This window comes from Panthera onca, chromosome B4 (genome assembly GCF_046562875.1).
Source record: "Panthera onca isolate mPanOnc1 chromosome B4, mPanOnc1 haplotype 2, whole genome shotgun sequence".
Classification (NCBI taxonomy): Eukaryota; Metazoa; Chordata; class Mammalia; order Carnivora; family Felidae; genus Panthera; species Panthera onca.
Genome location: NC_138345.1, coordinates 2,811,624 through 2,952,397, shown reverse-complemented (window position 1 = coordinate 2,952,397; position 140,774 = coordinate 2,811,624). Strand labels below are relative to the sequence as shown.

The following is a 140,774-nucleotide window of genomic DNA, read 5'->3' as shown; positions in this document are numbered from 1 at the left end:
TAGAGTGGAAGAGAGCCAAAGCATAAGAGACTCTTAAAAACTGAGAACTAACTGAGGGTTGATGGGGGGGTGGGAGGGAGGGGAGGGTGGGTGATGGGTATTGAGGAGGGCACCTTTTGGGATGAGCCCTGGGTGTTGTATGGAAACCAATTTGACAATAAATTTCATATATTGAAAAAAAAAAAAAGAAACAGGTGCATAGGGGAAACCTGGAGGTAAAAACACCCAACACTGGCAGGGGAGGAGAAAGCGCTGAAGGCTTAGGGGGTTGGTCAGGGATGCTGCCACAGGCGAGGAACGTCCTGCAGGAAGGGGGCAGGGAGCACAGTGGTCTGGAACAAGCCCACCCTGGGTGAGGGGAACAGCCAGCATAAAGCCCTGAGTGTCGGCTGCTCTTGGCACAGGACGTTGACCTGCCCGTGGAGTTCCTTTGGAGACCCCGGCTGTTCCCAAGAAGTCACAACGCCGATGGTGGCTTTCGGGCGGTCAGCCAGCCAGCAAAACTCAAGAGTCCGTTCCGTAAAGAGATGGGGCCCCAGAAAACCAGGTCCCCACACAGAAAGGACACACCTGAAGTCTCTCCTCCCGTCCCCCTGATCTCCCTCCACCTCCTATGTGATGTTAGGTGCTTAGGCCGGCATGCAGGATCAGTGCACAGATAAACCTGAGTCAAACCTCCCCCCCCTGGGTTGGAAAGATGGACACGTTTCCGTGAGGGTGATGGAGCCCCGTCCGTGAAGTCTGCTACGAAATTCCCAAGCCAACTAGCGGGTGTCTCGTGCTCTGACCCACGCCACACCAGGGACCTCAACAATGCAAAATGGGTGAAGGCAGCCGTGGGGAGGGCGGGCATCTGCAGGAACAAGGCACCTGCCCAAGATTACAGTGAGAAGGCAGCCGGGTCAGGACGGTGGCAGATGAATTCTGACTCTGTATCTCCAGAGGCTGGGGTGTCAGCAAGAGACCCTCACTGGCTTAAAACGATAAAGGTGTCAAAACCCCGGAGTAGAGAGAGCCTCGGGCAGCACAAGGGCAGGGGGAAGTGGGGGGCCCGCTCTGCTCTCTGCCGGCTTCATGTGGGGAGCCAGAGCGAAGAAGGCAGCATCTTCACTCTGAGTCCCAATCTGAGATGGCTGTACGTTTGAGTCACTGTCATGAAAGCAACTTCTGTCAAAATAAATAAACCGCACCAAGGATGCATTTGCTCACAAGCAGGAAGAAGTTCAAGGGAAAGGCACCCTCTGGTGGCCGCACTGCCCACACACAGGTTCTCCGACACCTGACCCGAGGGTTTGGGAGCCGCTCTGTGGGGGGAAAATTACCTTATTGGCGAGAGGAAGTAAGGTGTCTGAAGCGTGGACACTATTCTGCGCTTGTATTATTTTTTATTTTTTTTAATGTTTATTTACAGTTTCATGGCATTTCCTTGCGTCTGTGATCACTTAAACCCTGCTCCTGGTTTACTCCCGGAAGCTCAAGTCTGCAGCACACGACTGGTGCCGTCCACGCGTCCACGACCACCGTATTTCAGTGATACAAGCAGGTGCGGCTTCCTTTACTGTCCTAAGACCCAATACCACCACCACGGGCTTGACTTGCACAGCCACTGAGGTACGTCCTGGTAACATCACAGTAAGTAGAGAGGACAAGCCCCCAAATTATCATTTTATGCTATCATATCATCTCATATGAAAGAAAGAGGGACTCTTAAAAACTGAGAATAAACTGAGGGTTGATGGGGGGGTGGGAGGGAGGGGAGGGTGGGTGATGATCATCGAGGAGGGCACCTGTAGGGATGAGCACTGGGTGTTGTATGGAAACAAATTTGACAATAAATTTCCTATAAAAAAGAAAGAAGAAAGAAAGAAAGAAAGAAAGAAAGAAAGAAAGAAAGAAAGAAAGAAGAAAGAAACAAAGATGGAAGAAAGAAACAAAGAAAGAAAGAAAGAAGAAAGAAAGAAAGACGGAAGAAAGAAACAAAGAAAGAAAGAAAGAAAGAAAGAAAGAAAGAAGGAAGGAAGAAAGAAAGAAAGAACAGTTTACAATGGCATACAGGTGTAATACAAATGGATAAAAAGTAAAGCAAGGATAACATTTTCTTGGGTTGCCTGGGAGGGGATGCTCTCTGGGAACAAAATTGTTCTTGTCACATTTTAAAACATTGCAAACACACAAATGTACGTTGTGACGGGTATTTGTACGATCGAGTCTATCCATCTAGTCTATTTCTCAGCAGAATTTTTGTCGTGTCTGATGTGAAACCAGGCGTGAGCTTCTTCAGGAGGGATGGAAGGGACACGGGGGACCGAGATCTGTTTTCTGCTGATGTTTGCAGGTTTCCAAGAAGAGAGGGGGGTCCTTGTGTGTAAGCTGGAGTTCTTCCCAGCATGATCGTTGCTGTCCAACAAATTCCTCGAATAACAGAATGTTAGAGCAGAAAGAGACCTTGGAGGTCTGCTGGAACCTCTTTATTTTGTAGACAATGCAACTGAAGCCCAGAGAAGTTATGTGCTTTTCCCAAAGCCACACAGCTAAGCGGAAACCAGGCCTCAACAACCAGCCCAGAGCTTGTGAAGCACACTTCTCTGCTGCCTCCCAAACACTATTCAAGACCGGAATTATGTCCCGGCCCTTGTTCTGTGCGGCCTTGTTGACATTCAGTTGAAACTTGCAAAGTGCCTGCCAAAAGCCTGGGAAAGAACAGTTTATCTGTGAAATCAGAAACAGGACAGACGCTATTTATGGAACAGCTTTATTTTGTCCGGGAACTGAACAGAATTGATGGCACACAGAAAAGACTTATTTTCCTTATGAAATGTTTCGTTAAATTATTTCCACCCTACGGATCCATTGGCATTAGATTGCTTATATTAGAGTTTGATATAAACTTTTTTATTAGCAGTCACAAGACAGGGGCTCCTGGGTGGCTCAGTCGGTTAAGTGACCGACTTTGGCTCAGGTTATGATCTCACGGTCCATGGGTTCGAGCCCCGCTTCGTGCTCTGTGCTGACAGCTCGGAGCCTGGAGTCTGCTTCGGATTCTGTGTCTCCCTCTCTCTCTGCCCTTTCCCCATTCACACTCTGTCTCTCTCTCCTTCAAAAATAAATAAACATTAAAAAAAAATTTTTAAAAACAATCACAAGATATGTTTAAATATTCCTTATTGAACTGTGACAAAAATATCACTTTGGAAAAGAGAAAAAACGGCCTATGATATTCAATATTCATGGAAAATAAAACAAAATGATACCAAACGTGAAGAACCAGGTAATATGTGGTCAATCTCGACCCGCCATTTACATTTTAAAACACGTTTTTAAATGCTCACCATTTTGCTTTTAAAGGTGCACTAAGGTTTCATCAAGGAGAAAGCGTTAAGGATTTGCATTGCCTAGATTTTGAAAAACTTGCAACTTTCGTTCAGAGTGAAGAGGACGTATGCTCTTGTGCCCTTGACTGACTCAGCCCTGACCTTTGATAATTGGTTCAGCTTGCCTATGTCGATCACAGGGGATAGACGCACTCAGGCTTGATTATGTAAGGATGCGTCGGCTTGAGTGCCTGTGAGAGGCAATGAGGAGATTGAACCTCAGAGAAACTTTTAAAAAATCATAAGAGTCCCGGCTTGTATGGAGGTAACTGCATTATCACCCAAGGCCACGCCAAGATCCCACAAGGAGGGACCCTGGGACCCCACTCCTCATTAACATAAATTCAACTACTCGGTATTCTACACCTCCCTTCCCTTCCTACTGGCTTGGCCTTTCTTTGGTTTCCAATATAATCATTAGGAGAAGGCTTCAGTAGACTCAGGTAATAACATTGATTCATCACATCTGAGTGGAGCCTTGGGCACTGAGTCGTATCACAGACCCGCAGGCAGCCTGTGAACAGGCCGTCACTGGCTGAGGGGCCCAGCCTGGGCTGAAGGATCTGGTGGTGGGACTCATTGTAGCTGACAAACACGGGCCGCCCCAGAAATGGTGGCTGTTTTCTTGAGGGGCTGTGGATACACCAGGCCCTGTGACTGAGTTGTCTCACATGTGTGTTAATTTAAGGAAGTGCATTGCGCATTCCCTGTGGAAATGCGAGAATAAGCCTTGGGGAGCAACGTTTCGTAAGGGGCATCGCTCATCTGGCCTCTTGGAGAGCATTGGTCTGGTACCTGTGTGGTTCAACTAGTATCTCTTAAGTTCAAAAGTACTTTTGTAGCAATACGTTGAAGTATATACAGTAAAGAACTAGCCATACCCAGAGAGGGCTGGCCTTTGTCCTGGGCTCCTGGAAGATCGCTTCTAAGCCCCTGGAATGTTCTTCCTGATAGGACTATCTCTGTTTACCTGAGGCCTCGGGCCACACTGATAGTCTAAGCCTGATTTAAGGTGGTGGCTGTGGGCCATGTGGTATCAGTCAAGTTCAAAAGGGTCTGGAGACTAAACGTCAGACAGGCGGACAGTCAATTATGATGGAATCCTCATAAAAATTTCCAAATACAAAGGCTCCAGAAGACTCCCTGTTTGGCAAAACTCCATGGGTATTGTCACTTGTCCTTGCCAGGAGAAGGCAGCCCCGGCCACAGTTCCAGGGGACAGAACACTGCCCCAGGGCCCCTCTTCCCTTGGCTGACTTTGATCTCTATTCCTCTGTCGTAATAAAACACAACTATGAGCAAAACAGCTTTCTGCGATTCTGTGAGTCCTTCCAGGGCATGGTCAAGTCTGAGAGTGTCTCGGGAACTCCCAAACTCCGCGAAGCCTTGTTGTCTTTTATTGAACTTCTATCATTTCAACGACTAAGTCAAATGTGTGTGCAATTTAGCCGAATGACAAACATACACGCAAGCAGGATAAGCCGAGCATCACATCTCTGGCATCATCATCCAAACTTGCTGGGGAAGCGCCTTCATCCGAGGCGGCCAGGGGCTAAGAGAAACATCCCTGGCCCTGCCGACTTTTCTCCGTGCTCTTGTTCTGGCTCATTGGAAGTCCTTTTCTGAGATCCAAGCCGTTCTGTGTGGACATTGTTACTTTCTTGTATTCATCCCTCTGCAGTTGCCGGGATATTTAGTGTGGCTCAGGGGTGCACTGGAGCTGGCTCGGGCAGGGTCCTGTGGAGTCACCCATGATGAGTGTATTTACACCCAGGGGGGTCTCCAGAAGCTGCAGATAGGGCTTTCCCTCCCTTACCCCCAAGGCAGTTGTCCAACATTGACCTGCAAATCACAGTCTCCAACAACTCATTTCCACCTCCTTTTGTGGCCTTAACCACTGACTATAAACCAGCAGCTATGCTTCCCTTCTAGACTAGAATCCCACCTCTGCCCAGCACACCCCGACCTGGGTGCTTGTATGTCTCTGTTCCAAGCTGCCTCTCTTATGTCACACTGTAGGGAAGGAGGTATGTAGACCGTGTCTTTTTCAGGAGATAAGTCACCTGCAGGTGGCTGGGAGACCCGTGAATGAGTGTTTCCCATTGTGCTCACATGTCAGTATTTCCCAAACTACCCTCGACATGGGACCGGTTCTGTGTTTCTTTGATTTCCAGTTCTGGTGGATTGAATTTTTTCTAAAATTAAAAAAAAAAAAATCTTAGATAAAAAATAGGAACCCTACATTTTCATCTTATGTATTATTTATTTATTTACTTATTTATTTATGTATTAATTTATTGAGAGAGAGAAAACATCAGAAGGGAAGGGGCAGAGAGAGGGAGCGAAAATCCCAAGCAGGCTTCACGCTCAGCGCAGAGCCCGACGCGGGGCTCGATCTCATGACCGTGAGATCACGAGCTGAGCTGAAATCAAGAGTCGGATGCTTAACCAGCTGAGCCACACAAGCATCCCAGGAACCCTACATTTTTAATATACGATTCAAAGAAATAACATTTCTGTTAGAATGTCATAAAAGTTTCTAAACTTCCTAACCCAATTTGTACACTCAACTTTTGGAAACGTTTTCGTTTCCAAACTCTTGATTTCAATGGTTGACCCTCTGCACGCTCTGGTTTTGGACTGAACTTGCTATAGGCCAGAAACAGACTGTTGGTGGACCACACTGAGCAGCCCAGAACACACTTCTTCATGATGATGTACGAACGCGGCCAGCACAGGGGACCGCTCAGCCGTTACCACTGCTGTGCTCCCATTCAGGAAGGCTCCACGTTCATATCTCCCGTCATCAGAGACCAGGCCTACTGAATGAAAGTAAATCACAATTTGAAATTTGGTTTCACTTCACATAATACCTGATCGCGGACAAGCGATTGAATCCCAACCAGGTTTTCCAATTAAGTACATCTGTCTGTACACCCACCGCATCCTGACCTGGAGGCTGGCTGTACAAGGCAATGTACGAACGAGCTCTATTGGAATTCACAGAGATAATTACAAGGCAATTGATCAGATCGCCAATTAGTTGGCCCAAATCACTTAAAATGACAACCAAGACAGCTCAACGGGTCCCCTGGTTACATCTACACTGTCTCTGAAGTTTAGCTTGATGTTCCTCTTATAATATTCTAAGCATATGAATATTCAAAAGGTCTCCTAAAAGCCAGAATCTGTGTTGAAAAGGTTTATCCATAACTTATGTTGCAAAAAGAAAGCCCCAGGTGGGATATATTCATTCGGTGGTTAGATGATCTAACACAAACGAATGCATCCATGTACAACAGTGAGCACAAGACGGCATTTAATGGAAATTAGTGGAGACCGTTACAATGGGCTGCACCTTTATTCCTAGAGGGAAAAATTTCGTTAAATCGGGTAATTTCTAACTACACCCTTCTGTGGTCCCATACAGTTCGTGTTAACATCATAACCAAAGTGTCAGAAAATCCTTTGGAAGCCTTGCTAAATGCACTTCCTGAGTGGACACCCTCTGGCGTGGCTGAACCCCTGGAAGAAGGGTGCGAACAAGGACTCCCAACGGCGTTCTCATTAGGGGACAAATACAGTACAACTACAGGAGCGATTTGTGGGACAATTTGATTAGCACTTCAGATACATTATCTCCTTAAATTTCCGCAAAATTGCATGGCGTGAGTTCTAGTGCGATTAGACCCATTTTATTTTTCAAAGGAGGGTCGTTTTATGGAATGTAGTTTCAAGGGCTACTCACATGTCTGGAAAAGTCTATTGTAATCTGTTCCTTTGGGTTAACGACAACTATCTCTAGAATATCGAGTTCAATGTAAGTATTTCCAAGAGAAGGAAGATCTTCAGCATTTGTCAAAATTGTGAAGGAACAAAGAATCGCAAGCAGTTGTGCTCTGTTTATGTGGATTTTAAAGAGGCATTTCTTAACTAAGGAGTAGACCCTGTAAGAAATCTGTTTGGGATAATTTAGATTATGGGGAGGCCAATTATCATTATAGCAGTATCAATGGGTGAGCAGCTCTAAAGCTGTTGAAGTACCATTTAGCCTTCCCGGTAAGAGAAATAGGCTGAATATTTTATATTTTCTGTGAGATAGGTAACAGGAAACCAAAATGTTACGAATTCAGGTGATGAGAAACAAAGGAATTTAGGTGATGTGCTGAAGGTCAAATCGTTCCTAAGTGGTGGAACTTTTCTGACTATGAAACTGTATTCAATAATCCTAAGAAATTGGTGGGAATCATATTTTATGCATTCTGCTCAAAAGCAGTAGAGTCCGATGAAGAAATGTTACATGAATAGAGGCAATGAAGCAACGTGGGCACAGAGGCACGGGGCATCCAATAGCGTCTTCCCGGTCTCAACGGAAACAAGACAGGATGGGGAGGACGGGGAGGACGAGGAAGAGAAAGAAAAGAGAGAGAAGGAGAAGGAAAGAGAGAGAGAAGGAGAGATGAGAGAGAGAGACAGAGAGACGGAGAGAAGTGACGCAAAGGGCATAGAGTTGGGGAATCGCTCTAGGCTTCCCTCGGTGTTTTCAGGGATTAGCAAAACCCCCAACGACAAAAACACCAAGCCCTCTGTACATGCTAGAAACGGCCCTGGGAACGGATGACACGAATACAAATTAGACCCAGTCCCTGCCTTCAAGGAGACCCAGACAAGTGGAGGAATACAGTTCTTTCCCAGGAAAATTAACACAGAAAAGCAAAAGGTGTGTGCGGCATACTTTAAAGTCACACGAGAAAGGAGCTGCATGAAAGCCGGAGGCTTTTCTGTTTCATGGTTCCCATGAATCTGTTGGGGAGCGTGTCTATAGAAATAGTACGCACTTACTTGATGTAACTATTATAGTATATACACATGGAAAAAAGTTTTAGAAACGTGTAAAGTGAAAGATAAATCTTCTCTATCCCTCACATTCTTTCTACCCCTACAGATAACCATTCTTTTCTAAAAAAAAATTTGTTTTAATGTTTATTTATTTTTTACAGAGAGAGAGAGAGAGAGAGAGAGACAGAGCATGAGCAGGGGAGGGGCAGAGAGAGGGAGACACAGAATCTGAAGCAGGCTCCAGGCTCCGCGCTGTCAGCACAGAACCCGACTCGGGGCTCGAACTCACAGACTGTGAAGTCATGACCTGAGCTGAAGTCAGATGCTTAACCCACTGAGCCACCCAGGCGCCCCTCCCATTTTTATTTTAATTTTTGTTTCTTTAGTCATATCTTTGAGGGTCTTTCATTTTTTTATTGGTCACTTGTAATTCTATTTTTGAAATAACTCTGCCAGTTTTTTTTTATTGTTTGCAGTTTTCTTAGAGATTTGTAGAATTTATTTGTGTACTAAGAACTTCTCTGCCATGTGATTTGCAATTACTTTTTTTTGGTTTGTTGGTTTTTTTTTTTTTTATTTTGTAATGATACTTTTGTTGTACACATATTTTAAATTGTATGTTGACAAATGGACCAGTTTTTTTTTTTTTTCTTCCGGGATCCTGGATCTTTATATCATACTTATACACAATTCCTAAATTGCGTTTTAAAGTTACCCATCTTTCTTTTATGTTTTTATGAGCTCATTTTATACTAAACTCATTGACCTATCTGGAATCTCTTTAGCTGTAAAAGATGGGTTGATTTGAACTGACTTATTGCAACATCATTTCTTAAATAATCTTGACTGACTTGTATGATTTAAAAACTTTTTTTTAGGGGCGCCTGGGTGGCGCAGTCGGTTAAGCGTCCGACTTCAGCCAGGCCACGATCTCGCGGTCTGTGAGTTCGAGCCCCGCGTCAGGCTCTGGGCTGATGGCTCGGAGCCTGGAGCCTGTTTCCGATTCTGTGTCTCCCTCTCTCTCTGACCCTCCCCCGTTCATGCTCTGTCTCTCTCTGTCCCAAAAATAAAATAAAAAACGTTGAAAAAAAAAATTTAAAAACTTTTTTTAATGTTTATTTATTTATTTATAGAGAGAGACACAGCACGAGGGGGGGAGGGGCAGAGAGAGAGAGGGAGAGAGAGAGAGAGAGACAGAATCCGAAGCAGGCTCCAGGCTCTGAGCTGTCAGCACAGAGCTCGACACAGGGCTGGAGCCCATGGACCTTGAGATCATGACCTGAGCCGAAGTTGGACGGTTAACCAACCAGCTGAGCCACCCAGGCGCCCCATTACTTGTGTGATTTAAAATGCTTCCTTGGGGTGCCTGGGTGGCTCAGTCGGTTGAGCGTCTGACTTCAGCTCAGTTCATGATCTCACAGTTCGTGGGTTTGAGCCCAGCGTCGGGTTCTGTGCTGACAGCTCGGAGCCTGGAGCCTGCTTCTGCTTCTGTGTGTCCCGCTCTCTCTGCCCCTAACCCACTCACATTCTGTCTCTGTCTCTCTCAAAAATAAATAAACATTAAAAAAAAATTTTTTTAAACGCTTCCTTTATCATAGATGAAAGCTCCATAGGTTCTGTTGTCTTTTTCCGGGCAACTATCTGGGGTCCCTGAGATCAATCTGTCTGTTCCCTCTTAAGCAGTAGCCACCTGTGCTGGGTTTCTGGGGCCACCAGAACAAGGGGCTCAGACAGCAGACTTTATTGTCTCCCCGTCCTGGAGGCTGGGAGTCTGAGATCCAGGCGTGGGCAGGGCTGGTTTCTCCTGGGGACTCTCTCCTGGGCGTGTAGACGCCATCCCCTTCCCGTGTCCTGAGGTGCTCTTTCGTCTGTGGGAGTCTGTGTCCCAATCTCCTCCTCTTAAAAAGGCACCAGTCAGATTGGATTAGAGTCCACCCCAGTGACCTCATTTCACCTCAGTCACCTCCACGGAAACCCCATCTCCAAATATAGTCACATTCCGAAGTCCTGGGGGTCCTGGGGGTCCTGGGGGTCCAGCATACGAGGGTGGCTGGCAGCTCGTAACACCATCTTATAACCAGAGACAAAAGATAGTCCCAGTGGAAAGATAAAATCAGTAAGAACATAAACGCCCATCTGTGTGAACCATGACGACCCAGCTTGCCCGCCGTCTGCCATCAGAGCTTTGCCAACGACCACAAATGTATAGCCCAACCTTTGATTTCTCTAGACATATATCAGACAGCAACACAAAGTCAGTAAGGGGTCTGTGAGTCCGAGGGTCCAGCACACCGGACATCTGCCTCCAGCTCGTCTGAAAGGCCGAACGTCTGTAGCCATGCCCCCTGCAAGCTGGGGCTGGGGCATGATGGAAGAGGAGACTGAGTACTCACTTGTGATGTGCAGAAGTCCCCCAGGGGCCCACGCCTGGTTTCTGGCTTGTTTCTCTCATCCAGTTCCTGATTCTTAGTTCTCTCCCCGCTGGCATTTGGACTTAATATTTGAGTTGCGACCTTCCCACCTTTGTGTTTTCAAACTCAGGCCCCCTAAAGACGCGTTCGTTAGAAATGGGGTCATCCTGCAAGGCCAGATCCTACCCGTCGTGATCCACCTCTGGCACAAATGTATTTGGCTCTTGACCCAAAAGATCTTCACGGGTTCCCCAAGAAGGGTATGTCGGCAAGGAAATGACCCCCTCGTTGTCAATATTATCAATAAAGGAGTGATTAATTACAATGATGGGGAGGTTGAGAGACGTGTTGAAATGAATCTACTTTAACGATAATCTGTTTTCGGAGTTAAAAAAAGAACCACTTCAGAACACCTTTTCCCCCATGAGCTTTATGTTGTATAAATATGCTCTTGCCTCTGGCTTGTTTCCACTAAAAAGACATTTCGCTAATGAATATTTATTCCACTGCCACGGATAATAATGCACAAAAATGCTAAATAAATGCTGTCGTGGGCATTCTTTCCCCTCCCCCCTCCTCTGATATGTGCCTATTTGTTCTTTCTCTAACTGACAGGTATTTGTCTCAAAGCTCCAAAAAGTGATGTCTAGAAATTCAATTACAATATTCATTTCCTTCTATTTCTGGCATGTCAAAACTCTCCCTTCAAACAAATAAGCTAGACTATTGTAGAATGTTCTGCTGAAAAGACCAACAATTTGCAACAAAACTTGAGACTTGTGCTGTGAAATCATGATTCTGACCAGTAAGTGAAACTCAAGAAAGAGGTCAGGGGAAAAGCCCTGGGGGGGAGGGGGGGAAGCCCTGGGGGGTACTGAATGGGTAGCCATCGACGTCCTCTCTTTAGGATACAAACCTGACAATTATATTCTAATACAACAACAACAGATTAGCAAGATACTAATCTTAATGATAGAACATAAACATCAGTATTGTAAAGATTCTTCTAGTATTTCTAGTATTTAGTCAATACATCAATTTATTTTAACCTTGTGGGAGGCAACGTAATGGTCTCCAGGTGTGTCCACATCCTAATCCCGGGAATCTGTCAACACCAGGATCCATGGCCAAGAGGATTTAAGGTATCGGATGGAATTAAGGTTGCCAATCAGATGATCTGAAAATAAAGAGACTACCTTGGATTATCTGGATGGGCCCATCAGTAATCACAAGGGACCTTAAATAGGGAAGCAGAAGGCAGAAGCATCAAATACAGAGAAATGGCATTGGGAGAAAGACCGGACCAGCCATTGCTGGCGTAGAAGATGGAGGAAAGGGCCACGGGCCAAGGAATGTGGGTGGCCTCTCCAAACTGGAAAAGGCAAGGAAACATTCTCCCCGGAGCCTCCAGAGGAAGTGCCCCTTTGGGCTTCTTGATTTTAGCCCCACGAGACTGGTGCCATTTCTGGCCTCCAGAACTGGAAGAGAATTAACTCGCGTTGTTTTAAGCCAGAAAACGTGTGGTCATTTGTTACAGCATCTGTAGGAAATAAAGATGAACACGTTACACTGTGATTAACTCACCCTTTGGGGAAAGTCCAATGTGTCCCCTTCTCGAGGAGGGCTTCTCTGAGCCATCATTTGCTGATAGAATCTTCACCTTGGCCGTCCCAGAGGCCACTGCACCGGATGACACAGTAATTTTCCATTTATTTTTCTGTAACCTGTGCTAGACCAAGGGTTCCGTAAAAGTGGGGACTGTCTTTAATCTCTGCTTGAAGAGCTAGTTTCTAAACCTTTATCCAAAATTTAGCAGCAGCTAAGTAAGTAGCCTGTCCTAGGAGGTCAATAAATATCCAACCAAAGTGATGATGGACCCATTGCACTCCTACCTGGAAACCAGTTACAAACATAAAGTGTTAAACGTTTTATGAAATGACTTGTCATATGAAAGCTGTAACCCATGACCACAGAGCAGATGAAAGGTCAAACACAGAGCCTGGACCTGAATAGTTCTGTGTTGTAACCACCTGACAGCTGTGGGTTAGTAACACCAGGGACGAAGTCATTCACCTGGAAACAGTAGCATTTGAGTTGCAGTTAAAACATCAGAAATATACAAAGTGATTAGAATGTGAAAAACGGCCAGCCTTGGAAAAGAAACATTTGCAGGAAATAATCGTGGCTTTGGAACTTCCCAGGGTTTCACTTGCCCTCTTCGTTTTATCGTTTCTACCTGGTGAAATCCTTCCATACTTACCACCTCTTTTCCTTTTCAGTAGTTTCTTCCTGCCCACCGCTCAACAGAGGTCATTCGGTCTCAGTGTGAATTTAGGGGAATGAGCATTTGCACTTCAAGCATCTTGCCCGATTTGGAACTTGAGTCTGTCTCCTACTAAAGTGTTTCTGGCACCGGTAAATTACATGCTAAGGACGAGATGGGGTGTGGGTATCTTTTCTGCCTGGGTTCCACCTCTAAGACCTTGGGGGGTCCAGTCTAATGACTCATTCTGTAGTCATTTTATTTATTTATTTATTTATTTATTTATTTATTTATTTATACATTTTTTTTCTTTATTGAGAGACAGAGACAGGGCATGAGCAGGGGAGGGGCAGAGAGAGAGGGCATCACAGATTCCGAAGCAGGCTCCAGGCTCCAAGGTGTCAGCACAGAGCCCCACACGGGGCTCAAACTCCCAAACTGTGACATGATGACCTCAGTGGAAGTCGGAGGCTTCACCCACTGAGCCCCCCAGGCGCCCTACAGTCATTTTCATCTTGAGGATTTCTTTATTACAGGAAGCAGAAACAAAACTCAAATCGTGTGTATTAAAAGCATAGGTGAGAAAAGTAAAACTTCAAAGCCCTTTGAAAAGACACAGTATCACTATTGCCTTGGGGTAGGTACAGAGTGACTTTAACCAGAAGTTCGGTTTTTCTCAGATAAACTACAAGACTTATTGAATCTGTTCTCCACTGACCTACTTCTAGGTGTCTATTCCCGGCTTTCGTTATAGTCCTTTAGCCTCCCTGCCCTTCTCTGTGCTAATATTAACACACTGTCTTATTTGCTACAGCTTTTTATAGACTTAGTAAGTCTAAAAGTCCTTGCTGGTAAGATTTGTCTCAATAGCTGCTAAAATAATTTCCCCACATTGTCCCTCTTCAAAATTGCTATGCAGGGTGCCTGGGTGGCTCAGTGGGTTGAGCGCTTGACTTCAGCACAGGTCACGAGCTCATGGTTCATGGGTTTGAGCCCATTTTCTCTCTGAAAATAAATAAACACTAAAAAAAGAATTTTAATTGCTTTTCCTGTTCTTGAATCTTTTCTCCTTCATCTGTATTTTAGGATCATTTTGTGCTCCTGATCTGTTGGGATTTTTATTGGAATTGCATTGCATTTTTTTTTTTTTTTTGCAAAGAAATGTATCTTTATCATACTGTGTTTCCTGTCTATGAACATAGACTGTCTTGCCATTTATTAATTCTTCATAAATTTCTTTTATTAAAGTGTTATGTTAAGCATAATCAAATCATTACTAAAATCTCCTTTTGACTTGTTCCCCTCAAATGGGAGTATATTTTTCTCACTCAGTGAGAGCTTCACCCCCATCTAGCTTTTTTTTTCTTACTAATTTGTGGTATATATGTGAAAAGTAACGTATATCACTGTTTTTAGTATCTGTGCAGTATTTAATTATATGGATGTGTTATATTTTATTTAAGAAAACTTTTCTTGGTAGACTTTTTTCAATATTTGCTAAAGTTAAAAATGCTGCAGAGAACATCTTTACTTATACATCGTGCTCTTGTGAGGATACAGCTGTAGGATAATTTCATTAAGTGAAATTTCTGCTGAAAGAGTACACTCGCTTAAAATGTGTATAAATAGCGCCAAAGTGCTTTCCGAAAGGTAAATATATATATAGAGAGTACCACATAGTACCCAGAGCATAAAGTACCAGATCTTGGGGCACCTGGGTGGCTCAGTTGGTTGGGCGTCCAACTTCAGCTCCGGTCATGATCTCGCGGTTTGTGAGTTCGAGACCCGCATCGGGCTCTGTGCTGACAGCTCGGAACCTGGAGCCTGCTTCGGATTCTATCTCCCTCTCTCTCTGCCCCTCCCCTGTTCACAGACTGTCTCTCTCTGTCTCTCAATAATAAATAAATGTTTAAAAATTTTTAAATAAACTAAATAAATAAATTAAAAAGTACCAGATCCCCAGAACTTCACAAGCCTCCCTTAGGTTTTATCAACTTGTTTTACCTGATAGATAAAATAATATCCCGTTTTATGTCAATGTACCTTTTCTTTAATTATGATCAATCCTGGACTTTTTTCACATCTATATAGATAAATGTGTAAAATCTCTAAAAATTATTAAGATTCTTAAAGGCACTAGCCAAGGGGCGCCTGGGTGGCTCAGTCGGTTAAGCGTCCGACTTCAGCTCAGGTCATGATCTCACGGTCTGTGAGTTTGAGCCCCGAGTCGGGCTCTGTGCTGACGGCTCAGAGCCTGGAGCCTGCTTCAGATTCTGTGTCTCCCTCTCTCTCTGCCCCTCCCCTGCTCATGCTCTGTCTCTCTCTGTCTCAAAAGTAAAAATAAAAACATTTAAAAAGAATGCTGTATAAAGGCCCTAGCCAAGAGGAAATCTCAACAACATCTGAGGTTTTCTGAGACAATGGTTCAAAACACCTGAAATCAAACTCCATTCAAGGGGACAGCTTATCTCCCTCAAAGGTGGATATCGGACAGCAACCCTAGGAGCAGAAATGAAACTAAAATCTGCCAAATTCATCTGAATTTCTTCCTTCGCTTCGTTTTAAACACGCAGAAAAAAATGAAGCTGAAGGCTGGAGTCCATGCCGTACCGACGTCACAACAACCTAAAGTAACAAAACCTTGGAAACGTAGGGTTGAGAGGAAACGAGCAGAAAATCGCCGCCCGGTTGTGCAAGTTCAGCAGGAAGATGAAAAAGGCTTTATTCAAAGTCACTGTGGCAAAGCTCGGGCTGGCAGATAGATGACACTCAATAACAACCTGCTGAATGGCACAAATGAGTCCTGGCACAGAGGGCTCGCTGGTTTTTGGACAGGGTTTGTCGCCTTACTCCGTGCTGTTAGCATTGTTTGCTGACATTGTATACATTTCTATAATTTTAAAGTTGGAGGCGCTGAGCTGATCTCTTATCTCGCATTTCCAAAACCTGCCACTCGTGGTTTATGACAGACTCAGCAACAAAGGATTTCCGAAAAGCATGCCTTCTGTCGAGGACGTGCCATCCTGGAAGACAACATATGCAGCCAAAGTACTTTGTGTCCTTCTTCGGGGGGGTGAAGGAACCTTGACTTCTCTGTCTTAGCTTGCTGGGGCTGACATCCCGAGGTCCCGTAAACTGGATGGCCTAGAACAGCAGAAATGTCTTGTCTCATAGCTCTGGAGGCCAGAAGTCTGAGGTCGAGGTGTCGGCAGATAGGCTTGTGCTGAGGCCGTGTCCGGGAATCAGTTCTCTCCTGGCTTCTGGGGCGCCCAGCCATCGTTGGTGCTCTTTGGCTTGTAGAAGTATGACCTTGATCTTTGCCGTCCCCTCCATGTGACCTCCTCCTGTGTGTCAGGGTCTCCAGGTTTCCCCTTTTTATAAGGACACTGGTCACATTGGATCAGGGCCCTACCTAACAACTTCATTCTAATTTGATTACCTCTGCAAAGACCCTCTTTTCTTTCTTGTTTTAATCTTTTTTATGTTTATTTATTTTTGAGAGACAGAGAGAGAGAGAGCATGAGCAGGGGAGGGGCAGAGAGAGAGGGAGACACAGAATCCGAAGCAGGCTCCAGGCTCCCAGCTGTCAGCATAGAGCCCGACAGCGGGCTCGAACCCACGGACAGCGAGATCATGACCTGAGCCGAAGTGGGACGCTCAGCTGACTGAGCCCCCCAGGCGCCCCAAGACCCTATTTTCAAACGAGGTCACAACATCTTTCTGGGGAGATACAGTCCAATCTGTCACACTCAAACATTCCCTTGATTGCCTTTCTGCATCCCAGACACCACCTATTCTGATCATTGCTCCTCTGATTAAAACAGTGAATTTCATTGGGGCTTTGAAGGTGGTTTCGAAACATAGGATATTGCATAAACAATTATTTATTTTTAATTTCTACATTGTAGTGATTTTGAACATATACGGAGATTACATGTGACTTAAAATTATATCGGGCACTGTTCAAAATAATTATCTACAAATTCTTAGTGTGTGTGTGGGTTGTATCCTGTGGGAATATACCAGTAAGTGACAATTACTGGATGGATGTGGCATATCCATTCTTCAGAGAGACCAAAATACTGTAACTTCCCAGTGCTCATTTTCCTAAACACTCACAGAGGGGCTAATAACACCCCACCGCCCCCGCAGGGTCACAGAGGTGCCATGGTGGCCCAGTAACCTTTATCACCCAGCTTCTCCATGCAGTAAAGGGACATGCACAGAGTTGCTTCCAACCATCACCTGTTTGCTCTGGTTCAGCTGGTTTCTCCTCTGGTTAAAGAGGTACTGGGTTACTTGCAGAATCCACAGCACCGTGAAGAGCTTTGGGGAGACTTTTGGTGGATTTTCAATGCAATGTTACCCTCCCCATCATTGCCAGAGCATTTATATATTCAAACAGATGGCACCTGTCTACTTAGGAGTCTTTCTTCAGAGCCCAGAAGCAGGGTCAGGGAGATTTGAGTCCATTTGCACGGGGTCAGGGGAAGGAATGAGGGAGGAAAAGAACAGAGAAGACCAGGGCCCTGTCAATCGATGCAGAAAAAGCATCTGACAAAATCCAGCATCCTTTCTTAATAAAAACCCTCAAGAAAGTCGGGATAGAAGGAACATACTTAAACATCATCAAAGCCATTTATGAAAAGCCCACAGCTAATATCATTCTCAATGGAGAAAAATTGAGAGCTTTCCCCTGAGATCAGGAACACAACAGGGATGTCCACTCTCACCACTGTCATTTAACATACTGTTGGAAGTGCTAGCATCAGTAATCAGACAACAAAAGGAAATCAAAGGCATCAAAATTGGCAAAGATGAAGTCAAGCTTTCATTTTTTGCAGATGACATGATATTATACATGGAAAATCCGAGAGACTCCACCAAAAGTCTGCTAGAACTGATACATGAATTCAGCAAAGTCGCAGGATACAAAATCAATGTACAGAAATCAGTTGCATTCTCATACACTAATAATCAAGCAACAGAAAGACAAATAAAGAAACTGGGGGCGCCTGGGTGGCGCAGTCGGTTAAGAGTCCGACTTCAGCCAGGTCACGATCTCGCGGTCCGTGAGTTCGAGCCCCGCGTCAGGCTCTGGGCTGATGGCTCGGAGCCTGGAGCCTGTTTCCGATTCTGTGTCTCCCTCTCTCTCTGCCCCTCCCCCATTCATGCTCTGTCTCTCTCTGTCCCAAAAATAAATAAAAAACATTGAAAAAAAAAAAAAAAAAAAAAAAGAAACTGATCCCATTCACAATTGCACCAAGAAGCATAAAATACCTAGGAATAAACCTAACCAAAGATGTAAAAGATCTGTATGCTGAAAACTATAGAAAGCTTATGAAGGAAATTGAAGAAGATATAATGAAACGGAAAAACATTTCGTGCTCATGGATTGGAAGAATAAATATTGTTAAAATGTCAGTACTACTCAAAGCTATCTACACATTCAATGCAATCCCAATCAAAATTGCACCAGCATTCTTCTCAAAGGTAGAACAAGCAATCCTAAAGTTTGTATGGAACCACAAAAGACCCTGAATAGCCAAAGTAATATTGAAGAAAAAGTCCAAGGCAGGAGGCATCACAATCCCAGACTTTAGCTTCTACTACAAAGCTGTCATCATTAAGACAACACGGTTTTGGCACAAAAACAGACAGACCAATGGGATAGAGATTCCAGAATTGGAGCCACAAATGTATGGCCAACTAATCTTTGACAAAGCAGGAAAGACTATCCGATGGAAAAAAGACAGTCTCTTTAACAAATGGTGCTGGGAGAACTGGACGGCAACATGCAGAAGAATGAAACTAAACCACTTTCTTACACCGTTCACAAAGATAAACTCAAAATGGATGAAGGAGCTGAATGTGAAACATGAAACCATCAAAATCCTAGAGGAGAAAGCAGGAAAAAAAAAAACTTCTCTGACCTCAGCCGCAGCAATTTCTTACTTGACATGTCTCCAAAGGCAAGGGAATTAAAAGCAAAAATGTACAATTGGGACCTCATCAAGATAAAAAGCTTCTGCACAGCAAAGGAAGCAATCAACAAAACTAAAAGGCAACTGATGGAATGGGAAAAGATATTTGCAAATGACATATCGGACAAAGGGCTAGTATCCAAAGTCTGTACAGAACTCACCAAACTCCACACCCGAGAAACAAATAATCCAGTGAAGAAATGGGCAGAAGAACAAATAGACACTTTTCCAAAGACGACATCCAAATGGCCAACAGATACATGAAAAGATGCTCAACGTCGCTCCTCATCAGGGAAATACAAACCAAAACCACACTCAGATATCACCTCACGCCAGTCAGAGTGGCTAAAATGAACAAATCAGGAGACTATAGATGCTGGCGAGGATGTGGAGAAACAGGAACCCTCTTGCACTGTTGGTGGGAATGCAAACTGGTGCAGCTGCTCTGGAAAACAGTGTGCAGGTTCCTCAAAAAATTAAAAATAGATCTCCCCTATGACCCAGCAATAGCACTGCTAGGAATTTACCCAAGGGATACAGGAGTGCTGATGCACAGGGCCACTTGTACCCCAATGTTTATAGCAGCACTTTCAACAACAGCCAAATTATGGAAAGAGCCGAAATGTCCATTAACTGACGAATGGATAAAGATGTGGTTTACATATACAATGGAATACTACTTGGCAATGAGAAACAATGAAATCCTGCCATTTGTAGCAATGTGGATGAACTGGAGGGCGTTATGCTAAGCGAAATCAGTGAGGCAGAGAAAGACAGATACCATATGTTTTCACTCATATGTGGATCCTGAGAAACTTAACAGAAGACCAGGGGGGAGGGGAAGGGGGGGAAGTTACAGAGAGGGAGGAAGGCAAACCATAAGAGACTCTTGAATACTGAGAACAAACAGGGTGGATAGGGGGTGGGGGGGGGTGGGTGATGGGCATGGAGGAGGACACCTGTGGGGATGAGCATTGGGTGTTGTATGGAAACCAATCAGACAATAAATTTCATATTAACAACAACAACAAAAACCCAAGAAGACCAGGGCCCTGAGGATCTACGGAAGGAGGCAGGGCCTCTCCCCACCCCTGCAGGGCCCAGATGGGGTTCATCCCAAAGGCCTTCCACCCCCACAGCCACAGTGCGCAGATCCGCATGATCTGCACTCCTGTTCCAGAAGGGCCCGTGGGTACTTTGGACCCTTAGAAGTGTAGAGTCTTGGGGCGTCTGGGTGGCTCAGTCAGGTGAGGGTCAGACTCTTGATTCCAGCTCAGGTCGTGATCCCACCAGAGTTGTGGGATCGAGTCCCGTGTGAGGCTCTGCGCTGACAGCATGGAGCCTGCTGGGGATTTTCTCTGTCTCCCTCTCCCCCGCTTGCTCTATCTCTTTCTAAAATAATTTAAAAAAAATAAAATAAATAAGTGCGGAGTCCTCCCGGACACGAAATGCAGGTAGGGAAAGCGGTGAGTCTAAGCACCCTTGCAGGCGCTTTGTTGGGGGGGGGGGGGGGGGGGGACGGTGGTCCTGGGGTTCCCTGGGGACATCCTGTACCAGACCAGTCTTGAGGACGATGATGTCATGGTACCCCGGCCCTGGAAATCTTCTTGCGCAGGCCTCGGGCCCTTTCCACAAAGCCAGGTAGCAAGGGTTAAGGCGCCTGGAGGCCCTACTCTCACTTAACTGCTCCAGTTAGACCTGTGAGCGCCCACAGCGCAGGCGCACAACCTTCTCCAGGAGACGACGCCCACACGGAGGCGTGAGGAACCGGCCTCTCACCCGGCCAGCGTGAGCCCGCCCCTCCCCTGCAAGGCCCGCCCCTCGACTTTGCAGTGTACGCCCGCCCCTCCTGGCCCAGCCCCAGCCCCAGCCCCAGCCCCTCCCGTGCAAGGCCCGCCCCTCAACAGTACAGTCCCCTCCCCTTCGTAGCGCAGTCCCCTCCTGTTCCACGCAGTCTCCGCCCCTCGACACCATTGTCCCCGCTCGTCCCCCTCAAGCCCCGCCCCTCCCCGGCATAGTCCCCTCCTCTCCCGGCCCAGCCCCCGCCCCCCCCCGGAACGGTTCCCCGCTCCTCCCGGCCCAGCCCCCGCCCCTCCCCGGCACAGTCCCCGCCCCCTACCCTGCACGCTCCTCCTCAAGTCCCGGACTCCGCGCCCAGCGGCCGCCCTCCCTCCCGCGGGACTCCACCCCTCTCCCGCCCAGGACTCCTCACGCGGGCCCCGCCCCCGCCGCGCTCCGACGCTCCGACGCCCGCGACGTTCCGCCCCCTACCGCCTTGGCCCACTCCGTGCCCACCGCCCTCGAGTCCCGCCCCGCCGCATCAGGAGCCCGCCCCTTTCCTCGGCAGCCTATTGGAGAGAACGTCGCCGTGCCCGTTGACCAATGGCAGTCGCGGCGGGTGCGTCTCGCCCCCGCGCCCTGCGTCGGGATAAATCAAGCTGCGTCCGGCCCCGTGTGCTAGTCACAAGCCATGTGGCGCGGCGGCGTGCGGACGCGCAGCTTGCTGGAGCGGCTGAGGGGCGGGTGAGAGCAGGCGGGTGGGAGAGAGGGAGGAAGGGGCGGTCCCGACAGCGGGGAGACTCCGGGAGGCTCTGTGGTGTCGTCCGGACCCTGAAGGGCCTCACCACCGCTCCCTGCTCTGGGAGCCCGGGCCCCGACCGAGACCCTTCCCCTTGGGGAGCCTTGACCCCAGGGCCTATCGTCAGGGAGCCCGACCCGAAACCCTTCGTCCGGGAAGCCCGGACCCGGAGACCCTTCACCTGGGGAGCCCGGAGCCCGACCCTGAGGCCCATCGCCCGGGGAGCCGGGAGCCCGGGAGGCCTTTCTCCCGGGGAACCCGGAGACCGACCCTGAGACCCCACTCTCGGGGAGCCCGGACCCGGAGACCTTTCTCCCGGGGAACCCGGAGACCGACCCTGAGACCCCACTCTCGGGGAGCCCGGACCCGGAGACCTTTCTCCCGGGGAGCCCGGAGCCCTACTCTGAGGCCCATAGCCCCGGGATCCCGAAGCCCGACCCAGGAGTCTTGCAGAGCCTGGATGAGGGACGGCACAGGCATCCTCCCATCGCTTCTCCCTAGCAAAGGAAAGAGGTTCCTGTCCAGTTGCCAGGGTTGGGACCTGCAGCCTGAAGTCTGGGCAAAGCGGGTCCTGGCCCAAGGAGGCCTTACCCCTGGGACCTTGGGCGATCCCAGAGTGGGTGGCCCTGTGTGCGGTTGTCGGGGCTTTTGAAGTGAAAATGGGCATTGATGTGGATTTTAATAGGCGTGATTAAAGTAATTGGAGGCTTGCGGTTCTCATTAACCTGGCTGCCCCCATGTCACCAGTTCTTGTGGGCAGGGAGTCCTCGAGACACCTGAGGCTTCCACACGGAGTTCTTATTTAAGCTGCGGTGTTCTTTTTTTTTTTTTCTTTTTAATTTTTTTTAACGTTTATTTGCTATTGAGAGACACAGTGTGAGCAGGGGAGGGTCAGAGAGAGAGGGAGACACGGAATCCGAAGCAGGCTCCAGGCTCCGAGCTGTCAGCACAGAGCCCGACGCGGGGCTCGAACTCACGAACCCGTGAGACCATGACCTGAGCCGAAGTCAGATGCTTAATTAACCGCTTGAGTCACCCAGGTGCCCCTGAGCTGCGGTGTTCTTAATACAGCTGTAGCTTCCAGAAATGGACTCGGTTCATGGAGAAAAGATCCACTCCAACCTTGAGTGATGGTGGTGCGCCAGGAGGGTGTAGATGAGATCCCTGCTGATTCGCAGAACCCTGTGTGAAGGGTGGTGCGGTTTAGAAGCATGGGGGTGTCCTGGTGCCTCGTGTGAGTATGGCGGCAGGGGCCTCACATGAGTCGCCGGTGACCAGAGAGTACCGAGGTGCTGGGCTGCTTCTGCGTGCCCGGCGCCAGCATTTGCTCTTTGTGGCTGTGCTCTTGATGGTAAAGAACACCTGCAAATCCTCTTCTGTGATCGTGGAATTGGCTGAGTCAGGAAGGTGACGGCTCATCTTGGTGGTGTTGCCTGATGGCGACCGACTCAGCGTTGTTGTTGTTGTTTTCCTTTTCTGCGCATATCTCAAAGGAAATAACTTGTGTCAGACAATGCTAACGTAGAAAACTCTATAAAGCAAGCATACGGTGCGGTCGTGTCACCGTTACCCAGATCGCCTCCAAACGACTGACTCTCCCGCCCTCTTAGGTGCGATTGCTCTCTGGTCTGTTCCTGCTCCTCTTGATACGTCTACGTGTGTATGTGCATATACAAAATTAAGTTCCAGTCACACAGTAGCTACATGGCAGCCGCTGTTTTGTTTCACCCCCACCCCCTCCCCTCTGGCCACCATCAGTTCTTGGTTTTTTTTTTTTTTCCAAGTGCGTTATTTTGAAAGATTATTTATTTATTTTGAGACAGCAGGGGAGGGGCGGGGAGAGGGAGAGGGAGAGTCCCGAGCAGGCTGTGCGCAGTCAGCGAAGAGCCCGACCATCCCACCAACGTGAGACCATGACCTGAGCGCACATCAAGTCACATGCTCAACCGACGGAACCACCCAGGCGCCCCAGTGATTCTCACTTAAATGATGCCAAATGTTATTCCAGGATTGTTACCATTTGCACACCTAATTGCAGTGTAGGAGCTCCCCGTGAAGCGAGCCTTCTTGCTTTTTACCAGTTCAGTAGATGTGTAATAGGAGTTTGAGGCCACATCGTGTACCTACATGGGAAATGTCGTGTCATGTGAGAATGGTTTTTGGTGCAGGTGAGGGAAATTGGTATCGTAATCATGTTACAGTTACTTACGAGTGTTGACGTATAAAAGGCTTGCAACATGCATTTATTAGCTTGATATAGTGAAGCTTCAGCTGAGTTGAGACAAAGGTCTTCAAACTGAAACAACTTTACTAAAAACTGCAGAAGTGCGTTTTCTGAGATGTTTGGAAAATGTAAGGCTTACTTTTTCTTTGAAATGTCTTTGTCCGTACAAATGCCCTCATGATGTTGCAGAATTACGTTAGCCACACAGCGTCCTGCAGAAGCGTCTAACCTCGATTGCTTTCCTTCCACGGGGCAGTGCCAGCCTGGGAGCCCGGAGGAGGAGGGGCACCGCAGCCTGTGAGCGCGCCTTGCAGCACGAGGTGGGGGAGCGGATCCACGGCTTCACCGTCAGCCAGGTGCGCGGGCCCGCCTTGCTGCGCCACCCACACACCCTTGAAGTCTCTGTCCCAGGCCCTGGCTCGCCCGAATCACAGTGGGCTCGACCAAGTGGAGTTTGCCAGCGAAGGGATTTCCCGATGCTTCGATAAGTGCAGTTCCCCGGCCCTTCCCTGATCCCAACCCCTCCAACCCAATGCCTCTTTAGGTTTTAGAAAGTGAGTCCAGCCCATTGATGTTTCTGCACCCAGACACCTGACTGTTCTCTGCGCTGAGTGAAGACGGCTCACATCTGTCCCACGTGTACGTGGGGCTGCGTGTTCCTAGCACGAGTTTGTTCCGCACTTACGCAAAAACTTTGGTTTCGAGCCATTGGGGTTTCAGAATTATAGAAGATGGATTGTGGTCCTGCATTTATTTAATTTTGTGTTCACATTCGTTTTTTTTTTTTCTTTTACACAGTGATCGAAAACTATGTATTTCACATCATTGACTGGCCGTCGGCCTCATGCTGTGGGTAGCACTTAGCGCAGGGAAGGGCGGGCAGCTCGCAGCCCAGGGGGACACAGGTGCAGCTGTGATACAAGGAGAACTGGCTGGGCATCCTGGTGGGAGTGCGGGAGCAAAAGGATGGGGGGCGGGAGGGGGCAGGTTCCGGGAGAAGGGAGCGGTGTGTAAGGACAGCTGCCTCCCCGTAGGCTGGACACGCAGGGACAGCAGTTCCCCGCAGGGCTCGGGAACGGGCAGTGGTGCAGCTTGGGTGAGGGGCTCCTGACGCGGGCGAGGGAGGGCCTTCGTGCGGTCCAAGTAGTTACTGTTCCTGAGGACCTCATTCAGAGTTCTTTCCTCTATTTTTCAAGTTTTATAGAGATTTATGATAAAATATGATCCTTGTTTGAGAAGCAGTCACCATGAAAGCTGTTAGGGGGCAGACAGTTCACATAGTGACTGATTGTAAACACATTGATCATCTCTTACAAAGTAAGATATAAATAATTTAATGGTTGTAAGCTCAGCAGGTAGTACAGGCCTCTTTAAGCAACGTCATTTGCGTGGGCGGTCCCCAGAACACACTCAGGACACCCGGGTTCTAATCTCTGTCCTGCTGGCAGCTTGCTGTAAGCACAGACAGCCCCTGGAAAGTGGGGGTGATAAACAGTGTGGTTGTCATAGTGATGCTCTATTGTGATTGGGGGGGAGGAGCCCCCGGCACGGTGGGGACGATACAGCCGTTTCTGAAGTGCCTTTGTGCAGGCTTTCGTAGATAGGAGACTACCATCTTGGGGGTGAGGTTGCGTTTGTGTTTTTTCCCTTAAAATTTTTTAATGTTTTATTTATTTGAGAGAGAGAGAGAGAGAGACAGTGTGAGCGGGGGAGGGGTAGAGAGAGAGGGAGACAGAATCCGAAGCAGGCTCTGAGCTGTCGGCACACAGCCCCGACGCGGGGCTCGAACTCATGGACCGCAAGATCATGACTTGAGCCGAAGTCAAAGTTGGATGCTTAACTGACTGAGACACCCAGGAGCTCCAAAATACGCGCAAGTTTAAAAAGGAAGAGCCTGTTTTTAGCCTGTCAGGGGAGGAGGCAGGCATGGTCTGGTCTTCTAGAACTGCAGATGCTTGGAGGGAAAATTATCTAGAAGTGTTTTACGTAAGAACTTATTCTTTTGTTATTATTAAAAAAATGGTTATCCATTTTGAGAGAGAGAGAGAGAGAGAGAGAGAGAGAGAATCCCAAGGAGGCTCCATGCTGTCATTGCAGAGCCTGACATGGGGCTTCATCTCGTGAACCTGTGAGATCATGACCTGAGCCAAGATCAAGAGTCAGTTGCTTAACCAACTGAGCCACCCACCCGGGTGTCCCAGGATGCGTTTGTTTTTATCGGAGGTGATTTGGACCCTCCTGGACCCTCCCGCTAGGAGCAGGTAACTGGTCCTTAGAACTCTGTGAACCAGACACAGCAAAGTTCTGTCCCAGGCCAAGGGCGCTCCAGCACTGAGCTCCCAGCAGGGCCATTGTGCGCTTTCCCGAGCTGGTGTGTGTAAAAGGAAGCCACACAGTGGGCATTGCCAGTGGGAGTAGGACTCCTCCAGGGCGGCCTGGTGTGATGGATGGAGTTGGACTACCGCTCTATGGCCACAGCGCTGTGCCTCAATGTTTTCGTCTGTAGATGGGGCTGAAGATCCCTCTCTCACAGGATGACCCGTAAACTCTTGGGAAAATGTCTCTCAAACAGTAAGCGTTCAGAAAGAAGAGATGCATAGGATTGTCAGCCCTTGGCTTGTTCATAAGGTTTAGGGTCTGAACGAGGTGGTTTCTGATGTGCCCCCAGCCCCACCGTGCCAGCCTCCTGGTGCTGCCTGATTAAAGGCAGTCAGGCCAGGCCCCGCAGCGCAGTGAACGTCACTGCCCTGAGCGCTTTTCCATCTGAGTCTAGCTGTTTGCGTATTTATTCATTCAGGTAACGGACATCCCTGAACTGTCCCTGACCGCGGTGAAGCTTAGCCATGACAGCACAGGAGCCAAATACTTGCACTTGGCCCGGGAAGACACAAACAACTTGTTCAGGTGTGTGGTGCATCTTGGGAGCACGTTCTCGAGCGTCTCCACCGAGAACGTCTGCCCTCCGTTACGTGGTTAAAGGTCCCGGTTCACGAATGTTTTAGTTTTGTTGGCTGCATCCTGAAAACATGGGGAGAAGGTGAGTGGATTTGTGTCTAGAGCCACAGCTCGTGCAAGTTTGCAGCCTGAATTAGCGATTTCGTACGCTGTGGTCGAGACTGTTTTCGCGAAGGGTTACGATGTTACGGTGACCAGATCTGGTGGCCGCGGGTGTCCCAGGCTTGGAAAGTGTGCCGTGCCACCCGCCTGACCTTGCCGCCTGCCGTCTGGTCTTTGCCGCAGCGTGCAGTTCCGCACCACCCCCCTGGACAGCACCGGCGTCCCGCACGTCCTGGAGCACACGGTCCTGTGCGGCTCTCAGAAGTACCCGTGCAGAGACCCCTTCTTCAAGATGCTGAATAGGTCCCTGTCCACTTTCATGAACGCCTTCACAGGTCAGCTGGCGTCTGGGACCGGGGCCGCGCTGGGCCTGGCTGCCGCACCCACCGGGATCCTCGCTGGCGAGAGGGGAGCCGGCAGCTGTGGACCGGCACGGATTTGCCATTCCCTAGCCTGCTGGAAGTTTAGTCTTCCAGGAAAGCCGCATGGGGGTCGGTTTATACAAACTGGAGTCTTCGGGGAGGGGCAGCTGAGAGGTTTCTGGGAAGTTTGCTACAAAATTTGACATCTGTAGCGTCACATTAATGCCCTGGTGGCGGGGCTTGGAAACAGGGCAGCCAATAGACTGATGGTGTGCAGGGAAGTGCGCTGAGGGCTGCGGCGAACGCGCATGGCATCAGCTCTCTGTGGATGAGGTCGTCTTTCTAGGCGCGTGAGGTGTGGCCTCTGCGCCCTGGGCAGTGAGGGGTCCCTGTTGGCGGGGGGCGGGGTGGGGGTGGGGGGGGGAGGCTGCAAGTGGCCAATGCTCCGGGCATCTGGCGAGTTTTAAAATCTTTTCATTTGTACCCAGCTAGCGATTATACTCTGTACCCGTTCTCCACACAAAATCCCAAGGACTTCCAGAATCTCCTGTCTGTGTACTTGGATGCAACCTTTTTTCCCTGCTTGCGGGAACTAGATTTCTGGTGAGTGAGGACAGATGGATTTGGACTTCAGTGTTAAGAGTCCCTGTCACTGTGTAATCATTGATTGTTATTTAGGCAGGAAGGATGGCGACTGGAACATGAGAATCCGAGGGACCCCCAGACACCCCTGACCTTCAAAGGAGTCGTCTTTAATGAGATGAAGGGAGCATTTGTGAGTTTTTTCCTTTTGTAAAATTGTGTAGAAATGATATTTCCGTCTAAAATATCGGAACATAAAAGGGTCTGGGGGAGAGTCGACGTTCTCTCATGTCATTTAATGTGCTTACGGCGCGGGCCCTGTTGAACTAGCCAGGGGACTGTGCAGTGAGCACCGCCCATAAGACGAGATGGCCAAGCTCCCGATTTTCTAGGACCCGGTGTTCCAGACCAGCAGCTCCCCCACTGCGGTCTCGGGCCCTGGCATCTGGTCTGCGGGAGTCTGGGAGATAAAAGTGCGCGCGGCAGTGCTAGGACATGGCCATTTTTGCTCGTTCTTGCCCAAGTGCAGTTCCCGAGCCTGTGTTACGTGTTGTGTGATAGCATTTATCGGATCTGGAAGCAGATAGGAAAATCCAGCAGTCTCCTGTTAAGCCAGACATTAAGAAGATTTATTTGCAGAATGTGCAGAAACAGTGCTATTCTTCTCAGTGATATTTCTGTTTTGTTAAAAAATGTTTGCTAACGTGTAGTGATGGGTTAAGATCATGAGTGAACAGGTAACTTTTTTAAGAGGTCTCAGCTTTAATTTGTAACAGAAAGACTATGTGTACACACACTCCTGTGTAATCAGGAAACCCACCTCATGGAAAGCTCTTTGGGGGCCTCCCTGAGTTTTAGGATATGAGGCTCTGGAGACCAGGTGGCGTGAGAGCCTCTCTCCGGGCCCCGTCCTCACAGCCTTCCAGCACTTTGGAGTTCTGCCCTGACGCGGGCTGCTTTCCTGCCCCGTGCTGCTTCCTTAGCCATTAATACTTGGTTCGGGCCCCGTGCCTTCCAGCACCTTCTGGAAATTCAAGTTAGAGTGACAGCCTTTGCTCCGGAAGCCCATGGACCACCCCCCTGCAGCTCGCGGCAGGGACTCTTGAGCACTGTTGTGCACACCGCTGCCCGGGGCTCCGCTGTGCACTTGCTGTGGGCCATGCACACTGCATAGTGAGTTTTCTTTTCTGAGACACGTCATCCCTGGGTCCTGTGCAGAAACCCTGGGTGGACTTTGCTAGACAGTGTCTGCACCCACGGCCTTGTTTCCGTCGTCACAGTTTGGATCACAAGGTGTTACAGGTGTATCGCCCAGAGGGTTAGTAATTTGCTATGTTGTAATGTAACAGTGTGCGTTATTTCACACTTCTGTGTATAATTTTTTTCATTTGAAGACAGATAACGAGAGGATATTCTCGCAGCACCTTCAGAACCGACTCCTGCCTGACCACACGTACTCGGTCATCTCCGGGGGCCATCCGTTGTGCATCCCAGACCTCACGTGGGAGCAGCTTAAACAGTTCCACGCCACCCATTATCACCCTAGTAATGCTAGGTAATGTTTCAGTTTTAAAGCTGAGTTAATGGTGGGTTGATTCCGAGTTGTTTGCATACAGTAAATGACACGGCTTCTCTCACGTGTGGCCAAGAACTGTTTGCTCAAGAACTCTGTAAGGTTAGATGATTCTCAATGGATTGCCCCTCTCGCGTACGTGGACGCTCATTCTGAAAGTCTGTGGCGAGAACTTTTTATTGTTATCTTTTTTTAAAGTTTTGTGTTTTTTTAATTTTTGGGAAAGAGAGCGTGAAAGCAGGGGAGGGGCAGAGAGAGAGGGAGACTCCCAAGCAGGCTCCGTGCTGTCAGTGCAGACCCCGACGCGGGGCTCAGTCCCACCAACCGTGAGATCATGGCCTGAGCTGAAATCAGACGCTTTAACCGACTGAGCCACCCAGGGGTCCTGGTGGTTTACTTTTAATAGTGAAGTTTGTGTCCCTGGAGCACAAGGATGTGCCCTGCTGAAGTACCGAATCCACATTAGCTGATGCTTGCCTGAAAGCACCGAGTACTTCCTTCCGGATTTTCAGGTGGTCGCCAGAATGGTCGTCCGGCCCAGACGAGGCCCGTGTATTTTGTACAGCTGGTTTTCTCCGTGTAGACACATCTGGCGGGTTGGTGTTGTGGGATCCTGTGAATATTCTGTTCCTTGTCTGTGTGTTTATTTACTTATGGACTGACCCATGTTTATTGCCTGGAGCACTTCCTTTCGTAGAGTTGGCAAAGTTTTCCGAAGAACTCTCTAATTTCTTTTACGTTTAGCAGCTGGACCTCGTGAGGAGGCACTTCCCTCCTCAGTAGGGGCCACCGGGTCACCCTGAAGTACAGTCTGAGGGCAAGGGCGGGTGCCTGCTGCTTCCTCAGCTGTTCTAGGGGGAGATGGTGACGTAGCTCCTCCAGGGATGACGGAAGACGCTTTGTTTTTATAAATGTTGGCCTGTTTTGTTGTAATACCACGATGACCTCATAGAAATATTTTTGTATATGTGTATAGTTGAGATTATATAATCAAATGAGATCTGTTGTCTTTTTTTTTTCCCCTTTTGCTCAAATTGTTTCAACTGTGGCCCGAGGAAAGTCATTTAATTGTCTTCTCTTTCTTACGGCTTCTTTGGTCTTCAGTACTAGCTTCTGTCCCCCTGCCCTGATCCAGGCGCATCCTGCTCCAGATCTGTGGTCAGTTCTTCGTGTAAGGAGCCCTGTGGCTGCATGGAGGCAGCCATGGTCTTTAGGGCCCGGGGTCTCCATGGACGCCAAGGATGCTGCTGCTTACTGGTTGTCACTCTGGAAACCACGAGTGGAGAGTTCCAAAGGATCTTTCAGATATTAGTTCTCAAAATCTGATTTATTCATCTCATTGGGATATAGCTGACAGATGGCATTGCATTAGGTTTAGGTGTGCAGCAAGGTGGTTTGGGTCACGCGGGTCACACGCAGTCCACTGTGGTGACCTATGCTCACCATGCTGTCCTTTATATCCCGGGGACTCACTCGCCTTACAACTGCAACTTTGGACCCCTTTGACCCGTTTCGCCCACCCCCTCCTTCTGGCAGCCACCACTCTGATTTCCGTATCCGTGAATCTTCGCTCGGAGAACAATGTACTAAAAAAAAAACAAAAAAAAAACCAGATCAACTCTGTCTTTGTGCCCTTTGCCCCCTGGATGAATGTGCTGTCTTAAAAACATGTAATCTGGAATTTGTAGGCTTGGTCTAAACTTTGTGAACTTCTTCAGTTGTCAGCGTGACGGAGGACTGCATTCCTGTAGCTAAGGCCGTGAAACGTTTCAGCGTGCAACTTACTTCGTTGTTGGAACACCTTTATATAGTATGTTTAAAATAAACTTTTGGCAGGTTTTCATTTAACTACATCTTTCTGCATAATTTATGTTGTGTTTGAGCCATCTATTTTATAACAAGATCAAAAGCCTGTATTTGGTCTTTGTAGTTATAAAGTAAGTGAAAAAAATGTGTTTTTATACAGACTTCATCTCAGTAGGGGACACATTCGTCATTAGCCGCTCTCGGTGCATAACTTCCATTTTTACATTTCACTTTAGTTCTACTCTGGTCAGCGTCTCGTTGTAGGAGTTTCAGGCAGTTCCACACATCAGTCGGTGCCCATCGGGGCTCCTGTCGCCCCTTTCACGCCCAGCCACCTCCCCTCTGGCTACCGTCTGTTCCTTTTCTGCCGTTAAGACTTGTTCTGGTTTGGGGGTGCCTGGGGGGCTCAGTCAGTTAAGTGCCGGACTCTTGATTTTGGCTCAGGTCGTGATCTTGTGGTTTGTGCATTCGAGCCCCACGTTGGGCTCTTTGCTGACTGTGTGAGGTCTGTTTGGGATTCTCTCTCTTTCTCTCTGCCCCTTCCCTGCTCACATGCAAGCGAGCTCACCCTTTCCCTCTCCCTCTCTCAAAAGAAACTTAAAACTAAAAAAAATTAAATAAAGACCGTTGTTTTGGTTTGTCTCCTTTTTTTTTTTCCCCCTTTGTTCATTTGTTTTCTTTCTTAAGTTCTACAAATGAATGAAGTCACATGGTGTTTGTCTTTCTCTGACTGGAGTATTTTCCTTCGCATTATTTTCTCTAGCTCCATCCGTGTCGTTGCAAATGGCGAAATGTCATTCTTTCTTATCGTTCCATTCTGTGTATATGTGTGTATTAATATGCACACTGCGTTTTCCTTATCCATCTGTCGGTGGACACTTTGGGACTTCCATAAATAATTATGCTGCAATAAACACAGGGCTACCTACCTATATCCCTTTGAATCTGTTTTTGTATCTTGGAGGAAATAATAGTGTGATTACTGGATAATATATGGGGTTCTTTTGTGGTTCAATACAAATTTTAGGATTATTGTAGTTCTCTGAAAAATATTGGTGTTTTGATAGGGATTGCATTAAATCTGTAATGGCTTTGAGTGGTGTGGACATCTTAACAGTGTTCTTCCAATCCCTGAGCATGGGCTGTCTTTCCATTTGTTTGTGTCGTCTTCAATTTGTTTCATCAGTTTTTTGTTTTGTTTTGTTTTGTTTTTTTTTTAATTTTTTTAATGTTTATTTATTTTTGACAGAGAGAGAGAGACAGGGCATGAGTGGCGGAGGGGCAGAGAGAGAGGAAGACACAGAATCCGAAACAGGCTGTCAGCTCAGAGCCCGATGCGGGGCTCGGACTCACAGACTGCAAGATCATGACCTGAGCCGAAGTCGGATGCTCAACCCACTGAGCCACCCAGGCGCCCCTCGTCAGTTTTGTATATTGTCTTTGGAGTACATATCTTCCACTCCTTGGTTAAGTTTTTTCCTAGGTATTTTATTATTTTTGGTGCAATTGTAAATGGGATTTTCTTACACAAAATTTCTTTTTCTGCTATTTCGTTATTAGCGTGTAGAAACGCAACAGACTTCTGTATGTTGATGTTGTGTCCTGTAATTTTGCTGAATTCACGTATCAGTTCTCGCAGGTTTTGGTGGGGTCTTTAGGGTCTTGTATTGCATAATGCGTCATCTGCAAACACTGAAAGTTTTGGTTCTTCCTTCGCAGTCTGGACGCCTTTTATCCCTTTTGCTTGTCTGAGTGCTGTGGCTTGGACTTCCAGTGCCGTGTTGAATAAATGTGTGGTGACCAGGGTGGACATTCTCATCCTGACTTTGGGGAAAAAGCTCATTCAGTATGACGTTAGCTGGTGGTTTTTCATACATGGCCTCTGTTATGTTGAGGGGTTTCCCTGAAACCTGTTCTGTCGAGGGTTTTTATCATTAATGGATGTTGTTCTTTGTCGGATGATCTTATGGTTTTTAATCTTTTTTTTTTTTTTTAAGTTTATTTTGAAAGTGAGAGAGAGTGAGCACATGCGTGAGTGGGGGAGGGGCTGAGAGGGAGAATCCCAAGCAGGCTCCACGCTGGCAGCGTGGAGCCTGCCGCGGGGCTTGACCTCATGAACCATGAGATCACGACCTGAGCTGAAACCGAGAGTCAGACGTTTAACTGAGCCACCCAGGTGCCCCTTTTATCGTTTCTCTTACTGATGTGTGATGTAGCACAGTGATTGATTTGTGAATCTTGAACCATCTTTGCATCCTGAGAATAAATCCCACTTGATCACGGGGAAGAATTTTTTAAATACATTGTTAGATTTGGATTGCTAATACTTTGTTAAGCATTTTTGTGTCTGTGTACATCAGAGATAATGGCTGTAGTTCTCTTTTTTTGTGTGTGATATTTTTTTCTGGTTTTGGTATTGGGTAATGCTGGCCTCATAGAATGAATTTGGAAGTTTTCCTTCATCTATTTTTGGGAAAAGTTTGAGAAGAATATTTATTAACCCTGCTTTAAACGTTTGGTAGAATTCGCTTATGATGCCATCTGGTCTCAGACTTTTGTTTATAGGGGGTTTTCAGTTACTGACTCAGTTTCTTTCCTGGTTATTGGTGTGTTCAAATTTTCTGTTCTGTTTTTGGTAGTTTATATGTTTCCAGGAATTTATCCATTTTTTCTAGGTTGTCCAATTTGTTGGCATATAGTTTTTCATAATGTTCTCTTATAATCCTTTGAATTTCTGTGGTGCTGGTTGTTACTTCTGTCTCGTTTCTGATTTTGTTTGAGTCCTCCCTTTTTTGATGAGTCCATCTAAAGGTTTATCAGTTTTGTTGATCTTTTGAAAGAACCAGCCCTTGGTTCCATTGATGTATTCTATTTTTTTAGTTTTGTGTATCATTTATTTCTGCTCTAATCTATTATTTCCTTTAATCTGCTGGTTTGGCGTTTTCTTTGTTATTTTTCTAGCTCCTTCAGGTGTAAGGTTAGGTTGTCTGTTTGAGGTTTTTCTTGCTTCTTGAGGTAGGCCTGTATTGCTATAGACTTCCCTCTTAGAACTGCTTTTGGTTTATAGCAACCAAAGGATTGGACCATTGTGTTTTCATTTTCATTTGTTTCCATGTCTTTTTTGATATCCTCTTTGATTTCTTGGTTGACTCATTCATTTTTTAGTAGCACATTATTTAGCATCCATATATTTGTGCTCTTTCTGGTTTTTTTCTTGTGATTGATTTCTAGTTTCATAGTGTTATGGTCAGAAAAGATGTATGGTATGACTTCAGTCTTTTTGAGTTTGTTGAGACTTGTTTTGTGCCATAATATGTGATCTATTCTGGAGAATATTCCATGTGCACTTGAAAATAATGTGTATCCTGCTGTTTTAGGATGGAATGTTCTGAATATATGTTATATCCATCTGGTCCAGCATAACGTCCAAAACCACAGTTTCTTTTTGATTTTCTGTTTAGATGATTTGTCCATTGATGTAAGTGGGGTGTTAAAGTTCCCTACTATTACTGTGTTACTATCGATTACTTCCATTATGTTTCTTATTAGCTGCTTTATGTATTGGGTGCTTCTGTGTTGAGTGCATTAATATTATAGTTGTTATATCTTCTTTAAAAAAAATTTTTTTTAACATTTATTTTAGAAAGACTGCAAGTGGGGGAGGGACACAGAGAGAGGGAGACACAGAATTGGAAGCAGGCTTTAGGCTCTGAGCTATCAGCACAGAGCCCGATGTGGGGCTCGAACCCATGAACCGTAAGTTCATGATCTGAACCAAAGTCAGACACTTAACTGACTGAGCCACCCAGGTGCCCCTATAATTGTTCTGACTTCTTGTTGGGTTGTTCCCTTTATGATTATATAGTGCCCTTCTTTGTTTCTTGTTACAGACTTTGTTTTCAAGTTTATTTCATCCAATGTAAGTATTGCTACCATGGCTTTCTTTTCACTTCCATTTGTATGATAGATGTTTCTCCTTCCCCTCACTTTCAGTCTGCAGGTGTCCTTAAGTCTGAAATGAGTCTCATGTAGGCAGCATATAGATGGTTTTTGGTTTTTTATGCATTCCATCACCCTGTATCTTTCAATTGGAGTATTTGGTTATGTATATTCAATTATTGATAGGTATGTACTTACTGCCAGTTTGTTACTTGTTTTATGATTATTTTTCTAGTTCTTCTCTCACTCTAAGTTGGTTTTCTTTAGTGATGTACTTGGATTCTTTTTTGTTTTTTCTTTTCACATCTGTTACTGGATTTTGATAAACAGTTACCATTAGGTTTGTATATGTCCTCTTTAGCACATAGCAGTCTATATTAAGTTGATGGTTGCTTAAGTTTAAACCCATTTTTTATCCCTCCCCCATATTTTGGATATATCGTGTCATATGTTACATCCTTTTATGTTGTGAGTCCCTTGACTGATTTTTACAGATATACTTGTTTTTACTGCTGTTGTGTTTCTTAATTTTCCTACTGTCATTAATGGTCTTTCCTTTCCACTCAGAGTCCCCTTTAACATCTTGTAGGGTTAGTTTAGTAGTCATGAACTTCTTTAATTTTTGTTTATCTGAGAAACTCTTTATCTCTCATTCTGTTATGATGATAGCCTTTCTGGACAGATTGTCATTGGCTGCAGATTTTTTCCTTTCAGCACTGTTGAATACATCATGAACCTCCCTTCAGGCCTGCAAAGTTTCTGCTGAAAAATCCACTAATGGCCTAACGGGGTTTCCTTTGTATGTAACTTTATTTCATGACTTTTAAAATTTCCTCTTTATCACTTTTTTTTTTCTATTTTAATTACTAGGTGTCCTGGTGTGGACCTCCTTGGGTTGATTATGTTCGGGGCTCTCTGGGCCTCCTTGATCTGGATTTCTTCCCCCAGATTAAGGAAGTTTTCAGCTGTTATTTCTTCAGATAACCTTTATGCCCCCTTTTCTCTCTTCTTCCTCTGGAATCCCTAAAATGCAGATGTTAACTACAGTTGATGATGTCACTGAGTTCCCTAAGTCTGTTGTCGTTTACAGAATTCTTTTCTCTCACCCGCTCAGATTGATTGATGACTTTCCATTGCTCTGTCCTCCAGGTTGCTGATTCCTTCTTCTGCTTCCTCCAGTCTGCTATTTCTTCCACCTAGAATATTTCAGTTTCACCTGTTGTGCTCTTCATCTCTGATTGGTCCTTTCTGATCTGTGCTGGGGCCTCACTGAGGTCTTCCTCTCCTTTCTCAAGTCCAGGGAGTGTCTTTATGACCATTACCTTCAATTCTCTAGCAGTCACGTTGCTTTTCTCCATTTTGCTTAGGTTTCTTGCTGTCATTTTGTCTCATTCTTTCAGTTGGGACACATTCCTGTGTGTCCTCATTGTCTCGCTCTCAGTATCCGTTCTGTGTGAAAGTCCCCCGCTCTTGAAAGTAGTGGGCAGGTGCACACTTTTAACAAGGCGACACTGGTCCTCTGCCAGAGGGGATGTGCTGCCGTGCGGGAGACCGGGGTCAGTTGGGGAGATCTGCAAAGTGCGCGTGTGCGGGGCATGCAGTCTTACCAAGGTGTGTGTCCTCCGCTGGAGGTGATCGGCTGCTGTGGCTGCCACCCCTGTAAAGCATGCATTTAGGAGACATGGTGTTGGGAAGGTGTGCCCTGGGCTCCTGTGGGAGGGGATCCCCAGCACTGGGGCTGAGGTGGGCGGGGGGGATCGGGGGGCACAGTGTAAGCAGGTCTTTGCTCCTGGGGGAGTCTCCCGTCATCTCTGTCCCTCGGAACACGCTCTGACACCCTCCTGCATGCCCCTCTGTTTTTCAAGCTGCTGCTTCTTTGCATTATCTCCACTGGCTGTTTGTTATGCCCTCTCTTCAAGGGTAGGGACTCCGCTTCCTATCACCTCCAGGTTCTCCCAGAAAGAGCCTGCCAATTTTTAAAGTTCCAGGTTTAGGTCTCGCTAGTTGTAAGAACTCGTGAGATCCGGCCCCTCTCACTTTCAAAGCCAAATATTACGGGGATTCATCTTTCCATGTGCTCTCCCCGGAGTGACAGTCTGTTTCTGTCCCCTCTCCCCGCCCATGGGCCCTTCCTCCAGCAGACGGTCTGCTGGTCCATTTAGCTCCCACAGCGACTCTGCCCCTCCTTCCCTCTTCAGTGTGTACTCTTCTCTGTGTTTAGTTGTGGCGTTTGTTCTGGCAGTGTGCGTGTGGTTTCCTGGGTTATTTACCTAGATGGGACTGGATCTGGTTGTGTCTGTGGGATGAGGTGAGCTGAGGGTTTTCCTACTCTGTGTACCTTCCATTTTATACGGAAAGACATCTGTGTAGATTCCCAATCGTGTAAACTGAGCTAGATTGATATATTCTCTCAACATTTCAGGTTCTTCACTTATGGCAATTTCCCGTTAGAACAGCATCTGAGACAAATTCACGAAGAAGCACTGAGTAAATTTGAGAAAATTAAGCCAAATACTGCAGTGCCCACTCAGAAGCCTTGGGATAAGCCAGTAAGTGCCCCATCCAGAGAATAGACACTCAGTACATTGAAATGGAGAACCAAACTGCATACTAATCACAGGATTTTCAAATGTTGAGGGCTCTGCCTTGAACGTAAGAGCTTCTTGAGCCTAAGGAACAGTTATGTGTCTGAAAAGAAAGTTAATTTAGTGAAAAGCATCTCCTGGGCCACGTTATACACACACAGGGAACTTACTAGATTAAACCTAGTCTTTCCTACTCTGTCCCTACTTAAAGCATCGTGTCGCTTTACAGAGGGAGTTCCAGATAACATGTGGCCCAGACGCACTGGCTGCAGATTCCTCTAAACAGACAACCGTCGGGGTCGGCTTCCTCTTACCAGAGTAAGTGTCCGCTGTGAACTGGGGAAAGTGCAGGTTAGCAGCTTTGGAGGTGAGTTCTCCAAGTGTAAATGGGTCGGTGGTTGGGATTTCCAAGTCCAGCAGCCGGTGGATGTCAGGGAGGGCTTTAGCAGCATCTGGGATGGTTTGGGGAAATCACTTTCACTAGCTATCCAGAAAAATGTAACTTCTCTTCTCGCTGCATTGTAAAGCTTATTTCTGTGGAGAAAGGTGGCTCGGACAGCGGTTAACATTTGTGGGGTGGGATCCCCGGTGCCATTGAGCGGGAGAGGAGCACAGCGAACGCTGGCTTGACAAAAACGTACGACACACACAATTCTGTAGTTGTGGAGACGTGGACACGTGGGGCACGCGGGCAGGAAGGGGTCCTCCGCCGTGCCGCTCCTGTCGAGGTGTAGACAGTGCAGTTGTAATTGGGATGATACAGGTCGGAGTGCTTGGCGCACTGCAGTATGATAGCATTCGATACGCGGCTAAATCAGCTTCATGTTTTGGGACCCCAAAATAATGCGGTTTACTAGAACTTTGCAAACCAAAAAATAATTATTCTCTCTTATCCATGTAAGTTAAAAATAGAGGTTAAAATGTAAGAATTCGTATTAGGTCAGCTTTGGAAATGAAAGTCGATTTATCGGTGATTTTAATGATTTTGAAAACATTAATGAGGGCCAGCGGTTTCCCTTTTTCTCCCCTGCCCTTTGCATTAAGCATCACTGATACGTTTGAAGCCTTCACGTTAAACCTTCTGTCGTCACTCTTGATCAGTGGACCTAACTCCCCCTTCTACAAAGCATTAATTGAATCTGGGCTTGGCACAGACTTCTCTCCTGATGTCGGGTAAGTTTCACGATCGGGTCAGTAGTCGCAGTCGGGGCCAGTTTTGACATTTGACGGTGTCTGGACACGTTTTTGGTCGACACGACTAGGGAGGGGTGTCGGCACCTGGTGGGTGGGGTTAAGGATGTAGGATGCCTGACACCTCACAGTCACGGGACGGTTCCGCTCCCGCCCCAAGCACAGAACTGTGCCTTAGATTGTGGGTCCAGTACAGATAATTCCGTCTCCTGGAGGGGACGTTTGGAAAAAGAGAAAAGAAAGATCGCTTGTTCAAGATCTCAGGATGGCATACTGCTGCCCGTTTGAAAAGCCAGGTTGTTGAATACTCTTTCAAATCTTAAAATTTTGTAAAAGCGCAGCAGTCCTGTTTTTAGATTTAATTTTGCCATAACTCTATAAAGTTCAGATTGTATTGGTTTTTAGAAATGTTAAGTGGACACGCATGTGACAGCAAGCACGTGTGTGTGCGGACCAACTGTCCGAGAGCACCGCCGTCACTGGCTTTTTCTTGGAGGACGCGGGAGCCTCGAGCATCCGTGGCTGTGCGGTCGAGAGCGCGTGATCTTCCAGCGAGCACACTGCGCGCGGAAGGTGTCCGCGGTCTGCCGCGCGGTCTGCGGCACGGTCTGCCTTTGTGTCGTAGGTACAACGGCTCCACGAGGGAGGCCTACTTCAGCGTGGGCCTGCAGGGGGTCGCCGAGCAGGACGTCCAGGCCGTCCGGGACATCATCGATGGGACCATCGAGGAAGTACTCCAGTGCGTGTGGCTGCCGGCCGCCGCCGGGCCGACCTTCTCCATCCCTCATGCTTTCCACGCGGGACCCCCCCCTCCCCACCCCAGCTGCGTTGTCGGGCTTTTTTCCTCCTAAAACGCGTATTCGTCCACTTATGGTTGTTTAGTGCCTCATTGCAAATCATCCTCTCCGTTCTCTGTTTTTTAGGAAAGGATTTGAAGATGATCAAATAGAGGCTCTTCTACATAAAATCGAAATACAAATGAAGCATCAGTCTGTCAGCTTTGGACTCACCCTGACGTCTGTGTGTAATTTCTCATCTGCCTCCTTCCTCTCGTGGTCTGTTTGTGGGTTTTGTTCCGCTTTAACTTTCATGACCAATGGGTATTTGATGGCTGAGGATACAGATATTCACAGTGCCTCTCATCTGAACCTTGAAAGCTGTGCCATTTTGGATCGGATGTGTTTACTTTTAACTTACTTTTATGATATGCGGTGTCTTTTTACCAGTGTAATTGGCTTTTTGATATCTTATGTTTTAAGGCAAGATAAGTTGACACAGAATACTTACGGATAGAGGTTTATAACTGTTGATTGTTGGTAATTATGTTTCTAAAAATTATTTCAAGACCCGTTCTTTATTAAGAAAAAACGGATCTGAAATTTTCCTGACCAAGGAATGACTTAATCTTTGCGTTGGACTGTCATCTGTGGTATTTTTAGACACAGAAACTGGTGTTTTAGCAAAATGTCCCGTTTGCTGTTGACTGAGCAAGCGCAGAGCTCACGGAGTGAGGCGCGCTGTGGCTTTGAAATTCTCGGTTGCAGTACATTGCTCCCTGCTGGAACCACGACGGGGACCCGGTGGAGCTCCTGAAGCTGGGAAGTCAGGTGGCTCGATTCAGGCAGTGCCTCCGGGAGAATCCAGGGTTCTTGCAAGAAAAAGTAAAACAGTATTTTAAGGTAAGAAACTTGGAGGATTTACGTGAATGGGGACAGCCTTTCTTAATTATTAATTAATGCTCATAATAACTTAAAAAACGTAGTTTTCCGGATCCTGATGCAAGTTGGCTTTTTACGTGAATACCTGAGTGTGTTTTTTACAGAGGAATACACGTGTGCGTGTGTACTAATTAACAAAACATCTGCGGGCATTTTTTTCTGTTTTGTTGAAAGAAAGATTAGACCATCCACCGCAGTTTTTTGGAAAGTTTTGATAAGAATTAGTGTTCCCTTGTCATTCAGAGTTTGGTGGAGTTCACCGCGAAGAAATACTGTACTGGGATTTTCTTCATTGGGAGTCTTTTGGTTTTTATTTTATTATTTTTCAATTTTTTTTGGTAAACGACTGACCGTGTCCTCAGTAGTTACTGATTTTCTCAGATTTTTCTGTTGCCTCACACTTCGGTCTGGGGGGGTGTGGCTTTAGGAATTCGTCCATTTCTTCTAGGTTGTCCAGTTTGGCATGTGATTGTCCGGTGTTCCCTGGCATTCTTATTCCCTGATCTTTCTGATTCTGGTACTGTTGGTGCTAAGGCACCCCCTCCATCTCTGCATTTCCTTGAGCCTCCCTTTTTTCTTGTCCGTCTAAAGGTCCGTCACGTCCAGCAGTCTGTGTGAAGAAGTCTTAGCCGTGATCTAATTTTTATCGTTTCCTTTATCCTGCTAGCTTTGTTTTGGGTGGATCCCACTTTTCTGTTTTCTGAATGTGTAGTGATAGGTTACCCATTGGGCTTTGTGGCCTTTCTTTGTTTTCAATGTACGCGTTTACTGTGTACACATCACTCTTAACGCGATTTGTGGGAGCCTGTAGTTTTCAGTATGTTCTGCCTGTAGGCTCCCCTGTCTCAGGGTATTTTTTCTTTAACTTATTGGTTGTTTAAGAATGTGTTGTGTAACTCCCTGTATTTGTTGATTTTCCAGTTTTCCTTCTATAAGCAATACCTTAGAGATACCGTGTGTATGGTTCCAGATCACGGCTGTAAAGTGAATATTGAAATAAAGCGAGTCAGGTGAACTTCTTGGTTTCCCAGTGCATGTAACAGTTATGTTTACTCTACACTGAAGTCTATTAAGTGTGCAGAAGCATTATGTCTAAAAAAACAGCGTACATGTCTTAGTTAAAAACACTTCATTGCTAAAAAATGCCAACCACCTGAGCTTTCAGGGAGTCCTAATCTTTGCTGGTGGAGGGTCCTGTCTCCATGGTGATGGCTGCTGACGGATCAGGGTGGCGGTTGCCGAAGGTTGGGATGGCCGTGGCAATTTCTGAAATAAGATAGCTGATGAAGTTTGCCACAGCGACTGACCCTTCCTTTCACGAATGATTTCTCTGTAGCAGGTGATGCTGTTTGATAGCATATGACCCACAGTAGAACTTTCAAAATTGAAGTCAATGCCCTCAAACCTGCTGCTGCTTTACAACTGAGTTTGTGTCATATCCTGAATCCTCTTGTCATTTCAACAATCTTCACAGCATCTCAGCAGGAATAGATTCCATCTCAGGAACCCATGGGAAGCAGCAACTCCTCATCCGTTCAAGTTTTATCCTGAGATTGCAGCCATTCAGTCCCATCTCAAGGCCCCACTTCTGATTCTGGTCCTCTCGCTGTTTCCACCTCATCTGCAGTGACTCCCTCCACTGAGGTCGTGAGCCCCTCACAGTCATCCACGAGGGCTGGAACCAGCTTCTCCCAACTCCTGTTATCCTGTGAATGTCGATATTTTGACTCCTTCCCACGAATCATGAGTGTTCTTAATAGCATCTGGAATGGAGAATCCTTTCCAGAAGGTTTTCAATTTACTTCGCCCAGATCCATCAGAGGAATGGCAGTGATAGCCTCATGGAATGTATTTCTTAAATAATAAGACTTGACAGTTGAAATGACTCCTTGAGCCATGGGCTACAACATGGGTGTTGTGTTAACAGGCATGAGAACAATAATAATGCCGTTATCCATTTCCATCGGAGCTCTTGGGTGACCAGTGCATTGTCAATGAGCAGTCATATTTTGAGAGGAGTCGTCTTGAGCAGTGGGGCTCAGCAGTGGGCTTAAAATATTCAGGAAACTACGGGGCACCTGGGTGGCTCAGTCAGTTGAGCGACTGACTCTTGGTTTTAGCTCAGGTCATGATCTTGAAGTTGATGAGTTTGAGCCTCACGTCGGGCTCTGTGCTAACAGTGCGGAGCCTGCTTGGGATTCTCTCTCTCTTTCTCTCTATGCCCCTCCTCTGCTTGTGCTCTCTCTTCATTTCTGTCTCTCTCAAAATAAATAAAAAAATGTTCAGTAAGCCATGTTGTAAACAGAAGTGCTGTCATCCAGGGTCTGTTGTTTCGTTTCCAGAGCACAGGCAGAACGGATTTAGCATAGTTCTGAAGGGTGCTGGGCGTTTTGGAATGGTCAATGGGCATTGGCTTCAACCCAAAGTCACCAGCTGCATTAGCCCCTGGCAAAAGTCACCCTGTCCTTCAAAGCTTTAAAACCAGGCGTTGACTCCTGTCTAGCTATGGTAAGTCCTAGGTGGTGTCTTCTTCCCTCCATGGCCATTTCGTCTACATTGATCATCTTTCATTTAGTGTAGCCAACGTTAATAACTTCCTGGTTAATACCTAATATTTATCTGGGTAACTCGCTCCTTCCCCTTGCGCTGCCGTGTTTGGAGACGACTTTTCAAAGCTCTGCCTGCTTCAAGCTCCTGCAGCTTCCCCTCGCCCGTCAGCATTCCTAGAATTGAAGAGAGGTTGGGCCTTGCCCTGGGTGAGACTACGGCTTAAGGGAATGTTAGGACTGGTTTGATCTTCCATCCAGACCCCTCAAACTTGTCTCTATATCAGTAGTAAGGTGATTTCATTTCTTACTTGTGTGTTCCCTGGACCAGCACTTTTCATCTCCTTCGAGAACTTGTCCTTTGCATTCACAGCGTGGCCAACCGGTGCAAGGGCTGGGCTTGGCTTCTCCCAGCTCTCAACATACCTTCCTCAGTAAGTTAATCATTTCTAGCTTTATTTTATTTTGAGAGAGAGAGAAAAAAAAGAGAACGAACGCACAAGCAGGGGAGGGCAGAGAAGGCGAGAATCCCAAGCAGAGTCTGCACTGTCAGAGGCCGTGTAGGGCTCCATCTCGTGGACTGAAATCATGACCCGAGCAGAAATCAAGAGTCAGACGCTCAACCAACCAAGCCACCCAGGCACCCCTAATTGTTTTGAGCTTCTTTGTGAGAGATGTGTGACTTTTCACTTGAAGACTCAGAGGCCGTTGTAGGGTTAATGTTTGGCCTAATTTCAATACTGGTGTGTGTTGGGATAGAGAGGCCCGAGGAGAGGGAGAGAGACCAGGGAATGGCGGGTAGAGCAGTCAGAACACACACCTTCATCGATTAAGTTCACCGTCTTGTGTGGGTGTGTTCACGTCTCCCCAAAACGTTACAGTAGTAGCCTCAGCGATCACCGATCACAGATGAGCATAATAAATACAAGGAAACCGTCTCAAACATGGCGAGAATTACCACGATGTGGCTCAGAGACAGGAAGCGAGCAGATGCGGCTCAGCGCAGCGCGGAGACCTTCAGTTTGTGCGAAAAATGCAGTATTTGCAAAGCTCGTTAAAACGGAGCACAAGAAAATACGCCTGTGTAGAATACAAAACAGTACCCCAACTCTGTGAACATTCTGGTTATTTTTATGCAGGTTCTTTTCTTTTCCCCGTAAGTGCAGCTACCGTCTGTCACCTGCAGTGCAGTCACAGTATTGACTGTTCCCCATGCTGTTCCTTCCATGCTCGTGACTTGTTCATTGCATAACCGGAAGCCTTGACCTCCCACTCGTCGTCACCCGTTTTGTTCATCCTCACCCCTCCCCCCTCACGGCAAGCATCAGTTCTCTGTATTTATGGCTGCGTTTCTGCTTTTTTTTTTTCTTTTTTTAATGTTTATTTACTTATTTGGAGAGAGAAAGAGCCCATGCGAGCAGTGGAGGGGCCGGGGGGTGGACGGGGAGAGAATCCCAAAGAGGCTCCGGCAGAGCCGATCCTGACACGGGGCTGGACCTCATGAACCATGAGATCATGACCTGAGCCGAAATCAAGAGTCGGGCACTCAACCACCTGAGCCACCAAGGCACCCCTGTTTCCGCTTATTTCTATCTTTAGTTTTTTAGGGAACCTCCATACTGCCTTCCGCAGTGGCCACCCCAGTTTACGTTCCCCCCAAAAGCGCGCAAAGGCTCATTTTTCTCCACATGCTCGCCAACACCTGTTATTTCTTTCTTTTGAGTCCGGCTATTCTGACAGGGGTGAGGTGGTACCTCGTTATGGTTTTGATTTGCACTTCCCTGGTGGTGAGTGATGATGTTGAGCATTCATTGTGTCTTTGGAGAAGTGTCTCTCACTTATTTTTATGCCAGTACCGTAATGTTGCAATTGCGCCTGCTTTTGTAATATGACTTGAAGTCTGCAATGGCGATGCCTGCAGTTTCCTTTTTCAAGGTTCCTTTGACTAGTCAAGGTCTTTTGTGGTTCTATACACGGTTTAGTATTGTTTGTTCCAGTTCTCTGAAAAATGCTGTCGGCATTTGAACAGGGATTGTATTCAATCTGGAGATAGTTTGGGGCGGTATAGACATTTTAACACTATTTGTTTTTCCAACCCATGAGCATGGAATGTCTTTCTGTTTCTTTGCATCGCCTTGAATTTTTTTTTATCCGTATTTATAGTTTTCCAAGTGTGGGTTTTTCAACTCTTCAGGTAAGTTTTGTCTTGGATATTTTACTGTTTTTTGTGCAGTTGTAAATGGAATAGTTTTCTTAATTTCAGTTTCTGTTGCTTTATTATTAGTATATAGGAATGCAGTAGATTTCTGTATGCTGATTTTGTGTCCTGTGGCTTTGGTGAATTCATGTATCAGTTCTGGTTTTTTGGTGGAGTCTTTAGGGTTCGCTGTATGGTCACATGTCCTCCATAAATAGTTTACTTCTCCCTTACCAATTTGGATGTCTTTTATTTCTTTTTGTCGTCTGATTGCTGTTAAGGCCAGGCCTTACAGTACTGTGTTGAATAAAGTGGTGAGAGTGTACATCTCTGTCTTCCTTCTGACCTTAAGGGAAAAGCTCTGAATTTTTCACCATTGACTATGATACTACCTGTGGGTTTCTCATATAAGGCCTTTATTATGTTAGGTATGTTCCCTCTCAACCTGCTTTGCCGAGGGTTTTATCATGAATGTGTGTTGTGCTTTGTCGAATGCTTTTTCTGCATCTGTTGAAATGGCCACATGTTTTATCCTTTCTCTTGCTGATGTGATGCATCACACTGATTACTTGCAAATATTGAGCCACCCTTGCTTCCCGGAATATATCCCACTTGACTGTGGTGCATGATTTTTTGTTGTTAACTTGCTGAGACTTGTGATCTAATATGTGATTCTGGAGAATGCTCAATGTGCGCTTGGAAATAATGTGTATTCTGCTGTTTTAGGATGGAATGTTCTGGATAATATCTGTTAAATCCTTCTGGCCCAGTGTGTCATTTCAAAGCCACTTTTGCTTGTTGATTTTCTCTTTTGATGATCTGTTCATCCATTGTTATTGTATGATTGTCGAGTAGATCCTTTATATTTGCTATTAACTATTTTATGTATTTGGGTGCTACCATGTCGGGTGCATAAATATTGACAATTTTGACATCTTCTTGTTAGATTGTCCCCTTTAATATCATATGGTGCCCTTCTTTCTCTCTTGTTAGAGTCCACTCTAAAATCTGTTTTATCCGATGTAAGGATTGCTGCCCCAGCTTCCTTTCACCATCTGTTTGCACGACAGGTGTTTCTCCATTCCTCTTGCTTTCAGTCTGCAGGTGTCTTTCTGTCTGAAATGAGTCTCTTGCAGGCAGTATGTCGATGGGTCTTATTTTTTTTTTTTTTTTACTCATTCTGTCACCCTGTTTCTTTTGATCGGAGTGTTTAGTCCGTTCACATTCAGAGTAATTATGGGGACACCTGGGTGGTTCAGTCCGTTAAGTGTCCAATTCTTGAGTTCAGCTCATGTCCATGATCTCGTAGTCGTGAGATCGAGCTCTGCATCGGGCAAGCCTGTTTGAGATCTTTCTCTCTTTCTCTCTGCTCGTTCTATACGTGCGCACACATACACACATTCTCAAAAAAAAAAGAAAATCAAAGTAATTATTGATAGGTGATGTGGGAAACAGAGGCAAATGAAAAATGAAATGTCCTTACTGCCTACAGTCCATTGACCATCTTCGACACAGGCAGAGTGACCTCCCTCTGCTGCCTCGACAGTGACACTTTGCTAAAGGGCAAAAGGCAATCTAAGCTTAACATTATCCTGACCTCCAGGATCCTGTAAGTCTACTTTAACATATAAAAATTATTTTGAAAACTTCCTTTATCTCTGCCAAATATATGTTAGCAATCATTCCCCAAGCACATGGCTCACTGATGTACATCTCTAGGGTCTCATGACCAAGGTTTACTAAACAGTAATAAATGATCTTTTCCTAACAGTAGCTAGTCCCCTCAGGGTCCTGGAAACCTTGTTTCCAAAATACCTTGGAGGTTTGTGCTGTCCCTGATCCCCTCCCAACCTGAAGGTAGTCAGTCACCCGTCACAACCCCGGTGGAGCTTTCTGCCCGTGGGTCCCACCCCTGGGCTTTAATAAACCAACTTTTTGCACCAAACACACCTCATGAATTCTTTCTTGGCCATCAGCTTCAAACCCCAACATTGTCTACATCGATAGGTGTGTACTTCTATTTTGTTACTTGTTTTGTGGTCGTTTCCATAGATTTTCTCTGATCCTTTCTTCTCGTGCTTTCATGGTGTGTTGACTTCCTTTAGTGACATACTTGGATTCCTTTTTCTTTGTGTTTGCATATCTATTACTGGTTTTTGATTTGTGCTTACCATTCAGCTTGTGTATAACATTTTCTGCATTCAGCAGTCTATATTAAGTTTACTTGTCACTTAAATATGAACCCATTCTTTAACATCTCTTTCCCTCACATTTTAAGTATGTGGTGTTGCACCTCTTCTTATTTTATGAATCCCTTGACTGATTTTTGCACAAACACTTGTTTTTACTGCATTTGTGTTTTTTACTTTTCATAATTGCACTTGGAGTCCCCTTTAATATTTAATATTTAATATCTCTTTGCAGGGTTGGCTTAGTGGTCATGAACTTTTTTAGTTTTCATTTTCTGAGAAACTCTTGATCTCTCCTTCTGTTCTGAATAATAGCCTTGCTGGATAGAGCATTCTTGGCTGCAGAGTTTTCTTCTTTCAACTGTGAATATATCATTCCACTCCCTTTGGATCTGTAAACTTTCTGCTGAAAAATCCATTGATAGCCTTGGGGGGATTTCCCTTGTGTGTAATGTCTTTTCTCTTGCTGCTTTTGAGATTTTTTTTCTTTATCACTACTTTCTGCCATTTTAATTACTGTGTATCTTGGTGTGGACCTCCTTGGGTTGATTTTGGGTCAGAGGGGCATCTTTGTGCCTCCTGGATCTGTCATCTGTTAACGTCCCCAGATTAGGGAAGTTTTCAGCTACTATTTCTTCAAATAAATTTTCTGCCCCTTTTCTGTCTCTTCTTTTGGGATCCCTATACTCTGTTGGATGGGAGTCACTGTGTTCCCTAAGATTATTCTCAATTTGCATAATTTTTTCCCCTCTGCTGTTTATCTTGGTTACTTTCCGTTACTCTGTCTTCCAGGTCACTAATTCGGTCCTATGCTTCATCTAGTCTGCTGTTTATTCCATCAGTTGTATTTTTTATTTTATCTGTTTCACTTTTGTCTCTTGCTGTGGTTTGGTCCTTTCTTTTCATTTGGGACATATTCCTCTGTCTCTTCATTTCGTCCAACTCTCTGTATCTGTTTCCGTGTGTTTAGAAAGTGAGCTACTTGTCTTGCTCTTAACAGTAGTGGCCTTATGAAGATGCCCTGTTGTGCCCGGCAGTGCAGTGTCCCCTGCTCTGCAGGGCCTGGCACTTCAGGGGGTGTCTCCTAGGTGTGTTGTGTGCCCTGCTGTTGGGCCCTGGCTTCTTCTTCCTTCAGTCTGCTTGTCTGCAGAGGCTCTCTCTGCCTTGTGGGCAGTGTTTGTTCTCCAGCAGGTGTGGGGCACGATTTAACAAGATATGCAGTGGTTTGCTTGAAGAATGAGTCCTTCCCCTGCTGCCACTGGAACTGAGGTCCTTCAAAACACGTGGGTCGGAGATGTGGTGTTGGCAGGGTTTGTGCCAGTCCTCTGGGGGAGGAGCCCACAGTGCCAGGACTGAGGCGAGTGTGACTAGGAAGAACAGATCCCTGGAAGCATGGGGGAGGCGTGGCTTGGTGCAAGCCAGTTTCATAAAGAGTGTCAGTGTGCTGCCGATTCCCATAGGTGGCCATTGTTTGTGCTGGGGATGGGAGAGGAAAATGGTACCGGTCACCTCCCTTGTTCCTGGAGGGGTCTCCCTTGTTCCCTGTCTCTGGGCCTCGCTGTGAGTCGATCACTCTCCTTCCTGTCTGCCCCTGACATTTCTCAAAGTGCTGTATTTGCAAAGACTTTTTGGTGTGCTGTCTCTTTAAAGGTGGGAACTCCACTTACTAACATCTTCTCATGCTGATTTTTAGAATTACAGGCTTCGGGTGGTGCCTGGGTGGCTCAGTTGGTTGAGTGTCCCAACTCTTGATTTCAGCTCAGGTCACGATCTCACGGTTCGTGAGATTGAGCTCTGCATCAGGCTCTGTGCTGACAGTATGGAGCCTGCTTGGGATTCTTTCTCTCTCTCCCTGTCTCTCTTCCCCTCCCCTGCTCATGCACTCTCTCTCTCTCTCTCTCAAAATAAATAAACAAAAAAAAAAAAAAAAAAAAGAATTACAGGCTTCAGATGCCTGGGTGGCTCAGTCAGTTGAGTGTCCCAACTCTTGAATTTGGCTCAGGTCATGATCCCAAGCTCATGGGATCAAGCCCCATGTTGGGCTCCATGCTGAGCATGGGCCCTGCTTAAGATTCTCTCTCTCCCTCTCTCTGCCCCTCCCCTGCTTGCACACACTCTCGCTCTGTCTCTCAAATAAAAAATATTTTAAAAAAATAAATAAAATTCCAGGCTTTATGCCCCACTAGGTGTAAGAACTGACAATTCTGCCAGAGTCCAGGTCGTTCTCTGGGTTATGTGCACTGATGTGGGTGTTTTTTCCTTGTGTCCCTGGGACCGAGTGAGCTTACAGTCCTCCTCCTCCGCCATCTTCCCAGCCGACCTCATGCTGTTTTGATGACTACAGTTTTGGAGTAAATCTTGAGATCTAGGATTCTATGTCCAGCTTTGTTCTTTCTCAAAATTGCTTTGGCTGTTTGGGGTCTTTTGGGTTCCACAAACATTACAGGATTATTCTAGTTCTGTGGAAAATGCTGTCGGTGGTTTGATAGGGATTACACTGAATCTGTAGAGTGCTTTGTAGTGTAGGCACTTAACAGTGTGATTTCTTCCAGTCCGTGAGCATGGTGTGTCTTTTCTGTGTATGTCGTCTGCAGTTTCCTTCATCAGTGTTTCCGAGTTTGCAGAGCACAGGTCTTTCGACTTTTTGGTTAGGTTTATTTCTGGGTATTATTCTTTTTGGTGCACTTATAAATGGAACTGTTTTCTTAATTTCTCTTTCTACTACCTTTGTATTGGTGTATAAAAACACCCAATATCTATGTATTAACTTTCTGAATTCGTTTATTCTCATAGTGTTTTTGGTGGACTCTTTAGGGTTTTCTTTGTATAGTATCATGTCATCTACAAACAGTGACAGTTTTACTTCGTCCTGCCTGATTTAGATGCCTTTATATTTCTTGTCTGATGGCTACAGCCAGGACTTCAGGACTATGTTGAATGAAAGTGGTGACAGTGGACATCCTTGTCTTGTTCTTGATCTGAGATTAGAAGCTCTCAGTTTTTCCCCTTTGAGTGTGATGTTAGCCCTTGGTTTGCCGTACGTGGCCTTCGTCATGCTCAGCTGTGTTCCCTCTAACTCCACTTTGTTGATAGTTTTTATCATGAACATATGTTGAATTTTGTCAAATGTTTTTTCTGCCTCTATCAGCGAGTCATCATTTTAATGTTAGTGTTGAATGTGGTTTGCTGATAATTTATTGATGATTTTGCATCTGTGTCTATCAGGGATACTGGCCTCCTGTTTTCTTTTATGTAGTGCCTTCTGGAGTAGTTTGAGGAACATAGATGTTAACTCTTTAAACGTTTGGTAGAATTCACCCGGGTGAAGCCTTGACTTGTGTCGAGAATACAACAGTCCCCTAAACGTGTGGGTGTTTTGGTCTTTATGATGGATTCTTTTGATGCTTGCTCATTTGTTTGCATTGCTTCGGGGTGTGTGTTCCCTGGAAGATGACCACGAATGTGGTGGGACTTAGGCTTCACCATGGGGCTTGGAGTGTTGTGTAGTGAAGGGTCGCTCGGTTGTGCACATATTTTGGGCACATATTTTGGACGAAGGGCATAGGTCGGCCACTCGACCTGCCATCTGTTACTACAGGTTACTTTGTATAAAGTTTGTATTGTAGTGCGGTTCTCTCTCCTCTCTGTAGTGTTACAGGCAGGTGTGCTGTGTGTGTGTGTGTGTGTGTGTGTGTGTGTGTGTGTGTGTGTGTGTGTGTTTAGTTGTTGAGTGAGAGACGCACATTAAATAATCTAACATTTTTACATGAGGTGGATATTTATTTTGTCCTCATAACTGACAAAATCCTGAAGAATTTAGTTCTAACCTTTGAGAAGTCTAGATAAACATTACATTAGTTTCTTCAGTTCTTTTTGATTTAGACTAAAGTCAAAGATTTATAATGTCCAAATGTGCAAGTAAGGTATAAAGAGAATGTTCAGCATTGATAGATTCCTGGTTTAGACATAGTAACCGTAACAGTAAGCACCCAGTAGTGAGAAGAACGGCGTGTGTGAGGGTGACGGCTGGGGTCTCACGCGGCTCGTGCACTTTCCGTAGGACCACCTTTGAGGTGTGTTCTGTCGTCATGGCTATTCAAAACGGGTGGTGCGCCTGCCAGCCCATGGAATGGCGCTAGCGGCTCGTCAGCAGGTTGGCCTCCAGTGAAACTTGTTTCAGCTTCGCTTTTTGTTGCTGTGCCTTTTGCAGAATAATCCGCATAAGCTGACTTTGTCGATGAAACCCGACGACAAGTATTTTGAGAAACAAACACAGAAGGAGACAGAAAAACTGAAGCAAAAGATCGACTCTCTTTCCCTGAAAGACAAGAAGCAGATCTATGAAAAAGGTCAGATGTTGAATTTCGTCCTAATTCTCTAGCCTTCCCCCAACCCCAGTGAACTTTGTGAAACGAGCGGATAGTTGGAGGCAAGTATCATTTGAACTAACACGTATCTATTGGGCACCGACAAAGGTCACAGTTGGATGCGATGGCTTCAGCCCCAGTAGGATCGCCCTGTTCTCAGAAGCTTCATCCTGTGGGTGAGGAAAGGAGGGGCGCTAGAGAAGAAAGGCACTGTGGTCCCCGCCCCCCACACACACACCCTGTGACCCACGGTCACCTGAGGGCTGGAAGCGATTCTGCTTGTGCGTTGTCAGAGCTGTGTCATGGTGCCTGCATCTGTCATGTCTTTCACCCACAGCACAAGGACGCATTTGGAGAGAGCCAGACGCCGCGTTCACGTAACCTTTCTTTCAGTTTATCGTTGTCACTGCTCTGTGTCGCCATCGGTTGTTGCCACTCTTGCTGTGCCGAGTTTGTGAGTCGAACTTGATCGTGCGTACGTATATACAGGGTTTGGCTCTGCCGATGGTTTCAGGCATCCACCGGGGAGTTCAGAACATACTCCCCCCGGTCGTGACACACGGCGGGGGGCCGGGTGGCGCAGGCCTGGGTGCAGACAGAGACGGGTACCCAATCCCTTCCTGGGCTAAACACACCCTAAGGCCCAGTGGTCTCCTCCACATGATGTGCCCAAAACAAACGACAGCACGTGTCCACACAGACTGGAAACCGCTCACATTTCCATCAGCCCGGTATATCTGTGCAGTGACAATACCGTTCAGCCACAAAGAGGAGCAAAGTACGACGCACTTCGTAGTGACGAGAGCCTCAAAAGCATTGTGCTAAGTGAAGTTAGCCAGGCCCAAACAGTGCCTGCTGCCCAGTGAGTCATTTACATGAAACTGGAGAAGCGGTGAAACTATACTGACAGAAGGCGAGTGAGCCCGGGGGGTGCCTGCAGGGAGCCAGGAGGGAACTTTTGGGGGGCGGAAATGATACCGCAGTGTGGTGATTATACAACTTCACGCGTTTGTAGAATTTATTGAATTGTATCTTTAAAACTGTGGGTTTTATCGTAGGTAAATTACACGAATACATAAAGTCTATCAGAATAGATCTGCAGTACACAGGGACACGGCCACCCCGCCAGAATAGCAGTTGGCTGGGATCACGTGAGGGATTATCAGGTTTGTCGGGCAGCGGAGTTGGCTTTAGGTAGGAAGTCAGTAACGCTAAGGTTCAGATGATTTAGTCTAGTAAAGGTAATTTGAGCATGTAACTTGTTACTCTTTACCTTGGAGTTCTGGTTTTTGCATACAGCTCTTTTAAGCTCTTCAGGAATGTAGCCAGCTAATTGTGAGTAATATAATAATAATTCCTTCTGTTTTATGAGTGCTGATCGTCAAGTTCCGTCTTCCTTTTTTAAACTGAGGTATAATTGATTGCTTCTTGGCCTTTTGGCTGAGGTCAGCTGTACTGTCTGTTCTGATACGTTTAATATCTGATATGTTCTCTGTCCGAGGACAGTCTTGTAAATGGATGTATTAAGTTCATAAGGAAGAGATACAGTTGGTGTAGCATTATTTTAGCTTCAGGATATAGCAGTGAGTTGACATTTGTACATCTTGCAAAATGATCACAGGGCAGCTAGTCAGCACCTGTCCCCACACGGTTGCAATTTGTCTTTCGTGGGATGGGAACTCGTGACATCTGTTGTCTTAGCCACTTTCACACATGCAGCACAGCGTTCTCACCTACAGTCCCCGTGCTGTGCGGTCCGTGCCGGGACTTTAGACTGTAAGTTTGTACCTTTTGACCCTTTCACCCATCCCTCACACGCCTCCCACCAACCTCTGGCATCCACCAGTCTGTCGTCACTGCGAGCTTGGCGTTTGCTTTTTCATATGCCACGTGTGTGTGAGATCGCAAGGTGTTTGTCTTTCTCTGCCTCATTTCACTTAGCATGATGCCCCCTGTATTGTCATAAATGGCAAGATTTCATTCTCTGTTTACAACTGAATATAATCCATTGTACGTATAACCACATCTTCCCCCACCGATGGATACCCAGGTGGTTCCCTTACCTTGGCTGTCGTGGACAACACTAACGGACGTGGGGGTACAGACACCTTTCAAGTCAGAGTTTGTTTTCCTTAGTTAAATGCCAAGGGCAGAATTGCTCGATCCTGTGATGGAATGGGACCTCCGTCTGTTTTCCACGGCGGCTGCCCCGCGCTCGGTCCGCCAGCGGTGCCCGAGGCTCCCCGTTGTCCACACCCTCACCAGCCCGCACTCCTGGTCTTCCTGATTCTGGCCACTCTGACAGGTCGTGGTGGTTTTGATTTGCATTTCCCTGGTGGTTGTGATGTTGAGCATCTTCTGATTTTGGCCTGTCGGCCTTCTGGATGACTCCTCTGGGGAAACGTCTGTTCAAATCCCCTGCCCACTTTTAATCAGGTTATTCAGGCTTTTTTGCTGTTGAATTGTAGAAGTTCTTATATATTTGGCTATTAACCCCTTATCAGATGTAATTTGCAAATATTTTCTCCCATTCCGTACTGCTTTTCATTTTGTTGATAGTTTGCTGTGAAGAAGCCTTTAGTTTGCTGCAGCCCCACCCATTTTCCATTTTTGATTAAAGCCCTTTGTGGCCCAGAGCGTAATTGTAGGCCTAAGCAACAGGACCTGGTACATTCCTTGAGTTGCCAGACTCTTGGCCTGGCCGCAGAGATGTGCTCGGTTCTAAGAAAACCCATGTGCTCTGGTCCACACTCGCATGTGAGCGGATGGAGGCCCACATTACGGAAACGTGTTTTTCGCTTGCGGATCACTGCGCAGTTCCGTTAAGTGTGACACGGTGCTGGGGCACGTGAGGGGTCTTTCCGGCCAGTACGTCCCGGGTGTGGACTGCGGCTCGAGCGGTCTGTGTGTCCGAGGTTACTCTGTAGAGGAGAGCGGTGGGGCGGGAGACTGACTTGGAACGGTCTTCCAGTTTGGGGTGTCTGCGTCACCGGTCACGTGCCTTGGCCCCGCCGTCGGGAGCCAGGAGCCGGAGCCTGTCGCCTGACAGAGGACGGGCTGCCGGAGAGTTCTGTGCTGACCCCGGGCACCCTGGGAGAGCAGGTGCTGAGGTGAGGGTGCCGCCCAGGACCAGGGGGCCCTAGACCTGGACGGGGCGGGCTCCTGAGCTCCCGCCTGCAGACCCAGGTGACGTGGAGGGGCAGGGTGGGGGAGTCAGCCCACAGCTGGTGGGGGCCTGGCAGTCTGCGGGAAGCCGCCAAGAGCCCACTCCTTGGCGTCTCCCGGAGCGAGGGCTGTGGGCCAGCCGCGGCAACGGTGCTGTGCCGGGGATGGGCCCCCAGGGGACAGTCTGGCAGTCTGCCGTCAGGTGTCGGGACCTCGGAGGTAGATGCGGAGGCCAGGTCCACTCAGCTCCTCGGACGCGTGAGAAATGAAGCTGTTTGTTTGACAGAACTGGAGACCGCGCAGTGTTTTTCCCTCGTGCACCGTTGCAGACTCTGCGCCGAGCCTCTGGGGTTCCCGCCCTGACGGGCTGCGAGGTTCTGTGACTCCGGAAGGAGGGGGCCTCTCCCCTGTTTCGGGAGCTGTGAGAGGTCAGCCTGAGAAAATGTCTGCTGGAGCATTTGCAGAACGTGCGAAACCCGTGGTTGCACACGCACCGTGCTGAGGCCGGCACGGCTGGAAGGGGACAAAGCAAGTGCGAAAGTTACGAAATTCCGGTCCAGCAAGGAGTGGGTTGAAAGTCTGAAAGCAGCGGGCTGAGCATTCAGGCTCTAGTACAGTCTGGTGGGGTGGAGAGGAGCCTGAGCAAGCCCGGCCCGCAGCACAGCTCTCCGTTCACGTCGTGGGCAGGAGGGCACTTAGGAAAGCTCGGCCTCCCGGGCGGGCTGTTGTGCCGAGTTGGGTTTGTTCAGCAACGGCAGAGCTGGCAAGCCGCGGTGCCCCGGGTGGCTGCCGTCCGCGTGGGCCGGCCCGAGCGCAGGCGAGCGGGTCGTCAGACCTCCCAGCTCCTGCCCTGATTGCTCGTCACTCTGCGTGGTTTTAGGTCTGGAATTACAGACTCAGCAGAGCAAAGCTCAGGACACGTCTTGCCTGCCAGCGCTCAAGGTGTCGGACATCGAGCCCACCATCCCGCTCACGCACCTGGAGGTGGCCCTGGCAGGTCAGCGGCAGGCTCGGTCTTGTTTCTGTGTCCACGCCGGCACCCTCGTGCCCAGCCAGCCCCGTCCGGGGTAGGTGGCAGGCCGCGTGGGGAGCCGGAGCGCGTGGCCGTGCTGGGAGTGGGGCTGTGGGGGGGCGGCGATGCCCCCTGCCGGCTCCTTCCCGTCTCGCCCACTTTGCTGCTCATGGGCAAGTGGGGGCACCTGCCCGAAGAGCCCACACGTGGGCTGTGTCACTCGGGTCATGGGATCACCTTGATCTTGAGAAGCACCCTCGCTTCCTCTTTGTCTTAACGCGGCTCCTTGTGTTTACCACCACCGGGTAGTGTGTGTGCACATAAGTGGACGAGGCCTCTGGGAAGCGGGGCTAAGGTCCCCCATGTCTTCACCGCGGGACGGGGGGCACATGGGACGGGCAAGGGAGCGGGGTCGGGTGTTGCCAGCCCCCCCAAGACCGCGCAGATGGCCGCACGCAGCGGTGGGGGGGGGGGGGTGGTGGTGGGCAGGGCAGCCGCAGGGCCCGAGGAACGCCCCTTCTGTCCGGGCCTGGCTGGGGGCGTGGGTGTCCTCGGTGGGGAGCATTTGAGGAGGGCATACCGGAGAGTGAGGAGGTGACTGAGAAGTGGGCTGCTTGTGCCCCCGCAGCCGGCGAGACCCCCGTGCAGTACTGCGCCCAGCCCACCAACGGCGTGGTGTACTTCAGAGCCTTTTGCAGCCTGCACACCCTTCCCGAGGACCTCCGGCCCTACGTGCCCCTCTTCTGCAGCGTCCTCACCAAGTAAGGGCCTGGGGTGGGTCTCTGCACCGACGCGCAGCTGCTGTGCCTCGGTGCGTCAGAGATCACCTTTTAGCGAGTCGTTTTAGTTTGGAAAACCCCTAGTGCTTTTGCGAAAACAACGGTGTCCTGATCAGAAAACATCCGCACGTCGGCCACGTAGGCGTGGGGTGACCCGGAGAGGCCGTGTGGCCTCCACTGAGCTGTGTGACGCCATGACCCCTGGTAGAGCGGGCGTCCGGGTGGATTTGAGATCACGGCAGGCTGCACCTGGCCCCACGGCCCGCTCCTCTTCTGGGTCTCCGTGGCTGGCCGTGGCGGGGCCACAGCTCCGTGTCCGTGTGCCGGGACACCAGGGGGACGGAACCCTGTAGCAAGTAGGCTGGTGCCCCCGTCACACACGTAGGCTTCACGTCAGAGGACACAGGTCCCGTGCACCCTAGCGGAGGTCATGGGAAGACACCTCCGACCTTCGCTGCGTTCTTGCCCTCGCTTGAACACAGCCCCCCCACTTGTCCTTCACGGCACAGCCGTTTCTGGGGGGCCTCACGGGTGTCACCGTGGCCTCTGTCCTCTCTTACCTTGGGAGCTAGAGTTAGGCTGTTTCTTCCAAAAGCATCACCCGTGCCGAGAGGACTTCTTTTCTTAAAAGCTCACAGAGGCCGGTTCTCCAGATCTCCTTTCTGAGACCGAACACTTGAGCAGATGAAATCTGGGCCAGAACGTTTTAGAAGCAGAGAGAACAGGAAGCATTAAGAACGCGGGGAAGCTCGGCCTCGCAAAGCAGGGCTTAGGGTTCCGTGCTTAGCGCCAGGCAGTGGCCGCCTGTGGGCTGGGCGGGCAGGATGCCGCTGACTGGAGTCCCCGCACACGTCGTGTCCGCCTGGAACGGGGCGCGAGTGGTGGGCAGGTGTGGTTAGGGGTGTGGACGCGGGTCGCTAGAGGCTGTGGCCACGGTCGTGCCAGGGGCTCACGGCGGAGGGTGGCACGGCCCAGACCACACTGGTGGTGGGGGAACCCTTCTTTGCTCTGACAGGCTGGGCTGCGGCCTTCTGGACTACAGACAGCAGGCTCAGCAGATCGAGCTGAAAACGGGGGGCATGGCCGCGTCGCCCCACGTGATCCCTGATGGCACGCACCTGGACGTGTACGAGCAGGTAGCGGTTCCCTCTGTGTCACTGGGTGCTCCACGGCGTTGCTCCAGCATGTTTTGTCCCTGAAGTTACGTCGTCATTTCTTCCTTTTTGCATGGTTTAGGGTGTGCTGTTTTCATCCTTCTGCCTTGATAGAAACCTGCCGGACATGATGCATCTGTGGAGTGAGATATTCCACAGGTAACTACCCGTAAAGACCTTCCTCCTGGGGCTTGATCAGAGGGCTGAGTCTCCAGTGTTGTGAAAGTAGGAGTTTTTACTCATTTGTCGTCTGTGGTTTCTGCCTGCCTCTTAGTCGTCATTCCTGTGGACGTGTAAAATTTCCGACGGTGTTCGCATCGTCTGGAAACCGACATTTAATGAACTTTCCGGATCCCGAAAGGGGTGTGGCCGGGTCTCCAGGAACTGAATACGTTTTTATTTTCCCCGAAGCCCATGCTTTGAAGAAGAAGAATATTTCCGAGTGTTGGTTACGATGTGTGCTCAAGAGCTGTCCAACGGAGTGCCTGACTCGGGGCATCTGTACGCGATGGTCCGAGCCGGCAGGACCCTGACGCCGGCGGGGGACCTGCAGGAGACCTTCAGCGGGATGGACCAGGTGACTCACCGGCCAGGGCCTCCAGCGCTGGCGCCAGACTGTTGTGTCCCAGGAGAGCTAAGTCCAGCCGATCGCATTTTACGGGGAAAAATTCCTGTAATTCACCTTCTTCCCCCCACCCACCACCCCCAAGCCTGGCCGGCGAGTCCCACACACGGCACGGCCAGATTCTCGAGTCGGGGTTTGGCTTCCGGACGGGCAGGGGTGCCTGGGGGCCCGCGTGCAGGTGTGGCTTTCTCTGGCTCAGGTGAAGCTGATGAAGAGGATGGTGGGCATGAGCGACGTCAGGCAGGTCCTGAGGAAGCTGCCTCGCATCACGAAGCACGTGCTGAACCGTGACAACATGAGGTGGGGCTCCCGCCGGCTTCTTGGCAGCCCTCCTCCCGCTCTCCCCGTTCCCCAAAGTGCGACCGTCAGACGTGTCTCCCTCGAGGCGGCAGCACAAACCTGCCTTCCGCTCGGCCGTCGCGTTCTAGCCCTCATGCCCTCTGATAACCAAGAACGCGTTCTTCACGGGAGAAACGTACTTGAGAATAGTAACAGCTGTGGAGGGTGGGGAGGAAGCAAGCTAATTTAACCCTGCAACTGCAAAGTAGACTTCTTGCACACGTTTAGTTACGGTGGTTCCAGAAGTAAAACCGCAGATGCTCCATAAGCAAGCAGTCGGTGAGCCCGAGGGAAGGTCCGCTCGCTCGAGACCAGAGTAAACACGCAGTGTCTCTCGTGAGAACAGGTGCCTGACGGGATGAGTGAAGCCGTGGCACCGGTGACTGTCAGTCGGCCCTGAGCATGAAGGGAATTTTAAAATGACTGACACGGTGTATTTTTGGCATCTCACTGTCAAGGACACAGATCTAGATTAGCCTCTAGTTCTTTCTAGAGCTCCCCAGTGTCTTCCCCTTTGGTCCTCAGGAATCACGGCAGGTTCTCCCCGACCACTGGGAAGACAGTTGTCCTCAGAAAAAATTGTCTTCATGTTTATTTACCTTTGAGAGAGAGAGAAAGAGCACAAGCAAGGGAGGGGCAGAGAGAGAGAGGGAGACACAGAATCCGAAGCATCTCCAGGCTCCGAGCTGTCAGCACAGTGCCCGATGCGGGGCTCGAACTCGAGGACCGTGAGATCATGACCTGAGCCGAAGTCGGACACTTAAACCGACTGAGCCACCCAGGCATCCCTGGGAGGGCAGGTGTCTTAAGCACTGTGACCACTCGGACCTTCTGTTTCCTTCTCCATAAAACACTGCTTTGCGTATTCATGGCAGGGAATGAACGACTGTGTGCGAAGCAACTGGTGTAGCGTCTGGGACAGTTAGCGCCGATCCGGGTGTCCCTACTGTTAGTGACAGTAGCTCAGGGGCTAGGGTCCAAAGGAAAAGAGGGACAGCGTCTGTGGTCTGGACCTTTCAAGCGACTGGTACGTGATAGCAGGGTTTGTGGTGCCGTGGAATTGAGACTTGTGTGAGAATCGTTTGGGAGAGCATGGTAATTCCTTGGCAACTTAAACTTCTCCGCTTTAATGACCGGTTCATGTTTTCAAATTGATTTTCCTCCTAGACAGTAATTTAGGTTTTCCACTTTCAGATAATGTTAGCCCTTGGCAGATGGCGATACGTTGTGTGTTCTCCTTAAGGGACGAGGACACAGTTCAGTCAGTGTCAGGTGTGCGGTCACTATGTCCTGACAGCTGGTCCCCACCTGCAGCACTGAAATAACGGGGGAGCCTTTTTGGAGAAGACGGCTCTATTACTTCTGTATTTGGCTACTGTTTCTCTTTAACAGTTGAAACATTATTTGATACAAAAAGTAAATACGTAGTATTCACTCCTTTGTGTTATTCATACAAAACGTGATGAATTAGTAAAAGTGTTTTATTTTTTCAGTAAAGCTTTCCTACGTATGTATGGCTTTTTGAACAGATGCTCCGTGAATGCTACGCCTCAGCAGATGTCTCTGGCAGAAAAAGAGGTCGAAAAGTTTGTTCGAAACGTTGGTCGGAGTAAGGCAGAGTGGAAGCCGGGGCACCTGTCCGTGGTCGAGGTGAGCCCTCGCTGGGTGTGGGCCCCAGTGCTTACATCTGCAGCTGCCCCCGTCCTGAGTGTGGACACCATGTCCCGTTGAGGGGAGGGAGCAGAGGACAGCAGGGTTAAGTAGCTTGCCCAGTGTCAACCCAGGTCAGAGCTTAATTCAAACCCCACAGTCTGGCCTTCCATCCTGCGTTCCCTTCTTGTCACGTGGGCCTTTGCAGTGGGCGCTTTCCTGATGCGGAAAAGCAGTGGGTTTGAGAGCCTCTGTGCTAGCGGGAGAGCAGCCAGAAACCCTCCCGCTCAGGCGGGTCTCCCGGCTGCTGGCAAGGCCCCTCAAGGGGACTCTGTATCGCGCGGACGTTTGTCCCGGCCTCCCAGGCAGAGGCCAGTCTGCTCTGTTAGCCTGCAGAGTGCATCTTCGTGCAGGGAAGGGTGACCATCCACAGGCTTTGCAGACGGGACTCTTCGCCGTGTCCCTGTGTCCCCCTTCGCTGTGTCCCTGTGCCCTTTCCCCGGTCAGGACTGGTCGGCCTGTCTTCCAGCAACAGCCTTGCCTCTCCCTGAGGCTCTGAGGACCTGCAGACATTACACTGGTTTAAAACACTTAGCATGTGTGCCCTCACGCCTGTCACTGGCTCTGAATTTTCGTGACCAGACCTGAAGTGTATCAGGTGAGTTTGGGGGCTTTCTCACTTCTCTTGGAAACTGTATTTTCAGAAACCCGCCCCCAGTGGGTCCAGTGGAAGCACGCACATTAGCGGCCCCCGAGTCCTAAGGAAGCTGATCACGGTAAGTTCACACGGCCCCGGTCACCTGGGAGGGGCAGCGCGGCCTGTGCGTGCCCTGCTGGTGTGGGGGACACGTCCCGGGGGCCTTGTGCTCCTGTGGCGTCCCGGCCGGCCGCCTTCACCGCGAACTGTGCAGCCGGCGCTGCGGCCCCTCCCACGCTGCCTCAGGGGCTGTGACGGTGGTGTGGGTCATCACAGATACGAAGACTTAACGTGTTTCTGGGGACGAATGCAAAGACGGGGTCACGCAGCGGGCTGGGTGGAGACCACGTAGGAGGGAATGCTCCTAGTTGAGGAACTACGTGTTCCTTGGGTCGGGGTTGGGACATTTCATCGTAAAGCAAGAGGCTGTGAGGAGTGACGGGGGTCAGCGCGCTGCCCTTGGCCGTGAGCCTGCGAGTGGGAGCCAGCACGGCCACTCCTGTCTCCTCAGGACCCCACCTTCAAACCACACCAGATGAAGACACACTTCCTGCTCCCCTTCCCCGTGAACCACGTGGGCGAATGCGTGAGGACCGCCCCCTACACGGACCCGGACCACGCCAGGTGCGGGGCCCGGGAGGGCGGGGAGGGCGAGGAGGGCCCAGGAGGGCACAGGGCTGCTGCTGGGCTCGAGGGAGAGGGGGGTCTACGTTCGTAGGAACTGAACTTGTGCTCTGTACACTAAGCCACGCAGACCAGGCCACGCACTTCTACTCTTAAGTACATTTAAAGCACGACCATGTTGTAAGCACTCTTGGGGAGGAGGAGTATCGTTTTTCCCCTTTCCTTTGTATTTTACAGTTTTCCAACTGTGAACTTGTGTTCCTTATATAACACAGAATATTTGACAACACATGGGGGTGAACCCCCGGTCCCTGCTGGGATGCGGGGAGCCCGTCTGCCCAGGTCTGGCCCGGAACGCCCACGAGGCGAGCACCTCCCCCACCGCTGTCCGGGCGGGGCACCCTTTCACTTCTCCAGATAACGTGTGGAGGGCCAGGGGCTCCGGGTGTGGCCGCTCTCTGTCCTGTGAGGATGCCTGCTGGAAGCTTCCAGCTCGCTCTCCCAGGACGTGAGCCCCCAACAGGAATGTGGGACCCACTGGTAGAACTCGCTCTGTTGGAGTGTTTTCTCAGGGAGGGTCCCCGTAGAAACGTACTGAAGAGATCCCCGTGTTTCGGGAGAGAGCGAGAGAGATGGCAGGTGGGGGTTTAGATGAACGAGGGTCTGTACGTGTGCCCGAGCGATGAGGTTCGTGACCTCACATGATGAGACCTTCAGTGCCCCCTGTGCGCTGTTCCAAGTCGAGAGGGATGCCCCCACCCCTCTCCCCACCTCTCCCCGCAGCCCCCGTTTGAAAATTCATGTCAGATTTTTCTCCCCGTGTGTGTTCTCGGCCTTAGAGAAGGGGAAGGTGTAGCATGTCTCACTGTCTGTTAAGTGAGAGCCTTCTGGCGGGAAGGGTACGGTTGTAACACGCGGTCTTCAATCCGTCTCAGCCTCAAGGTCCTCGCGCGTCTCATGACGGCCAAGTTCTTGCACACAGAAATCCGAGAGAAGGGCGGTGCTTACGGCGCAGGCGCTAGACTCGGCCGCGACGGGATGTTCACGTTTTACTCCTACCGGTGAGTGGGCCCCGCGCTCCCCGCCACTGGCCCCGCTCACCACCCAAGGGCTGCGCGTACGCGGCGGGCGAGCCTCTGAAAGAGAAGCGTTTCCCCTTGTTTCTCGCTTCTTGGACGCAAAACCACACCCGGCAGTGTCCTCTGGGTTGTTCGTGTCTAGGAGACGCAGTACTGACGGGAAACCTTTTGGCTTAAATACTGCGGTTACCCGAGATCAAGATTTAGTTACCGAGGACTGGAGCTGAGAGCTTTCCGGGCTCCCAGCGATCCCAGAGGCCCGGTGTGGGTGCCAGGCGTGGAGCTGTCGTGCCCTGACTGCTCCCGCCCTTTCCTTAGAGCGGTTCCTGAGTTTCTGCGGACCCGAGTTAGAAATCTGCTGGAAGGAGGAGTTTGCCGCCCCCGCCTCCCCCAGGTCCCATGGGGCCTCAAGGACTTGTGCGCAGAGCGGGGAGGGCTCCCCGGCTGTCCTTGCAGACTGGCCCGCTTACGGCTGCTTATGAGACATTCTGGGTGCTCCTTAAGGAACTGAGGGCTTTATCCAAGCATCCTCAGCGTGTCTGGTCTGCGTGAGCCTTCTTCCCCGTCCACGTGGTTTCCTGTTTGTGAAATCAGGGGGTGTAAGGGTGAAAGGGCGAACGCATGAGTCTCTCTGGCCTCCTAGGGACCCGCATTCGACAGAAACGCTCCAGTCTTTTGCGAAGGCCGTCGACTGGGCTAAGGCTGGGCGATTCACACAGCAGGACATCGACGAGGCCAAGCTCTCCGTCTTCGCCTCCGTGGACGCCCCTGTGCCTCCTTCAGACAGAGGTATTTGCCGTTCCTGACGGACACGGTCTGAGCTCTGCCAGGTCCCCGCCTCCTCGGTGACACACACACTCGGGCGGGGGCCGGGGGCTCCATCACTCCAGGGCTTGAGTGGTCTGAGGCTCAGGGGTGCCGGGGGAGGTGCCAGAGGGGCACCCCCCCTCAGCGTGGCTTCCGCCCCTGGCGGGGGGACAGGCTTTGCGGGAAGGGGCCACGCAACAGCTTGACCTTTGCTGGAAGAGTGTCTGCCGGGTGCCCTTGGAGCAGGTCAGCGCGGGAACTGGCTTTTCTGATGCCCGCAGGGCTGGAGCACTTCCTGTACGGCGTCTCGGACGAGCTGAAGCAGGTGCACCGGGAGCGGCTGTTTGCCGTCAGCCACGACAGTCTCGTCGCCGTGAGTGACAAGTAAGTGCCGCGTGACGAGTGTCCAGAGCCTGCGGCCCGTGTGGGCATGGCCCTGACCCTGACCTACCCCCACCCCCCCTCCAGGTACCTCAGCGTCGGGAGGGGCACGCGTGGCCTGGCCCTGCTCGGACCGGAGAACGCAAAAATCGCTAAGGACCCGTCATGGATAGTCAGATGACACGTCCGTGCTTGGGAGTGGGACGGGACGACAGGCAGGCGCGGCCCTTGAAGGGAAGCCTGAGCTAATTTAACTTGAAAGGTGGGAAAGTTACTGTCCCTCCCTCCCCCATCTTGGTCATGTGTCACTCTTGTGTGGCCGGTCAGACCAAACTCCTCTCTTAGAAGGAAAGACCTGATCATGATGGTGTATTCAGTGCTAGAGACACACAGATTATAACTCAGAATTTCTCCTCGTCTAAGTGCTTATTTCATCTACAAATCATGGAGTATTTATTTTAAAAATTTAAAAATAAAGGGCAACTCTGATTCACCCGTACTTTCTTTAGTCATTATTTTAAATGACCTTTTGCTACAGGAACTCCTGGGGCCCTTATTAAAAAATGAGTAAGTGAACAGAGGTATCCGACGTGCATTGATGTGTGAACCAGTGTGGTCACAGCCGGGCCCCGTGGAAAAGTCTGGAACAGATGGGTGATACCCAGGGCGGCCTGGTAAGCATTACCCTTCTCCCACCGTCTCCCGTGTTGCTCACTGTGCATATTTCAGACAGAAAGCGCACTGGGTGCTGGTCCCCGTCTGCCTCTCCGCCCCTCAGCAGATCTCCGGACGATGCCTTTCCTGCATTCGGGTCTGTAGCCTGGGTCATTTCGCGTCTCTAGACGACAGAACAGGCAGGAATGCTCTTCACTGAACACAGATGTGAGGTGACCATCTTACTGCCCTCAGGGAAGCAGGGCCGTCCCTCTGCCTGTGACTGCCCACGGCCCCGAGCGTGGGTCCCACCGGACACTGACTTGCTTCTTGGGTAGGAGAACCTTGGCGTCAGTGTGCGGCTGGGAATGAAGTCCGCTGTGTGAGCTCACCTCGTTCTGAAGACACATTCCCAGTTTCTATCACTTACTCCACGTGTGGAGTCACTTTGGGACTTGGGCCACCTCCATGCACCTGGCAAGGGTACCGTGTGTCAAAGCGGCATCTCTGTTGCCCGCGATGACTTGGAACGTGCACTGATCCCTGTCAAAACACTCCGTCAATACCTGCCCACGAAACTGCCGACAAAACCTTTATCCTGAGGATTTAAGTGCCTACCTAAAAAACTCAATTGAGTCCCATGGTTGGAGTTTTAGCCAAACGTTTAATTCTACTGGATACACATCTGAAAGCGGGAAACAGTAGGGGACGCAGCAGACAAGTCGTGCTGGAGCTTTGGGGTCCGCGGGGAGAGGGAGACAGGACGGGGGGCTCTGTGACCGGGTGTTAATGTCAGCAGAACTCACGCGAAGTGCCGATAAATAACTTAAGTGTTACAAAAACGGGCGGTAAACGGGAAGTCGGAAGCCGCGCCAGCCGGGCGGTGCGGGCCGGCGGCGTCTAGATGGCGGCAGGCTCCTCGTGGCCTCGGTGGTGCACGTGCTCCAGCTGGCCGGGGTCGGACACCTCGTAGCTGGCCTTGTACTTGGCCAGGATCTTCATGAGCGGCCGCAGCTTCAGCCACCACTGCTCCTTGGGGATCCGGTGCCTGCGGACGGGAGGAAGCGGCCGTGAGGACTGCCCGCGCCAGCCGAGGCGGCCCAGGGAGGCGTGGACGGTCGAGCGGTTTCATGAGGTCCGCGAAACCGTTCTGTACGCTCCTAGAAATCCTGCCGCTTCTACGTCTCGTGTTAATTCCGAGTCACTTACGATCACGAGTTGTTGACCTTGACCCCAGCAGCGGTGTCCCTCTGTCGCTCACGCTTCTAAGGGCAGTAAGGTTTACGCGCGCGGTTTTATTTACTTACTCAAAGTCCGTTTCCTTCTTCAGTTGTGCCACAGGTTGGAAAAGAAGGTTTCTTTTGCTTATTCCCAGCACGCAAATGGAATCATCGGTCACAAACCTTTTTCCTGTAAAATAAGTGGTGTCAGAGCAAACGATCCGTCACATCGAGGACAGAAGGAGCAGCGAGGGAGGAGGGGTGCGGGGCAGAGAACTGATGCCTGGTGCCCCTACCCCACCCCACCTCTGAGCAGGAGGCGAGGCCCCCGATCTCTCGCAGGGCTTCTGACGAGGTGGGACAAGTCCTGGGGGACCACTGCACACGACCATGCCAGGGGCGGAGGGCAGAGATGAGAAAGTGGGTGGGGGCGTGGCCTCCTCTCACACACTCAACCCAAGCGCTGCCGTTACCTGCACTTAGCGATCGCCCCCAGAGTGCAGAACCCGGAAGGGAGCGCCCTAAGAGTTGGGGCTGAGTGTCTCCCTAAATGCTGGAATCGGAACACTGGCATCAACTGCAGAAAGTTGTTTCACCCACGGCCTGGGTGAAATGTTACCGGGAGGTGGAGGCTCACGAGGGCACCTACGAGACCAGCTGGAAGTTGAGGGCATGAGCGTCCTCGGGGGACTGGGAAAAGAAGACCCCAGACAAGAAATGTACGAAACCGACGGTCGTGGAAAGAACCAAAACCGGAGTCGGTTCTTTGAGACTAAAGCCAGGCTGGATGTATTTGCATTACTGGTTCTTAAACGTTGGTAATAAACGCAGAGATCTAGTCAGCCTGGTCAGGAAGACGGGGCGAGGACAGGCACCCACACAAGTAACCAGCATCTGCAGTAAAAGGGGGTTATGAGCGCCACAGGCACCAGAAAATTCCTAGAATAGAGCTTCCAGAACAGATTAAAGACAGCAGGAGCAGCTCTGTAAACTTCAGGGAAACCGTGCTCCACTCTCCCTACGACGGAAGCAGGAGGCTTGAGGGGGTGGGGTCTCAGCCCTCCAGAAAGCAGGGCAAAACTCCCGTCTCTGATTTCTGCAGGGAGCCCCCACAGCCTCCTACGACAGAGCAGGCTGGCACCCCGCACCTGCCGGGGACAGGACAGCGGGGACATCACCGAAGGGGAAGGCCATCACAGGATATTGCACACCGGCCTGTGCAGGGCCAGGGAGCAGGAAATCAGGTGCAGAAAAGGCACGCGACGACCTCGGTCTACACAAAAGTGTGTGCAGCTACCCTGCTTTTACGAAAGACCGCGTTGGTACCTGTTTCCGTTAACTAAAAACCAAAGATTTTTTCTTTTACAAAAAAAATGACAAAAAGTGCAAAGAGCGTTGAACTTTGTTTTGCAGGGAGTGGGCAGGGGCAGCGAGACTGGTGCCACCGGGCGCCTTCCCTGGGACACGCACATGACACCCGCACGCCAGCCATGCGAGCCTTGAGCTGTGTGTCCTCTGGGCTTCACTTCAATTTCTTTCGTGCACCCTTAGCAGCGTGTGTGTCCTAAGTGGTCGGGGGTGGGGGTGGGTCTAGGAATGCTCAGGAATTTTCTGGCATAAATGAATCGCTTCTTCACTTTATACCATTTTGGCTTACGAGATGGTTTCATAAGATACGAAAAAGGCAGAGTATCCTTTTGTGACCAAACGAACACGTAGTGAACACCAGTAGCCTCAAGTATCAGAAGTTTACCAAAGACCAACAGCAAACGTTAACTGCAGAGAGACCTCAGAGGACAGTGATGCTTCGTCAAGGAGCACTGACAGTGTCCCCTGTTCTCACTGGGGCCGAAGCCTTGGCAGGAATCCCGCCATCACAGCAGCTCTTCAGAGTTCTCTGGAGTAAAACGCACACCCGCGAATGTAAGTTTGTATGCACACGGAAAGATGTCCATGGATGTGAAAAACAGATCTACGACCTAAGAGTGTGAAAAACATTACTGATCATATGCTCCGTTTACAACCGTATTTCTGTATGTCAGCAATTCGTAAAACAAAAGAAACAAAACCTTATATTTTTTTAAAATATCAAGAAGTTAGGAGTAAACTTAGCAGAAGATATGCAAGATCTTTATGCTTTAATAAGAGATAAGGGGCGCCTGGGGGGGCTCCGTCGGTTGGGCGTCCGACTGTGGCCCAGGTCATGATCTCACGGCTCCTGAGTTGCGAGCCCCACATCGGGCTCTGTGCTGACAGCTCGGAGCCCGGAGCCTGCTTCGCATTCTGTGTCTCCCTCTCTCTCTGACCCTCCCCCGTTCATGCTCTGTCTCAAAAATAAACGTTAAAAAAATTTTTGTAATGTCAATTCTACCTGCAAATTCTTGATTAAATGTAATTCTCTCAAAAAACCCCACAGAGTTTTTGGTGGGCCCTAACAATCGGATTCTATTTCTGTGCCAGCTCACAAGGCCAAGAATGGCTGGAAAGTGGAAGGAGGACCGGCTTATCCGTAATTGTCCATAAACCTGAACGCTGCAGGGGTCAGTTACCGAGTGCCCCAGGGTGACTCCAGTAACCCAGATGGTCCCGGTAAGTTTACACATAGCCGGTCTGTGATGGAGACTAGACCCTTCTCACATGGCACCCACGTGACTCTCCACACGAAAATGAACTCAGACCTGACGCTTCCTATCAACTCCAGTGGATCAAACACATTGACATAGAAGGAGGCTTTAGAAAAAAAAGCTCCGATCGTAAAGGAAAAAGTATACCGGCTGCATAAAGATTCGGAGGACTTCGTTAAGAGACGAAAGTACTGAAAGCCCACGGAACAGCAAGACCTTGAGGTAAACATGAGGGAACCGGGCATTTCCTTCATCGCTTTGGAAGGTCGCCTCGACGCCACAGCAAAGCTGCCTCGTACCCACAGCACGGCAGTCGTCCGAAAGTGACGGGGAAATCGCACACCCCGAGGGTGAGCCTGTGGCTGGCGAGCACGTCTACCCTGCCGGACCGTGCATGCCAGCGGGACCCGGGGGCGGGGGCGGGGTTCCAGCGCCGGAACCCCAGACACGCGCACACCCACGCGGCAAATCTGCAACCCCCAACGCGACGTCAGAGGGCCACGCACGCTGCGGGCTTATATGCGCTAAACTACGAGAGCCTTTGAAGGTTTCGTGCCAGGTGGCGGGACTCCAGGAAACAATGGTTCTGCGATCCTGAGGCCTCCCCCTGGTGGGAGGGAGTGGACCGTGCGGGAAGGACACACTCCGGCTTGGAAGGCGCAAACGGCCCAGGCACCTGCCACTTCCTGGTTTTCGCCGAAAAGAACGGTCACGACTGAATCCAAGTCTCAGGTGTGCTAAGTACAAGCCGGATCAGTGTCGGAGACACAAGGGAGGGTCAGGTGCTGGGGCCTGCCACCGCAGCCCAGCGTGTGCGCGGCTCTCCGTGGCTGTGGCGGAGGGAGGCCCCACGGCCACTTGAGCGCCTCCGCCACTCCCCGGCAGGGGACAGCATGGATTCGGACACCCCTGGTCACGACCCCGACGCCAGATGGCTAGCGGGGAGTGTCGTGCGCGGCTCGAGGCGGGACGAACCGAAGCAGGAGAGGCGCCCCCCCTCCCCGGCGCGGGGTTGCGCCCTCCCGCCGACACTCGGTACCTTTCCCCTGAGCCTCCTTTAGCTTTGTGCTGAGCCACTGCATGGCTCTGGCGGAGATCTTGGTTCCAAAGTTTCTGTCAAACGGTGAAGGTGCTCCACCCTGTCGATCAGAGTCACAGGAAACGTCATTTTAAAACCGCCGTGAGAGCCGCGAGTATTGAGCAAAACTGACATCGTATTTTCAGGAGACTGTGTAAGCAGCAGTTCTGGGGGTTTCTGTTTTGCTTTTGCAAGTTTTTACCTCCTTGTGTGTAGTCGGGGCCTGTAGCCGGAGCCCAGCCTGTGAGGCGGCACCCCAGTACTCTCCCCCACCCCAGCCTGGGCTGCGCAACCCGGGCTTCATTATTAGAATCTTCTTTCAGGATTTCTTAATCGTTATTTGGGGATGGGGAGCAGGTCACGGTTTCCTTTAAGAATGTGATCCCCTCTGTGGGACAGTAGCGTCCACGAAAATACACAGATGGGCACCAGGTCGCCACGTAAGTTGAGGACGGTGATGGGCCCTTTGGAGGAATGAGTAGACCCGAAGTTAAAACCCCTAAGAGGGGGGCCTGGGTGGCTCAGTCAGTTAAGCATCTGACTTCGGCTCAGGTCATGATCTCACAGTCCGTGAGTTCTAGCCCCGCGTCGGGCTCTGTGCTGACAGCTCAGAGCCTGGAGTCTGCTTCGGATTCTGTGTCTCCCTCTCTCTCTGCCCCTCCCCCACTCACGCTCTGTCTTTCTGTCTCAAAAATAAACATTAAAAAAAAAGAAAAAAAATTAAAGACAAAAAATTAAAAAAAATAAAACCCCTAAGATACCGGTGGGGGTCTGGAGGGTGGGAGGTGTCGGGACCAGGACAGGCATGCCACCCTTGGTCCACACCCGCCTCCAGCTTTGACCTCTGGGGCACGCCTGCAAATCAGAGCCACCCCAAGACTCCTCGAAGATCATTCCGACTTCGTGCAAACCTCAAGGATCGGTTGATCCATAAATAGGTAGGAAGGCCCGGTGTTGAGGGAAGCACTTGACTGTATGAAAGTTGATAGCTTTCCGTACAGCGCCCTTCCCCCCGTACCCAACAGAATTCCTAAAGCTGGTGGTGTTTAGTACAGCTTTTCAACAGAACATCGCTTAGCGAAGGAAGCGCCAACAGGATTAAAACCACCTTCCGAGCACACATTCCCCACCTCGGCTCAAACAAGGCCTCCCCGTACAGAGCCTCCGGGGCGGCGGCCACAAGTCGCCGTGTGTCCCGGCCCCACCTGCTGCATGTGGCCCAGCACGTTCTTCCTGCAGTCGAACACGCCCTTGCCCTCCTCGGAGTAGAGGTGGTAGATGAAGTCCGTGGTGTAGTGCTCGCTGCAGCTCTCGTTCCTGCAAGGGTGTGGGGGGAGGGGCTCCTCAGCGGGAGGGCGTGAGGGGGTGGGTGTGGGGTGAGGGTGCGGGGTGTTCAGAGCACACGGGTGGGGGTGCACAGCGGTGGGTGGGTGGGGTGAGGGTGGGGGCTGTTCAGAGCATGGGGTGGGTGGGGAGTGTTCAGAGCACGCGGGTGGGGGAGGGGGTGCTCAGCGGCGGGGGTGGGGGGGGTGGGTGGGGGGGGTGTTTAGAGCATGTGGGTGGGGGAAGGGGTGCTCAACGGCGGGGGGGTGTGGGGTGACGGGAGGTGTTCAGAGCACGCGGGGGAGGGGGTGAGGGGGGGTGTTCAGGGGGAGGGGGGAGGGGTGCTCAGCAGCGGGGGTGGGGTGAGGGTGCGGGGTGTTCAGAGCACGCGGGTGGGGGAGGGGTGCTTAGCGGTGGGGGTGGGGGGGTGAGGGTGGGGGGTATCCAGGGGAAAGGGGTAGGGGAGGGGGTGGCTTGGCTTGGAGGAAGGGGTGGGGGAGGGACTGCTCAGCGGCAGGGCATGAGGGGTTGGGTGTGGGGTGAGGGTGCGGGGTGTTCAGAGCATGCGGGTGGGGGAGGGGGTGCTCAGCGGCGGGGGTGGGTGGGGGGTGTTTAGAGCATGCGGGGGGTGGGTGGGGGGTTGTTTAGAGCATGCGGGTGGGGGAAGGGGTGCTCAACGGCGGGGGGGTGTGGGGTGACGGGAGGTGTTCAGAACACGCGGGGGGGGGGGGGCGGTGGGGTGAGAGGGGGGTGTTCAGAGCATGCGGGTGGGGGAGGGGGTGCTCAGCGGCGGGGGTGGGTGGGGTGAGGGGGGGTGTTCAGAGCACGCGGGTGGGGGTGTTCAGCGCGGGGGGGGGGGGGGTGGGGGCGGTGACCGTGCGGGGTGTTCAGAGCACAGGGGTGGGGGGGGGCTCAGAACACGGCAGCGGGTGGGTCAGGGCTCAGGGTGTGACCCTGCAACGGCAGCCGGTCCCGTTGCGCTCCACGCGCCCTTCCCTGCAGATGCCAGGGACTTAAGCACATACTTGACTTGGTGAGATCGTAAACACAAAGCAAACTACAAAGCAAAAGTGAATTTTTAAAACGTGCCCTTCAGTGACTTTAACGCAACGCGCAATTACTACCGCGTTTCTTCGGGACCGTGGCAGAGACCGGACTGCTGCCCCTGCGCGCTCAGACCGTGAACCCGGATGGTTGTGAGAAGCCGGGGCGGGGGGCGGGGGCGAGGAGGCGGCGTCCGTACCTGAGCACGAGTCCCCTCTGGATGGTGGTCTTCATTTTCTCGGTCAGGTGCTCCACGTTGGCCTAGGGAAGAGTGTTCCGTTCGTCAGGCGCCCTCCCTGTCGCCCGCGGCGGCCCCGTGGCACGGACGCACCTGCAGATCGCGGATGTCGAAGGGCTCTTCGAAGATGTAGGCGGCGTCGGCTCCGGCGGCGAGCGCCCCCATGTTGGCCAGGTAGCCGCAGTAGCCCCCCATGGTCTCGATGATGAACACGCGGCGCTTGGTCCCGCTGGCCGACTGCTTGATGCGGTCACACGTCTGGCCACAGAGGAGGACGCGGGTCATCCCACCCACCCCCGGGCCCTGCCGCTGCCCACCGCGGGGAGGGGGGGGAGGGGGCGCCTGGGACCGGCTCACCCCCGCTGCCCACGTGGCCCCACGGGACGCGGGCGCCCTGACATCTGAGGGGCTCAGTGGGAATTTCTGTTCGGTTGGGTTCTTCCGAAAAGCTCCCCGTGACATTTGGGTTTTGGGCATCGTCACTCTGTCTGTGAACGGCACGTCACGCGAGGGCACCTGTGTTCTGGGTCAGATAGCAGCTCCCCGACCGAGGTCCTGAGGACCCTTACAGACCCTCGGCCTACAGGTCTCTCTCCCACGGGCCCTCCTCGAGACACTGGCTCAGGGACCCCTGTCCACCGCCTTCCCACTGCCCCACCAGTCCGGACCACCATGCACACTCCGGGGGCCACAGCGCCGCTCACCGGGCCCGCCCGGGACAACCGCTCCGATCCAGCGCTAGCCTTGCCGGGCCCCAAAACGGCACCTTTGAGTACCGGTCAGAGCCCCTCTCCGGGCTCCCCAGGCCGGCCCTGCTCCCGGGGTGTGGAGTCTGGAGGACAGGAGCCCCCAGCGTCACCGGGTCCCGACCCCGCTATTTCAGCCAGCCGCCCCCTCCCGGGTTCCTAAACCAGCATGGACAGCAGCCCTGTCCCGGGCTGGTGGCACACGCGGGGGGCGCTCTGCCTTGTGTGGGGAGCAGGAGGAATCCAGGGGTGCTGATACACCCCCTGGCCTGCTCATGGTGGGAACGTCCCCTCCCAACCGTGGGCGCCCCGCAGGGGCAGCCGGAAGATTCTCCCAGCGCGATCCCTGGGCTGGTCCCGCTGGCTAACATTTCGCCTCACCGGGGCTTCAAGACCACACATCACGTGGAAACAAGGTGGAGCCGAGAGCACAGTGAAGACAGAAAAGGGCCCGTGGACCTGGGTGTGAGGACGTGGTCCTGCCGGGCCCAAGAGCTAGGAGGTTAGACAGCCCCCAGGACGAGGTGTCTGCTGAGCGCGGCTTGGGGGGACCAGACCTGGCGGGGCAGGGGCGTGGTGGGTCCCACCCAGCACAGACCCCTGGCAGAGCCACGTGAGCACCAGAGGCCCGACCCCCGGAGCCTCGCCGCGCTCCGTGGCCGGTGGCCGGTGGCCGCTTCGTGGCCTGCCCGAGGGCCTACCGTACCCACGGAGAAACAGAACTCCAAGCAGGTCACGGGTGGGAGCCGCCAGCCTGGGAACGAGCCTCTCGGGGGCCGTGGCCCTACTCAGAAGCAGAAGGAGCTCCCCTCCCAGCAGCAAATTCGGTGAGCAAAGGAGCACGACACTACGGTGCACGTGTCACGAGCTAAAGGCTGCGGCACAGCGCGTTGGGGACGGAGGCCCGGAGACAGCGGCCCCCGTCCCCTCACCGTGATCCAGCTCCGAACCGCCAGCCGGGACCCAAGCTGCCGTGTGCCCGGGGCCTCCGGCAGACAGGGGGCTCTGTGTGGCAAGCGCGGGAGCCCGGGCCACACGAACGTCAAGGACGCGGCCGACCCCGGGCCACCGCCCCACACCAGCCCGCCGCTGGGCGACAAGTCCTCGGCGAGCACGGACCACACGGACCAGACGGGGCCAGGGCAGAGCCCGCCGGACCCTCCGGCACGGGACACCCTCCCTGGGAGCAGCGCCCCCCACTGCCCAACCACGGGCCACGGGTGGTTCCACGCCGTGGCCGTGCCCCGCTGCCCCCGCAGCGCTCACCCTCGCAGTCCCCTGACCCCCGTGGCGTGCCCCCGGACTCCCGCCAGGCCCTCCCCGGACACCACGTCCGGGCCGGCTGTCGTCCTGAGCGCGAGCACAAACCCGCGCGACAGCAGGGCCTCCGGGGACTAGGGGTGCAGACCCCACCCAGGACACGGGAAGAGGCTCCCTGTTTAGCCGATGAAGGTCAGCCCTCCCCACCACAGGGAGGGTCACGCAGCCGTGGAAGGTGTGACGTGAACTCCGGCCCGCGGGAAGTAACGGGAACTGTGGCTCGTTACTCCTGCAGGCCCGGGGGGGTTCCTCCCCTTGCCCCGCGTGTCCGGGCAGGAAGAGGAAGTCCCTAGAATCCGGCCTGACCGGCAGTGTCGCCAGAGGGGCGACAGGGCCCCCTTACCTCTACCAACACATTGAGGCCAGTGTCAGAACCCATGGAGATGTCTGAGCCTGGGACGTTGTTGCTAATGGTGGCCGGCACGATGCAAACGGGGACGCAAAACTCCTGGTGGCTGTCACGTGCCTGGGCCAATAGGACCGAGCCCTCGAACGCCTGAAGCAGCGGGGTGGGCAGTCAGCGGGGCGTCCCCGGCACCTCCCTGACGCCACCGGGCGGGGCCGCGTCCTCGTGGGCCAGGGGGATGTCCTCACGGGCCAGGGGGCAGCAGCTCGGGGGCCTCAGTGGGGTGAGATGTGGGAGCGGGGACACCCACGGGCTGTGGGGCGTAGGGTGGGGGGCCTCCCGGAGGAGGGGACGCAGGCAGGTGGCAGCAAAGCAGGGGCCGGCGTGTCAGTGGAGGACAAACAGCCAGTCCCTTCTTGGTGTCTCGGAGGAGGCGAGGGAGGCCGATTGGGAGGGGGCTTAATTCAGGGCCCGCCTGGCAGCTTTGTGCAGCGGGTGGGGGTGCAGGGCCCTGCCAGCGAGGCCTCCACGATGACCCAGGTCACTGGAGCGGGCCGCCCCTGCCCCGAAGGTGGCCGGAGGGCTTGGGCGCACCTCTGCTGGTCCCCGGGCCCTTGTCACAGGGGCGGGGAGCCCCAGCGCTGCTCTGGAACCACAAGGTGAAAACGTTTGCATCTGATGTCACAAAAGGGAGCGGTTCTCAAGCAGGGGGCAGGCGCTTGCGGTCCCTGCCCTGGAGCGTTAACCGGAATGTTCGTTAGCGGCCACAGGCCCACCGCCCACCGTCTCCGAGGCCCCCAGGCTCGCTGAGCGGCTGGACACTCTGGCAGACCACCTGCGGGCGAATGGACCCCCGGACGGTCTTTCCTCGTCCCGCCTGCAAGGCCCCTGTGCACCTGCTACAGGGACGTGCACGTCTGAGGGCGGCGGAGGGGGACCCACGCCTCCTGGAAAGGCGTGTGCTCTCTGCTGCCTTGTGTCTCCCCCGAACACATAGGGTTCTAGGGCGGCTGTGGCCCGAGGACACGTGGATGGTGGGCCCGTGGCAGGTTAGTTCGGGGAGCGGCCCCAGTCCACCTCAGACCACGTAAGTCACACGGGGCACCGGCAGGGGTCACGGGGAGTCACGAGGGGCAGCCCCTGAGGCCGGGAGGGCTCTCAGCAGCAATAAATGGGGTGTCCGTAACCGGAAGCACCTTCCACGTTCTGGTTCCTGTTGCTCCTTTTTCCCTCATGTCCCGAGAAAAGGAGGGGGACCCTCCAGCGGGGACGGGGGGACGGGCCAGCGGGGAAAGCGAGCGCGCAACTCTGGGGACAGACGTCCCGCCCGAGGTCCTGGGGGCAGGGACACGGACGTCCACTCTGGGCGCGTCTCACAGCACAGCACCGCCAACCCAACCCGGGCGCTCGGAGGAAAGGCGAGACGTTCTGGGGGCGAATAACACTGCAGCCGCCTTCTCGGCGTCCGCGGCCACACGGGGCTCAGCCGCCCTCAGCTGTGGCTCTGCCCACGTAGGAACAGCGTTCAAACCCCTGCTCAGACGGGGTGCTGCGACGCATGACACACAGAGATCCGTCGGGACAAAGACGAAACAGCCAAAGGACAGGACCGTCACAGTAAGATGGCCTCTGGGACCCCCGCGGCGGCTGGATGGCCAGACCCGTCCCTGGGCACTGCCGACATCCCCTGGGGGCAGAATCTCAACGAAAGGGAGGAGGCTGGCGCTAGAGATGCCCCCGGGGCATCTGGACACGAGGCTTCAGGCCCGCGGGTGGCCCGTCCGGGAAAGAGGTGTCCTGAGTGCGGGGGACGGGCCCACACGGAGCCCACTCTGGTCCCGGATCCCCCGAGGCGGGTCAGGAGGGACGTGGGGCGCCTGTGACTCGTCACGTCGGCCCCTCAGCGGGCTTCCGGCCCAAACCCAGACCTCCCCCAGACCACACCACTTCCTTCTGGCTCTCACGACCACAAGCGGCAAGAAACCAAGCGACGCGCACACTCAAGACGGAGTCCCTACACCTCCAGGACACGGCGAGCGGGGCGGGAGCGGGCGTCACCCCGAGCGCCCGGCTCACCACCCGTCACAAGCCAGGCCCGGCGCCGTGGTGCCACCAAAGCCACCTGCGGATCTGGAGCTCGACGCACACGCACACGGGCTCGCCCGCTGCGGCCCCGACCGCGAGCCGGTGCCTTTGTCACCGGTTAACTGGCTTTGAGAGACTCCGCGAGAGACCAGCTCCAAACGGGCATACGCCAAACTTCCGCATCCCGGGGAAGCAAGCGGGTAACCTGGGGTCCCCCCGCCTATTCTGGTTTTCGGATTGTCAGCAACACACGAGTATCAAATCTCTCTAGGCCGTAAGCAGTTTCTCGTAAGCAGAGGGAGCCTGGACGGATGAGTGAGAGATTTCGTGCCTCGAAGCGCACATCAAATGTCACGGGGAGATACACCCCACCCGGGGCCCAGACGTGCAGGTGACAACCTCCAGAGCCCCCACCCCCACCCACCCCGAAGAGGGGCTCCATTCGGGTGACCGTTAGGAAACACGAGCTCCCAGCTGCTTCCACAGAGCATAAGCAGGCACAACCTCCAGCCAGGGCAGGAAAAGAGCAGGAAGACAGTGACGAAGGTCACGGCCAGCGGCCCTTCAGTGCACAGGTGAAGCCTGATCAGGAGCTGAATCGGGTCACAGCAGCAAAAGCAGGGCGGCTTGGGTGACGGCCCGGCGGGGTGCTCCAGCGAGGGGACGCCGGACACACGGGTGGGGCTTTTTAGTAAAGAAAGCACACAAGGTTTAAGAAGCTCAGGAAAGAGAAGCAGAAATGCAGTGCTAAGCGTTACTTACTTACCACGTGTATTTTATTTTAAAAGCGTTTCTTTTATTTGCCAGCACTAGAAACAAAGTTTTGACGCCGTGGGTTTAAGAAAAAAAAAAAACCCTAGGAAAACATTGATGGGATGGGTGTCTCACAAGGAAAATAAAGACTTGTGAATTTGCTGAAAAATCTTAGACGCCAGATGAAAAAGAAGAAACGTATTCTGTCGGTGGCTGTGCTTTAAGCTCCCACGCCGTTTCCCAAGTGTGGTTTTCACACATGGTAACACGGGCGTGTTTCTGTTGTGTTACTGCCTTTTGGCAGATGAACTAACGTAGTATCGGTGTTGTTTTCAGATGCGACTGAACGTGGCCAGGGTACAACGGGGAAGAATGATGCTAATGGCGATAGCCAGAAGCAGGACGGATGTACCGGCGGACTCAGGGGGGTGAAAAAAATGACACAAAACGGAGCTCGGGATCCGTCCCCAAACATCCACGCAGGGGCCACCGGACCCAGGATCCATGATACTAAGTTACGTTACGGGAGCAAAGTAAATTTGGCCCGGTCAGAAAAACGAATGGTCGCGATCATCCAAATCACGAAACCGTAACCCGCAACGACGGGAGTGCCACACGCTCCCTGTCAGTGCGCCCAGCAGGGACACGTCGTCCTGGCCGAGGCACAGGAAAAGGGGCACTGGATTAGAGATCGCCAGACTTCAAAACAAAAAGAAAACAAAATACTGCTGTTCCGGAAACAAACCCGGGTCTGGTTTCCGTCTCTAGTGCACTGGCAGATAAAAGCGGGCCAGGAGGCGCCCTCCCGCTCAGCGTCCGCGGCACCCGCTTTGCTGGCCACGCAGACTCACGTCGGTGATGGTGTTCAGGGCGGTGTCCGCGCCGATGCTGAAATCGGAGCCCGGCACGTTGTTGGACACCGTGGCGGGGACCATGACCATGGGGACACAGAGCTCCTCGAACTTCTCCCGGGCAGCTGACAGTTCCAGCAGTCCCAGGTAGGCCTGTCAGGCGTGCGGTTGTGGGGAAGGAGGGAGGGGAGCAGAGGGGCCGTTAAAAAACACCAGAAGGTGTTCGCGTCACCGGGGACCAGCAATTCTGTGAGCGCAAAGGAGCCCAGAGGTCAGCGTCACGCAGAAGAGACACCGAGTCTCCTGTTCGCAAGGGTCTCGTTACTCGAGGCCCTCACGTTTTCTTTAAGGCAAACGGAAAGCTCATCGGTCGAACGAAAGAAACATGAAGGTCTGCGGTCCGACGCGCGATCAGAAATGACGCGGCCACGTGACTGCCCTGCTCCCTGACGGCCATCAGGCCTCGGATTCGAGAGACGCCGTCACTTCTGCAGACTGCAGACGCGTGAGGCTCACCGACGAGGTGCCCCCCCCGTGGGGAGCCCAGTTCCGGCTCCCCGATGCAGCTGCTCCGTGGGAGCCGGGGAAGCGTCCCACGGCAGCACGACGACTACCCAGCGGCAGCTGGGCCCGGGGGACCACCCCCCACCCCGCCCTGTGCTTGCCGCAAGCCTCCCCCCTCCAACCGACGGCCCTGACGAGCCCGCGGGTGCACAGAGACAAGGACGTACCTCAAATCCACCAATGATCAACAGCGCGTTGATGCTGTGGGTCCGCATCTGCTCGGCGATCGCCTCCAGGGACTTCCCGGGCAGCGTCCTACAAACAGTGCAGTCACACGTGAGGCCAGACGGACCTCGCGCAGCGGATGGACCCCGCCGGCACCCCCACCCCGCTCCCCGGGCCGGGCCCCGCGGCTGGACGGCAGCGCCGGGAAATCAAGTCTCCCGGGAGCGTTGTTTAAAAAAGGAGGAGGGGCGCCTGGGTGGCTCAGTCGGTTGGGCGTCCGACTTCGGCTCAGGTCGTGATCTCGCGGTCCGTGAGTTCGAGCCCCGCGTCGGGCTCTGTGCTGACAGCTCGGAGCCTGGAGCTGCTTCGGATGCCGTGTCTCCCTCTCTCTCTGCCCCTCCCCCGTCACTCTCTGTCTCTGTCTCTTTCTCTGTCTCTGTCTCTCTGTCTCAAAAATAACCATTAAAGGGGCGCCTGGGTGGCTCAGTCGGTTAAGCGTCCGACTTGGGCTCAGGTCATGATCTCGCGGTCTGTGGGTTCGAGCCCCACGTCGGGCTCTGTGCTGACGGCTCGAGCCTGGAGCCTGTTTCGGATTCTCTGTCTCCCTCTCTCTGACCCTCCCCTGTCACTCTCTGTCTCTCTGTCTCTGTCTCTCTGTCTCAAAAATAACCATTAAAGGGGCGCCTGGGTGGCTCAGTCGGTTAAGCGTCCGACTTGGGCTCAGGTCATGATCTCGCGGTCTGTGGGTTCGAGCCCCGCGTCGGGCTCTGTGCTGACGGCTCGAGCCTGGAGCCTGTTTCGGATTCTCTGTCTCCCTCTCTCTGACCCTCCCCTGTTCATGCTCTCTCTCAGTCTCAAAAATAAATAAATGTTAAAAAAAAAAAATTAAAAAAAAAAGGAGGAAAAAAAAGGGAAAGAAACGCCCATCGTCCAGTAGTTGGGCCTCAAAAGAACCCCAGTGCCTCATCAGAAAACAACAACGCGCCCCAAAAGCTTGTGAGCGTTCACGGGAATTGTTTGAACAGAAGCTTCCTGTTTCCGAGTCCGGTGCGCACAGCTCGCCCGACCTGATCTCAGCTCACGTCCACACGCGTCCACACCTGCTGGTCTTCTCCTGTCCTACCTCCTGGTTCGAGCCCCACGGCCCACGCGTGGAACCAGACAGAGCACCGCCGGCCACCCCACGCCCCTCTCTTCCCTTTGTGCTGACTTCGCGTAACGTTCACCCTTCCGGGACGCTTACGGGGACCCTCAGGGCAAACCCTCGTGATGTCAGCGACAAGGTCGCCCCGTGTCTACAGTGAGCTCAGCCCAGAGCCATGGCTGGGGCTGGAGAAGCAGACACGAGTGGGTGTCGCAGGAGCTCGGGAGGGGCTCAGGGCTGGGGGGGCAGGCGCCCGCCTCCGAACGGAACTTTGCCGCCCAGATGGCTCGACGGCCAGCAAGCCGCTTCGGAGAAGCAGTGAGCTCGCGAGCGGCTGGGTACGTGGGCACCCGGCACGCTGGGGAGGCTCACTGGAGGCAAAACCGCTCCCAAGTCATCTGCCTCGGCTCTGGTCTGGGGCCCAGCCGTGGGCTCCCCAAAACGTGACCCGGGTCCCTCGTGGGGTGGGCTGGGGCATGGATTCCTTCACAGCAAAAAGGGCAAAGCAGCAGCTTCTGGGGTGTCGGCTGAGCGTCTGACTCTCGATTTCAGCTCAGGTCGTGATCCCAGGGTCGTGGGATCGAGCCCCGTGTCGGGGTCAGTGCCCAGCGCGGATTCCGCTTGGGATTCCCTCTCTCTCCCTCTGCCCCTCCCCCGCTCACGCGCTCTCACCCTCTCTCTCAAAACCAATAAGTAAATTAAAAAAAAAAAGCCAAAAAACCAAAAGCAGTCGGTTCTGCACCAGCTGCTCCGGCAGAATGTGAGCTTTCTCCTCCCAAAGAGCAGGTCAGAGTCCAGACGGAGAAATTACCGTTTGGTCCCAAGAATGGAGCCTCCTTGGCCGGTCCAGCCTCCGACATCCGCCCAGCCGATCTCCTTTATCTGATGCGCAAACACAGAGTCAGACGGCAGAAGGGACAGAGGACGGGGTAGCTTTGAGGCCGGCTCCCAGGCCTGGAGCCTCCAGCGGGCCGCTCGTCCCGAAGGGCCCGCGCACCCCTCGGAAGCCGCTCCCGTCGCGACACCGAGCAAGTCACGTGCGTCCTGGGGCGAACCTGGAACCCAGGCCGCCAGGGCCCCGCCCTCCCGCCGCGGGCTCCAGAGCCACACTCCGCGGGCCACACTCTACCCATGGGAACTAAGGAGCGATGGATATTGTTGTTTTTCTAAACTGATGTAACTTCTTTAACTAAAAACTGACAGGCATCTAAGGAACCCAGCTGAGGCCCGCCGGGCACGGCCTCCCTGGCCAGCTCTCCCCTCCCTCCCTCAGAGGGGAGCCCGTCACGCCCACGTCCTCAAAGACCCCAGCACACAGCCGTCTGCTCCCTGGACGCCTCCCCCAGGGCGTCCGGTAGACACACGCCTCCCACGAAACCACTTGCCACTCGGGCCACAAATGGAGTCATTCTGGCTTCCTTCTCTCATACCTGTGTCCATTCCGGGGGTGAAGCCCATTGGCCCTGCCTTCAAAACGCAGCCGGTGCTGCAGACGGCTCGCCCACTCCACCCCTGCGAGACGGGACAACCGCCCTGGCTCGGCACCTCCCCCTGCATCATCTCCCCCTGCCTCAGCACCTCCCCCTGCGTCATCTCCCCCTGCCTCACCACCTCCCCCTGCATCATCTCCCCCTGCCTCAGCACCTCCCCCTGCATCATCTCCCCCTGCCTCAGCACCTCCCCCTGCATCATCTCCCCCTGCCTCAGCACCTCCCCCTGCCTCAGCACCTCCCCCTGCATCATCTCTCCCTGCCTCAGCACCTCCCCCTGCAGGATCATCTCTCCCTGCCTCACCATCTCCCCCTACCTCAGCACCTCCCCCTGCGTCAGCACCTTCCCCTGCATCACTTCCCCCTGCCTCAGCACCTCCCCCTGCAGGATCATCTCCCCCTACCTCAGCACCTCCCCCCGCCTCAGCACCTCCCCCTGCATCATCTCCCCGTGGCTCAGCACCTCCCCCTGCCTCAGCACCTCCCACTGCATCATCTCCCCCTGCCTCACCATCTCCCCCTGCCTCAGCACCTCCCCCTGCCTCACCACCTCCCCCTGCATCATCTCCCCCTGACTCAGCACCTCATTCTGCCTCACCATCTCCCCTGCCTCACCATCTCCCCCTGCCTCAGCACCTCCCCCTGCATCATCTCCCCCTGCCTCAGCACCTCCCCCTGCATCATCTCCCCCTGCCTCAGCACCTCCCCCTGCCTCAGCACCTCCCCCTGTATCATCTCTCCCTGCCTCAGCACCTCCCCCTGCAGGATCATCTCTCCCTGCCTCACCATCTCCCCCTACCTCAGCACCTCCCCCTGCCTCAGCACCTTCCCCTGCATCATTTCCCCCTGCCTCAGCACCTCCCCCTGCATCATCTCCCCCTACCTCAGCATCTCCCCCTGCAGGACCATCTCCCCCTGGCTCATAGCAGAAGCCCCAGCTCATCTCCCTGGTTCTGCGCCTGCTTTTGGTCAGAGACCCTCAGCATGCGCTCACACAACCCTGCTCAAAGCCCTGTCTGCTCCCGGCACAAGCCCAACTCTATAATCACCTACGAGCCACCTGCCCCCCGGCCGCCTGCACCTCCCGACTCTGCTGCTGCGGCCGCGTCCTCTGTCTGTGGTCTGAGTCCCCGCGGCTAACCCCTCCTCTGTGGGTCTGAGCAGCGACCACGCCCTGTGAACCATCTGTTCCCTCAACGTCCTCTCCCTCCTGAAGGCGCAACCCTGCCGAGCGAGGCTGTGCCTTGTCCCTAGCTGGATGCCCCCCGGGAAGAACTCTGCGCACTGTTGTCATTAAATAACGGGGGGAACAGACGCTGCCCTGCAGGATACGCTGGGTTACGGGGGGGGGGGGGGGCGCCTGCAGCCTCCCCGCTATCTGAGCTCCTGAGTCGTGTGACCTCGATCAAGTGAGCAAAATGGGGCTGACATGGCCGCTTTGCTGCGAGATTTAAGTGGGTTAACGTGCGGATCCCGTAGGATCAGGGAGTGTATACAGCAAGCACTCAAGAAGCGCCCGCTCTCTCCGGCAAGGCTTTCGTTCGGGTGCTTGCCGTTCTTGAGCACTGGGCCTGCAGCATCCCCCACGTGGACAGCCTCAGGCCAGCGTCCACAGGCCCCACGGGCGTCACTGCCGACTGTCCCCTGAGAAAACCGGGCAGTGCGTTCCTTGCCGAGCGCCACGTGGCCTCGGACGTGCGCCTCAGGGCGGATCTGGGCCCCGCGTTCGTCACATGACACAGCCCCAGGTTTCAAGCCTTGGAAGGGAGGCCCCCGTTCCCCACGATGCCCCCAGGGGACTCACCTGGCCCTTGGCGAAGCCCTCGAAGCCGTCGTAGATGGCAAACATCTTGTGCCCTTCGGAGATGCCCACGCGCACGGCCGAGCGCACGGCCGCGTTCATCCCGGCGGCGGGGGCGCCCACGTTGATGACTGCCACGTTGCAGTTGCTCTGCAAGACAGCGGAGGGCTCGCACGCGGGGGGCTCACAGCGGGCACGCCGCCCGGGAGCCCAGGACGCCAGGGTCCGCGGGGGACACGGGGGGGCCTCACGGGAGCGACCCGCGGCGGCACCCACCTTGGGGATCTGGTCATCTGGCATCTTGATGGCGAGCCGCTTGTAGGTGTTCAGATTGCTCTCGAAGCTCCTGGAAGGAGAGGCCGCCGTCGGGGCCAAGGTGAGGGCGCGAGGGGCCGGTCACCCCACCTCCCGGGCCCTGGCGCGTCCAGTTACGTAGGAGGCACGTCGTGTCCGCGGCCAAGGAACCAGGCCTCTCACACGCTCGGGTTTCTTTCTCAAGATGCCAGCCCCGTGCCACGTCCCGTCCTAACCTCGCCAAGTCCTCAGCAACCCCAGCAGCCGGGACACAGGCAGCAAACTGCTCCCGCCGCTCCCCATCAAGGCCTGCAGGCGGCAGAACGCTGCCCGAGGCCGGGCTCAGCCTGACTTCCTCGGCTGGGAAGGAGCACCGCCCTGGAGCACGGCTGAGCACCGCTGAGGAGCGAGGGCCCCAGGAGAGCAGCGCCCTCGGGAGAGTCACCTTCCGCGGAGTCGCACGGCGTCCTTAAATCTCCTCTCGTCCATGGCCTTCTGCACGTCCTGGGTCTTCAAACCAGTCAGGAAAGGAAGAAGGAACACGTCAAGACCCCGACACCGGGTCCTTCCCTCCCCGCCCTGCGCTCCGTCCGACCTTCCAGGCCGGCAGCCCGGGGTCAGCGAGGCTGCACCTGCGCCTGCCCGGCTGCGAGGGCCGAGCCCAGGCTGCCGTGATAAAGCAATGCCGGGGCCACAGACCCTGGGGCCCCAGGGACAGCAGCACAGCCGGGGCGAGGTGGAGTTCGCACACGGCCTTGTGGGCAACCCCCCGTTCGGGGGGGGGGGGGGGGGCCACCCGGGGAGGGAGCAGGGGCGGGCGGCCCGGGGAGCACCACTCACACCGCCTCGGCCCTTTCAGCCCGAGGACCTCAGGCAAGTTATTCACGCCTCTGAACTCCATTCCCTCATCTGTTCCCTGAGAAAAATAGCCCAACTTCCAAAATTATCTGGGTTGTAGGAACGTGCGGGACTCTGGGGACAGTGCCTGACAGACACCGGGTGCACACACACACACGTGCAGCCAGGCACTCGTATACACACGTGCACACACACGCAGCCATCCACACTCACACACACAGGAACACGCACACGCAGTCGTGCCCACTTGCACACACAGAAACGTGCACACACAGCTGTGCATACTTGCACACAGACACATACACACACGTGAACACACGCAGCCGCACACACTTGCACATACAGAAACATGCACAAGCAGCCACGCACACTTACGCAGAAACATGCACACATAGCCACGCACAGGTGCACTAGCAGAAGCATGCACACACATGCACACATGTAGCCGCACACACTTGCACAGAAACATGCATACACATACACACGTAGCCATGCACACTTGCACACACACAGCCATGCGCACACAAACACGCACACATACACAGCCATGCACACTTGCACACAAACATGCACACGCAGTCGTGCCCACTTGCACACCCAGAAACATGCACACACAGCTGTGCATACTTGCACACATAGAAACACGCACACACGTGCACACACATGCAGCCATCCACACTCACACACACAGGAACACGCACACGCAGTCGTGCCCACTTGCACACACAGAAACGTGCACACACAGCTGTGCATACTTGCACACAGACACATACACACACGTGAACACACGCAGCCGCACACACTTGCACATACAGAAACATGCACAAGCAGCCACGCACACTTACGCAGAAACATGCACACATAGCCACGCACAGGTGCACTAGCAGAAGCATGCACACACATGCACACATGTAGCCGCACACACTTGCACAGAAACATGCATACACGTACACACGTAGCCATGCACACTTGCACACACACAGCCATGCGCACACAAACACGCACACATACACAGCCATGCACACTTGCACACAGAAACATGCACACGCAGTCGTGCCCACTTGCACACCCAGAAACATGCACACACAGCTGTGCATACTTGCACACATAGAAACACGCACACACGTGAACACACACGCAGCCGCACACACTTGCACATACAGAAACATGCACAAGCAGCCATGCACAGTTACACAGAAACATGCACACGCATGCACATATGTAGCCGCGCACACTTTCACAGAAACGTGCATACACGTACACACACGTAGCCATGCACACTTGCACACACACAGCCATGCACACACAGAAACACACACATACACAGCCGTGCGCACTTACACACAGAAACACACACGCGCAGTCGTGACCACTTGCACACACAGAAACGTGCGTACACAGAAACACGCACACACGTGAACACACGCAGCTGCACACACTTGCACATACAGAAACATGCACACTTACACAGAAACATGCACACGTAGCCACGCACAGGTGCACAGCCAGAAACATGCACACAATATACACGTGTAGCCGTGCACAAACACGCAGCTGTGCACACATACACATACATGCACGCACACACTGCCATGCACACTTGCACACACAGAAACATGCACACACATACACACACGTAGCCATGCACACTTGCACCCACATTTATTCACTCCAAAGCCTTCTGGCAATTACGTTTCTACGGCCACTTGCAACAAGTCCAAGACTGAATTGCTTCATCACCTCTCTGCACAGGTTATAAAGTACAAACGCTTCAGAGCCACCGAGAAGGCCAAATAAAAGGACAGTAACAAACAGGCCTCGGAAAAGACAAGACACTGACAACGTCTGATGCAGCTCGCTGCCGCCTCACGTAGTGCCCAATGGCCTCGAAAACCCCAGCCCGCTTTGCTGCGTGCGGGGGCCCCACCCCCGGGGCCCGAAGGAGGCCGGTGCACCCCAGGATGTCACCCCAGCTAGCCATTCCAGCGCCACGTCTCAGATGGGAACGTCCTCGGGGACAGAGGGCAGGGGCAGCTGCCATCGGAGGGGCTCCGCCCCGTCCACCGCACCCCGTGAAGCCCCCCCCCGGATGCCTCACGGACCCGCGTCCCGACACATCTCGTCTTGTTGGCAGAAACGGGCGATGTGCACACGCTCCTTCCCGACAGACAGAGCTCGTCTTTGGGGAGGTTCCGCTGCGCGCTGCCTCCGTCCCGGTGTCACCGAGCCCCTGCCTCCCCCACGGGCAGCGGCCGGCGTCCCGGGCCAACTCACCATCTGCACACACTCCAGCAGGGGCAGGCGGACGGCCTGGTTCCCGCTCAGCGACACCACGCAGGCCGGGGTCTCTGGGGTGGCCTGGAGAAGGGCGACCACGGCCTCCACCCCCATGCGACTGGCCTGCAAGTGACAATCGCGAAGGTCAAAGGCAAGGTCGCGGGTCCAGGCAGCACGTCCACCAGCTCCGGGGAGGCACGACCGTGAGCAGACACACCCGTGAGCAGAGGCCTGGCCCGTGTTCAGCCGGACCCAGCGTGCCCCCGTCCCCCCGTCCCCCTGGCATGGGTCCTGATGAGCTCCTTACGGTCTATCCTATCACGTTTAACCCACCGCCAATGGGGACATTTCAACGAGATTTCGACCCCACTAGGAGGTGGCTGGCGGGGGGCCCTGAAGGGGGCTCCGAGGTGCAAAAAGCAACCAGACCGATACCCACGAGTCTGGACTGGCCTCTGCTGACCCTGGGGCCTGCGTCTAGAAACCTGCATGCGTCCCCCTCCCCCTCAGCACCCCGTGTTTGGGGGTCCCCCAGCGTCTGGGTGACGGGGGGCCGAGCGGGTCTCCAGGACGAGCCACGGGCTCCGCAGGCAGGGACGCTCTTCACCGGATGGCCACCGGATGGCTCTGTGAGCGTCGGACTTCCCGGTAACACGTTCCTTCTTGCTCGTGGGGGGAGGCGCCCCACGACGTCTATCCTCACTCACCAAAATCCTGTCAAAGGCCGAAGGAGTCCCGCCTCTCTGCACGTGTCCAAGGATGGTCACCCGCGTGTCGTACCCCAGCTGCGTGACCACAAGCTGTGGGAAACAGAGCGACACAGGACGTCATCTCGTGCTCTGTGCCGGGGCTGGGGACTCGGGAGTCCTTTCCTCGGACCTACGCGGGGGAGACTTCCAGTGTCTAAAGTTCGCTTCCTAGAGGAACGTTTAGGTGAATGGTGAGCTGAGATCAGGGCACATCGTTACTAATACCTTCTGGAAATGCAGACATTTCCCCCCGCCAGTCACCGTAAGTCTGCACAGCTGTAAACGAAAAGCACAGCGTGGACGCCGTGGTCAGCCACGGGGTCCCCCCAGGGCGGCCCCACGTGAGCGTCGCCGGGCCGGGCTGCCATCCACACTCACCCCACTTACTCCTGTACCAGCAACGGGCCAGGCCAGGTGGCGCCTGTGGTCCTTCCTGCTCTCGTATCCCATGATTCAATCTCAACTTTGATTAAGCGGGAAAAGGAAAGTCTCTGATCTTATTGATTACTTCTTGTCGATAATGGCAGATAACTTTCCCAGACAGACCCCCCTGTTCTAATACTCAGCTGCACGGCTGGTCTGGGAAGGAACGAAAGGCAGGACAGAGAAACCAGTTCGCGAAGGCAGCCGGTAACGTCCTTTGCCCTGATGGACAGCTTCAACCGGAGGCTGCCTGCCCGTCTGTCTGTCTCCCCCGCGTTCTGTCCAGACATGAGCCATCGCCGGCCTAACGGGAGAGCCGGCCCATCCCTCCCGTCCGGGGTCCTTGTGACAAGCCAGCGCCCTCGGGCGAGCCCTGCTGCAACAAGGCTGCCCTGGAGGCCGGACGCAGCACGGGCGTGAACCCAACAAGGCAATCTTGTTTGTGAGAACACTGGGGCCCGACCCCTGTCGCTGGCGGGCAGCTGGAGCCCGGAGCCGGGACCCCCCGTCCCTGTCCCTCCCCTGCTGCGTTTCAACTGTCAGGGCGGCTCCCAGGCCTCTGGGGATATTGAGGACAGTACGCGGAAGCCGCGGAGTCTCCTGCCGTTAAAAGTTATGAGTCATTACCAAAACATTTTTAAACATCAGGAAGAACAAAAAATGTTTTCATGATAATAACACAACGTTCCAAACGCGAACCCCACCAGCCTTGTTAAAATCCCCCACTTCTAGGCTGGCGCCTGAGAATTACGAAACCAGACACACTCACCTCCTTGATTTGCTCAGAGGTAATGGGTTTATTTTGGGTGTCGATGGCGCCTTCCGCCACAATGATGATATTCAGTCTTTTCTTCCGGGCACGGTTCTAGGAAAACAGGACACCAAAATCGTTTTTAACAAGAGACAAACCCAGGGCCCTTTGCCCCAAACGCACTGGCCTCTTTCCAGGTAGAGATCTTCACCCAAGTTTGCACACGGGTCACCGACTACCGCGGGCGGGTGAAGGCACTCTGGGCAAGTGGGGTCGGGGTGGGGGGAGGCTGGTCACCCTGGACACAGGCCAGCATCCAGGTGACCCCAGGCTGGGGACCACGCTCGTTTGCCATCTGGTCCCAGAAGGCGGTGAGCTCAGCCATGGGCCCCAGCGACGCGTCTATACCTCAAACCAGGCTTCTGATCTCCTCCTGAAGCCAGAGCCTCCCACCCACTCACTGTGAACCTGGCAGGGAATTCCTGCCCCTGCAAAGGGAGCACGGAGCCCCAGGCCTGGGCGGGCAGGGGGAGCACAGAGCCCCAATCTTGTGCAGGGGTGGGGGGAGGGGAGCACGGAGCCCCAGGCCCGCGCAGAAGGCGGGCAGGGGGGAGGGTCGCACAGAGAGCACGCATGTGGGGAAGCTGCACCTGTGCGGGACCGGCCAGCCTGGCACTGAGCCCACACCTGCTGTCCCCGCAGCCCCCTGCGGGGGGGAGGGGGGTGTCACCCAGCGAATGTGCTGAAACCACGGTCAGCAAGGACACTGTCTACCGAGTCCCAAGTTAAGGACCCTCCCGGGGAGGCCGGGAGACGTCACACAGGTGGGCAGTCCCTCCCGGGCGGGGGGGGGGGGGGGGGGGTGTCACAAGGACACAGGCTGCTTGCTGCGGGGTGGTCTAAGCGTGCGAAGATGTGGTCGCAAGTGATTACGACGTGTCCACGAATACGGGATTGGCCACGTGGCCACACGCCACCCACACTCACGTGGGGAGGGAGGCCCCGAGCCCCGAACAGGGCACGGCAGGAGCCCTGGCTCCCCACTGGGACCCGTGCACCCACGAATCCCCCCGGGTCACTAGGGGCCGAAGCATCTCCCCGCGGCACAGCGGAGGATCCGGGGGCCGCGGCCCGAGCCCGGGTCTTGCCTTGGGGCGGCCTTTCCGATCTCAAACCCAAGTAGCCAGAATCTGGCGGACGCCGTGAGGTGTGCTTCCCGGGCCCGTTTATCGGACGGGACATTTGGGGAAATGCTCCCAGCGCCACGTTCACGCCCGACAAAACTTCTTGCGGACAGAACGATCAGTGTTTCGCCCTCAGTCTCCCGACACCTAACGCGGGGACCCCACCACGTTCTCGTCCTCGTCCCAGCTCGCAGTGCCGTTTACAAAGTCTGAAACCCAAGGACGTTTGCAGAGAAGACCACGCGGTTACGGAAACGACGGGCAAAGCTAAACACAAGCGCCCACCCCCCAGGTAACAGCCTCACCGCTGCCCCTCTGACCCGCTGTGCGCGGCCCCAGAGCAGGCCCGCGTCTCCTCGTCCCGAAGGCCAGAACGTGGCCCGAGATGGCGTGGTCCTGGGCCAGGCCGGGGGCAGGGGGACCGGTGGCAGTACAGGTAGGGACGGGTACGGCCCCCGGTGGGGGCGGGGGGGGGGTGAGCCACGCAGAAGCACTGTGCTTCTCGCGCAGCCAGCCACATGTGGCCCCACGCCAACGGGCCGGTGGGGGTGCCTCCCACGTCCCCGGGTCAGAGGCAAGAAACACCGAGCGTGTCTGCTACGTCACTGGTAACGCCCGTACCCGGGACGTCGGTGGCTTCACCAGTCCCCTGCCTAAGCTTCATCTTCCTATGTGCGGGGCTCTTCCCAGCAAGGACGCGGCGTCCGTCAGGAGTTTCTTACGCTGTTTTTAGGTCAGAGCGTACTCGGTCTGTTGCCCAGAGTCCTTTCTCGGAACCCGTCACGTTGAAGGTGACGGCAATGTCTTAGCGCACACGTGTCCCTGGTGCACCCTCGGCCCAAGTGTCTGCTAAGTATGACCATCAGTGGCCTACGCCATACACTTAAAGACATCCCCGCAGGGCAGCGGTGACACGGCAGGGAAATTCACCAGGCACGGGGACTGTGTCCTGAGAGCTGACCTCGTGTGCCTCCCCGGGGCTAGTAACGCACAGCAGGAGCCACAGACGTCAGACACGAGGACGGGAAAAGCCTGGTTCTGGGCGACCGGTAAACGATCCAACCGGAGGCACGCCCAGAGGGGCGGGGGCCACAAGGGGCAGCTGGGGGGCTGTGACCTGGGCCGCACGGCGTGTGCGGAAACGGTCAGAGCGCAGGTCTGTTCACGCTGGTAAGCGCAGGAGGAACAGGAAGCAGATTTCCTCCCCAGGTTCGACTTCTTTTACGGCCACCGGCTCTACCACCTCAAGCATCAGCGGCCGCCGTGCAGGGAGAACAGCGTTCTGGGCGTTTCTCTCCCGCACTCTGCATTGCTGGGGAGCAGACGGGGCCACGAGGAGCCAGCAGACCCTATGTCCTGAGCTCAACGTCGCTTCAGAGCCCCACACTTCCCACGTGTCTCCAAGTCCGTCCCAGCCGGAAATCCCACGGCTGTCACCCGTCACAGAGCGGTGTGACCGGAGCCACCGCGAGGCACGGGAAACAGGACGCACGTTACCTCCGAGAGCTTGATGCACATGTTCTCCTGCCAGCCTTCTTCCGGGGGAGACTCTGGAAGGAACACCCAGTCTGCCCCGCAGGCCAGGGCGCTCACCAGGGCTAGGTACCTATTTGGAAAGAGCGGTGGCTTCGTAAGGCAGCGGCGGGCTCCCGCGTGGACCGGCCAAGGAGGCCAGGCTGAGCGTCCTCGCCACGCAGACGGCACCGCACATACGTACCCGCAGTGTCTCCCCATGACCTCAAGCACAAAGGTCCTCTGGTGGCTGCAAAAGAGACAGAGGAAACATCGACTTACCACCCCTGGGAACAGCATGAAAAGCACAAAGAGAGGCACTGCGACAGCCAAGTTAGAAGCAAAGCCTGCTTCGTGCCGATGGCAGTTCAGAGAGCGCCCACTTTCTATAAAATGCTACACCACAGCACAGAACGCCCACCAGGGGACCTCCCGGGGTTGGGACTGAGGTCCACACTGCAGCCCAGAACACCCACCAGGGGACCTCCCGGGGTCGGGACTGAGGTCCACACCGCAGCACAGAAAACCCATCTTGGGACCTCCCGGGGTCGGGACTGAGGTCCACACCGCAGCACAGAATGCCCACCAGGGGACCTCCCGGGGTCGGGACTGAGGTCCACACCGCAGCCCAGAACGCCCATCTCGGATCCTCCCAGGGTAGGGACTGAGGTCTACACCGCAGCACAGAACGCCCACCAGGGGACCTCCCGGGGTCGGGACTGAGGTCCACACCGCAGCCCAGAACGCCCATCTGGGGACCTCCCGGGTCGGGGCTGAGGTCCACACCGCAGCCCAGAACGCCCACCAGGGGACCTCCCGGGGTCGGGACTGAGGTCCACACCGCAGCCCAGAACGCCCATCTCGGATCCTCCCAGGGTTGGGACTGAGGTCCACACGGCAGCACAGAACGCCCATCTCGGGACCTCCCAGGGTCGGGACTGAGGTCCACACGGCAGCACAGAACGCCCATCTCGGGACCTCCCGGGGTCGGGACTGAGGTCCACACTGCAGCACAGAACGCCCACCAGGGGACCTCCCGGGGTCGGGACTGAGGTCCACACTGCAGCCCAGAACACCCACCAGGGGACCTCCCGGGGTCGGGACTGAGGTCCACACCGCAGCACAGAAAACCCATCTTGGGACCTCCCAGGGTCGGGACTGAGGTCCACACCGCAGCACAGAACGCCCACCAGGGGACCTCCCGGGGTCGGGACTGAGGTCCACACGGCAGCACAGAACGCCCATCTTGGGACCTCCCAGGGTCGGGACTGAGGTCCACACCGCAGCACAGAACACCCACCAGGGGACCTCCCGGGGTCGGGACTGAGGTCCACACGGCAGCACAGAACGCCCATCTCGGGACCTCCCGGGGTCGGGACTGAGGTCCACACCGCAGCACAGAACGCCCACCAGGGGACCTCCCGGGGTCGGGACTGAGGTCCACACCGCAGCCCAGAACGCCCATCTCGGGACCTCCCGGGGTCGGGACTGAGGTCCACACCGCAGCACAGGATGCCCACCAAGGGACCTCCCGGGGCTGGCAGGGACATGTGCACCGCGGCCCGTCCCAGCCGAGCGCCCGCTCCCCAGCTCACCTCTGGGCGGTGGTCATGATGGCGTCCACGACCTCAATAATCCTGTGCAAGGCGGAGTCAGTGCCGATGGTCATGTCAGTGCCGCAGAAGTCGTTGTCGATGGAGCCAACCATGCCCACGACGTTGAGGTAGGCGTGCTTCTGCACCTCCTCCCTGTCGATGTCGCCTGCGTGGGACACAGACCGCAGGCCCTGAACACGGGCCGCCACCGACCCCACAGGCACACGGCCAGCGAGAAGCAGGGCGTCCCGGGGAGACAAAGCCGCCACTCCGCCCCGGTTTCCCACATGTCGTTGTGTTTTCTGAACAAGCTCAGTCTGCACGCTGAGGGCACGGCAGCCAGCCTGCGGCCGGGAGATGTCACCAGCCGGGCACAGGGGCTCAGCGCAGAAAGGGAAGGGGGAGCACGCTGCGTCCGGCTTTAGTAAAACCCGACCTCTCTCCGTCGGCGGCCTCGGGCAGGCGTCCCTCCGTGTGAGGGGGTGTCACTTGCAGAGACCCGGGAGCTTAGGGACGCTGCGCGTGCTCCCGCGGATTTCTCACCGACGTGGGGGGCGGTGGTGGGGACCCGCTTCCGGGTCTCGGGAGAGAGCTGCCGAGGGGGGCGCGGGCAGGGACTCGGCGGTGACCCCCCTGTGCCGCCAGAACCTGCTCTGGGCCCGAGTGCAGCAGGCGGCAGGTGCCGCGGGACCTGACGGCCGCCCTCCCATCCATGGACAGGACAGACGGCACAGACTTGGGGCCCTTGCTCCTGCCGGCTTCCCACCCGTCAGAAGGGGCTGTCCCTTGAGGCCATGAGCTGCCGCGGGCCGTGTCGGATGCCAAGCCTCACCTCCGCATCAGCACCCTTCCAAGGTACGGGCCGCGGAACACAGAAGGTCCTCCGCTACAAGTCACCTCAAGTCTCGCAACAAGGCAGACACCGGGGGGCCCCCGGCAGAGCCGGACGCACGGGGTGGTGGACACCCGCACCCTCACCTCCAAACGCCCCGCGACAGTCAGCCGGGCGGACGCCTGAGTTCAGAGCGCTCCGACGGGAACGGCAAATGAACGGAGGGAACAGAAAACCCCCCGGGGGACAGGCGGGCGCACAGACGTACCATTTTCGGCCAGCTCTTTGAGCAGCCCGCTCCACTCCTTCCGGAAGATGTTGGCCCCGGTGAGACTTCCGTCCCCGCCGATCACACACAGGTTGGTGATGCCCCGCTGAACCAGGTTCCCAGCGGCTTTCAGCCGACCCTCCCGGGTGCGGAAGGCCTTGCAGCGAGCACTGCCTATGATGGTGCCTCCCTGGAAAGAAACCAGACCACGTGTCCGTGCCTTCTCCCCGCAGGAGCTGACACGGGGCGCTACCAGCGCGTCAGTGAACACGCAGAGAACGCAGGAGCCCGCAAGATAACCCAGCCGTCCCCAGGCCGGGGCTGAAGCAGGACGGCGGGGGCGGCCACGCCCCCCACCCACCGAGCCTCCCACGGGCGGGCGCGGGCCAGCAGCTGTGACCGGAGAATGGGCACGGCCAGCCGCCCGGGCACCAAGGCCCCCGTTCTCCTGGAGCTCCCCATGCGGGCAGAATAGAAACCTGTGAGCCAAAGACATTTGTGTCTTAACATCTCCCCCCGCTCCCCCTGCCCTTTTTTAAAGGCTAAGTTGTAAGAAAACTTCAGTTGGATCACCCACATTTCCAGGAGAGACAAGTCAGGGCTTTTCACACTTGGCCTCTCAAAACTGAAAGACCCCTAGTCACGAGTTAAAAGAAAGCAGGGGCGCCTGGGGGGGTTCAGTCTGTGAAGCGTCCGACTTCGGCTCAGGTCATGATCTCACGGTTCGTGAGTTCGAGCCCCACGTCAGGCTCTGTGCTGACAGCTCGGAGCCTGGAGCTGCTTCGGATTCTGTGCCTCCCTCTCTCTCTGCCCCTCCCCCGCTCACGGTCTGTCTCTGTCTCTCAAAAATAAACATTAAAAAAAAATTAAAGAAGTAAAAAATAAATAAAAGAAAGCAGGATTTCTTTACATACATCGTGAATTCACTTATAACACCTCCATTTGCACACAGTCCTTCACGTACGGGCTCAGTTCATAAGGCACAGTGCTCTGCACCCCAAGGAGCCCGTGCGACTGACGGGAAGTATGGTGGAGACAGCGGCACGGTGTGGCCCAGCAAAGGCGAGCCGGGGCGGAAGGTGCTGGGCAAGGACAAAGAGGGACTGGTCACTCTGATGTGACCGAGAGCGACTCGAGGGTCCTGGGATTGCTGACAACTGGAGGTCAAGTGGGCACAGCCCATAAACACCGAGGGGCTCACGGGGCCTCAGGAGCTAAGCCACAACTGAGGATCGCCAACGAGTCGCCCTCCGCGCCCCGCACAGCCCCGCCTGGGTTCCTATCTCCCTGGGCGGTCGCGGCACCAGACCGGAAATGGTCCTGTCACACGTGGGTTTGCTGCCTGGAATTCAGAAGACGCGTCCTCATTTTTTGCAAATAGCGTTCTAAGTGCTGACGGCTGTAAAAGTCCCTCCGGCCTGTTTCCGGGGAGGGCAGAGGATAGGACCTACGAGTGTGTAACCAGCCGTACAACGTACACCCGGCGATCCTCTCCCCACCGGGGGCCACGGAGATGTAACGCACCTAGAGCATGATGTAAGTTGGGGCGCACAACGTGCTGATTTGATACATGCACGTGTTGCGAAGGGATCGCCACGAGAAGGCTCACTGACCTGCTTATCCGTTCACGTTCGCTTTCTTTTGTGGTGAGAGCGTTTAATATCTACTCTTGGCAACTTTCAGTATCATATCATACAGCGTTGTTAAGAGTTTTTAAGGCCTAGGACACGGTGATTCAACACACATCTACACCGTGAAATGATCGCCATAACCAAGTTCATTAACACCTCCATCACCTCTGTAACCTCTGTGCGTGCGCGTGTGTGTTGAGGACGAAGATTTACTCCCTTAGCAACTCTCGAGTGTACAAAACAGAATTATTAAGCACAGCCACCATGCTGTACGTTAGGTCTGGAGGTTACTCACCCCCAACCTGGGAGTCTGTGCCCTTGGACCAGCGACTCCCCGTTTCCCCCACCCCCAGCCCTGGGCAGCCACTGCTCTGCTCTGTTTCTGCGGGTTCAGCTTTTCTAGATCTCACCTGCACGTGAGACCGTACGGACGTTGTCTGGGTCTGACTCATCCCCCCTCAGCACAACACCCCGAGGTCCGCCCGTGCTGTCCCGAGTTGCAGGATTTCCTTCCTTCCTTACGGTGAATACGTTCCGCTCACAGTCAGACACCATCTACTCCGTCCGTCCTTCTGTCGCACGAGCACCTTCAGCGAGAGTCTATCAGTCTGGTTTCTTTCTACTGAAAAACGCTCAACATGAGCGACACGTTAACTGGTGTGGAACCACCAGTAAAGACCTGTGTTGTGAAATCCATTCTTTCCCTGCCATCCATTTTCCACCGGTTCGGGCCTTCACGGAGCTACCGTGTTTGGGGAATTCATCAGGCACAAGACATCCGGGCAGGCTCCTTTTACGTTCTGGGTCGGCACCTGTCTTGCCTACAGCAGCACGGTCCCACGGCTGTGCACAGCCAAAGCCAGCAGCCACATCTGGCTCAGCCCGGCACAGGGAGCTGTGTTCCCACTGAATCCCGCAGCCCTCGGAGGCCGCCAGCGGGGATCGTTCCCAGGCCCGGTGACTCTCGAAAAGCCAGCAGGCACCAACAAGCTGAAGCTGCCTCAACATTAATCCGGCCTTAAAAAACCAGGAACAGGGGCGCCTGGGTGGCTCAGTCGGTTGAGTGGCCGACTTCGGCTCAGGTCATGATCTCGCGGTCCGTGAGTTCGAGCCCCGCGTCAGGCTCTGTGCTGACCGCTCAGAGCCTGGAGCCTGTTTCGGATTCTATGTCTCCCTCTCTCTGACCCTCCCCTGTTCATGCTCTGTCTCTCCCTGTCTCAAAAATAAATAAAATGTTAAAAAAAAAAATTAAAAAAAAAAACAAACCAGAAACAAACCCGAAATCCACGAGAAGGTCCACAAGTGAACCCCCGCTGTCACGCGTGACTCTCCAGTGCAAGAATAATCCTCTGCTGGCACGATGCAAAGCGTGTTAAAAAGTTCAATTAAGCCACCGATTGAGGATGTGTCCCTACCACAGAAGTGGACCAGGATGGTAATGCCAGCCGGCACGTTAACGCGCCTCCGGCATCACCGGAGCCGAAGGACCAAAGCTTTCCCACTACAAGAGTAACCTACTTTGGAGACACAGGGAGCATGGGAAGTGAGCACATACCACTTGCAGAATGCTGGAGACGCTTTCCCAGTTGGCTTCCACGATGTTACTGCCGCCATCAACCATGCCTTGGTAACCCTGCGGAAAGAGGGTGGACATCCTCGTAAAAAAAAAAAAAAAAACAACACTGGGTTCAACTCTACTGAGACAGCAGATCCACCTGTACATCCTGTGAAAAAGTAAGGCGAGGAGTGAGGAAGGACTCTGAGCCCCTAGGACCCGGGCGGCTCCGAGCAGGGCGCCACCCGTGCTGCTTCTAGGCGGCAAATGTGCACAAAAGCTTCCTCAGTCTAACCCCCAACAAATGGGAACTTCTTGCCAGACTCGTCCGGGGCCCTACGGGGACTAAGCCAGTTTGCCTGTCACCTGACAGCTCCGCGCAGGCTGAAAGGGGAGATACTTCCCCTAACACTGATCGTAACGTGACAAACTCACGTGCAAACAGTGATGTCAATCGCTGCGCGTGCAAGAAAGCATTCCTGTCTGGGCCTCGGTTTCCCCGGGCCGCTATCCATGCCGCTCTCGACACACACGCCGTCCCGTGTTCGGCTTCCGAAAAGCACGGCTGAGGATCACCGCAGCCATCGGTCCGCCTCACCCTGTGCTTAGCTGCATCTGACTCGCCGGAGGGGGCGGTGAGCCAGCGGGGGTCAAGGCGCCCGAGGACCAGGACCTTCCGGCTCTAAGGGCATCTCGCTTTTCCCCAGAGACCGCACAAGATCGAGGAAGACAGACACACCCGTTTACATCTTTACTGCCCAGACTCTCTCCCCAGGACACTTAACCTTAAAAAGGAACAGGCACTAAGCACTTTGAAAGTTGATCATAATAGATGGTTATGGTGGATTCGTATCTCCTACCCTCGTGGAGGTCAAGAGGAAGGAAAAAAATAAGGATTTTTTCAAAACGAAATGGCCCACCGAGTAGGGACCGTGTGTGAAAGTTAATCAACAGGGCAGGAGCCTTTACGGGCAATCACTGCGTGAACCTGTGCTTATGAGTACAGATTCCCGTCAAAAATATGTTCCCGTATGATGTAACGTACGGTGTTAATACACTGTATCGTAATAATATATGATAGACGTTAACATATTATATCGTATACCATGGCATACGATACATTACTGTTATCTTTACATCCTGAAACATCGTATTATAGAACTTATTATTTCTGTGTTATACAGCGAGAATACATTCATGATGTATGTCTATAAATTATACAGAATGAACCTGCCTTCAACCTCTCTCTGTTCTATTTCACTCCAGACCACCTCTCTCTTTCTTGTTTGTCACACACATAACACCAGGCTATCAACACACACCTGTGTCTGTGTATATATTTTTATAGGCTACATAGATACACATTGTACGTAACACGTAATATGTTGTGTACAATATACAAGCATATATATTTACAAAATAGCAATATAACTACAATCATAAATATAGCAAATACATACTTTATATGTCACACAGAACATACGTTGTATATAATCTATTATAGTCACATAGTGTTTTACACCATATAGCATACGAACATCTAAATACACATACACCCATGCATGTGTCACAGTCTGGTGTTCTGTGTGACAAACAGCAGAGGGACAAATGGAATGGACTAAAGTGGGGCAGAGGAGCCGTGAGCAGATTCTCCTTGGAGCTGGCGGGCCTCCCCCACACCTCCTGTACTGAGGACGTGACCCCCGGGCTCAGGCTCCCCACAGCCCCCCAGAATAGGCCGTCTTCATGGGGCAGCGACAAAGCCTACCGGGTGTGCGTTTTTAGCCCTGTCCATATAACGTATGGGGCCGCCGAGGATGTCTGTGGAGGGTGACGTGGGCCAGGCCCGGCCCCTGGAAGGGGGGCTCCTGAGAGGTGTGAGTTGTGCTGTGCCAGCTGTGAGTCACCAGCCACACACGCTGCCCCGGGACCAATGCAAAGGCAGGCCCTCCCTGCTTCTAAGGGACTCCCAGGGACAGTGAGCAGCGTGTTACAAACAGGTAGAGAGACGGGCAGCTAGACGGTAGACGGACAGACGACAGACAGAGAGCAGGGAGCGGACGCAGAGGGAGGGAGCCCCCGGCCTCAGGACTGCCTGTCACCGAGCCCTGCCAACTAACTCCCCAGTTTCTGCTAAGAACTACCCCCCCCCCCCACCCCCCGTCACCCTGCATGCACCACACGCCATGCCATTCCTCAGATACGGGAACAGCACTCAACGTCCATGGCGGTGCCGGCTTTCCGAGCTCTGTTCTCTGAAGCCTGGGATGCAGGGACACAGCACGTGTCACAGGACACAGGCCTGTGCTGAACTGGACCCAGCGCATAGCACGATGCTTCGGCCCCAAACCCGCGCGGGCCTGACGACGAGAGAAAACATCTTCAATGAGGCCAGAACGGCAGGTGTAAACCAGGGCCGTCCCGCGCACGGCAGGGTGACGTGCGTTAGCCCCTCGGCAAAACCCAGAAAGCCAACACCCCGCTCCCCCGCTCCGACGGCCGCCAGAGTCATGCCGGCACCCTCCGTCCTGAGGTCACCAAGGACACCCAGGGGAAGGGGCCGCCCCGGGCGCCCCGGTGCCGGCGAGGACGCGGAGGCCGGGGCAGTGTCCCCAGCTTGTCGAGGGCTGTCTCCGCTGCACCTGGCTGGCGGCACCGACCCCTGGACAGTTCGGGCAACTCGTGTGCCCCGCACGGCGCCTCTGTGGGGAATGCAAAAGTTCCCTCTGCCTGTATTGTCACCGCTCAGCCTTAAACACTGACTCAACAAAAACATTTCCGAATCCCTTTGCTCCTGGAGTAGGAACGTGGGAAATCCTCCTAGAAAACACGACACACATTTGGAAAGGCAGAATATCCTCCCAAGACGGTTTATTTCGCGCGGCACGGCTGTCTATGGGAAAGGAAGCACCCGTGGGCTGGGCCGGAGGAAGTGACTGGCAGGGGTGGGGGGCTCGGGCACATCTGACCGCGGTTTTAAGCCGTCCTTCGCTTCCCAGGAAGACGTGACTAAACCAAGAAGGCCGGTTTTACACAAACGTACCATAATTTACAAGCTCGGACGAGCTATTTTCTACTGAAGCCTCTTTGGAGGTTTGAATGCCTATTCCAATACAGCCAAGAGCCCAAAATATGTTCTGCCATCCTCTTTGGAGTCTGACTTCAGAGCGAGTTCCATGACTCACACGGGAGTAAAGGCACGCAAAAGCTGGAACAACCGCACTGAGTTTTTACCCCAGAGTAACGCTCCCCGCCTGGCTGGCCCTCGTTTGCACGGTGTTGAGCCAGAGAGAGACCCTTCGCGGCTGCACCAAGTGTGACGACCTGTGGAGGCTTCAAGCGACACCTCTTGGTGACGTCTCCAAACGTGGCCCAGACTCTGAAGTCAGTTTGACCCCCTTGGAACCGTCCTGAGCAATGTCCAGGGAGGCCTGGGGGCCCAGTCTGTCCCCAGGACCCCGTGCTGCCTTCAGAGGTCACTCTGACCTGCATTTTTAGGCACCTGTTAAATCGGCTCTGACAAGAGTCGGAACCAGTCCACGGTGGGTGGCTTCCTCTCACAAGAGACCTCATACTGCGTAATTTCTTTTAAATAAAGGCCCAGAAGGAAACGGGAGTCCCGTGCTATGGGAAGGACGCTTTGTGATTTAGAAGGCTCGTGTTGGAGGCGTCCACCCTTCTCCTCAGCCGGACGATCCTCCTTCCGGATCCCGTTTCTGGCATTTCTCGCCCAGCATCTCGCCGTCTGAGTGGCACACTTCCAGCTACCAGCGGAAACACGGTAGCCAAGATCGCGACCGCGAAGCGTTTTCTAGATGTGACCACCGACACCAGAGACCTCTCCCGGGCTTCTGCCGCTTTGCGTAGATACGTGTTTTGGTTTCCCGCTTTAGTCCTTGACAAACGAGAGCACGTCACCGACAGGACTTCACGGCAAGCACACACGAGGTGATCTCTCGACCGCTGGAGGCTTTGGAGTCAGGAGATGCCATCCTGCTAAACCGGGTGGGCGTGAGACAGCGGCGGGCACGGGTCCTCCACGGTGGTGCCTTCGAAGTCCAGGAACGTCGGCTGTTTTGCTACAGGAGATTCTGGGCGGACCCCCCGGTGACACAGCAGGTCCTCCCAGACCCAGGGCCCAGTTCACCGCCCCCCCCGCCCCCAACCCCAGGGCTCTTTGGGGCCTGGATGCCCCAGCCTAGCGGGCCTGAGAGCGCTCAGGGCGCCAGGACCTCGGGGACGATGCCCCAGAGCCGCCTCCGCACGTGTCCCGCCGAGCTGCAGTCAGACTCTCGAATTCTAAAATTGGTTAGAACAGGACGGGCCCCAGCGGAGCCCCGCACGGTGTGCCTGTGGAGACCGGCCGGTCCACCAGCGTGCTGCGTTAGCCCCCTGGCGTTATCGGATGTCTCCACACCGGAGCGGGTAACACAGAGTCCCAGGCCGGTCACAAAACCCACGGCCACAGCGGGTCACGGCAAATCAGCATGACACGGCCCCTCGGTGATAACGCAGGGCGGGGCAAAGGCCCGGAAGGAGATTATATTTCCGAGATTAAAACACTAAACTGGGAACCAGGGCAAGGTCGTGTCAAGCAGGACCAGCGTGTAGACGGTCCGAGGACAGGTCACGGAGCGGGCCCTCAGCGGGAGAGACGCTCAGCCCTATGCCCATTACCTCTGTCATCCGGCTGCGTGCGGCCACAGGACCTTTGTGAACCCAGTAACCATGCGGACAGGCCTGCTGGAGCCGGGCAGCCGACCCCGCAAGTCAGCTGCAAGGGACACACACTTGACTGCTCGTTTGGGCCATCCTACTACTGTTTTTAGATGCTTTGTGGGTTAGTAGCTCTGACTCTAAGGAAGTTAAAATGTAGAAACAGTTAAGTGTCAAACCTGCAGGAGAAGAGAGTGTGGTTCTGGTCACCTGGCCTTCCCAGCACTCGGGGTGGAGAGTGGGGGGAGGCAGAGGCAGGGGTGGGGTGGGTCCGAGCAGGCCAGCACGCCCCCCAGAAGTCACCCTGGGCATCCTGGCCTGCTTGCCCCCCATCCGGAGCACGGGGGGCACCCACGTCCCATCACACCCGGACGCCCCACGCCCAGCAGAGGAGGGCAGGCCAGGAGGGGACCGCTGCTGTCCCACCCGGCCTGGCTGGAAAGTGGGGGGTTGGGTGGTCACTGTCTTTCTGCCCCGAGCATGACATTTCTTGCTTAAAGACGGTGAATGCAGGCAGCCCGTCAGAAGTCACGTGCCCCGTGGCAAACGGGGTTTCTGTTCGGAAAGGGAAAATGACACCACTCTGTGAACAGACACATTAAAGCTGGTTTATCAGGGTATTAAGTCAGCTCTGACGAGCAGGGTCTCCACCTGCAGCCCAAGCCGGCCAGGCCAGGGTCACGACTCTGACCTGGCCGAGGCCCCTCTCTCCAGGAAGTCTGACTACCGCGTCGACATCTTTTAACAAGAAGGTTGGCTGCTGAATGTGCCGGGAATCATTCCTGCCTTTATTCAGGGTTCGGAAGACCAGAGACGGGCCTGTGGGTATTTCCAGGTCTGTGTGCCCATGCCCAACTGGTAAGCGTTATCTCAGAGAGGAGAGACACCGGGCGCCTGGGGTGGGGGCTCAGTCCACTGAGCGTCCACCTCTTGGTTTCGGCTCCGGTCATGATCCCAGGGTCGTGGGATCGAGCCCCGTGTCGGGCTGTGCGCTGAGCAAGGAGCCTGCCTGGGATTCTGTCTCCCTCTGCCCCTCCCCAGCTCCCCGCCTCTCTCCATAAAATAAAAAAATAAACACACGAAAAAGAGGAAAGACTTTTAAGTGAGTCATGTTTAAAGAGCTATAATTTCTGTAAATCTGCAGAAAAACCTTCTGCTAATAGGATTTTGAGTCTGCAGATTATATGAGACAGAACTGGCCTCCTGTTTCTAGCAACCAAAGACAGGAGGAACAGAGGACTTAACGGCCCTCCTCAACCCCGGGACCGCGTTCTGGGCACAGTCCTGTGAAAACATGTGACGTGCTCGTCATCCCCGAACAGCTAGAGACACCTGTAGGTCTCTAAGGAAAAACCCGAGCCCGAAAGGAAAAGGAGAAAAAGCGACAACTGACTCACCAGGTGGAAAGAATGGGTTAATCGGCCACCCGCCCCCTCCTCCCCAGACGGTGCCCAAGGGCTCAGCACAACAGCACGTGGTCCTGGCCCGGATTTACAGCAGTCCCGGCTGCAGCCAGACAGAACAATCCGGGTGCCAGACCTGGAGCAGGACTGCCAGCGTTTTCCCATCAATACACTTCCCACAAACTTTCTGCTGAGGGAAAAAACCCCAAAACCCTTCCTTTATGTAACACTAACCCGTTTAACTCTTTAGGCGCGTGGGGAACCTCGAAAGCTCCAGTCAAGCTCTGGGGGGGTGGGGGCGGGGGGCGATACACACCGACAGGCAGCTGGATAGACCGCTGAGTGAGGTTTTGGAGAAAGAAAACCAAACGTCTTGTAAATCTGAGCCCCAAGAGGTCTCGGACGGCCGTCCCCAACGGGGTGACTGTGCCCACCAGCACCACTGCCCACGTCTGGAGACACTTCAGTCACGACTGTGGGGAAGGGGGTGGTTCCAGCCGGTGCCCCCTGCCCGTCCCAGGGACGGTCACACTAGGTGGGCAGGTAAAGGATGAGCATTCTGCTGCCCAAATGAATTAGGAAAAAAACCAGCAGATTTCAGAGTCGGTTGGATTTCAAAGACAGGGTCCTTTACGTGGTGACAAAGAGCTGATGGTACCTGAACGGATTCACTTCGATGACATGCTATCGGTTCCCAGTGCCAAATCTGAGGGTGGGAGGCAACAGAGTTTTGAGTGAGCCCAGGATGGCCCCCCATGGGGACAGAAAGGACAGGCTGTTCCCTAGAATTCCTCTTTTGGGGGTGGGCGGGAGGGGTGTCACGAGAAGCAAGGTGTCTTCTCCAGACAGATGCCTTCGGTTCAAGGGAGCCCCTCTCCAGGCTGCCCCCGTTAGCTCCCCATCGCTGGGACTCACGGGCCGGCCGTTCCTGGGGCCGAGCCACAGACACTGCCCTCTGCTCTTGTCCCCGGCACCTTCTTCCCGAGGTGCCAGTCACCAGTAAAGCAGTTATTACACCACCCTGCACACAGACCCTCCCTGAAAGAAATGGGATCTGTTCAGACTCAGGACTCCGCGCTGCCCATCTGCGGGGAGGGGCGGGATGCCAGGCTCGCCCAGCTGACAGGACCCCCACCCACCCCACCCCTTCAGGGAGGGCACCAAGAATACGGCCCAAAAAGTGGTCGGGACGAAAGCGGGCAGCGGAGCCCATGATGGGGAGAAGAAGTCTGGTTCCCTGTGTCAAGACTCTTCCAGAGAAAACCCAAGATGCTCTTCTCCCAAGGAACCCATGTTCCTGGGGGCAGGCATAGCTGATGTGCCCCAAGGCGATTCCTGAACTGGGGACACCGTGAAGTCTGGTGGTAGAGATCTCATTTGACTATCCCATCTCAATACCCCCAAGACACAGGGCCAGTGACGACAAACAAAACCACAACAGAACTCTTAAACCGGACAAGGATTAATGCTGACAGTTACTAGGTCGGATTCAACACCCAAAGGTTTGGCATGCACGCGGCCACCAGGCCCACCCCATGCCCTCCGCCTGTTGACCTCGGCGGCGTGGACATTCGGGGCCAGGTAACTAACTCCCTGTTGTGGCCGCTGTTCTGGGCACCGCAGGGAGCTGAGTGGCGTCCCTGGTCCCCAGGCACCACATGCCTGGAGCCCTAATAACGTCACAGCCACAAAATGTCTGCAGACATCAGCGTCCCCGGGGGTAGTAGGTCCCATCCCCGTCACCGGCCGGATGGGGGACTGGGGCTTTCTCCCCAGCTCTGCCCGTGACGAAAAGACACAGAAAAAGCAAAGTCTCTTTTTTTGAAAGACACACACCAGTCAGTTTCTTCAACCATGAAATAACGGAAATGACTTCCTTCCCCTCCCTCCAGCACCCGCAGTCACCCTCCAGACCCAGTGGCCGCTGGTGACAGAGCTGGAGCCTGGAGAACCCCCACAGCGTCCCCAGCGAGGGGGACAAACACTGTGGGGCCCGCGTGCTGCACGCCCAGAGTCCAGGCAGAATCGCCTGCACCGAATCGAAAACACGCTGTCGGTCACAAGAGAGGAACCTGGTCTGAGTCCGCCCCAGCCCCCAGCAGGCAGGGGAGGGGGGGGGGGGGTCCTGGCTGGAGCTCCAAGGCAGAGGCAGCCCCTCCCCAGGGTGAAATGGAACCAAATGGAAAGGCAGAGGGCATCTGTGCGCGTGCACGCGGTCCCCGGCAGCGGCAGGAACACACGCGGGCAGCTGTAGCAAGCTAGACATCCATCGGGGGGCGGGGTCTGTCCACACCAGCGCCCCGGCCCAGGGCCAACGCCCACGGGGGTGACGTGACCCCGAAGGCACCCCAGACAACAGTCTGGAAATGCTTGGATTGGGCCCATCCTTTTCACAGCACCCAAATCGGAGAGACGCAAACCCCAGAGCCACAGAGCCGCAGCTCGGAAGAGCAAAGCCAAGAACGGGGCAAAAAAAACACCTTTCTAGCAAACAATACACAAACTGTTATCCAGCCCAACGAGCAAAGGCTTGTGACCCGCCCCTTCCCAGAAGGAGGAGAGCCCGGGCCAGCTCTGGGGGGCCAGGGCAGGGTGGGGGGGAGGTCAGGGCCTGGAGCCGGTTTCAGGAACCACTGTGGCAAAATACCGCCCCCCCACCCCCCACCGTCCCTGCCGCACGGGCCATCCCGTCGGCGCCCTGTGCTGGGATCGCAGTAATCACACAGAACACCTAATGGCTTCACACACCATCACGGGTCTCCTGTGTCAGGACATTTGAAAAGTGGGGTGTGACCTGACTGGTTCAGTCGCATGGGACAGGACATTTGAAAAGTGGGGTGTCACCAGTCGCACGGGAGAGGAATGATCCCGCAAACGAGGGGTCACGTAAATGGGAGTCCCCAGTGGTGGGATATCGCAGAAGTGTGGAGAGGGATCGTGGCGGAAAACACTGCACAAAATATATTTGCTGTAGTTTTTTTTTAATTTTAAATGTTTATTTTTGAGAGAAAGAGAGAGAGCGTGAGCAGGAGAGGGGCAGAGAGAGAGGGAGACACAGAATCGAAAGCAGGTTCCAGGCTCTGAGCTGTCAGCATCGAGCCTGACATGGGGTTCGAACCCATGAGCTGTGAGATCATGACCCGAGCCGAAGTTGGACGCTTCGCCAACGGAGCCCCCCCAGGCGCCCCCTATTTGCTGTAGTTTTTGTAACATTCAGATCCCCTTCTAGACTTCTACTCACATACAGTCTTGGGGAGGATCAGAATAAAAGACGAATGTGCTCTCCTCTTTCCGTGTTTTCCGCTTTGTTAGGTTTCATAAATTTAAAACCTAAATAGAGATTATTTTTCCCTCATAGTTTTTGACGTAAACGCCCTGGTCCAAACTACACGGGCGCCTCCCCTCCAAACCTCGCCTACTGCTAAGTGGTCAGCCCCTGGAAAGTGGGACATTACAGCCCGTGGCCCCCGGCTCACCTCAGACTCTTCATTTGAAGTTGGTACGTAAAGGGTTGTCGTGGAGGTGGTCTGGGTTTCCCGGTGACGACACAAAGCTCAAAGTGGCCTCTTTCTCCCAGTTACCTCGATGTTTATTTGCGTTCAGCCCCATAATGAGTGACAGATCACTTCCGTAAGGAAGGAGGGCTGCAGACAAATACGGTCATCCCACCGGGCCAGCAGGTAGACACGAAGTGGCATTTTGCGCCCCGTGTGCTCTCCCCCAGCCCCTCACCCCTGGCACAAACCTCACAGACCTGCACCCAGACCAGGAGTGCGACCTCCCCACTCCCTAGCCCCCCTCCCCCCGCACACAGGGCCTGCTCTGGCCTGAGGGGCGTGCCCACCACCCGTCATCTCGTGTTGGGTCAACAGCCTCCAGGCAAGCATGAGGCACGGGTCCCCGAGTCAGAGAAAGCGGGAGGGAGACGCAACACTGACCTCATAGATAAAGTACACCTTGGCCCCCACGTATATTCCCATGCGCACCACAGCACGGACAGCAGCATTCATACCTGCAGAAGGAACGGGGACAGAGTCAGTGACCAGACTGTGGCGATTCGGGTGCTGCCATTTAACCTGCTGTGACCACGGGGGAAACACGAGCCTGCGCAGCGGGCTCCTCACACAGACGATGGGCCTGGCGTGCACATCCGGGGTCAGGGCCAGGCGGCCGGCGCGCTGAGGGCACACGGCCGGGGCGCGTCACTGTCCGAGAGCCAGGGGCACCCTGACGGTCACCGCAGACAGAGGCGGGACACCGGCCCAGAGGAGTTGGTAGGCAACACAGCTCATCGGCGAGACACCAGAGAGACTGGGGCTTATCTGTAGTTAGACAGACTCAACTTGACACGGACGAGGACTGCCTCTGCGACCGGAGGAGGAAAATCGTTATTTCGTTAGCAGCTGGCGGTGTAAAGAATGTCTCCGTGAAGGGCCTTAAATTCAAACTAAGTCACGCCGTTTATTAAAAGAAAAGCCAGCCCAATATGGTATGAATAAATACCTACTTAAGATAAATCTCGGACAGGCTCCACACTTGCCCAAAGGACGCTACCTAAAGGGGATTAAAGCGGTTTTGTGTGACACGGCCTCGTGCTCTCACGACACCCCGACTTGCTCTCCACGGGAGCCCCACTTTTGAGCGGCGCACCTGGGCCGGGTAAGCCCTGGGGAGAGCGGAAGGAACAGGAAACTGCAAACCCTGTGTCATCACTAAGAGGGCGGCCCGCGAGGCCAGGATTCGGGAGGGGACGGTCGGTCCCAGGCCTCGAACAGGCAGCTCCCGGCTCCCAGCCGACATGCGGGACACCGGGTCGTTCCCCTGCCTCCCCCGCTAACTCACGTTTCAGACACAAATGTCAGGACTGCAGAGGCTGGAGAACACGGGCCACGAAGGAAAGGCCACCCCTGGTAATACACGGAAGGCACCTGGCTCCCAGGAGCGTTACAGACACGGACACGAAATTCGTATGTACTGGGAGGGCAAAGCCACTCAGAAGACAGGCAGAGATGGTCACAGCTGAGCCATGTCTGAGACCCGAGAACACGGCTGTTGGCTCTCAAAGGCTACAGTAGTCACGTGGCTGGACGAGCTTGGGGCCCAGACCTTAGAAATAAGTCCACGTTTAACGCACACGTAAAACATACACGTCCGTGGACACGTGCACATCTGAGAGCCATCACTTCCCGGTCGAACCCCGTTTGAGGACCTACGGATTAACAGCTGTTCGGTCCTCCAGACCCTCAGACTCTGCACATCAGGGCACAGCCTCCGCGCCCCCCATGTGCTGCCTTTCCCGTACGTGCTCTCCGTGCTGCTGCCCACGCTGGACCCACACACCACGACAGCCTCTGCCCTCAAAACTGGCATTTCTCCCCACGTTTGCCCCACATCCCGCCGTGTGCCTCTAACCTTATCTACACCACGGCCAGAGGACTGAAACGGCTTTTTGTCTTTGGTTAGTTACGACACAAGTAATTTATAAATACGTTCTTCTTCTTAAAAAACTACGGGGCGCCTGGGTGGCTCGGTCAGTTAAGCAGCCGACTTCGGCTGAGGTCACGATCTCGCGGTCTGTGGGTTCGAGCCCACGATCTCGCAGTCCGCGTTGACAGCTCGGAGCCTGGAGCCTGGAGCCTGCTTCGGATTCTGTGTCTCCCTCTCTCTGCCCCTTCCCCTGCTCACACTCTGTCTCTCGCTCTCTCAAAAACAAATAAACATTAAAAAATTTTTTTTAAATATTACAGGGCACCTGGGTGGCTCAGCCAGTTAAGCGTCTGACTCTTGATTTCGGCTCAAGTCTTCATCATGGCTCATGAGATTTCGGCTCTGCAGGGTCAGCAAAGATTCTCCCTCTCTCTCTGTCCCTTCCTACCCCCCTCCCTCTCGCTCGCTCTCTCAAAATAAATTAATAAGTTCATTTATCCATTTAAAATGTTTATTTATTTTGAGAGACAGAGCATGTGCACACGTGCACGCGCGCACACACACACACACACACGTGCACATACCGGTGGGGGAGGGGCAGAGAGTGAGAATCTCAAGCAGGCTCATGCTTAGCACAGATCAGTGACATCATGACCTGAGCTGGAAATTAAGAGTCAGATGCTTAACCGATGGAGCCCCCCAGGCGCCCCGGGGTCTCCTGCGTCGGCACCCACAAACTCGGATATGCCCATGTCCCTGCCCTCGATTCGACAGGGCCTGCACGCGTCGAGCCAAACTCCTCAGGGACAGGTTGTCCAGCACGGGGACTCTATCTACCTGCTCGGCCCCACCTGCATGCTCGACCTTGAATCTCACGGTCGGTCGTCTCCACAGCACAAGCCCACAGCTCCCCCCGAAGTGTCACGGCGTCCCTGTCAGACACGCTGGATGCCCTCCCTCGACCTGCAGATGGGGCTCCAGACCCCCAGAGAGACTCCCTGCGAGCCCCCACCCACCCCTCGTCCCTGGAGGAGTGGCACAGCGTGGGCTCTCACACCTGTGTGGGCGGCCTGTGTGTCCCCCGCGGCCGTGTCAGGTGGGCGGCTGGGGGGACAACACAGCTGCTTAGCGTCCCCCAATAGGCTCCAGGATTCCGGGGCTTACGCTGCAGCCACCGTCACAGGGAAACTGACCCCGAGCCCTTCAACGGCACCATCACCGGGTGGGAAGTATGATAAACACCGACTTCCGGGCCGTCACCCTCCTGAACGCCCCTCCTTTACGAGGCGTCATTCCCAAGGGGCCCCTCACACAGGCACGATAAATGGGGCTTTTACGCCATGTAAGTGGCTGAAGGAAGGAACTGTGACAAGTAGACATGATCCGGAGGGGACGCCCCCGAGTCCCTGTGGGATAAAAGCCTGCCCCGACTGTAACCTGTCATGGGAGGCCCCCTGTCTGCATCCCACCCCTGCCTCCCACCCCTGCAGTCACCTCTGCAGTCACCCCTGCATCCCACCCCTGCCTCCCACCCCTGCACTCACCTCTGCAGTCACCCCTGCACTCACCTCTGCAGTCACCCCTGCCTCCCACCCCTGCCTCGTAACCCCTGCACTCACCTCTGCAGTCATCCCTGCATCCCACCCCTGCATCCTCCCTCTGCACTCACCCCTGCACTCACTTCTGCACCCCACCCCTGCATCCCACTCCTACACTCACATCCCACTCAGTGCCCACCTAGCACTGGGTATCCCCCTGGGCCCTGGCAGAGTTCCTGGGGGCTTCTGGGGGAGGCAGGAGCCTGAGCATTTCCACCAAGTTCCCGGGGAGGGGGAGACGGAGAACAGTCCGGCCAGTACATCCTGAAAACCCCCTCCAAGACTCACTGGGCTTTAACTCACTTACTTGCAAGTGAGTCATCTAGTGAAGCCAGCCGGCCTCTTGCCACAGCTCGGAGCTCCGCCTGGGGCCTGGGGAGGGGCCATGCCTGTGGCTAATAACGAGCTGGGGTGGACGCTCACAGGAAGCCTGTGGGGTCCGGAGCCCCCCCTGGGCAGATGAGGAAGTCAGGCTCCGGGCACAGAAACTGAGAAGCCAAGGGAACAAAACTAATAAAGGGCACAGCCGGCGGGTAAGCCTTGGCCTCCAGTCAGACTTAGAGCAGCAGGAAGTCTGTGCTGGAATCCCCAAAGCCAACCCGAGGGATCCAGATGCCCCCTGGGCCCCAATTCCTGTCTAAGTGCTCGGGGCGGGGCCTGTGGGTTAGTCAGCCCCCGTGGGTCCTCCTCCCACCGGGCGGGGTTGGGCCCGGCAGGTGGCCGCCTGCCAGGGAGGGGACCCAGGAGGACAAAAGCCAGGGAAACGGGAAGACACCCCTGCTCCCCAACAGCCTGCATCACAGGGTTCCTTCCTCGTGCTTTCGCTTTTGCTTCGGTGGCCACATCGGGGAATTAAAGCAACTCGCCTATTTGTTATCACGGGGAAATGTTATCTTGCTGCCGAGTCAGAATCTTAGTGCTTCGAGAGCAGTCGCCTCGTCGTTCGCAGAAATGTAAACCCGGCCTTCAGGGAATGTGGAGTCTGGTTACGGGCACCCAAAATGACGAAACCTTGGGAAAACGAGGGGGCAGCAAGGTGGGAAATGTGTGCTGGTGACTTGAGACGCAGCAGAACGATCGGACCCTTAAGTTGTTCTGATCTTACGTATTCGCTGCTTCTCACCAAACTAGGGTGCAGGTAAGAGCGTCTGGTCAGATCTTCCCTCCCTGGAGGTCAGGGAGCGCCGTGGACCTGTTTCCAAATGCTTCCTGAGGTCTGTTCTGATGACGTTTAAACTCTGAGGAATCTTGGGGCGCCTGGGTGGCTCAGTCGGCCAAGCGTCTGACTCTCGGTTTCAGCTCGGGTCCTGATCTCAGGGTTTGTGGGATCGAGCCCTGTGTCGGGCTCTGTGCTGACAGTGCAGAGTCTGCTTGGGAGTCTCTGTCTCCCTCCCTCTCTGCCCCTCCCCTTCCCCCCCCCCCTCAAAAATAAATAACAAGTAAACTTTAAAAAAAAAAAGAAAAGAAACTTCAAGTCATCTGTAAGAAGTAAGGGATATGCTGATTCTAATAAAACGAGTGGGGCTCGGCTTGTGTTTCCCACGTGATCAGAAGAGTATAATCAACCTCCTGACTTAACCCTCTTAACGGTATGGAGCGATTTTCCCCACTCGTCACCTTCCCTTCACTAATTAGTCCCTACTTAAATTCCTTTTGGAAAAATAAAGCCCAGATGTTCGGCCCTCTCACCGGCCTCTGTCTGAATTCATGCGCCTCTTTGTACCGAAGCAGCCGTCAGCGTGTGTCAGAAAACAAGCTAAAGCACCGTTATCTCGCTCCTGCTCCTAAGATTCTCCATTAAGCCTCCCCGTTTAATAATGTAGGTAGGAGGGGCGAGGGGGGGAGGTCACAAGGAGAGCTGTGTCCAGGGGCTGGCTCCCCTGGGATCAGTTGGCAGGCTGGGAGCTTCCCTGCATCCTGTGCTATCCACATCACTGAGTCCCGCGTGAAAAGTCGGGGGAAAACGTGGGCACGCGTTCACTCGTCCAGCCGTCCGGTGCACACGGATGGGGCATCGTCTCCTCGCCAGGCACTGGTGCCCTACATCACTGGCCAAACAGGACGGTTCCCGGGCCCGAGAAACCAAAACACTGCCAAGGAGGAGAGCGCGGGCAGAGCGGGGCTGGGGGACTGGGTGCGGGGTCCAGTCGGGGGTGGAGCAGAGCCGGCGTGCCCGCCCCGGGGAAGCCTGGGTGACAGGGAGCGGGAGAGGCCAGGCACTCCGAGCCTGCCACACGCCGCGTCCCAGTGCCCACCACGGACACCGAGACCACAGCCAGCAGTCCCCTGCACGCCATCCGAGCTTCCACACAAAGGCTCAGGGGGGACCCTTTATATCCAAGCGGCCACGGCCACCGCGGGGGCTGAAGCCCCACTGTCCCTGGGGCGGCCCCGGACTGTGCCAAGATGCACTGTGGCAGATAACAGAGCGCATGTCAAGGCTCAGCACGGAAACAAAAAAGTGAAACGTCCTATTAATGGTCTTTATATTAATGATGGACTGAAATACTAGATTGAATAAAATACACATTTACAATTAACGTCTCCTGTTTCTTTTCCCTTTTTAAAATTTGCTTATGTTTATTTATATTTTAGAGGGAGGGAGAGAGAGAGAGAGAGAAAGAGAGAGAGCAAGCATGAGCAGGAGAGGAGCACAGAGAGGGAGACACAGAATCCAAAACAGGCTCCAGGCTCCGAGCTGTCAGCACAGAGCCCGATGTGGGGCCCGAACCCACGAACCGTGAGATCGTGACCTGGGCCGAAGTCGGACGCTCAACCGACCGAGCCCCCCAGGAGCCCCTGTTTTCCCTTCTGTAATGCGGTGGCTACATAGTGACATCCATAATGGGCCTCATGTGGGAGCCTGGTTTCTATCACACGGCAGTGGAATCTACTTCTGACTCCACACTGTAACAGTGGTGTGGTCTCTTGCCGGGAGCATCAGAGCAAAGCTCCTTGGGAAGGCGGAGAATATTCCAGGCACCTAACAGCTCATCCCCTGCTGATGGGTTTTCCCTGGACCTCCCACCGTTCACTAGTCTAAGCAAGGCTATCAAGAACATTCTACCAACCTGCCTGCCTCCACCGCTGCTCCCGGCTCTGCCTTTCTTCCTGCCCTACTGTGAGCTCCTACCTGAGGCCAAACCCTCCACCTGCAAAGTCACCCGACCCTCCTGAGTCCCCGCCATAGGGGCGTCTTGCCAGGGGCCCAGCTCCAGTCCTGCAACCCTCCAGCTATGGCCCAATCCTGCTCCCCATGAGACCCTAAACTTGGGCTTTGCACCCACACCTCAGGTGGCTTCCCTGAACCCACAAGGCAAATCCAAAGTCCTCACTGCCTGCCCCTCCCCGGAACCTCACCCACCTGGCCCTGACCTCTTCCCCCAGCTCCTGCACGCCCCCCCCCACCCCGTCCCCATGCCAGGGTACTGTGCGCTGGTTCACCCCTCAGCCCCCCATGGGGCGTGTGGAGAGTCTCTGCGCACAGGTGTCCCGGGCCTTCCAGAAACAGGCTCTCTGCCGGGTCCGGCTCCCTGACAGAGGGCATCCGCCGTCTGCCCCGGGCATCACTCTGCACCCAGGCAGCCTCGCTCATTGATGGGAGGAGGACATGGGAAGGGGAATCTAACCCCAGGAATATTAATCCAGAGCTGAGCCGAGGAGGAAGGGCCACGGGCGGCCACCGCACCTGCTCTGCCAACCGTTTCCCAGTCGAAGACACGTCCAGCCACATCACTTGTTTACACGCTCTATGCAAGGAGTCCTATGCGTAACCCTCCCAGTCAAGGTTCTCGTCCTGATGGGCCGAGCTGCCCCGTGGACCCCGACTCCAGCGTGGCCCTGAGCCGACCAGAGGGACCAGAGGTGCGGTGCCCAGACCCGCGACACCAGAACGCGCCTCAGCAAGACCCCTGGGTGGCTTCTGCGAAACCAGGGGGACAAAGCTCCAGAGCCTCCAGGGGCAGGAGGGCGGGGCAGTGTCCCTGGATGGAAGACCCTCACTGGGGAGGAGGGGAGAGGAAGGGGGAGAGGACAGCAGGTGAGCGATTCTGTGGCTTTGTTATGCAAATGGGCACTGGAGGCCCCGCCCAGGGGAGAGTGGGACCCTGGCAGGACCCTGGTGGAGAGCAGGTACCAGGCTATTCACCCCCAACAGCCCCAGGGTTCTGGGAGGCCCGGGGCTCCACACTCTCGTCCTTCAACGTTTTTTTTTTTTGTTTTTTTTTTTTTTATTTATTTTTGGGACAGAGAGAGACAGAGCATGAACGGGGGAGGGGCAGAGAGAGAGGGAGACACAGAATCGGAAACAGGCTCCAGGCTCCGAGCCATCAGCCCAGAGCCTGACGCGGGGCTCGAACTCACGGACCGCGAGATCGTGACCTGGCTGAAGTCGGACGCTTAACCGACTGCGCCACCCAGGCGCCCCCACACTCTCGTCCTGACAGGCACAACGTGTGTAATTCCAGGCACGCTAAGTACATGGCGGCAAAGACGTCTGGGATAAAGGGGTGGGGGGGGCGGACACCAGGGCCCCCGGGCAGGTGCACCAAATACAGACAGAGCGCCCCGCTGAGCTTGCTGAGAAGAGGGAGGTGGACACACAGCACCCGACCATTTTTAACATAAAGCCCCCTGCCCTTTGTCCAGATACACCCTCCTGACCTAATTACAACCGCAGCAAGCATACAGTTTTGGGTCCCCACGTTTGCTGTCACCCCGTCCCGGCCCGTCTCTGTGTTTCTAACGGTGATGGCTCCTGGTGGCCCCTGTGGTGGGCAGAGCGGCCCCCGGGGGCCCCCGGCTCCCCCTGATGAAACGTTTCAGTTCCGAGCCAAAGCTGTTTGCTTCCCGTAACCGGGTTTGAGTTTTTCTGAAAGGCGACCAAGTGTCCAGCGTCTAAGTCACCTGGGTGTGCCACACGGTGCGTGTGCCACAGTTCCAGAAAACGGTGCGATGGCTGATTGCTCACGGGGTTACCGCTGTGATTCTAACACACCGCTGCCAGGACGCAACAGTTTTTGCTAAATTAATTATTACATCTTAAGTGGAAAATAAACCCCGTTATAGAACGTATGCGGACAGAGTTCCAGGGCAGTGAGGGGCCCCAGAGCCCTCAGAGACAAGATGCCCACCGGCCCCCGCTTCCCTCTGCATCGAGCTGGGCTCCTGGCGCGCACAGAAGGAACCCACCCGAGCAGGGCCCAGTGCGGTGTTGCGGCTTCGCATGTTCAACGGCAGGACCACCCTCGTGCCCGAGGCCCCGAGACCAGAGCCTCACGTTCCCGACTACGGTGCTCAAGTTCGAATCTTCGAGGCCTTGGCGTTCCCAGGCACCGCTCTGCAGAAGGACTGCTTTTGATTAGTGAGGCTCAGTCATCGAAATGACTTCATGAGAAAAGGAAGGAGCCAGAACTCCAGTCGCCTGGCATTTTGCGACAGGGAGTGGCCCACAGGCCTCAGTGAGAGTCAGGGGAGCCGTGCAGCAAACACTCGAGAGCCTGCCCCGTGCCGCGTCCTGTGCTGGACCCCAGAAATGCACTTGGGGAGAGACACTGGGGTTCCCCTCCTCCCGTGCCCTCTGCACCGCCGCGGCCCGGCCCTGTCTACCACTTAGAGCTGAAGGCAGGCAGCTCCCCACAAAGCCCGCTTGCCCCCGTGTGCACTAAATTAGCTCAGAGTAGCGCCTGCACGGCCCAGAAGGTAGGTACTCATCCTGCAAGTTATTCTTGCTGATGCTGGAAAGGCTGATCCAGACTCCGTTCATGTGAGCTCCCCGAATACTGTACTCGTGCCTCTTTGCCTCAGGTGAAAGAGGGACTCAGCCTTCCTAGCCTCGCTGCCCTGGGTTCCTGCACCTTCTCAGCTGCACCCGGCCTTCCGGAGCCCACACTCTGAATCATGTTTGGTGAGTGACACAATCTTGCTGGAGGGTGGCTGCTTAGTCATGGAAAGGCTGTCCACCCAGCAAGGTGGAAAATCAGTTTAAACTTGCAGACGTCCTTGCGACAACAGAAGAAACCCAAAGAATGAGAAGAACAATAAGGTCTAGAAATAGCCTTCCTTAAGGGGTGGGGTGGGGGGCTGTGGGAATACAGATGAGGGGATTTTTTTTTCTTTCTTCTTATTTTTTAAATAATTACACGAAACTCGAGTGGAAAACAAAAGCACTCCATCGCTCTGGTATCGACATGGGACTGCTTCGGCTACCCCAGTGCTATCACTGTAAACAGGCGTTTTCTGCTCCCCTCACAAAGCTGTGGAAAAATCATCTGTATAATGTTGAGCAAGCTGGGCTTCGCACACTTTGGAGCGTTAACTTGGACCTGAACTTTACAGCCTCACCGAAGAAAGGCCCCCGGAGAGCACGGCCTGCTGGGAAGTACTGGGGATTGAGGGCTCACAGGGCTTTGCCTAAATCCTGCCAACTGCCACATATGAGCCACGTGACCTGAACGAAGTCACTCGCGAGTCTGTAGGACCTTCTCCCCACCTCGAAAATGAAGACATACGCACCGTGGAGTAACGTAATGAGGCCTGGAGACGGGAAGCGTAGCGCTCCCGGCCCCCCAAATAGTAGCCATGGTCATCTCCACGTGGAATCCGACCATCATTCCACACCGTATTAGGAAACTACCTTGTGGGGCATCTGGGTGGCTCAGCTGGTTAACCGTCCGACTTCGGCTCAGGTCATGATCTCTCAGTCCGTGAGTTCAAGACCCGCGTCGGGCTCTGTGCTGACAGCTCAGAGGCTGGAGCCTGCTTCGGATTCTGTGTCTCCCTCTCTCTCTGCCCCTCCTCCGCTCATGCGCTCATGCTCTCTTTCTCTCGCTCTCTCTCAAAAATAAATAAAAAGATTTCTAAAAATTAAAGAAAAAAGAAAACTACCTTGAAATTAAGGCTTGCACATGCTCTCCTGGATCTTTAGCTATGGGCAAAATTCTCCTATCTTGGCTGATAGAATCTGGAATCAAGATAAAATGGGGAAAGAACAGAGCGTCTTAGACAGCATCTCTAGGAACAACCTCCTCTAGGGGTCTGTAAATCTGCTGCTGCTGAGACTGACCGAGCACACGCCAGGAGGAGCTTTCTCAGACAGAAGCGGATCGAGACCCTCAGTCAGAGCTCAAAATACCAAAGCAGGAGATGCTGCTTCCCATGGAGTTCCAGACAACACGGAGTCGAAGGCCTCAGCTCCGCCGGATAAATGCCCAGACCACGGGAGGCTCTCCCAGGGGCAGCCCGATGCCCACCTGAGAGTGGCAGGCATTTCCCATTAATCTGACACCGCCGGAGCGGCCTTCTCAAGTCTGGGTCTCAACGTTTCCTCTCCCAGTGACCAGCTGTGTGGACTCACTGGCGTCTTGTTACTTACAACTACTCACAGGTGGCTGAGCCAGGAGAAGTGACAGAAAATGCTGACTCTCCTGTGCCATCACCTCGAGTCCGTGCACGTCACCTACCAGGTAGCTGAGCAAGCTTTTGGACGGGGGTTCAAAAGAATGACCCGTCCATGTATTTTCACCAGACACAGAGCCTTAATTGTAAAACCACCTTGAAACTCTGACCCTGAAGCCCTGTGGTTTAAAAGCCAGTTCGTCTTCCTGCCCAACGGTGCACCCCCCTGTCGAGGCCCAGATTAAGATTCACCCAGGATGCTTCCCAACGTGTGCCAGCCCACGTCTCCACACGCACGTGCTTTTCAAGCCGCCGGGTGACGGGGAAGCCACTCTGAGCCCCACGGCGACCCCACCCGGACTCCACGTGGCACACCTTGGGTGTTTACTTAAGCGACAATCCAGTGTTCCCCCGTGTTTCCAGGCCGGGCCAGTGCCCCGTCACAACACTTGGCGCCTGCGGAATGTTTACTCCCGGGATCACTTTACTAGGATACTAGGTCACCGGGGGAACTGCTCGATCAGCCGGGGGTCCCCCCTCCGGAAGGGAAGGCGGGCCTGTGTGGGTGGGGGGAAGGGGGGCGGTGAGCAGCGCGGCTGCCTCCCAGGGTGGAAGAGGCGACTCCCGCCGGGACTCCCGCTCCGCGGTGCGGGCAGCACGCAGTCCCCGCGCCGGGTGCCCAGGGCCAAGGGCGCAGGGCGCGAGGGTGGCGACTGGCCCGGCATCACGTAGACGCGCGAAGGGCGGGGCTGAGGCCACAGCGCCCCAACCTGCCGCCCCCGCGCCAGCCACGCCCGGCTCAAGGGCAACGGGAAGGTCACGGGCGCGGTGGGCGGTGTGGGGGGGGAGGGAGAGGGGAAGTGCCAGGCAGCGCGCTCCAGCATCCTTCCGCCTCGTGTGGCCCAGAAACGCGCCCGCGTCAGGCTGGAGCAGGAGGGGGGGAGGAAACACCAGCAGACCCAGCTGGATGGGCGCCTGCAGCCCCGGCCATCTCTAGGCTGCGAGGACGCCTCGGGTCCACTTCCCAGCGGTCGGCGTGCCGCACCCATCGATGCACCTGGGCCAGGAAACCCCACCGTCCGAGAGCTCCGGTGGCCCCACGTGCACCCAGCGCCAGAGGCCGGGCGTGGCCGGGTCACCCCTCCCTTAACTATAAACATCTCTTGGGTGTCCGCGGCCCCGGGCTTGCGTCCCCCTCTCCCCAAGGCGGCCTCCACATGGTGGGGGTGGCGGGGAGGGCTGGAGTCCGCGCCCCGGGCGCTGGCGACGCCCCGGAGTCCGCGGCTTCCTGGTCCTTCCCCCCCCAAAGGAGGCCGGCGGGGCGGGCCTAGCGACCCATTCCCGTCTTCGGTTTTGTCAGCGGAGCGGCGGAAACCGGGCCCGGGGCCCCCCGCGGGTCCCCTCGCGCTCCCCGCCGCGCCCCGCAATGCAACAGCGGGGAGCCCGCCCGCGCCGCGCGGGGACGCGAATCCGCAGGACGCGCGGCGGGGACCGGCCGTTCTTCCCGCAAGGGGAGGGGGGTCGAGGGGGAGGGAGCCGCGGCATCCGGGGGGCCGCGCTCTCCCCAAGCCTCGGAGGGGCATCGCCCCGCCCTACGACTCCGAGGAGAAATGACCTCGGGAGACCCCGTCCCCAGCCCCAATTTAAAACATAAACGTGGGGGTGGGAAATGAACCGATCTTCCTGATAAAGCGTCTCCGGGCCACAACCCCCCTCCTCCTGACCCCCCCCCCCCGCAGCCACCCCTTCCGAGGCCGCTCCGCCCACTCGTGCCCCGGAAGGCCCCCCCTGCGGCTCCCGGGCGCCGGGGCGGGCCCCCACCCTCGTCTCATCCGCGCACCCCCTCCTCCTCGCCTCTTCGGGGCTCCCATCGCCGCTCCCCGCTCGCCCCGGGCACCCCGTCCCCGCTTCCCGGGCCCTCCTCCCATCACCCCTCCCCGGCCGGCCGGGCGGCCGCGCACCTTGGGCATCCCCGCCGCTGGTCAGCACGCCGATGGCCTTGCCGGCCCCGGAGAGGTGCTCCAGGAACTTTCGGAAGGAGCCCTTGCGGGCGGAGACGTCGTCGTCGTCCATGGCGAGCAGGCCGAGCAGTGCCCGGGCGGGCGCGCAGCAGCCTGGACCCCGCCCGCGCCGCCGCCACTCGGAACCGTCCGCCCCGGCCGCGCCGCGCGCGCCAATGGGCGGCCTAGGGCGGGCTCCGGGGCGCGGGGGCGGGGCCGGGGCGCGCCAGCCGCCGGTGGGGGAGCGCGGCAGGTGGGGGCAATCCGGGGGGGTGGGGGCTGGCGGAGCGAGCGCGGCAGGTGGGCGGGGGCAAGGCGGAGCGGGGGGGCCCCAGGTGGCACGGGGTGGGGGACGAGCTGCAGGTGGCGGGCGCACCGCTGGTGGGCGGGGCGTCCCGGGTGGGCGGGATCGCAGCGGCTGGGGGAGCCTGGCAGGTGGCCGCGAGCGCCGCAGGTGGCGGGTGTATCCCGGTGGGCGGAGCACCGCAGGGGGCGGGCGTAGCGGGCGCTGGCGGGGGCGGGGGGAAGGGAGAGGGCGGGAGAGAGCGCGGGGTGGGTAGGGGGCCCCGCAGGTGGCCGGACTGGCACCGCGGGTGGGCGGAGCGTCCTAGGTGGGCGGGATCGCAGCCTTTGAAGGGAGCGCACCACTTGCGGGGCCGGAACCCCGACCGCGGCGCTCCCCGCAGGATTCCTCCCGGGCGGCGCTGCGGGCGCCCCCGCTTTCTCTCGGGCTCTCCCTGCTTTCACCTGCGGCCCGGGGCGGGGGGACGTGCCGCGATCCTCCAGTCGGTGGGCAAAAGTGGGCAGCGCTGGCTGGCGGTGTCCGAGCCCTGGGCCCGCCCCCGGCTGGAGGAGAAGGAAGTGACCCCGCGAGGTGGCCTTAGCGACATCCTGGCGCCAGACCTGGATGTCCAGAAGCCAGTGGGGCTGGGGCGGGGGGGCAGGAAAGGCTTGGGGTGGGGGGATCTAAGACCTAAATTCTTACCTAAGGACCCCGACTAGCTTCTGCGTCGTCAGCCAGAAGCTCCCACACTCTGTTGGGAATGTCCAAACCTAAAACATTCCTATGCAGCATGTCGGTGACGGATGGACCGGCCGACTTTTTACAGAGCTCAGCTCACTGCCAGTTACCTGCTTCGGATGTGGAGCCGGTCCATCTTAGAGGCCTGTGTGACCGGGCGCATGGCCCTGTGCTGGGTCACAGTTACCCCAAAGAAAACCGCTCACAGACGCCCATGGACCGTGCAGGGTGGGGAGATAGCACACGCCTGAGCCTGCAGCCGCTCAGGAAATGTTTGTCCAGTGGGTACAAGGTGGAAAAAGAGCCCCCGGACTCGTGGAGATAACCCAGAGAACTCTGTGATAGCAACACGAACAGCCATTTCTGTAGGCGCCCCCCCCCCCCCCCCCGCCAAATGATGGGGGTACACACCTTTATGGGTGCCTGCCTCGCCCCAGCTCCACCCCAGCCCCTAGCTTACCAATCTGAGCATCAACACTGTATTGTAAAAGAGACGAGGCTGGAGGTCAGAATTACTGGTGAGTCCCTAAACCGTGGTCATCAGAGCCACCGGGCCTGGTTTCCCCTCCCCCAGCACAACCCCTGAGGCCCACCTTTGGAGTGCCGCTGGGAGTATGTATTTTTAACAAGCCCTAGGAGTGTTCTGATGATTGCCAAGTCTGAGTGACTGCCTGTGAGCCTGAGCAGGGTAGGGGCTGCAGAAAAGGAAGGCTGGGCCTTTGGGGGAGGGGCGGGTAGATGGCTGGTGGGTGCCCTTCACTCTCCCAGGGCAGAGGAGGGAGCCAGGCTGCACCCACAGGCCGTGAACCTCCAGCCTCAGGTGTGTGTTCTAGAATCACCCACCCCTTCCTAGAGCATCCTACGCTTCAGAAAGTTGGTGCACACTGAATTTTATTTTAGGCAAAAGCCCTTTATAGCTTCTTGTACAATTGATACTTTTTAAATTTGAAGTTAGAGATTGGTCATTGTCATTGAATTGTCTGCAACAGACAAAACAATAGAAATAAACTGAGTCCGGGGCGCCTGGGTGGCTCAGTCGGTTGAGCGGCGGACTTCGGCTCAGGTCATGATCTCACAGCTGGTGAGTTCGAGCCCTGCATGGGGCTCTGTGCTGACAGCTTGGAGCCTGGAGCCTGCTTTCGATTCTGTGCCTCCCTCTCTGTCTCTCTGCTCCTCCCCCACTCATGCTCTCTCTCTCTCTCTCTCAAAAATAAATAAACATTAAAAAAATTAAAAAAAAAAAAAGAAAGAAACTGAGTCCAAACATGACAATAGGTTAAGTAAATTATTGTAAAAATATACACCTGAGGGGCGCCTGGGGGTTCAGTCATTAAGCATCAGACTCTTAGGTCATCATGTCACAGTACATGAGTTCCAGCCCCACTTCGGGCTCTGTGCTGACAGCCCACAGCCCACGTGGGATTCTCTCTCTTCCTTTCTCTTCCTCAGTCTCTCTGTCCCTCCTGCGTGTGCTCTCTCAAAATAAATAAATAAACATTAAAAAAAAAAAGCCACATGCCTCAAAAAAATACACACTGGAAGTTTTCAATTATTGTTACTATTATGAAGATAAATATCTATTGACATGGAAATATGCTCAGGGTATGTCATGAGAGACAAAAACCACAAGCCTGTGTGTGTGCGTGCACACGTGCGTGCATCTACATGTAAGCAGATCGAGATATTTTTATTTCCTTTTGCTTTATTGTGAGAATTCTCTTTTCCTGCAATGAGCAAGTGTGGTTTGGGAATAAACATGTGAGAGTGAATTAAAAAAGAGATAAGGCCGAGACTTGTCAGATCCCCCAAGGTTTTGTCTGTTTTGCACAAGCTGAGGTCTATGTGTGCAGAGTTGTGGTTCATGTGGGTGAACATTACTCTTCCCCACCTGTGCTGGAGCTCAGACCCACCGCTCGCTCGGAGGGTCAGATCTCCAGCTAAGGTGGAAAGACAGAACCGCGTCTCCTTTCTTAGTCTTTTGCAACACATGTATCTCAAGAGTTTTTTTCAAACCTTCGACTGATTTTTTTTTTTTTTTTATAGCTTTGGCCTTAGGATAGAATCCCTGATAGGAGAGGGGAGATTGCGGGCTGTGGGGACCTCTAGAAGCACATGACCTGAGAGCTAGTTCCCCATCGCTGCCTAAAAGGAGTCCCAAACTTTTGTGGCATACCAGCACACGCTCACGTCACAGGAATAACTGTCCAGGGGTCAGGGATTCAGGCAGCTCTGTTAGCCGCTGCCCAAAGTCTGTCACAGGCTGCAGCAAGGCGTCGCCCGGGGTCTCAAGGCTCATCTGAGGCTCTGCAGGGAAGGGTCTGCTTTCTGCACACACACCCCTACGCTGCTGGCAGGATTGTTTTCCTTCCGGGCTGTTGGTCGAAGGGCCTCAGCCCTGCCCAGGCAGCAGGCTCTAACTCCGTCCCTCATCTTGGCAATTTCCTTCCTTTCCGACCATGGGGACAGCTTGGAGCTAATCTGCAAGAACACTACATAGCCATCACCCTTTTCCGCATGCCTCACATCCCTTCTCCTTCTCCCAGAATTTGGAAAGTCCGCGAACCAGTGCTCAGTCATCTGCTAGACTAGGGAATGCCTCGGCAGCCCCTTCCTCCCCCGGCCTGCTGTCTTTCTGTGTCCTTGTCCACGTTTAAAAATAATTCTGCTCTGAGTCTAACGGCCAAACTTTAAATTATATATAGAGCAGTTGGATGCTTTCCAGGACCTCGATGCAGAATCACGTTGCCCTGAGCCACTTAGAATATCTAGACGCTGGGGAAACCGTGGAAAAGAAGACGGTCTCCTTATGTCTGCCAGGTACAGAGTTTTGGCAGTGTTTTGGCTGTTCCGAGTTTTGACCCTTGAGGTAACTCCGTCAGGGAACTGGAGCCTCTCGCAGAATAACGTTTTCCTTCTTGCGACGTTGGTGCAGGTTGATTAGTGGAGACTTCCTTGTGCTTCTAACACATCAAAGTAACAGGAGGCCACAGTCCTGTGTGAGAGGGACGTGGTGACCGGGTGGAGGGTTTGACCCGTTCTTTCAGAGGCACATTGTCTTTGCACATCCGCGGTACCGGTGCGTGGATGAGGAGGGAGAGAGACAGCTTGAAACATAAGTCATAGCGGAACTTCCCAGCTGGAAAAGGAAACTCCAAGCGCGGTTACGGCCTCATGGGTAACTTTACGTGTCCCTTGAGTGGGTCATAGGCTGCCCAGATGTCTGGTTAAATATGACTCTGGGCGTGTCTCCGAGGCTGTTTCTGGATCCCGTTAGCATTTGAGTGCAGGGACTCAGTAAAGCAGATTTCCCTCCCGCTGTGGGTGGGCCTCCCCCAACCCGCTGAAGGCACGGATAGACTAAAAAGGAGGAGAAAGGGGCATTGGTGCCCTCTGCGTGTTGCGTGAGCTGGGACATCCGCCTTCTCCCGCCCTCGCGGTTCTCGGCCTGTGGGTTTGGACTGGCTGTCCCGGATCCCCAGTCCGCGCACGGGACAGGGGGACATCTCAGCCTCCAGAGCTGCCTGATGACACAGCTCTTCGCGTGTGTATAAGTATATCCCGCTGCTCCCGTCTCTCGGGACAGCCGTGACTAGTACACACACCAGGTCAGATACGTGACCTGTGGTCGCTGCGCGTTGCTAACCTGAATGCACCTTGGCATGTTGCCTACGCACACCTGTGTCCTCTGCGGGCGTCTGAAAGTTTGAATTTATAACGACTGGTCTCTAGGGCTCCTTACTATCGGAATGGAAGTGATTCGTGGCTGAGCCGGTGGAGGGCGAACACCGAAGTACCTGAGGCCAAAGCCATAAACAGTAACCGTTTTTCAGTTTGCAAACGGGCGCACAGACCATATGTGCGTCCCTGGCAGGTGCCAACATCCAGCGGGAGGTTTTAACATTTGGGGGGTAAACTTTCTGAGGGTCTGACGCAAGCCACAGACCTCTTCCTCTGCCCCCAAGTGCGTACATGCACACGTAGCCGGCGCCCGCTTCAGACCCTCGAGGGGACTCATGGGCCGGGGACAGTGGGCGTGGCCGGGCCCGGGATGCAGCTGGAGGGCACAGCCCTGGTCACCAGCCCCGGGGGGGGGGGGGACGCAGACATCTCTGAGTCCTGAGTCGTGGACGGCCTCTCTCCAGCTGCCCACCTGCAAGCACTCTTATATTAGGAGGCTGAGCTCAGCTGGAGATGTTTGAGCCCAGACCGAACGGGGGACTAAGGGGTCTGGGAGGAAGCTGGCGGTCTTGGGCCTGAGTCTGTTGTGCTCAGACGGCGCCTCCTGCCCCCCCCTCCCCCCCGCAGCCCAGCAGCCCCCACCGAGAGGGGACATGTGGACGCCCTTGGACTGACTAGTCTTCTGTTGGTGACCCCTTCCAGCCCTGAGCCATTCCCTCGGGCCGTATTTCCTCAGTTCAAGCACGCGTCCAGCAGAGCAAGGCTGAGCACCTCTGCACAGGCCACGTCCCTGGGACCTGCCTGTCCCCCTCACGGCGGTCCCGAGAGGCGGCAGGCCCCGGGGGTCACTCCCCTGTTTCCCTGGCGCCCCACTGACTGGGGTCACTTAGGCCCTCTGCTGTCAGGGCCCCTGTGAAGGGCGCATTCTGGGGCCATTCGCTCGTCATGGGGACAAGTCAGCTTGCTTAGCAGAGGCGTCTGGAGGACGGAGACAGACAGACAGGCACACGGGCGGGAAGGGGGGACTGAAGCTCACCATCTCTGGTTCCCTGCAGCCCAGGCCGGTGCCTCCATCACCACCAAACCTGCTCCGCCTTCTCCCACACTGCCCCTCCTCCCGTCATGCCCAGCCCCCCTCCCCTCCCCACCTCCACCTCCCGACCCCTCCCACACCAACGCCTCCTCCCCTGGTGCCCAGCCCCAGCCCCTCCCCACCTCCCCCTCCCGGCCCCTCCCACACCGCCCCTCCTACCAACCCCTCCCACACCGCCCGCCCACCTCCACCTCCCGACCCCTCCCACACCAACGCCTCCTCCCCTCCTGCCCAGCCCCAGCCCCTCCCCACCTCCACCTCCCGGCCCCTCCCACGCCGCCCCGCCCACCTCCCTCTCCCTACCCCTCCCACACCGCCCCGCCCACCTCCACCTTCAGACCCCTCCCACACCGCCCCTCCTCCCCTGGAGCCCAGCCCCCGCCCCTCCCCACCTCCACCGACTGACCCCTCCAGACACCCAGCAGCTGGCTGTCCAAACAACCAAGAAATAAAGGAGCTTTTGAACGTACTGACCCCACTTCTTTTTTCTCGGTTGTTGGAAACCATGTGGGGCCATGTGGTACCCACCCCCCCCCCCCCGTCCGCCCCCCTGCCCCCCACCCCCCGACCCTCAAAACCTTCTCTGTTGCCGGGTTCTGTCCCTGTTGCTCTGGTACATGAATTAACGTGAAGACAGAACACCTCCCGGCACCTGGGGGCTCAGTCGGTTGGTTAAGCGACCGACTCTTGATTTCAGCTCAGGTGGTGATCTCAGAGCTGTGAGTTCGAGCCCCGCGTCAGGCTCTGCGCTGGCAGCGTGTAGCCTGCTTGGGACTCTCTCTCTCTCTCTCTCTCTCTCTCTCCCCTGCTCTCTCTTTCAAAAAATTCAAAAAATAAATAAACTAAAAAAAAAGTCTATGTTAAAAAAAACAACACATGGGGCACCTGGGTGACTCAAGTCGGTTAAGCGTCAGACTTCGGGTCAGGTCACGATCTCATGGTTTGTGGGTTCAAGCCCTGCATCGGGCTCTGTGCTGACAGCTCGGAGCCTGGAGCCTGCTTCGGATTCCGTGTCTCCCTCTCTCTCTGCCTCTCCCTCTCTCTCAAAAATAAACATTAAAAAAATTTTTAGGGCCGCCTGGGTGGTTCAGTCGGTTGAGCGTCCAACTTCGGCTTGGGTCATGATCTCACGGTTCACGAGTTCGAGCCCCGCATCGGGCTCTGGGCTGACAGCACGGAGCCTGGAGCCTGCCTCGGATTCTGTGTCTCCTTCTCTCTCTGCCCCTCCCCCACTCATGCTCTGTCTCCCTCTCTCTCAAAAGTAAATAAAAATTAAAAAAAAAAAGAATGACACAAAATGTTCTGGTGATGATACAATAAGGGAAGATCAAAGCATCTCAGGAACGTTCTATTATTCGTCACAGACGTGGTGGGACTGATTTCTTTTTATGGGCTCCTGGGATAAGCAAGTGTGAGAAGCCTGGAATTTAGTTCTTACTTTGTGGCACATACAATGCCAGACAGTAGGCACGAATGTCACGGCGTCTCCTTCCATCCCAATGTTGGGTCCACGTTTTATTTTCATTCCCCTGGGTTAGCGCTGCCTGCTTCCTGTGTCCCAGAAATTTCTGGAAGGAATAGCATTCGGGAAGCCCCGATTAGTCCCGGGCCGTCTGTCAGACAGAAGTTCCTCATCGACATCAAGAAGGTGGCTCTTTCCCACAAGGAGGGTGTTAATGACTCAGCCCAGCTCCTGACAAGCCCTGGAAAAGCTTTCCGGGTGCAGATGTCCCCTGAATAGCACAGCTTTCAAACTCCAGGCCCCAGAAAACAGCCTCGAGAGCACAGAAGAGTCGGCCCTGATTCCTGCCACCTTGCCGAAAACTTCCCTCTCAGTCCCCCCTCCACCTGGGCTCAGGCCTCTTCCCAGCTCCCTCCTAACTCGCTTTGGAATGACCCCCAAGAAACAAATGTCTAATGATTAGAGTTGACGTCCAAATTCAGGAAAAAGAAGAAAACACTCACAGGCATGGGAGTTTTCAGGCAGAGGAGGGCAAATTCTTAGGACCCCACACATCGATCCCATGAGTCTCTGTCTCGGGTCCGTGCTCATGATATTCTCCCTGAGCATCTATGGATTTCCAGCCCGTCCCTCAAGATGCGACTCAAAGCGGAGGCAGCTAATTCAGTCCCCCTTCCTCTCTTCTAACGAACCACACAGACTGAGCCAAAGACTGCCCTTCCCAGGCTTCTTTGTAGATGGGCCTGGCTGCCCTGGGACTCTGTTCTGGCCCAGGAGGTGACAGTGGGATTGTTGAGGAGGACTTTCAGAAAGACTGCTTAAAAAAGAGTCAAACTACCAGCCTTTTCCCTCTTCTTGTTGCTTGGAATGCAGATGTGATGGCATGATCCAAGTCACCGCAGTGGAGCATGAGGCACTCTCAAAGATCATCAACAGGGACAGCAGAGGGTGCTGCAGAAGAGTCTGGGCTCTGAGATGTCTGTGCAGCAGATGCACGGGGTGGAGGGGTGGGGTTCGTGGAGCATCGCCTGTCTTCCGATCCTCTTGATGGGCCAGGATAGACCTTTATACGTATGAGCTGCTCTGAGCTGGAATTTTCTGTTACATGAGCTGAACCGGACCCTAAATGACACATGCCTCCTGCTTGTATTCTAGGACACTTTCTGATCTGTCGGGGGAACCGTGTTCTCCCAGAAACTCCTACACAGTGGAAGGGGCTTGCTCATTGGATGCGTGAGGACCTGAAGGCAGGGCGGGGTGGAGAAAATGGAATTGTGTGGCTTACTTACACATCCCTTACCTCTTACTTCTCAGCGAGCGCTGAAATTGAACATCACCCCTGGCGGTTCGGGGTGTTCTTAGCAGAGAAAACACCTCGGTTAAGAGGGCTTACCTGCAGACACAGTTCAGTCCTGGGTCCTTGCTCCTGGGAGGCGTTCTCCCCCGCCCAAGTCCCGTGTGACGGTTTTGGGGGGCAGCACTCTGCCTTCTCGGAGCCCCTAACCACTCTGTGTCTGCTGTTTCATGGTTTATCACATTGTGACTCAGAATTACTGGTTCCTGGGACTTAGCGGCCTCTCCAGCCCGGCTGCGCCTGCCTAGTTCTGATCTGTTCAGAACACCTGCGGGCGCGGCACCGGCTGATACGGGGAGAGCCTAACGAACGAGTTCCGCGGCTCCCGCCCCCTGTCTTACACAGGAAAGAACATACAGAAGGCCTCCCTTCCTCTGCTCTTATTAACTAGAATTGTTTGCATTCTTTTTGCAATGTTTGCCCTTAAACTGAGCTCTACAGGCCCGTTGCCGGCTGCTTTTGATGCCAACGGAAGCAATTCCAGAGCCTCTTCTTTTGAAGAAAAGGTCTCGATTGAACTATGTTATCATATAGCATTTTAATTCTTTATTTTCTTGTCTCCTTGTTTACAGCGCCTTGGGAGGAGGAGACGTCCCTGCCACCCTGCAGCTACAGACAGGGAGAGAGAAGGTTCTTCCTACAGTCCAGTGCACCTGTTGGGCAGAGCCAGCCAGGGTCAAGTCCGCGGCTGCCGGCCCTGGCCTCGGAGAGCGGTGCGGAAGCCGGGCTGCGACCCCAGTGCCCGGATGGACACCCCTCTGCTTCCCTTTCCTCTGCATGCAAACCTGCCCCCGTTTATTTTTAACTTGTCAAATTGTCCGGCAGGAGTAGGAAAGGAACCTGCTTTTGTTAACAACCCCCCCAAAAGCAATTGCATAAGTGACGGGGCACAGAAAAGGCCTACTTTTGCTAGTCCGACTGTGACCACGATTTCTCTCTGCCACGTCCCCTCCTTTCTGTTGCCCCCTTATCGTGCCCAGACTTCCTTTACTCTGAGGTTGAGCTCAGCGGTGTCGCCGCTGTCTGCCGGGCTTCCTGCACCCACCCTGGCATCCATCCTGGAAATAGCTGAGGTTCGACCCAGTAAGAAGGGCGGGAAACCGGAGAAGAATCGTCGTCAGCAAGGAAGACCAAATTATCCCCACGAGTGGGGACCACCGGGGTTCCAGGTAAATGCCAGGGCTCGGTGTGGTCGGGACGGTGAGACGCGGGCCCTCACGGTGGCCCCGGTCCCCGGCGACGTGGGAGGAAGGTCTTCTCGGCATCAGAGTCTCCGTTCTCCTGGAGGAGAATCCCGTGGGCCTCAACCCCGCTCCGAGGCCATTCTGTGTCATCGCCTTGCTCGACCTCTGCCTCTCTGGCCAGAATACACTCCCTTCCGCTGGGGCCGGCGGAGCTGCACACAGAAACCTTTGTGTCCCCGCCGGCCGCCCGGTCCCCGGGCCAGGACACTCCGCTCCCCGGCTGCCTGGCCGCGGGTGTTTGTTCTCCTTAGCTCCAAGATTCTGACCTTGTGGAGGGTGCAGAAACTTTCTTTTGAAACTTACTCTCAGGTTTGTTTTTTTGTTTTTGTTTTTTTTTTTTTTGAGCCAGGCAAGTAAAGACAACTCAGCTGCAGGTGGGAAGCGTAGAGATTGACATGGAAAATCCACGCACGCTGATGGCTTCTGACCGGGAGGGAAATGTTCCGATTCTGTTTCACCGTAGGGTCTTCACGTTTTTGGATGATGTGTTTTGCAGATTTTTTTCTTCTCTTAACGTCTCGTGATTTGCAAGCACCGAAATAATACAACAGGACCTTTTACGAGTGGCGTGGGCTTTTTGCGAGTGGGCAAAATAATTGGAAACCAATGTGCAGATCAGGGGGCAGTTTGGTATATGGGAATGAGTATAAAGGATGTTGAATTATTTAACTTTTTAAAAAAATTTTTTTAATGTTTATTTATTTTTGAGACGGAGAGAGACAGAACATGAACGGGGGAGGGTCAGAGAGAGAGGGAGACACAGAATCTGAAGCAGGCTCCAGGCTCCGAGCCATCAGCACAGAGCCCGACGTGGGGCTCAAACTCACGGACCGCGAGATCGTGACTTGAGCCGAAGTCGGACGCTCAACTGACTGAGCCACCAGGAGCCCTGGATGTTGGATTATTTCAAGGGAGTTTCCCACCAAAGTGTTAACTTGAGAAAGAGAGACACAGAGGCAGAGAGACAGAGACAGAGAGGAAGAGAAGGACAATTATCACTTTTGCCCAAAGATCAGGGGCGGATCGTCCAGAGCCGTCCCTTGAAGCACTCTGGGGGGGGGATGCCGGTAAAGCCGCTCTTCTTCTGGGACATGACCATTCTCCAGCAGCTCTGTTCTGCTTTTCGTTCTGCACTTAAAAATGAGACTCTTATGGTTAGAGCTTATTTTCATGTCTTGTTAGCTATGTGTTGGTGACATTCCAGAAATGACTTTGATGACAGGGGCAAACAAGTCCTCCGATCACATTCTGTGAGAGGAGCTTCTGGAAATCTTCCCCGGATTTGGCTGACTCCTGATGGTGTTTATGAACGCCTGAGATCTCTCTCAAGTTCTCGTCTTCCCGGCTCGGGGGGGGGGGGGGGGGGGGGGGGGGAGGGCACGACTATGAGCGGGGGTGGGGGATGGGGAGTGGGGGATGGGGGTGCAGGTGTGTGTTCACACCCACACGAACCAGGCCAGACTGGCAGGCCCTCACCAGGCTGCCAGCAGCACCCAGCATGTGCCCCGGGTCAGTGAGCGCCAGGGTCCCAGCCCCTGAGCAGCCTGGTTTCTGGATCAGGGACATTGTTCAAGGACTCCCGTGTCCCAGCCCCTTCCTGGCCTTGGCCTGCCTCTTCCAAGGATTCACCTGCCCTATCTCTAGTGCATTGTTCTTTCCCTGGCTGCTGCCAGGCCAGGCCAGGGCTGGGTCTGACCTGTGCTCAGGGAGGATGACCAAGTCCCCTGGTGGGTGTTTGAGGGTGAGACTCAATCCCAGGAGCTTAACAGGCTTCCAGAAATGATAATGTGACTTGTCACGAGAAGGACAGGGAAGGATGGGGAATATTCTGAGAACAGAGGGGAGAGAGGTGTACAGGGGAGTGCAAGGGGAGGAAGGGGGAGAGCAGAAAGAGAGAGGAGAGCAGGGGGAGAGCAGGGAGAGTGTAGGGGGAGGGTAGGGGGGAGAGCAGGGAGAGTAGTAAGAGAGTAGAGAGGAGAGGGGAGTGCAGGGGGGAGGGAGAGCAGGGGGAGAGCAGAGAGAGGGGAGTGCAAGGGGAGAGCAGGGGGAGGGTGGGGGAGAGCAGGGGGAGAGCAGGGAGAGCAGGGGGAGTGCAAGGGGAGGATGGAGGGAGGGCAGGGGGAGGGTGGAGGGAGAGCAGGGGCAGAGCAGGGGGAGCAGAGGGAGTCCTGGCTGACAGTGGCAGGGTGGAGGAGAGGCGGGCCCTGGGAGTTCCGGGTCTGCCCTGGCACTGAGTTCAGTGGGAGGTGATGGCTGAGTTAGAGGTGAAGGCCAGTCCTGGCTGTGCTCTGTGCTGGTGGACGATGGGCTTCTCCTCTGAGGCGGGAGCTGTCCCCTGGCCCCTGTTTGGTGCCCCGGGGGCCCGGGACCCTCCTCCCTCCCAGACCCCGGCCCCCTCGGCTCTTTCTGGGCTGAGAGGAAGGTGGTGGTCACCGGGTGGGGACCTTTGCACCAACGACACGTGGAAGGAAACCTGGCCTGTGTGTCAGCGAGTCAGCGAGGTCACCCTCCCTCCCTGTCTGCGAGGCCAGCCCTCCCTCCGGGGGACCAGGGGTGAAGTCATCGGGGCAGGGACTTCCTTGTAAGGCCAAGCCCTGCGGCAGGCGGCCTGGGCAGGGCTGGAGGAGCCAGTGATTCCTGGGGCAGGTTCCAAAGTCCGGGCGGGAGGGGTCGGGAGGGATGAGGAGAGCCAGACACGGCCACGGGCTCAGGCTCGGGCTGCAGCCCCTGGGTCACTCGGGGGTGGGGGGCCCTACCCCAGCCGGCAGGGGAACTGCAAGACCCCTGAGTCCTGGTGCGGAAGTCAACTTGGTAGGGGTGACGACGTGCCCTGTCTGATGACAGGAAGAGTAGAAGACATGGGAAGGAGTAGCTGCTGCTTTGGGGGACGTGCTCCTAAGCGTCCCCGGTGGGACCCCGGTCTTCAGATAGCAGGCTGAGAGACTCCTGTCTCGGTAAAGCTGTCACAGAGTCGTGGCAAAGTCCGGGACCGAGAGCCGGGACCAGGCCCCGTAGGGCCCACTGTGTGGGACGGCCACCAGCACAGGCGTGGTCTCTGTTTCACGACGAGTTAGACGCCTGCTCACCGATGAGGCACGTGCTTCACGTGGACTTTACCCCCAGCTCAGCGACAGGCTTTTTGAGGAAGGGGCTGTGTTTCCTTCTTTGCACTACATCCCGTTCCGTGGGTCCCAGCGGCCCCCACGCTGTCCAACCTGGAGAGGCTTTCGCAACTGAGCTCTGTGTGCATTTCTGTTTGTATCATGTGGGGACCGACAGGAATCCAGATACTTTGTCTTTGCTCTCTGCTCTAGCCAGCTAACGTTGGAATTTAGGAAATAATACATATGTAAAAAGCAACTCCAAATAAATAAGCTTTATTTGAGTGTTACCATGACTGGGATATTTAGAAAGCAAAATCCGGATCAGGCAGACTCGGCATTTTATTCATTTCTGGGGTGCTGGCAAGCTTTCCGTCTCCTGGCCAGCTAGCTCTGGGCAGGAACACCAGGGGTCCCTATGCTTAGCACTCACCCCCCAGCTGGACGAAGCCAGAGGTTTTCACTACAATCAGGAAAGGGCGGCGTGTGTGTACGTACGTGTGTATGTCTGGGAGTGTGGAATGTGTTTCCACCTGTCCTCACTGCCTTCGGCGCCCCTGTGACGGCCGGTGTGGTCTGTGCTTCTGGGGACTGACATGCCTTCTAGGGGTGCAGAAGTTAAGGCGTCAGTTCAGCAAGATTCTGCGGGGACTTGATGCGTGTTAAAATCTGAGAAACACCGTAATCAGTTTGTATCGCTGACCAGGAAACGGAGACACCTGCTTGTTGATAACCGCAGCCTCTGGCAGCCCACGACGGCCCCACGACCGCCCCACGACGGCCCTGGGCGGGCTCATGGACCCGCGCCTACACAGCCCTCCCACCACACTGCGTTAGAGATTCCCTGGAGAGGTTAGAAGGCGACATCCTGGCCCGGCTGGGGGCCGGCGTCAGCCCCACGGCACAGTGTGACCAAGCAGTCCCCGCCCCGTGCCCCGTACTTCGGGTGGGCAGAACGTCTCGTCTTACGCCTGAAGCTTTGTGCCTGCTGACCGACCTCTCCGTCCATTATACCTACTTGAAAGATGAGAAGACGCGAAATGATTTCCCTAAAGACCAGGTCTGGCTCCCTTCCCAGGAATTTCCCCGTCCACACCCCCGGGGATTTGCAGGTCCCCATTAGCGCCATGGTTTCTCTCTCCATGAGGTGTACCTTCTCATCTGCGGTATGGACTTAATATGCGTCGTAACCGACCACTCCGAGAGTCGACTCTGTTTTCAGGACCCCGAGACCACAGAGCCACCCCTGAGCTCAGGATTTTGGGAAGAATCTGTCGGGCTCTGGGTCCTAAGGTTAAAAGCTTATCGTGCATGTCGAGGCCTGACTAGCACAGACTATGTTTGATTTTTTTTTTTTTTTTCTGTTTTACTAGCACTTTCCCTGGTTTTTTCCCCCCTAGCTTTACTGAGGCATAATGGGCTTACAGTAAATTCACATATTTATAGCTTATAAATCAGTGACTTCTGACCTATGTTTGCATTGAAGAAACTTAGACCATCGTCAGGAATATTACGTATCTGTCACCCCCAGAGTTTCCCCTGTGCCCCCCCTCCTCACCCCCACCAGCCCCCGCCCCCCAGCAAGCTGCTTTCATTCGCCACGCATTTGTGTGCGCTTTCTAGAATTTTACATGAACAGAACGATATGCTCTGTACTTGCGGCTGTTGTGGCTCATCTTACCGAGCGGTACGATTTGAGATCCAGCCCTTTACGGCACGTGTCACCAGTTCGTTCCTTTTCACGCCGAGAAGCTTTCCATCGGTGGGAAACACACGATGTTTATCCATCCACCTGCGGACGGCCGCTTGGGGTGATTCCCGGCGTCACTCATCACAGACAAAGCTGCAGCGAACACTGCTGTCCGGGTCTCTGGGTGGGGCTAAGCCAGCGTTTCCTTCCGGTACTTGTCTGGGAGGGAGGGAGCGGGTTACATGGGGTCAGAGTTTAGAGTTTACTTCTTAAATGAGCTGCCCAGGTGTGCTTCTCCGGGCTGCACCATCGTGCAATTCCAGCAGAGGGCGTAAGACCACGCGCCGTCCGCGGGCACCGTCCAGGCCGCTGGTGTTAAACTCCACGCCCTTAGCCGCCAGGGATGTCATCATCTTTTCCTGGGTGTATTTGCCGTGTGCACCTCATCTTGAGTGGAGGCTCTGTTCACATCTTTTGCACACTTTTTTTGTTTTTGTTTTTGTTTTTTTTAATTCACTTTTGGGAGAGTGCAAACGAGAGAGGGGTAGAGAGAGGGGGACAGAGGATCCAGAGCGGGCTCTGCGCTGACAGGCTGACGGCACGGAGCCCGATGTGGGGGTTGAACTCGTGAACCCCGAGATCATGACCTGAGCTGAAGTTGGCGCTCAACGGATGGAGCCCCCAGGCCCCCCTCTTTTGCACACTCTGTAACAAGTTTCTAACGTGCATCTAGAAAATGCATCTCTGTGTCCGGGGAAACAGGTGCACACATGACCCCTGCGGCCACTTTCACTGTATCTTTTTGTTTCTTGTTTGGTTCTTAGAGATGTTCAGACACTCTTCCGGGTAACGAGTCTGTCGTGTGAAGTGCCTGCACAGAGCTGTGTGGGTCCTCCTTGGTGCATCGAAGCTGGTGGCACCGTGCGCTCCGACTTTAGGAAAGTCCATTAACCGAGGTGCCCGGGTGGCTCAGTCGGGTGGGTGTCTGACTCTTGATTTCAGCTCAGGTCATGATCTCAAGGTTTGGGTCGTGAGATGTGAGATTGAGCCCTGCGTTGGGCTCTGCACTGGGCTTTGGCTGCTTAGGATTCTCTTTCTCTCTCTCTCTCTCTCTGCCCCTCCCTTGCTCTCTCTCTGTCTCTCAAAATAAATAAATAAACATGAAAAAAAAAAGGAAAGTCCATTAACTTTTACCATGGCCCCTTCTGTATTAAATCTGCTTATCACATGACAGATTTGCCAGATTAATAGTTAAGAAGACAGGTAACTTCCTGGGGATGTTAAAATCTGCTTATTCCGACATAAATGGAGCTGAAGTTCGTTGCACGTTTGCTATGTGTAAAGCACGGGTCTGAGCCATTCGTGTGTATGATCTTATCTAACCCTCAGACCATCTTATAAAGCAAGACTTCCAGGATCACATGTTATTGTAGAGGAAGCTGAGTCTCAGAGAGGTTACAGACTTTCCAGCGGTCACACAGCAGTAAGGGAGGGGCAGGATTGGAACCTTCCTGGGTTACAGCAGGAACCCGGTCCCCTGCCCTCCCGCTCAGGCCACTTCACCTCGTGCCTGGGGTACGAGGCCACCTGAATCCAGCCAGCCATTCTAGTAAGGTTCCCAGCCTTTATATTCTGATAAAGAAAGATTTAAAAATAAGCCATAGTTTCAGAGTTACCCATATGTGAACAGACAATATTTGGTTGCCATCTTTCATTCTTTTCTCTTCATGGAACAGTTATGGATAATGTGATTTTTTATTCCTTGGTACTTAGCTGTGGCTTCGAATGCAGTGGCCTCAGCTATGCATCTAGATGAAGATTCTACACGGTCCTCAGCGTCCTAAACGGTCACCATCCTGGATCGCTGTGTTTTCTCTATGTACCTCCTCACCTGCCTCCTGGCCACGGACTGGTATATCATCTCCTTCAGCCTTTTGCTAAAAGTCCGCTTTCTCCTTCCTTCTCGAGGACTTTTCCCAAAGGCTCTGAGACATCCCAATGTTTCCAGGTGCTGGTTCTCCCGCTCTTCCTTAGTGTTCTTATTCTGATGCCTTGACCTCTGGGGTCTCGGTGAGGGACTGTCCCTCCCAGAGTTAGCCAACCCCTAGAGAAGGTAAAGGCCTTTGGGAGTGGGGAGCGGGGTGCCTTTAGAAAGCAAACCCATCCATCCAGCCCAGCCTCAGCTCCTTTGCTAACTATTGCGCTCCTGGGCCCCTGTCCCCAGCCCTTATCCCTGCAGGGCCAGCTGTGTGACCTCTGGGGACGGCTGCTTCTCCTCGTAGCCACCAAAATTATCCAGTCCTGCCCCCACGCATGCGCCTCCTGGGTTTCCTCTGGCGAAACCACAGTAAAGGGTCCCGTCCACACTCGCCCCCCCCCCTCTCATTTGGCCGTGGGCACAAAGGGAGGCATGGGAGCCCCACCCTCCCCGCACGGTGACGGCCACACTCTCTTTTCCAGGACGGTCCTCCCCATCTGTTGGCCTCGCCATCCTGAATAATCACACAACCCACGCTTAAAAATACATCTCCGGAAAGTATTCCTTTCTTCACATGGGAAAGACACGCGAGCGAGCCTGCAAACGCGTGTGGTTCTGCTGTATAGTCGGTTGAATCCCAACCCAGGGTGTTCACGGCTGAGGCCACCCCGCCCTGCATGTCAGGCCCCACACAGACGCCTCGGCGGCGAAGTCGCTCATCACTGCTGCAGTGTTTGTGAAACAAGATCCCATGCAGCATACTTTCCAGGGAAAAGCTCACACGATCACAAATTTATTATAATACGTGCGTCGCATCAGTCGCTTGTGAGGGCAGAACAATATTTCTCTTCGGCATCTTACATTTGCTGGAAAGCCTCCCTGGGTCTGAAGTGGAATGCTTCCCGGCACAGATGGTGTTGTTCTGGCAAAAAGAAGGAGTTACCCGCCATGGTGTAGGCTGATGCTCTCTTCCCTGACGCAGAAGCTCGGATGAGACATCGAGCCCCGTAATGAATGGTTCCCATTATGCATCTGGCCAGCAGGCACATAAATGTAATTATTGAGTCTCAGAGGTTCTAAGATCGTGTCTAACCCACATGACATTGAGCTCGAAACGATTACGCAGCGGTGTTCTTGAGCGGCACGGGGCGCGTGAGAGAGACAGAGAGAGTCTAATGTCGTCGCAGAGGACAAATCACAGCGCCACTCAAACGATTTGTTCTCGATTCCTCTTCTGGGTAGGATGTGGTTTCCTGGTAAAAATGAGCCTAAAACCCTACCCTTGTTGCCATAACAGAAAGAAGGAAACAAACCCCTTTGGAGGAACGGAGGGAGTGCACTCAGGGTGGAGACGTGTAATTCCTGCAAATCAAGTCCCCGGTCTTCTAGAACATACAGAAGAGAACAGCTTAGTGTGAATGAGCGGGATACACAGACTCCCCTCGGAACGAGCTTCCAGGCAAAGACCACACTGAGGGATAAGCATCTTGGAAGGAGGAACAGGCATGTGAGTGGCCTGAGGTCCGGGGAGCAGGCAGGACCCAGGGAACACACAACCTTGACCAGCAGAGAATGTTCTGGCCCAACAGTAGATAAAGCTGGGAGCCACTGATTCTTTACTGAGCAGGAGTGAGTGGATAGGATCAAGCCCTATAAATACCTTCACGGCCCCAAAACTATAAAACATCAGCTTAAGCTCCCCCCACCCCCCACTTCCCCTGCAAAGAATGTGGACGTGAAGATGATTTCCAACTGAGGGTGCTGTGTTATGCGGGTGTTTCTACTGCCCGTCACGCCGTCCGAAGTGTTTCTCTGGATCCAGCGAAAGCAATATTTGCTTTAGAGAGAAATGAATTAATTATTACTCCGAGCCCTTTGGAGATGCTTTTTAGGGAGGTGCTGAGTCATGATGAAAAGTCTTTTGGAGCTGAGTGTTCCCTCTGGGCACGAAGTTCCCGTGTTTATAGAAAAATCTGGCCTTTTAAATATTAAGATGGGGGAAGGGTGACGATGCCTTGAGGCACCGTTAAAAAAAAAAGACTTGATTTAAAACTACATGTACACAAAATGTACAGTTTTTTTTTTTTTTACTTTTTTTTAAATGTTTTTATTTATTTTTGAAGGACAGAGAGAGACAGCATGAGCAGGGGAGGAGCAGAGAGAGAGGGAGACACAGATTTCGAAGCAGGCTCCAGGCTCTGAGCTGTCAGCACAGAGCCCGACGCAGCTCAAACCCACAAACTGTGAGATCATGACCTGAGCCGAAGCCAGACGCTCAACCGACTGAGCCACCCAGGCGCCCCCAAAATGTGCAAAGTTTTGGGAACAGTCAGCATAACTCTTTTTTGGACTCCAAGGTCATCATTGGAGAACACTGGGGATTTTGGTATCTATTGGTTTCAGTGATCTTATTTTTTTCTTTTAAAGGGAAGATGAGACAGTGCATCTTGAAAGTTCATGGTCTCTAAAATAGTTTTAGCTGTTTTGGTCACAGGGAGCAAATGCCGTTCGGCGACGAGCGGACAGGGACTGCACAGGAAGGTCTTTGCGATTTTCCCTAATCGTCACTGGCCCTCGTGCGTGACTCACCAGACTCCAGGAGGCCCCTCAGAACTCTTATGAAAACAAGGCTAATTTTTAAAAATTTCTTAATGTCTATTTATTTTTGAGAGAGAGACACATACACACAGCTCGAGTGGGGGAGGTGGGGCGAGAGAGGGGGACAGAGGATCCGAAGGAGGCTCTGCTCTGTCAGTGGGGCCCCAGGGAGCCCGACCCGGGGCTCAAACTCCCAAACCGTGAGATCATGACCTGAGCCCAAGTCAGACGCTTCTTATTATGAAGTGTGCACACTTCTTACCCAATAGGAGCCTGTAAGTTTCTTCCGGGGGGGAAGACAATCCAGTAACGGGATTGTCTACAGTCACCTGGCCCGGAGCCTCACCTACTAACTTTACTCAGTTTGTCATCAGCTTTCAGGCACAAACTGAGTTCCGTGCTCGTACCCGGGAGCTATCTGTGTTGTCACTGTAGATTAAGCAGTATGTGCATTCTTCTTCTACAGCGTCGTGTTGACGGCTGAGACTGCACAGGAAGCCAGGCGGTTACATTTGCGGGTAAAAGCACTTCTTTCGTATTTTGCAGGGATTTAATATCGTTGTCACTGCTGTAAACAAGTCCCAAATCCTAACTTATTTAAAACTCGCGTGCCGGGTAATTCTGGTTCATTGGTATTATTCAGCATTCTAACAGAGGAGAGCCAAAGGAAAACTTACTCTGGCCTAGGGGGAAACGTGTGGATGGGATTGTGTTAGGATCCACCACAATTCACCGTTTTCACATTTTAAACGAATCAAATTGTAAATGTGATGCGATGGCCCTATAGAGCGGGCAAGGACAAAACCTCTCTCTGTGTTCCTTTATCACAATTATTTTTGCTACTTAAAAAATAGCTTTAAAGATAGATTCCCAGGGGCGCCTGGGGGGGCTCAGTCGGTTAAGCCTCCGCCTTGGGCTCAGGTCATGATCTCGAGGTTTGTGAGTTCCAGCCCCGCGTCCAGCTGACAGCTCAGAGCCTGGAGCCTGATTCGGATTCTGTGTCTCCCTCTCTCTCTATCCCTCCCTTGCCTCGCACTTTCTCTCTCTCTCTCTCTCTCTCTCTCTCTCAAAATAAATAAACAAACTTAAAAAAAGGATAAATTCCCAAATAATTTAGGTTCTACAAAAACTGCAGAATAAACATGATATTTCTAAGAGAAGTATTTTCTATCTAAGGGACTATTAAGGGACCCTGTTTGTGATGCAAAGACACTGGTGACTCGTCCCTCCAGACGCGAAGGCCCCAGGAGGGTCTCTGCACCACCAGGCAGTCCCTTCGGGGCCCAGCGGAAACTTCTTCGCTCCTCTATGTGAAAAGAGCTTCAGGTGCAAACTGTTACTTCCTTAATATGGCCTTAAATTGCTCATTTATCATGAACAGGTATTTGAGGTAGGATGTTTAAACACTTTAATGAGATTTTGGACTATTGAACGAAAGGCAGTCAGTGTCTGTTTCCTTAAACCAGTGAGACAAGTCTCCACTCACCATTTCCTGGCTCTTCTGTGGTAGCTGGTTATTACTCTGTTGACTTCTTGCTTTACTGCCA

General features: G+C 54.0%; 2 protein-coding genes and 1 pseudogene across 6 annotated transcripts; 2 read left to right on the top strand and 1 right to left on the bottom strand.

Annotated features, from left to right (window-relative positions):
* Positions 1-21,261: 21,261 nt before the first annotated feature.
* Positions 21,262-64,587, top strand: PITRM1 (pitrilysin metallopeptidase 1). 2 transcript variants are annotated; one of them, XM_060659398.3, is made up of 27 exons: positions 21,262-21,391; positions 23,927-24,026; positions 26,468-26,574; positions 26,911-27,062; positions 27,578-27,692; positions 27,768-27,864; positions 29,066-29,226; positions 37,412-37,538; positions 37,804-37,892; positions 38,619-38,747; positions 39,391-39,504; positions 39,689-39,785; positions 40,310-40,444; positions 51,626-51,764; positions 55,828-55,944; positions 56,588-56,720; positions 57,754-57,874; positions 57,975-58,051; positions 58,304-58,469; positions 58,717-58,817; positions 60,386-60,506; positions 61,211-61,282; positions 61,715-61,827; positions 62,763-62,888; positions 63,550-63,695; positions 63,995-64,097; positions 64,182-64,587. In XM_060659398.3, exons 1-27 carry the CDS (start codon positions 21,339-21,341, stop codon positions 64,273-64,275), a joined length of 3,105 nt encoding a protein of 1,034 aa, XP_060515381.3. In that variant the 5' UTR covers positions 21,262-21,338; the 3' UTR covers positions 64,276-64,587. The 2 variants fall into 2 exon arrangements, with proteins under 2 accessions (XP_060515381.3, XP_060515382.1); XM_060659399.3 differs by lacking the exon at positions 23,927-24,026 and having other exon boundaries at positions 21,293-21,391.
* On the top strand, positions 53,203-53,315 carry LOC132660529 (U2 spliceosomal RNA; annotated as a pseudogene).
* Positions 64,588-65,392: 805 nt separating the features above from the next.
* PFKP (phosphofructokinase, platelet) lies at positions 65,393-120,172 on the bottom strand. Of its 4 annotated transcripts, XM_078450496.2 has the most exons (23): positions 119,970-120,172; positions 107,527-107,600; positions 97,470-97,547; positions 94,284-94,473; positions 93,184-93,349; positions 91,794-91,838; positions 91,574-91,682; positions 88,911-89,006; positions 87,677-87,769; positions 86,967-87,092; positions 84,280-84,344; positions 83,817-83,886; positions 83,544-83,690; positions 81,061-81,131; positions 79,108-79,195; positions 78,377-78,529; positions 74,685-74,837; positions 72,369-72,533; positions 72,237-72,298; positions 70,876-70,987; positions 69,632-69,731; positions 66,056-66,158; positions 65,393-65,796 (listed from the first exon to the last, which is right to left on the bottom strand). In XM_078450496.2, exons 1-23 carry the CDS (start codon positions 120,079-120,081, stop codon positions 65,649-65,651), a joined length of 2,526 nt encoding a protein of 841 aa, XP_078306622.1. In that variant the 5' UTR covers positions 120,082-120,172; the 3' UTR covers positions 65,393-65,648. The 4 variants fall into 4 exon arrangements, with proteins under 4 accessions (XP_078306622.1, XP_078306624.1, XP_078306623.1 ...); XM_078450498.2 differs by lacking the exon at positions 78,377-78,529; XM_078450497.2 differs by lacking the exon at positions 74,685-74,837 and having other exon boundaries at positions 119,970-120,171.
* Between the last annotated feature and the right edge of the window lie 20,602 nt (positions 120,173-140,774).

What these genes read in the sequence shown, in the direction of transcription:
- PFKP (XM_078450496.2), bottom strand. Translation starts at nt 120,081, where the DNA reads ATGGACGACGACGACGTCTCCGCCCGCAAGGGCTCCTTCCGAAAGTTC. An exon ending in CGGCCTTTGACAGGATTTTG is followed by an intron (nt 87,093 to 87,676) that starts GTGAGTGAGGAT and finishes TGTCACTTGCAG; the next exon opens with GCCAGTCGCATGGGGGTGGA. An exon ending in TGATCATTGGTGGATTTGAG is followed by an intron (nt 78,530 to 79,107) that starts GTACGTCCTTGT and finishes CACGCCTGACAG; the next exon opens with GCCTACCTGGGACTGCTGGA.
- PITRM1 (XM_060659398.3), top strand. Translation starts at nt 21,339, where the DNA reads ATGTGGCGCGGCGGCGTGCGGACGCGCAGCTTGCTGGAGCGGCTGAGG. An exon ending in GAAGCAGATCTATGAAAAAG is followed by an intron (nt 51,765 to 55,827) that starts GTCAGATGTTGA and finishes GCGTGGTTTTAG; the next exon opens with GTCTGGAATTACAGACTCAG. An exon ending in TCCTAAGGAAGCTGATCACG is followed by an intron (nt 61,283 to 61,714) that starts GTAAGTTCACAC and finishes CTGTCTCCTCAG; the next exon opens with GACCCCACCTTCAAACCACA.